Source organism: Poecile atricapillus, chromosome 2, assembly GCF_030490865.1.
Source record: "Poecile atricapillus isolate bPoeAtr1 chromosome 2, bPoeAtr1.hap1, whole genome shotgun sequence".
Classification (NCBI taxonomy): Eukaryota; Metazoa; Chordata; class Aves; order Passeriformes; family Paridae; genus Poecile; species Poecile atricapillus.
The window spans coordinates 57,544,209-57,688,355 of record NC_081250.1 but is presented as its reverse complement, the minus strand read 5'-3'; the positions used below and the strand labels follow the sequence as shown (position 1 = coordinate 57,688,355).

Sequence of the window (144,147 nt, the reverse complement as noted above, 5' to 3'; positions counted from 1 at the left end):
ATTGATTGGTGTAATAGACTCTAAGTTATAGTTGCAGTTGGTGAGGAAATCTTTATTGGAACACTTGGTGTTGAATTGCCTGCCTTAGCTCTTGAATAAAATTCCCCAGGAGAATGTCTAGAATACCCCTCTAGAGGAATGTGCTGGTTTGTTTTGGTTTTTGTTTGAACTAAGCAGTGTTTACTACTGAAAACTGAAATAACATGCAGTATCTTATTTGATACCTTCACCTTGGATTTCAGGCAGAGTGCATTCAAACTCTGTGAAATTCTGCACATCAGCCTTCATGGGCTCTGTGAGCTGGGTTGTATAAAAGGCTGGATGTTTGCATCATTAGTGTACCAGAGAGCACTTTGTGCCTGAGGAAGGTTTGCTTATTTATTCAGCCTCTCTGGCCCTTAAGCAATGTCAGTTATGCACAGCAATCTCTGACTGCTGTTCTATGGGTGCTGGAGACAATCCCTTCACTAGACCTACTGCCTGCATTTCCCAGGGGAAAAAAATGTTTCTAGGGCAAAACTTCTTCTCAGAAGCAAATACAAATGTTTTTGCTGTGGTGCCTTTTCGTAAGTGGCAGACATTGACTTGTAACCTGTGTGCTGAATGTACTGAGACACGTGATTGGGCTCGCTAAATGCCACAAGCTTTCATTTTTCTTTGAGAAATCTCATTCTCCTAAATTTTATGGAAAGACTGGACTCTTGAGTTTGCAGCCTCTGGTAAAAAAATGCTAAAATTTTAAAGTAAGTGGTTGAAGTAATGTCTTTCAGTCACTTGTTTGTCGCAATGTATTTTTACTGATTCTCGAGCTGGAAGAGAATCTCTTGCTCCTCTTCCTTGTTGGTGTATGTGCCTATGCTTGTACCAGATGTATGCAGACTGTTGCATTTTCCAAATTATTCTGGTTTATTTGAAAAAAAGCCTTAAGAAGAAATTTGCTGGTCCTTTCCTTACTTACTTGAAGGGTAAAAATTCCCTAAGCCAAACCTTATTTGCTCTTGTCTCTGCAGGTGTTAGGTTCATATACACAGAAAAGCTTTGAACTAACCAGTAAAGGCCTCTAATCTTATGGTCTTATTTAAATACTAAGAATTTGAAAAGCTTGATTTAGTTTTGTGAGTTCATTTAACATATATCATTATTTATTTAATCCGAGATGAACACCTTTCCTTTGTTGTGTTTGGTAGACATTTCCTGTTCAGCTTATTTGGGTGACAAATCTGCGTCCATGGCACTCCGTTCAAATCTGTGTGTAACATGTAACATCTTCTAGCTAGGTGGCACCATATGTCAATAAACTTTATGTGAGTTCCCATCAGTTGGATGTTTTGTAAAATCAACCCAGGGTTTCTATAAAAACTTGAGAAAATAAAATGCTTTTTTTCCTATTTTTTCCTCTAATAACTGCTGTTATCAAAAAGTGTATTGCACTAAGGATGTAAGCAATGTTAAGAGAAATCTTAGATCTCTTCTTCCACAGGGTAGAAATACATCAATGAAAATGTAAAATGGTCTAAATAACTGTGGTTATTCTTTTCTCTTTTGTATGCCTGTCATCAGTCTCATGTTTTAGCACAATCATCTTCAGTGGCAGCAAAGGAAATGTTGAGAATATATTGTACACAAAGCAAGCATCTTTGTAAACAAGGATTCAGCATGGAGCAATTTTAGTCCACATTCTGAGATACACAAGTACAGGGACAGAATTTACCTGAAAATATTAGGTGAAAAATAAAAAATCTTTCTAATGTTCCTCCCTTGCTCTTTATTAAAAGAAAAAAGAAAAAGCACAAAGACATTTTTTAAGCCATATAGTTCTTTTGCTTTCTGGCAGATGCATTGCTCTGATGAGAGATTTATGCAGATGAGACCTGAACAGCTGACCATCAGAAATAACCAGATTTCTCCACCCCTACATTCCAGAGTGAAGGGCTGGCTCTTACCATGCCACTCATTTTTGTGTTCGTTGCTTTGCTGTTGTTTATCTACCTGGCCACAGTAGGATTTGGAGTCTGCACACCATTACATCCGTATGGATGGAAGCACGCTGCTTTTTCTGGTTTGGTTTTTTCTACCCTTCTACCATCCTTCTTGGAATATGTGTTATTATAAATGCTGATCTGTGTGCTGATACAGGGAGGGGATAAGAAGCCAGTCCACCTCACAAGGAAGGCTAGGGCGTCTCCAAGGGATGGCATTTATTGCTAGTGTGTTTAAACTCTCACTTGCCTATTGCAGAACTCAGTTTATGTGGGTGAGTTGGGTTTGTATTGCAGGAGGGTATGTGTGTATGTAACTGGAAGTCTCAATTATGTGTTTAAAGATCCTTTAAATGGTGGCTGCAAGTTAAGGGGCAGGGGATGGGAGAGCAAGAAGAGCCAGAAATGTTTGAAAGCCAGGGGGCAATGCTTTACAGTTGAATGATTTTTCCCAGACTGATCAGAAATTACTATAAATCTCAGAAAATAAGACCGCATGTTGTTTCTGCAAGGAAAGACCCCTCAGAAACAGCCCTGTGAGAGCACAGCTCTCCATTTGCTTATGGGGCATTCAGTCCATCGTTGCAGAAATAAAACTGTGAATCTGTCATGGAATTATGAACTAGCACTAACTTCATTTTCAGAGGGGTCAACTTGGATAACAGTAAATATCTTGTTTTATGTTAGGTTTTCTTCTTTGGCAGTTCATTACATTACAGAGCACAGTTCTGCATAATGTCCAAATAAGACTTTTTTCATTTAACAGGGGAGAGGGAGAAAGGTTTAACAGCATAATGAGAAAGAAAACACTGATAGGCAGTAGTTCATTCACTTTTTATGTACAAAACATAGATTGTTGCTAGGAAATGGTACAGTGTCAATGGAGCACTCTTATGACAGCACTGTAATTCTTGTTGAAACAGAGGTTGAGCAGTCAGCACAGCTGTAGATCTAATGCCTAAGGTCTTTTGCAATGTGTTTAAGAAAACAATCTTAATTGTGTCCCTGCTTTTGCCTCTTTTGAGCATGGAACCTGGAAAAACCAGGTTGCTGATGATTATCATGCCTTTATAGATAAGTAACAGCCTTGCAGAAACTCTGATGTGCCTGCAGTTGTGTGTTTTCTGTCATTTGCATTCTCTGTATTATCAGCTGAGGAGTTGTGTGTCAGCTGTGTTGTGTCCCATAACCATTTACAGTGCTGGAGACATCCAGGAAAGGAAGACAGAGACCTCTAAATCCAGCAGTATGCTGCATTTCTTGCTTGGCAGTTCTTGGAAGAGACAAAAGATGAGGTTATCCCATTCAGAGGTCTTCCCATATATCTCTTTCTCTGGAGTAGGAGATAGGTCTAAGCTAGGAAGATATGAAGAATTCTACCAACTGCTGTGGAGCTTCATTTTGATGCTTTTTTTCAAAATATAATTGGTCTATACCTTATGTAGAATGTAGTAAGAGGTTTTGATTCTGACACTGACAAAGGTATAAAAGGCAGCAAAAACAGGCATTTCTCACCTATTTGCCAAAGTGTTTCTATGTTCTAGCTGAAAGAGAATTTAAATACAAGAAATAATGAGGCTTTTTTTCCTTTACATTTCTGCCTCTTGTAAGAAATATTTGAAGAGGCAAAATCCTAAAACTTCTGTATCTCTGCACTGGTCCTTTCTGAATCAGATTTTATTTTTCTCCAGCTTATCTGCAGTTCTGTTTTTGATGAATAACTTTGCCTAGACATCATAGGAAATAATTGCATTTGGGCACACAATGAGACTTCCTGGACTGGTGAAGAAAACACACCTTCCCATTGTCCTTGTGTTGTGTCAGTGAGCAGTCATTCTCTTCAAAATATTGGTAATTGCTGTCATGGTAACAAAACAAAAACATGGTGTGGCAACTATTTTCAGCTTTGCACGTGTTATCTCTCCTGGCTGTGAAACACTTCAGTTTTTAACCAGGACAAGAGGTGTCCTCTAGTTTAAGCCTAGCATGGATAATTTTTTTCTGAACAGTTGTCCAGGTGTATGTGGGGGTTTGTAGTGTTTTGTTTTGTTTTGCTATGTCGGGTTTTTTCAGGCAGATCGGCAGAAGGCTTAGAGGTAGGAGGGGAATTACAGGACAACCATTGCAAAGTGATCAGCTTATTCCTGGCAGCTTTTACAGTACTCGTGAACACCTCTGCAGCTCAGATGGGGTTGGCACTAGAATTCTTGTGGCTCTGGCCAATACCAGCCCCTGTGTTCTTAAGCACAAGACAAACCGAGCAAAAATGACCACAGGAGCTTCACAGGAAGTTGTGGTCATGTTGCAACTTCTAGGGAAAAAAGGTTCCTCAGATGGCTGTAGCAAAACAGCCAAGAAAACAGCGGGAAGGAGGGCGAGATAAACTGGTGGGGAGGAAACACTTTTGGAGGAATGGAGGTGAATTATGAACCAAGAATACACGGCTTTCATTTTGGGCTTTTGCAATAACAATTTATTGCAAAAATGTAATGTGTTTCATGCATATTTTCTTCTTTTTCTCTTCCTTCTTTGCACCAGCTAATGACTTGAAAGAATTGTAAAGAGCACCAAAAATGTCCAACCCTGAGGAAGCCATTTAATCTACTTCGGAATATTTGGGAGCATTTAATAGTAAATTATTGTCTTAGGATGTAATTCTGCTGAGTTGGGGAAGAAAATGAAGCTTGAGGTTGTTTTTAGAGTGTAGATTTACTTTCTCTTTTGAAGAAGGCACGCTGACTTTGCCGTATTTGCGTTTGATTCCAGGGAGGAGGATTCAAAAATGTGGAACAAAGAAGATTGTAATGAAGGATTAATTAAATCGTGATCCTAATAATTTGATTTTCAGCCCATGTGGTTCTGTGGCATGCCACAGGCTACCTAAAATTTGAGAAAAGATGTAGAGTGATATTCATCTTTCAATCAGTATGCATAAGAAAATCTGAAAAAAATATATTCTCCCTTCTTAATATTGAAAATCTGTTGTTGCAGTGAGAGGGAAAGGTGCAAAATGAACATAGGTCTAACTTGCACAAGAGGAAGATAGGCTATGCTGGATAATTTTTTTGATTTTCTCTTACTATACTGAAGCTCTTACCAATAAAAATACATTTTAAGTCATTTGGTACAAAACTTTTAGAAGGGGCACATACTTGATCACAGTTTGTTCTTCACTGAGCAATTTTGTCATTAATACCCTTGATGCCTTCTTAACTTGTTTTAACATATTATTGGTCTTCCAGTTATCACCTTATTTTCTTACCCTGTTGCTGCTACAATTGACCCATCAGGGAAAGATGTGCTAAGAAAAACTTGAATAATTCTGCTCCGGTCTTTGACAGAAATAAACATAAACATATCATCAAGAATCAACACTTATCTCTGCAAAGACGATGTATAAATTATTAGATTAAGGAAAAAAATTCCAGGTTTTAGGGATATTCTGATTTTTATTCTTTTTTTTTTTTTTGGCCATATTAATGAAACTTTATAAATCATTCTAATTGCTCATACATGAACTGTCATTATATATGTAAAATCCCATACCTTTTATTAAAGCAACCTTTTACTACAACTTGTATACTCACAAGCAGAGAGAAAATATTCTGCTCTTAAATGTTTAGAAGTTTCTAAAAATAATGTTGCTGTTTCAAGATACAAAATTGATTAAAGCGCTGCTTCTATCTATTTTATGGAGCTCTACAGTTTTTTTTTTTTAGAAGTCTGTCACACTCTCTTATGTGTAGAATTAGGCCATTGCAGTATCAGTAGCTGCCTTGGAACTGACTCAAATTTAGTCATGTTTTTATCATTCTTGTTAAACTAGGGCCAAATTCACAAGTGGGTTTTTCAGCAGTTTATAAAGAAATCAGCTTTGAAATTTTTGCTTCCCTTCTTCATAAACTTCAGGAATTTCCAGCTCTTACTGTGATTCCAGTTTGTTTCTAGTCTCTCTATAAATATCTTTAAGTTAGGTACCAATAGCTTTGATTTGTTTTAGAATAATGTTAACTCATCATTAGGATTTGGAGTTAATTGTTCTGAAAAGCAGGGACTACAGAACTGGCTTGAAAGCACAAGAAAAGTGATCTGGCGGAATTGGTTCTCTTAGGTAAATGTTTAATTCAAAACCTTGTCTTTTCCCTGGTCCTCCTAGTCCTGCAAGTGGGATTAGGCTTTGTATTTCAATCTAGCATGGGTTGACACTTACCCTGCTAAGAAGAGTTCAGTACCTTGTGAAAACACATGGACTAGCACAAGCCACTGGGTTTGTGGTCCAGGAGGTGACAGTCACCCCACCCCAGCTTTGAACAGTGTGCTTTAATCACAATGGTATGAAATGCACTGACTAGGCACGTCTTGGGATGTACCTCCTTCACCCAGTACAATATTTGTTCTGTCTCATTTTCTTCAACACATATGGAAGTATTTTTTAAATAATAATAGTAATAACAATAGCACTCCTTGAGCCATCCTCAAGTATAATTTCTTACATGCCTTTCAATCCTGCCTTTAGCACAGTTGCAGAAGAATCATTTGAACTTCTCAGGTTAGGTTAGTTGAGTTTCAAATGGATGTAATGCAACAAAGCTAAAACTGACTGCCTGTAACTCCATGCATTTATTTGGTTTATATTGAGAAAACTGGAAAATTTTCTGTATTCCACACTGATAGTATGCATGATTTTGGATCTAAAAAATTCTGCTTACAGGACTCATTCTTTAAAATATTAATTTGATTGAAATATCTGTTATATATCTTATGCAAATATTTTTTGAAGAGCCATGTTTGTCTTTTTTTCCACTCAACTGAGGGATGCTAATCTAATACAGAAAAAATATAATATTCTGTTAAATGTCTACAGGCAAGATTTGTTTGAACAGCAAAACAGTTGAAAATGGTATCTTATGTATTCTGTACTTTGTTTGATCTTTTTTCTGTAACAACATGAAGGTACTGGTCAGAAGAATTTGAAAAGATTTACAAGAGAGAGGAGGAAAAGATGCTGTACTAGGAACCTCCAATATGGAAATCAGGGCAGGATATGGCTTGGTCTTCTCTTCAGAAGAGTCTGAGTCATTTTTCTTGTGAACAACCAGATGGTGTTTCTCTCTTGCTGCCCATCCTCCATCTAAGGAGAGCAGCAGTTGCCAAAATATTAAAAATCTATAGGTTGGCCATTATTTAAAGGATCGATGTGTGAAAAATTAAACAAAGAGTAAAACTGTGGAAAGCAATTCATGCTGTTATAAAAAAAACATAGGAAGGAGGGAGAGAGAAGAGAAAAAAAAGTAAGAATTTTGGTAAAATAACAGTCAGCAGTCACCCTTTCTGCCATGCCTTGCAAAGGCAGAGCCAAATTTATTTTATTGGAATTTGCATTGTGACACCTGCAAGTCAAATGATAGCTCTTCAAATTTGTTTGAGATCACGTGGATTTGTATACTTCCTTGGACATGTTCGGGCCTCTACCCTTTGGGTGTGTGCCTTTTGCTGCATATATACATTTAGCCCACCTGAGTGGGCACCACTGAGGGTAGAGAAAGCTGGTTCCAGGTCACCTGTATGTCACTTTGGTTTATGCAGGAAAATAGCCCCAAAGTTAAACATTTGCACCCTTAATTGGGTGCAAATGGGAATATGTACAGTTACATTTTGAAATCCCGGAACAAAAACCACTGCACTCTGTTTATCAGGCACAAAGAAATTCTACATTTTGAAAATAGTGGTAGGTCATCCAAATAATGCTTTTCCATACCATTATATACTAAATGAAGCCCTAAAAAAGGTTCTTTTGTGGTTTGAGAACAATCAGTATGAAGATTTTAATATTTTGAAGGTTTTTGGGATGTTTTCCATTTTCTTGTTCTTTTACTGCTGCCTTAGAGCCAAAGTTCTGAGGGTTTTGTTCTCCTGTCTCCTGGTCATTAAACTACAGTGTGAAACCTGTCCCACTGAGCTCACACAATACGGGTTAAACTGCTTCTGACATAAGACATACAGCAAACTCGTAACACCATTCTTGATGAATGAAATTACTGAATAACTTTTGGAGGGCTAACATTTCACTTCTGCCTTTAAAACAAAGTCAAAATCCTCTGGGTCTTGACAATGAATGAATGAACAGTTCACGTGTGCACAAGCTTTCTTAAGCAGTAATGTGGAGCTTCTGTTTCAAACTATTTGCATCTCTAGGTCCTCTGTTTTAAGGTGCTTCCTTTGTCTAAGGGCTTGGCCAATGTTAATAAAATATAAACATTTATACTGGCCTTTGAATTGTTAACTGACTCAAGCAATAGCTTAGCAACTGAGATAACAGAGGAGGATATCTCTAGCATTCTGTTCTTACCACGCTATTCTGCTGCCAGAAATGCTATGAAAGGCTTCAGAAAAAATCATCTTGCAGCCAATGGTGCACTGGGACTACAACATTTTTGAAGTTTACTACTAAACCAACTGGCTTGCAGTGACTTGTGGTGCTGTGCAGTAGTATTCCTGTTATGATTCAGATATCCTTGTAACTTAAGAATGAAACTGATTGACGAAGTTACAACACTGTGGGTGTGATGAGCGCAGAAAGGCTCATTGATCTTTGCACTAAACCATAAAGTTGCAGACATAATTTTCTGGCAGTCTGAGTTAGTGGATCTTCATGCTTTAAATGAAACCCTGCAATGTATGCGTGTGTGTCTTATGTCGGTATATGCAAGTACATGTAGGTACTTCAGGCAAAGAATGATGCAAATGATTCTCCATTTTAAAGTGGTTATTTTGCTGCTCTTGTGTTTTGTGTATTGGGGGTTTTGTTTGGTTGGTTTTTTTATTGTTTTTTTAAAAAAGAAACTAGATATATCTATAATTTCATAGAATCATTGATTGCCAGAAAGACTTGGGTTGGAAGAGAGTTTAAAAATAATCTAGTTCCAAACCCCCTGCCTGGGGCAGAGACACCTTCCTCTAGACAAGGTTGCTCAGAGCTCCATCCATCCTGGCCTTGAACACTGCCAGGGATGTGGCATCCACAGCTTCTCTGAGCAATCTATGCCTCACCTCCCTCACAGCAAAGAATCCAATCCTACTTTCTTCCACTTTGAAACCATTCCCCCTTTCCCATAACTACCTGGCCTTGCCAAAAGTTCCTGTCCATCTTTCTTGCGGGGTCCCTTTAGGTGCTGGAAAGCCTGAATTAGGTATCCCTGGAGCCTTCTCTCTCACACAATCCCAGCTCAGCCTTTCCTCACAGGAGAGGTGCTCCATCCTTCTAGTCATCTTGGTGGTCTCCTCTGGATTCACCCCAGCAGCTCCACGGCCTTCCTGTACTGGGGACATCAGAGTTGGATGTAGTGCACAAGATGGTGTCTCATGAGAGGAGTAGAAGTGTATTCCAGTAATGCTTTTTTAGTTGATGGAAAAATATAGGCATACTTTATTTTTATCTTTTATACAGATTAATCAGAGAAACACATTCTGTTTTCTAATTAAAAGCTCACAAGATTTATTTATTTTTTTTTACCCCTATGCCTAGGAGGTAGGTATCAGTATCTTGGTAAACTCGAGTTGTGTTTTGTAGAGTGTTATCTGTGAATCTCCCTTAAAAATTAAACACCACCTGCACTAATCTAAAAGAGTTTTGCACTGTTACACAATCAAGCAATATCTAGTGCACTACAAAAACCTACAACAATTACAGCAGTTGTGAAAAAATACATGATTGTGGTTAGCTGGGGATTTATTTCATTTGCAATATCCAGTTTTGAAGGATAATTTGTGACACTTCTTTTTTTCTGAATATGATGGTTTGTAGTTTGCTGCTAAAGATTTCCTAGGATAATTCTCAGAGGAAGCCAGCACAACATTGTGCTTGAAGAACAGTAAAAGGTAGAGTTTGATTAATAGTGCTCTTGAAGGAAAGCCTTTTTCTTTATTCCTCTCCAGAAGTAGGTTGGCACTTCTGTGGCCAGACCGTAGCACTGATTAAGTTGACTGCTCTATCCAGTGACAAAGTGAAGGAAAGGATGGGAACAGTAACAACACAAACTTCCTAGTGCTGGACCTATTTACACTTCATAGTGTATAATTATTGTCGGTTTACTTCAGGTATTTCTAGAGGCCCAACTACTCTGGGCTTTGCAAATTGCAATTTGCAAATGGCAAATTTGCTTTGCCAAACAGCCTCATGTGACTGCCCTTGGCTGGTACTCTGAGTATCTGAAAATTAACAATGCTAGTGCAGGTTCTGAACTAGATTTCAGTTTATGCTTTGCAGCTCCAATTTAGGAACTCTATCAATGTTCTGGTAAATAAAACAGTTGGTTTTTTTTCTCTTGTTGCCATATTTAATGTTTTCTGACCCTAAAAATTTTGTTGATTAGTGTCTCTTAAGAGTATGACCTGTACAGTGAAGGTCATGGTAGTTGCAGTAAAGCAAACAGATAAATGTTCAGTCTTCTATCTGCAGACCAGAGCCGTTAAGATCATCATTAAAAAATCAAGAAAGGCTGTTGTGTCCTTCAAAGGCATTTATTCACTCTTGGGCTGTGACATGCCATAAATGAATTGCCTGTGCAAATAGTGTATTTATTACTATACTGGGACCACTCCTCACTTAAAAACTAATACTACTATGTTGCTTTCTATGTAAAAATATTTTCCATCTAGAAATGCAATCTTATAGCCTTAAGCAGAAAGCTAAGGGAAACCAGTGTGCCATTAGGGGTGTTGTATGAAATGAGGCTGAAATGTGATGTTTCTTGAAAGCTTCTAATGTTCAATGATTGAGTCAGTTCCAAATTAAAGATCAAGTGTTAGCTGTACCAAAACTTCAGAAATGTCATTGCTTTCTTTACCAGTTTCTCTCCAAGTTCTCAAGACATTCACTCAAGTAATATTTATATGCTGAGTTGCTGCCTTTTATTAAAAATTTCTTATGAGATGAAACTGACATTCTTCAGCTCTGAGCTTTATTAAGCTAAGAACAAGCCTGCTCTACAAGTAAATTTTTGGCTTTCAATTAAGATTGCCAATTTTCTGCAATAATTCAGGATACCTTTGCTCACCTTCTCTTTCAACTAATATCACATGATATCCTTGTAGACAAACTGACAAGGTGTGGAGAAAGGAAGTGGACAGCAATGTTGTGAAGGGCTGGACAGGTTTATGGTCAGTGGCACAAAGTCCATCTGGAAGCATGTTGCTAGTGGTGTACCCCAGGAATCAATACTGGCTCCAGTCCTGCTCAAGATCTCCATTAAAGGTCTGGATGAAAGGGCAGAGTGGGAAGCTCAGCAATGTTGCAGATGATACAAAGCTCTGAGGAGTGAGTTATGTACTAGACAGATATGCTGCAGTTCAGAGGGAACTTGGCAGGCAGGAGAACTGGGTAGAGAGGAGCTTAATGAGGTTCAACAAGGGGAAAAGCAAAGTCCTGCAGCCTGGGGAGGAATGACCCCATGCACCTGCTGGAAGCCCACTGGATGGAAAGCAGCTCTGCAGAGAGGGACACTGGCATCCTGGGCAGCCTACAAGTTGCCCACAAGCCAGTGATACATCCTCATGTCTAAAGCAGCCATCCATGTTCCAGGCTGTATAAAACATCTTTGTCAGTACTGGTGAAACACATCTGGAACACCATGTCCAGTTCTGGTCTCCCCTAGAACAAGTGAGATATGGGCTTCCAGGAGCAGTTCCAGCACAGGCTGACAAGGATAGTGAGGGGATAGGAGCACCTCTCATATAAGCAGAGGCTGGGAGACATGGGACTCTTTGGCCTGGAGAAGTCTCATCAATGTGTGTAAACATCTGACAGGAGGGAGTTAAGAAGAGGGAGCCAAGTTCTTCTCACCCTACTGACAGGACCAGAGAAAATGGGCACAAATTAAGAGATGTTTTATCACTCGCTCAGGTTTCATACTCCCTGTTGGACTGAACCATGTACTCACTTCCCCGGTGCTGGTCTGGCTGCCACGGAAGGCTTTTCTTTCCACTAGTCACCTCAAGATATACAACACAGTGACCCACTCATGTGTCTACACAAAGAATGTCCCCCAGTGCCCTTCGTGTTGAGATAAGCTTTTTTATTTTTTACCATAATTGGTGGACATTTTTAATATACTCCCTGAGATAATTATTCTTTTGGTCATCTCCTCTGATTTTTCTTCTGTTGCCAGACGGTTTGGGTCAGTTACAGTGCTTGAAGATCAGAGAAACTAAACAGCGAGGAAGAATAGTTGGTCACTGAGTAAAATGTTAGGGCTTGAAGACAGATAAGCTAATTTTCATTAAGATTCAGGTGGAGTAAAATATTTCAACCTGCAGATATGTATCTTGAAAGCTGCAGCTGCAGAATGTCACACCTCCTGTGGCATTTTGCTGCCTTACTACCAGATTCTTTTGCCATGTTCTGAGCAATTTACTCTCCTCAGTAGTTTATTTTAAAATTTTATCCTAATTTATGAACTTCTAATTTGTCTTAATGAGCTCTGAATTTTTATGGTCTTGTATACTCAAAATTGGGAAAAATATCCTATTTGAAAATATGCAACAAATGTATTTTAGACATGGGATATGGGGATGTTTAAAGCTAAGCACTGCTAATATTTTTGCCAAATGGACAGAATCCTGGCTGACTATTAGATTACATAAATTGTTATCAATTTCTGTTTTATAGCAAACATAATCAAAATAATTATATTTGTTCAATTCCTGACCTATGAACATGAAGAAAGAAGTTTCAGTTTAGACAATGCTTATTTTTTTAAGGAAGTGAGGTGGTAGTGGGGTATAGGTTGTGGCAAGAAAGTAAGAAGAAGAAGAAGATAAAAATTAAGTTATTTAACATGAGATTTATGTGTCCCACACACTTGCATGAAAACTCAGCAGAAAGCAAGATATTTTTTTACATTTCTAAACCAAAGCAGAACTAAAAAGAGCTTTTTGTAGTAAAATGTTCAGTTGAAGACATGAAAAAAATAAACCATGAAACCATAAAGGCATTATTTTTTTAACTATAAGAATTTGTTTTCCAAGTTTAACTTATTACTATTAAATGATCTTTTTAAACCTAATTGTTGTGACTTTCGCTGTGTTGTGAAGTTTTCATGTCATCAATTCAAGATTTTTTTTTTGTCATTAAGCAATAATTTTAAAAATGCCCTGTCATTTTGCATTTCCTTCTAGAAATCAGAGTTTTAGAGCTCTTGAAGGCTGATGGAGATCATCAGCACATCCTAATTTTGTTTATTTTGAAGTACAGCAGCATCAGAGGCTCTTTAAGGCTTCTTTGCTGAACTGCTACCTAAATCTGGGGCTGATAAAGACAAATTTTCAGGAAAATCTTCAGCTGCAGTATGGCAAAACAGTAAAACTCAACACTCAGACTTGGTAGGAAAATTAAAGATGTAAGCTAAGAATTCCATATGTGTCTAAGACAGCATATAAATGTGTGTTTTAAAATAAATTTTTTTAGTGAAAAGTTATATATATGGCAATATATTAATAAAGGATTCTTTTTAACTATTAGTGTTTCATTAATCTTCATTAATTAGAAGAAGGAGAAATTTTGAAATTTCAGACAGAAAAAGAATGGGGTTTAGGGAGTTTTTATTTTTAATTTTTATTTTATTTTGTTAGTTTTTCTTTTTTATGGAAGAAGGAAAAACCAAGATCTTCAATTAACTGTAAGCTTACGTTGCTATGTTATTTGATATAAACAAAAATATTTACTTTTCAGTTGGACAACATCAAGGTTTGATGTTGATATTTAAATAGAAATGTAAATATAAATATAAAGCAAAATTCCAATTCTATGAATTGACCTGGTACTCTATTTTCCATTAAACAGAATGAATGAAATTTCACTCTTAAAAGTAAATTTACTCCCTTACATCCCTTTCAACTTTCAGTTTTCCAAAGGTTTAATTTTGTTAAAACCTGAAGGCAGAGTGGGTAAAATACTTCTTTTCCTGATAGAGATGGTAGAATTTTTTTGTAAGTTGTCATTTTTTTAATTTCGAGAGTCTAGCACTCTGTTTTTGTAAATATGGTTTACATTAGGCTTGAGGAAGAAAATAACTATTTTCAACACTAAAAGTTATGAAAGTTATGACAAAAGATATGAAGCTTAGCTTTATCTTTTGCTCTCAACTATGTGCTACAGGAAAACCTAAGGTAGCATAGAGAAATAACCAATCTGTATTTTCTTTCCTTAAACTGATGCAGCATTTTGAAATGAAACTAGTAGGAAACATGTGCATCACCTCATTATAACTTTGTGATCATTGCACGAAACAATAACGCAATGAATATTTTTAATAAGACCAGAAACCTTAATTGCTTTAAGATTTTATTTCTGTTGCTATAGTGACTTTGACAAAACTCCAATGCAACAACTGAAGCAACTTCCTGCCATGGAAGCAATCCAAAAATCAGAACAAAAGCCTCCTACAGAGTGGACGTGATGTCCTGGATTGTTATCACTCAGCATACATGTCTTAGTAAATTAACTTTCCTAGTTCTAGTCCTAGAATGCTGCAGCTTCTTGTCTAGTGGGGAGAGACCACGTAAGTGTGTTCTGGAGGGGAAGTGTCCAGTCTTCCACTGAAACTTCTAATTTGGCAAGAGATTTAGTGGGCAACTGTTTTTCCCGCATGTTAAAAAGGCATGACACAATTATACTCCTCTTCAACAACATAAAGTGAAGTGCAGTCTCTGAATATCTTTTTGTAATGAACATTACTGACTTTTTTTGCATTCTTTGTCTCTTCTGATCTTTGGGGATAGGTCCTTTTGCCTGCTGCTGAGAGAACAGCTGAGATGAATGGCACAGGAATACAACATGGCAAGGAAAGGGTAAGGAAAAAGCAAGTTGTTGCCACCTGTCCTCATATCCTTGTCCCCCAAACATCAGCAGGAAAACTAAACCAAGCACTCCAGGTCTTAGCCACATGTTTGCCTCATATCACACCATCTCCTTTTGCTGTTTGTGGGAGCAATTCAGACCCATTCTGCTCATCCTTAGAACAGCTGCCTTCAGCTTTGCCTGGGCCATTAAGAAACCTCAAGCCAGTTTGGAGGCAATTTAATGAGGATGCAGTAATAGAATTGACACCATGGATAGGCAGTTTTTATGTTACCGGTTCTCTGGCAAACTGAGAATTACTTTATTTTATGAGAGACATGCCCATATTTTGGTGAAAAGAACTGGTTTACTTTTCAAAAGGTTAGGTGTTGTCTGAGAAATAATTTCTAGAAGTTTACAGCTAAAAAGGAAACCTGCAGACAGAATGTCGAGTCATTTTCTGTGTTAAAAAACTGGGTTTGAAACTGTTGAACTATACTCATATCTCCAATTAAATACCCTCTGTAAAGGGTAAGAGAAGCATGGAAAACCACCTAGGTATCAAGAGAAGTGTTAGTAGGGTGTTAAATCCATCTTCAAAGAACTTGAAGCTAAACATATCAGTCACAAAATTAAGTAGCTTAAGTCTGCTTTTTCCCCTTGTACCTACAGTACCAAGATGATTTGACACAGGAGTAAATCTTGTTCTTGGCTGCCTTGAAGCCGAACACTGGCCTTGTGGGTAGCAGGGCTTAGAAAGATGCTTGCCCCAATAACTGCAGTGCAGGAGGAAGAGGGCAAAATGTGAAAGCATTCTTGCACCCTGGTAAAAGAGAATGGGAATAAAATTCAGAAAGTGTGTTCAAAATTTAGATTCGGTTTCATGTTATTCTTGCTAGAAAAAACAGTAGCAGCACTGCAGGGAGAGTAACAGGTGTTGCAGAAAAGATTTAGACAATCCTTGAGTACAGCACAGGCTGGAAACACTTTCTAGCCTATGCAAGAGATTTCAGTGGGACTTTCAGCCTAAAGAAATCATGTTATACCACAGAAAATGAAAGGCATTGATAAGCTTTGGCAAGAAATTTAACTACAGGAGTATTTTCCAAAACACTTTTCTTAGATCTATTGTGACTGTTTCATGACAAAGGTATTCCAACAAAACAAAATCTTTCTCATCTCAGACCATCTTTATTTGTTAGTTCTTTATTTTGCTCCTGGTTATTGGCAAGTGTTTGAAATTTGCTTTGTTAAATTGAACGAATGTTTCACAGTTTTTACTTTTTTTCAGAAAGAGAAATTGTATCTTATATCAATTTTTTCCTACTTTGCTTAGTCCAAGACATACAGAATTGAACAATTGCTTTAAAATGAGAAGTAAACAGCCACAAAGAAGTTTTTTCATGTAAAGAGTATCAAAACACTGGCATATGAGTGCCTGAGTTCTCTGCTTTTCTGTCAGTATTTAAAAATACATATTTAAAGTGTAACTGTAACAGGTTCTGCATATTCTTCTTACAAAGCAACAAGTAAACTTTCTTCTTTCCAGATCTTTGGTTCAAGATTAAAATCTTAATGCGGGAAATGGTCTTCATTCTGGAGACCTCACACATAAAGTTTTGTAAATGTCCTTTCAATCTAGACCATGCTATTTTAACTTTGAAGTTGCAGCAAGTCCTTGCATAGGTATTTTTCTGTAGTGAAAAAAGAATTCTGAGAGGAAAAAGTTCCTTTTGTAGTCTGCAATCTGGTTCAGTGTTGTTTTGTTCACAAATAAATTCCATGTGGCTTGTGGGGAGTGGGGCATTGTTCCCCCAAGAGATCAGAAATGTTTGTGTAAAGAAGTGGCCAAACTTGTTTCTTATAACCTGGGTTGCTGTAAAAGATAAGAATTATCTTGGCTGTCTCCAATTTTGCCTGGAGGGTGTTGGGATACACTGTGGGTGTGTTTGTGCACACTTACCTAAACTAAGTGTGTTTTAGCCCACACTGAAATGAAAGTGCACTTTGATGATTGATATTACTAATCAGTAAGAGCTTTGAGCAGGTACAAATACACTTTTAAATTAGAGCACTTCATTAATTGACAGCTTGAATAGTAGAAAGGATGGCCAGGGAGCAACTGTTCCTATTTATGGTGATGGAACTAAAGAGAACAATTTTCTGTGTTATGAAGATACATACTGGGTTTCTCTGCTTGACTTCAAGTACCAGAAGAGCCATTTCAGCCTCTCCTGAGTCTCATTAAAACCTCATGTAAAACAGAGGGGGTAATCACATAGCCATATAAGCTTTGTTGCCTTAATAAGTGATGCTCTTTCCATGATGAAAAAATGGTGGGACCAGAAGTAAATATTTGTGTTTGCTTGTTCTTAATGGGGACCCACGTGGGATCTGTTCCAGGATCTTTAACTTGGGAAGTAACTGCTGTGGGAATGAAGGAATGGATTTGTGGATCTGTGTCTCACATTAAAGGCTGTTGTCTGCAGCCAGACCACCACCAAATGGATAGCAAAGTTTGCTTTGTTGAGTATGCCTAAAATATGGGGAGTTGTTATCGGTCAGGAGTACATTTAGTGCTCATGTATGCTCATAGCAGTGAGGAGTGCATTTAGAGCTTTGAGGAAGCCCAAGACCCAGGCAAGAGGCCTGCCCAGGGACCTGTGGCCAGGCCAAGTGACTGGACACTCAGAGACGCTTCAGGATGACTCCTGACTTTCCCATGCTTAGAGTTGGAGGGTATAAAAGCCCAGGGATTCCTTTGTTCAGGGTTCCTCCTTGGAGGCACTCATCTTGAACTGTTATCTGTTACTGCTTCAAGATTTAACTATTTTAAGGATCTAGAAATCAGAGACTCTGCCAAGGGAAACCTGTGCTTGAGCCCGTAAGGAAACCTGGTCTGACTGGGAGTATGGGGATGCAATTGCAGAAGGGTCTTGGCTCCAGCTTAGGCGATGGCAGAGTGGCTCCTGGATGGTCAGACAGGGAAGTCTCCTTAACAATTGCCCTCCTTTGGACAAATCCAACTGTTGACTGAAATTATCTTGTAGCATTACAAGTTTTAGTGGGTTTTGCAACACTTTACCTGTCATCAGTCACTTTTGCCACATACATGGGCAAGAAATGCTGGCTGAGTAGAACAGGGTGGAGCGAGTGGATGTTTCAGTGAGAAAGATCCGGAGGTATCAAACTAATAATAAAGTAGTAAGAGGTTGCTTTGCAGGGCCTTTACATTTAATTCCTTGATGTTCTACTGGCTTTCCAAAACCTATAAGATCTGCAAGTCCTGAATTAGGCCCCGTTAAATGCTATTTTGAGGAACAAACAGTGCAGAAGTCACTTGCACATTTTGTGCTGGTGACGTGCACAGAATTTGTCAGTAAGTTACAGACTGCTTTGAGTATTCTCAGTTCAAGCCATTTTGATTGGATATGGGTCTGGAGTTTAATTGATTTTGTCACCACTTTGATATCTATTTATAGATTTACACCATTACTACACAACTAATGTCTTGCAACAACCATAAGAGCGTAAGCAAAAATTGTACTTTCTGTGTTGCCCTGCTTTTTGTAGCCCTTGTATCTGCTTTGACAGGGCTTTCTGCCAAGCTCTAAGTGGCTGGAATATTCACTGAACTGAAAATTCCTGTCGATGTTTGTTTACATATGCAAGTATTTGTTGTAAGCACCTGTGATGATTGGTTAACTGTAGCACTTCATGCAGGATCTGCTAAGATTAAAGACACAGTTTATGCTGGAAAACTTTTTTTAAAAAATTAACAACAAAGACAACAAAAGAACAAACCTGTGTAACTTCATTTTCTAATGTCTTTCCCTTTTCATTACTTTTATAGAAATTACTAATGTCTTTGTTTTCAGCATTTAGAATGAAATTTTATTCAATAATTTTTTTCATGCATTCATTTTTCTTATTTGATTTTTTTCCCCCATGTACTGTGTGAGTTGGATCTGTTAGTGCAAGGTATGGATTTCTGGCCGTATCTCAAGTAAATACATCATGGAATCATCTGTTTGTTGTTCAACTAATAGAACTCATGTTTTCTACAACCCAAGAAGTAAATGAGCACCTTTAAAGAATTTTGTTAAAAAATCCTGAGACGGAGTAGGTACTGGTTTTAAAAGCTGGTTTTTTGTTTCAGCTGGTTCACAGGATTCTTGTCATAGTATACTTACTTGTACTTTGAAAATATTGCCTAAAAACTAGATAAAAGCAGAATAGCTTGTAAAAAAACGTGGAGGCACTGAAGTGTAGATTTTATCATTCCAGAAGGAGTTTAAACCACACCCACCCAACACAAAGCTGAATTAAGGTGTGCTCAGCAATTTGAAGCTATGTATCATATGGATGTCGAAACATCTTTGTGTGGCAACTGTTAGAGTTGTTTCTTCTTTATAAGTAAAGGCACCTGGCAAGTGCAACTGACAATTGACAATTTAATTGACAAAGTGTTAAAGAAGACAAAGATAAATCTAAAAATTAAGATGTGTTATTTTCAGTTGTGACATGTATTGATACTTTTTTAAATAGAGACTTGTCAAGATGTTTGTTATGAATGATTCTCATAGCCTTCAGGTGCAGTCTGTAATCAGAGCAGCTATGAGGAGCCTTGACATTTTTCTTAGCATTTTTCTTAAAAGTAGCCCTTGCCCTGTAACCTCTGGGAGCATATGTAGTTTCAATGTCCATAGAAAGAAGAATTATTTATCAAAAGCGTGAAGTAAAATTTGTGAGCCAACAAATTTTTTCACAAATTTTTTCAAGGGAGACCTGAAAAAAACCAGATAATTGCTTGCAGTTCTGTTGGATTTTTTAATGAACTGTTTATTGGTGCATTGCATTGTGACCTATTTAGCTCGTAGTATGTTTCTACATAGCTGCCCTTTACTGGTTCAGTAGAAATGCTAATTTTCTCTTGTGTATGCACATACTGTCTCTCACAAAATGCTTCTGGGTATATTATTCTTCCAAGAGACCAGTTTGACAGTCTTTTCTACTGAATGGTTGGGGTTTTCTACTGAGCAGTGTCTGGAACTGGACTGCTGTGGAATGCATGCAAAGATAACAAAATTTTCTCTATAATAATTAATAAAAATAGTCCAGCAAACTGTCTGTCCCTGCTTTGTGTGTTCCTGTTCCAAATAAATGAGGAATTTTTAAAAAGCCTTGCAAAAGCACTAGCCTCTCTTCTGCGCCAGCCCCTGACGGGTTACCCTTCACTTACTCAATTGTTTGGGTTATGTTTACTAGTCATTATTGACCTCTTTGTTAACATAGCTACTGTTGACATCACTCCCTATCCAAGAGAGATAAGGCCTTGTGTTCTGTTGCATCGTTACAGGGCAGCTGTCCAAGTGCAAATTGTTCATCTATATCTGAAATATTTGTCTTTTGAGCTTTGTAATGAGACTTGTTTACATGGGGGAGGGGAGGAGAAAAATCCTTCTAAATGAATGCAGTAGTCTCAGTATAAAACCCCACAATAATTCAGTGAAATAGCAAGGAGAATGTGTTTTCCAGCTGCTGTTTGTAGATGGCTGTTGCTAGGGTGCTTGATATCACAGGGTATAACCCTGTCCCATGGTTACGGTCTGCCTATCTTTGCTTTTCTTGACAACAAGGTTAAAGACTATACCCTCATTACTTATCTGATTAAAACCAGCTCAGAAAATTAATGCTAAGAGAAAAATATCTTATGAAGCTCATGTAATCATCAGGATGTTGGATTTCATTAATGAACTGCTAAACCTGTGAATGACTCACTGGAGAGGTGGACATGAAAACCTGCCTTGCTTGCATTCATTTTATTGACTTTAATTAGGGGAAACATGTCCTTCAGTGTGATAACCTCCTGCTGTAAGAACAATGTCTTTGCAGAAAAGGGAAGCTTTTGCTCTTTAGAACGAGGCTGGCTGCTTGCATCTTTGACCATTTAACCATGTAGTCACTGGACAACTGGATCATACATCTCATTGCCCCTATCTATGCTAGTAGGTTGTAGAAGATTGCTCCTTCTCAGTTCACTCAAACATCTTCTTGATACTGATTAACCAGTGTCAAAATGTGTTGTAGGAACTGCAGAAAGCAAGCAAGCAAGAGATTTCCTGCAAAAATCCAATGCTTTGTGCTCTAAAAAAATAAAACAACAAAAAGGAAGAAAGTAACACATTAACACCTGTGTCTGGAGGAAAAAAAAAAAAAAGGTCTGAGAAAATATGTTGAGTTTATTCACAAGTTACCAAAATACTCCTTTGGGCTTCTAGATTTCTCTAATTGGTAATTATGTCCCATTGTCTTCAATGGTAAGCCTTGTTTACCATTCATAAGCTGAATCAATCCTTCCCTGACCTCATTAGTCCAGCTGTTGTCTGTATTCTAGGCTATGTGGCTACATGTAGTTGCATCTGACATGCTATTCTTTCTTTTCCTTCCACCAGTCAGGACCAGAACAGCTCACAGGGCTTTAAACTCCCAAAGAAATCCAACTGCTGTTAGTCTGGGCTGTAAATCCCCTGGCTTGTTATATAATCCCTCAGTGCAGTGACATGCACAGTACTTGAAACTTTGAAGTGCCAAGACTGAGGCTGTTATAAAGTTGAGAAACACACATGCAGTCAGCCTTTTTAAGAGAGGATACTTTGATTAAAAATGCTTTAGTGAGTTTCTCAAGTTTTCATTGCATTGATGCCTTGCCATAAAGCATTTCCATCAGCAAATTAGAATTCTTTGAAAGATACTATCTTAAAAGGAGATTTTGAACAGTATCCAGGTACCTTGCCATGGCTCCTCTGTTCTGGGAGCATACTGGCCCCAAATTCATCATTTGTGATAAGACAATCTCAGGGTTATTTTTCTGTTTTTACATGAGTAGTAAGTGTTGTAGAAATGGCTGTTAAGAATGATTAGTTTGTTATGCCTCTTTGGCTGTGCTTCTTTCTGCTCGTGTCCAAGCATGGGGGCAGGGATGAAAAACTAAGGGTCAGCTTGTCATCTGCTAGTCACTTGCCAAGAAGTGACTTTCTTTGCTTTAGTTAAGATGGTTTCTTGCCTCCAAATGATCACTCCCCTATAAAGGACAGAAAATATCAGACTTGTTATTAAGTTTTTAGCTGTGCATCTGCCATACAGAGCATATCTCAGTTACAGGGCACCATTGATCCTTTTGATCTTCTATTTGTTTGGGCAACTAAAACCTATTTGAAGAGATGAATAACAGGCTACAGTCATAATGTGGCCTACGTATGAATGACCAAAAAGCATGGCCTCTGTTTTAGTGGGGACTTGAAAGAAAACCCTTTAATGGATAAGTACAGGGTCCAACTTCTACCACTGTCAGTTACTTATCAATCTCCTGTTTTAGATAAACATAAAATGCCTGTAAATGAGCTTCACACATTCTCTTAGCTCTATGTGTGCAATATAAAGGTAAATTTAAAATTTAAGTGACCAGTTCTGAGGAGGCAGAATATTTGTCCAGGAGGATCATTTTCAGGTTTGACAGAAATTACTTGAAGAGTATCAAGGAACACCAAACTGACTATTCCACCAGAAGGATGCTCTAACCGCTCTTAAAGTTCCAGCATTCATGATCTTTTAAAAAATAATCATCTGAAAAAACAGAGTTGAAAGAACCACCATCAAAAACTAAGCAGTTCTGTAAGAAGGCTACTGAATTTTTAAGATTTCCCTAAAATTCTTACCTTTAAAATGGTCCAATTGCTTACAACCAGTCCTGTGTCAAATCATATGGCAACAGAGGGGTTAAATTACCAAATTCAATTCCAAAAGAGCTCCTGTCTGTACAGATGTGGCTAAAAAGAGCTGACATTACCAGTTTTTATTCTTATCAGGAATTGCTTGTCAAACTGCACCCTAAATGTGAGAGTATTCATAGATGTTCCTGTATGCTCATAGCGCCAACACAGCAGTTCTGTGAAATTCCCTGGTTTGTGGGATTTTCTCTTCCCATGCCTGCACCATAATTTTCTTCCTTTTTTAACTGCTGCTTGTAATGTTCTGTTTTCAAAAGGTTATAAATATACTAAATGCCTGGATGATCCAGAATATTTACCACCTTGGTTGGCTGCAGCTTTGCCTAGCTGAGTCTTGAAAACTTTCAGGGCTAGAGATATCACATATCTCTGGCAATCTGGCTATGCAACCCCTTCTATGGCAAGCTTGTTCTGTTATTTTTCCTGACAGCCAGCACAAAAATCATAAAGCAGGACCTGTGTACTTCATCTTGGAGCAAGCTCACAGTTCTAAAAAAGTGAGACATCTTTCTTCAAATGATGTCTAAAACTTTAACTATCCATATTTTAAAGGAGAAAGAAATGGGTCTTATTTCACACCAACATTTATCCAGCTAAACAAGGTAGGAACTTGTACCAGGTTGAAAAGTGAATATATCGCATTATTTTTTCTAGTTTCTTGTGGTGAAAATCCAACAATCCTGAAAATGGTAGTTTACTTTCTTTTCTCCTACCCTCCACACCTGCTGCCTTTTTTTCCCAAGATATTTTCAGACACATTCATAGGCATCCTTCGAGGACTGGTTGGAAAGATCATGCAGACTTCTGTAAGAACATTATTATAATAATGTCCACTGATAAAGGGTTGTTCTAGAAAGAACCGTATAAATCATGTACAAGAGTCTGAAGCCCTCAAGTGGGTCTAACTGAAGAGATATTGTTGTGGTACAGTACCTTCTATTTTTCTTCCATGTGAGATACTTCTTCACTTCCCAGCTCCACTTTTTACTTAAAATTCTTGTTCACACTACCTTTGACAAAATTATTATGATTTGTGCCATGCTGCACATTCTTTGTTCTTAGAAATGACAGAAAAACTTTGATGAGCTCTGTCAACCCCCTTCATGTCAACATGTGAGAGAAAAATGTTGCCTTCTCTTAGCAGTCAGTGTTGTCTTTGTGGGTTTAGTGGGTGTTTTTTCATGAGTTCTGTGGGGAAGCAATAAGCATGGGTTTGTATGTTTATTTTATTACTGAACATTAGTATGCTGAGGGCATGATGAAGCAGATGATATTCTCTGCTTTGTTGCCTTTGGGAAGGACTCAGACTGTCACAGACTGGCAGCCAAACAGTTTGTTGGAACAGCAGCTTTAGAGTATGACATAATGTGCTTTCGAATCACTTCTGAGTTGGGTCAAAGGAAAAAAAAGCCCACAGAATTGACCACAAAGAGAGGATTTGCCTGCTGTCAGGTTGCTGCGGGGCTCTGACCTAGATATAAGTGGGACTGTGGCTTTTTCTTTCCAGTAGTACAAAAACATTTGAAGAGGGGATTCCATTTCCAATTTAAAGTGCACTTTGGCAGTGGTTCTAGAACAGGCTCCATAACCCTGTCTGTTCTCACCTAAAATTTCACTTTATTTTTAAGCTTAGTCTTGTGAATAATTCTAGTGTGGGAGAGCACTTGAGAAACTCTACTAGACATTACATAATTCCTCTGTAAATAATGTAGCAACTATTAACACAATGTCTATAAATTACTTTCTTGTGATTTTTAAAATTAAAGACTCGTGGAAATCAAGCTCCTCTAAGAAATGATGAGGTGGTGCTTTGCATTTTGCAAATTCTTCTGTAAAACAGCTTTCGACTTTATTGCTAAGCTTTGACTGTATATAATAACTTTTTATTAGCATAATTATACTAAATAATTAGCATAATCAGCTAAATATACCAGGAGTTGAACTCCATGATCCTTGTGTGTATCTTTCAACTCAGCATAACCTCTGATACAGTTTCATAGGAGAAAGTAGCATAGATATTTCCAATGGCAGATAATATGGCGCTGGGAGGCAGTGTTTTCCAGAACAGAGCTTTTAGTCATTCTGTGTCCTCATATGAAGCTAAAAAGCTCTTGTAAAAGTGCTAATTTCCATGCCATTTTTCATTCTCATTTCAGGCCAGGATTTCTGGTACTCTGTTGCCTTGGTGTGCTGACTGCAGCTTTGCCTTCCCTCTGAAATTCAATTTAGAGATCTGATACTCCTTTGTACCCTAATGTATTCCCATTTGATCCAAAGGAGGGAACTTCTTGGAGGTGATGGGGAAACTGACCAGTACACTAGGAATGAAATTCAATAGTAAGTTACATGAGAAAATTAATTTGGGGATACATACCAGGCAGGATCTAGCCTCTTGTAAATTCAGCTTTCCCTTGTCACTATCAAGGGTTTTTATGTATTTAAAAGAGAAGTAAATCTGAAATGGCTTGAGATATTTATACTTCTAGTTCAAGCGGATCTGTGAAGGCACTGTGGCTGGTATCATGCAATAATTGCCTGGGATTTCCAATCTATTCCTGTTCACTAGAATGGCCAGACACACTCCTGGCCCGCAGAGAATGGTGTAATCATTATTGCTGTGTTTTGGTCCATGACATGAAACTGGTGGTTTTGGGTTTTTTTAATTAGCATGTATAGTACAATTAGATCTGTTCTCCTCTCCTATCTCCATGGCTGTAGATATGTGCTAGTTTTTTATTATATCCTGTTATGTCTAAATTGGCAAATTTCAGTGGAGGACCAATTAATGTGGCATATAATGTAAGAAAATTCTGTGTGCAACCATACAGAATGGGATGGAGACTTTTATTTTTAAGCTCATCTCACTTAGCTCATCTACTTAAATTTCATTCATTCTGTCAGAGGAACCAAGGTGTGTATATTCAAGTGGTGTGGCTAGGACTACTTCTGGCAATATGTCCTGGTTTGCTCTGGGATATGGTTAATTCTTTTCCTAGTATCTGGTACAGGGCTGTGTTTTGAATTCAGTATGAGACTGATGTTGATAACACACCGATGGCTCAGTCATTGCTCAGCAGTGCTTACCCTGAGCCAGGGGCTTTTCAGGTTCCTGTGCTCTGCCAGTGAGGAGCTGCACAAGGACCTGGGATGGAGCATTGCCAGGACAGCTGACCCAAAGTGGCCAAAGGGATATTCCAGATTATAAAACATCAGGTGCAGTTTTCAAACTGGGGGAAGTTGGCTGGGAGGAGCTGGTCACTCCTGGAAGATGGGCTGGACATCAGGATGGAGAGGAATGGTATTGTGCATCACATGTTTCTCTTGGATTTTCTTCTCTCTCTTTTTGTTATCTTGCTTTTCATTACTATTATCAATTACTATTACACTTAAATTTATTTTGATTATTAAACTGTTCTTACCATATGGGTTTTATCTTTTTTTGATTCTCCTCCCCATCATGGTGTGGAGGCAAGGGGAGGAGGAGTGAGTGATTAGCTGCTTGATGCTCAGTTGCCAGCTGGGGTTAAACCATGAGGTAGCAGAACAAGGGGTACTGCTTACTAAGTCCTTGGTACATGCCCTGGATTATTCATTATCAGTAACTATATCCTGGTTCTCCTGAATATGCTTTTTGTACCTTTCTAAGTTCACAGTGATTGTTATCGTCCATTTTTTTCATCAAGTCCTATCTCTGAGTATTATTAGCATTACTATTTTATTAATTATCCTTTATCCTCCTTTTTTAACAATAGTCTGTTCTTTCTTTGCCTAATTAGATATCTCAATAAGATGCATGTTTGTGTTCTGAGACTGTGATGACCTGCTGTTCTGCACCAAGGTCTGGAGTGTGGGTGAGGTGAGAAAGGTGGGCACTTTCTGCGGCTCAGTATGAAAGACCTGACAACAAATGGCTTAATAAATTAGCTGCTTTAAGAAGAGAGAATAAATAAGATAGAATAAAAACAGGAATATAGGTAGGGAATAAACTTTTTGTCATTTCAGACACTGAGAAGCACACATGCAGGCAGCATCAGGTGGACCCTGGGCAGACTTTGGCACAGTATACTATGGAGATCTGTGAGCAGAAGTTCCTCCCTCCTCTTTGGTCCATCAAGATACTTAATAATGTTCTTACAAGTAAGCAACTCTGCTTCTGAAGGTTATTGAAGTGAGAACTTCCTACTGCAAGGCTGGACATGGGCAAGGATGTGCAGGTGGAGCAGGAGCTGTCTGTGGGCACGGCACAGCACGGCACAGCCTGCAGGCCTTGGTGGGCGTGCAGCACAGCACAGTGCAGCTCTGTGCCTGCTCATGCAGGCTGCAATGTGCATCACCAGCTCCTCTACCTAAAGCAAGTGGTTTCCCAGGCAGGATAAACATGCCCACAGATCTAGGTGTTACCAGCACTTGTTTGTTTTTTTTTCCCTCGGCATTCACTCACATATTTGCATTCATACTTGATTTATGTCCCAATGTTTCTATTTCTCTGCAATGCTACTTTTGTATGTTGCTCCCAGAAGTATAGTAGAAAATTCTGTCTCTTTCACTCACTGGTTTTTTTCCCCCTTCGACTCAAAAAAAGGTAAAAGATCATGAGTTTAGCTGCTGAAGTGTTTTACTTTAAAAAATACCTATTTGTGAAACAAATTCTACATTAAATTAAAAATCACTAGTATCCAAAATAAGAAGCCGTATCAAAATAAGAAGCCGTATCAATCAGCATTCTCGTCTTTCCTTTTTGCTATCAGAGGAAGCACAATACTGGGTTATCAGACTGGTGGACATGAAACAGAGTACTCTGATTTATTTTACAAAATACTACTCTGGACATGAACTGACAGAGGTGTTCTGAGACAGTCATTATGTAATCTGAGATTTTTTTAGTCTCTTCTGGGTGTAGTTCAATATATGAAGAATGGCAGGGCAAAATTTAGTGGCTTTATTGTAGATTCCTTTTGTTGGGAAAAAAGGTAGACCATGTTACATACTGTAAAACTTTGCCAAATAATTTTCAGAGATTTCTCTCTATTGTGCATGATGCTTTGCTTTTAACCCTTATATTTAATTTTGGTTTTTTACTTCGCACTTTTTTGTTTTACCGAACTGGTAGACCAATAATGCTTTGAAAAAATATTTTCCATTTTTACTTAATAAAACAAATCAATATTATTTTAAGCCAATTATTTATGAATCATTAGCTTACAGGGGAATGTAACAATTCACAGAACCAGAGCTTTGGAAACTGAGTTATAGAGCTGAGAGGATAGCTGCTAAACCGCAGCTTTGAATACATGGTTGTCAGCTGCCTTAGGGTCTTTGATGTCCTTAGAAACCTGAAGAAGTTGCCCCTTTGATTCCAGTTATTTTCACATCTCTTTGCTGTATGAGACAAATTAATTCTTCTGGCTCATATTAGAAGTTCTTTTGCTGTAACAAAAGAGTAGGAGCATATTGAATGAAATTCCAACATTGAAAGGTTTTTTTGTTTGATAATGTACTAATGGTTGGGTTTTTGTTGATGTTTGTGAGTTTTTTTTACCCTTGTGGCACATCAAGTATTTTCCTTCTGCACGTCTGTGATGCAATCAGAGAACTAGTTACTGTTCTCCTAAATAGGATATACATCCAATATAAAAGTACAAAGCTGACAAAATATATCATGTTTGCTCTGAGTAACTCAACTGACATCATTCTAGTGATCATTCAACCATGAGCATTCAAATGTGATCTGAGACTATTCTAAGAGAAGCCTGATCTCCAGTTTAGCTTTGTTTTTTGTCTGACATGACTTGTATGGCTGCTCCACGTGCGCACACACACACAAAATACAAACAAAAGCAAAGCAGCCTCCCCCTGCCCCCCACCAAAAAAAAACACCAAGGACCTCAGCATTTGAGGCTTCGAATGTCCTCTAGCAATGCATGCCTGATTTAACCCCATTTTAATGCCCAAGTTCTTTTCCTCCTTATACTAACTTGCTCTTGTTCACTGCAAGAGCTTTACATCCCTAGAGCAGAAATAGCATTTTCCTATCCTCAGGGATTTCCATTCATAGCCTGACACAAAATAATCTACCTGTAGCAGGTAGATTTGACAGGTTTGACATGTGGACAAATACCTTACTCGGACATCCTGTTACAGTGGTGATAGAAGTGGAAGAAGTCTAATCTAAACACCTGAATATGAGGATAACTTGATCAGCTTCAGCAAAATTTAAAAGAGCATGTGCCTGTGTCTTTTAGTATGGAAAGAACAGTCTCCAATTCCATTAATTAATAGACAACCTTGTTGTATTAATTCTAATTATTGACCAGAAAATACTCTGATTTTACTCTAGTTGTTTACTTCATGTTTTCTAGTTGCTTGGCTTTTACTTGCAATAGCTGAAGACCTAAATTAAGAGTGGGACTCAGCTATTCAAACACTTCTAAGGAATAAGCACCAGATGGCCAAATATGACATTAGACCTAAATCAAAAACAGCTCAGAATTTGAGAACCCTTTTTGTATTTGACCCTTTGCTTCACGTTGAACCACAGTCCTAACTAGTACGAAACAGATTATGTTTTGATGTGCTTTGGTTCGGTTTCTTTTTTTCAGGCTTTAATCTGAGTTTTCTACTTTTCTTTTTTTAATGATAGTAACTGAAAAAGTAAGGGGATTGCAAATCAAATGCTACCTCCTTTTATGCTGATGATGAAGGTCTTAAATTTAGCGGGGCTAGAACTTCACGTTGATTTTAGGTTGAAACTTAATAAATCCATGTATGGTGCCAGTACATATTCACACTGATCAGATGAGCTCTGACAAAGATCTGTTTGTCTTAACACCAGTAGAAAAAAAAATATATATAGAAACTAAGTCTGTTGGATAGGCTCATGTTATTTTCTCTAGACAAGAGATAAGAGGACATGTGGTAGCTGCCTGGATAACAATCACTTAGTTTTAACACAAATCTACATCTCTTATCAATTCATTTCCCAATCAATGAACACTTGTTAACAGATGTCTGTTAAAAAATGTCACAGTAAAAGAATTCTTATTTTCACACAAAGAAAATACTTGTGAAATCTAGTGCCAGGGGGAGTCAGCAACATTTGAGATGAACAAATAGGTGACTTTGAGCAATGTTTAATATATTTTGTTATTTGCTGACACAAAGTAATTAAAGCTAAATGTAACAAAAAAATACCCAGCATCTCGGAGTCCAGCAGCTAATTGCTTCAAGTACCTCTTCAGCAAGCTTCTGTTCTGTGGTCAGTGTTGCTAAAGGTTTCCTCTTTCATTTTGACTTTCCCAGCTCTCCTGGGAAAATGTGGGTCACCTAAGGCAAAGCAGTGCTGAAAAAGCCTTGTGCTAAGGTAACAGCATGGCATGGCCATTTCCATCAAGCTTTTTTACCGTCTTAACTGCGATGCTGAATCTTAGGTATTAGGCTTCACTGAAGCTTACCCTCTCTGCAGTTCTGATACCCACCTCCTGGCCATTTCCCCTCCTGTCAAAAAGAGAAGTGTGATTTATATCCCCGCCTAAAAGTATTTTAGGGCTCTGAAATTCAAAGTGCTGTGCTAACAAAGATGGAGTGAAATGAGGACTACATATGATAAATTGAATAAACTACCAAAAAGGGACAACAAAATGTTTTTCAATGATTAGCTGAGGAAGAAAGAAATCAGAGAATTAATAAGGCTTCAGCAACTACTTTAGTCTTTGTCCATTGTATGAAATTATACAGAATATAGATATTTACAAATGGCTCAGAGGTATGGGCTTTTGAATGTGCTGTCTTTAAGTACAAAGTCAGTGGCTTTAACTGCAGAGTCACTTCACATAGAGTTAAGATATTCAGTGGATGAAGGATCTGTCTCGTCATAAACTTTACATGCCTGAATGCTTCCCTAATAAGACTTTTTTCCTTTTAAGTAATGACTTTGTGCTACAATATTCTATGTTGTTCAGATTCCTTACTTCATAATGGACTATCCCCAATTTATGTGAATAAAACGGGTGCAGAGGGAAACTGAGAATGTTGATAGCTTCTCCATGGAAAGCCTGTACAAAATACGCTACTGGAATCCATGTTTCTTAAATTGTGATCCAAAGCATTGGATGTCCTGCAAAGTTTATCTTTTCCTACAGCTGTTCCGCATTGTCCTACTTTTCATTAGTTTTCACTTTTTGGAAGGGCATTGGGGAAGAGAATGTAATAGAAATTGGAACAGCATTCTGTCTGAGAGAAAGATCATGTGATGAGTTCTCCCAAAAAGGGTTTATGAGCAACAGAGAAGACTGAGTGAGAAAGGGTGTTTAAAACTTTCCAGCTTCTGAAGCTCTGATTGAAACTTAACTTTTCATTGCAATTTTGGATGGAAGGCTTGGCAATGTCAGTTATTTGCAGGACTATGCTCTGTACTGTTATCCAGTACTGTGATCCAGTTATTTTCTTAATACATGTGTGCATCTCCTGCAGTCTGGCTTTCATATCTGCATGATTTTATCAATAATTTATATTTTAGTAAAAGTGATGAGCAGTCCTTTTTCCCTAAATACAATCAGATTAGCTTCTATATAAAATTACAGGACTGCATATAGCAAAATACAGAATGTTCTAATTCAAACTTTCTGTGTATGAGAATGGCTCTTTATGCTTGGCTATTGATTTGAACTTCTGGCACACTGTTCATGCAATTAAATAGTCCTTGCAATTTCATATATTTAGAAATACATTTGTACTGCTAGTGGGTATCTGGCAGGTAGCCAGTTTTGCTCCCCTGTGCTACAACTGACTGACTACAACTATACACACACCTTTATATAAACTGACTGTGTATAACATAGTATGACATATTGATAAGATGACATTTTCACAAGATGAGGTAGGCTTGATGGATTTTTAGTTTCTTCAACTATTCCAAGAAGTGGTTAAAACAAGGAAAAAGCTGACCAACCTCTATTTTTCTAAATGAAGTTAATAGTAGGCATTTCAAAATTATTCCAAATTTTGATGGAAGTTTCAACCAAATTAATGCTCTTTGATTCACACAAATTTCTGATTCAAACTTACCATATTTGAAATTTACAAGTGAACTAAAGTGACCTTTTATAATAATTATGTGATCTTGGTGATGCATTTCCCTGCCCAGGCTTGATGGCTCAAGAAATCCTTTTATTTACTCTTTACTAGCTCTGGCTCAAGACAGGATGTGTCTTCTGATGTTCTGATGTTCTGATTCACTGAGTAACATAAGATTTATGTAATCTACCCTTTTGTCAGCGTTATATCCCATGTCTCTCAATCTGGGAACTAATGCTGGCCACAAAGTTTTCCAGCTCTGGTGGAACTGGCTTAATGTATTAGCAAAGGAGATGTCTAAGCAGGAAAGAATTCTGTATCTTGTGGAGAACCAGGCAAGGAAGGAAGAAATAGCAAGAAAACAAAAATTAAAATTAAAATAACAAAACCTTTGAAGAAAATTCATATAAGGATAGACATAGAAATAACAGAAATGAGAAGTAAGTATAGAAGCTTGAAAAGAAGCTGTGTCAAATGCAGGAACAAGATCTGCATCCCTCTCAGAAGACTTTGTCTTGAAACAGGAGAAGTGGCATGTTAGTTGATGAAGAGAATGAAGTAGGAAAATATGTAGTTTTATTTTTAATAGATTTGTGTTCTTTTTGCAGTATTAATTAAAATCAGTAATATTCTCAAATTCAACATGAGATCTGGTAGTATTTTTCTTACTATGTAGCTCTGGAAAGGGAAAATGTAGAGCAAGAGAAAGACATCTAGACATCATGTAGAGATGTAGAAAGACATCTATTGCCATCAGACCAGAGGCAAGAAAGCTCATCCTTAAACTGCAGCTTGTAGGAATTTTGTACTCTGAAGGTCCCAGTGGGACTGAGGTTATAGGCAATGCCAGCACTTCGCTCCATTCCTGGGTTCTAAGGATATGCACTACTGCTGCAGCAGCTTGGGAGTATTTCACAAGAGTGTGTCATAGACAATGACATTTGATCAGTCATTTAGTCTGTTTAGTAGAGCAAAAGAAAATTTAAAATGCTATGTCACACTGAAAAATCATCAGGTCAAGTCTCATGGGAGCCCACACAGCTAGCCTGTGCCAAGAAGAAAAGATGGTATCCTTCATCCACAGCAACAGCCTACAAACACAGCTGTACTAACCTCCTGGGGAAATGAAGCTAATCTTAGGATAAGATAGTGAGATCTCCAGGTTGTGGTCAAGGGTCTTTTCTCTTGTGAGAGAATAGACTTCCTGAGGAGACCAAGATAATCAAGTGTTGGACTACTCTCCGGATTTTCTGCGAGGCCCTGTTCTGTGCCAGAGCACTACTGTCTCATCAGTGTACAACTGAATAGATTCTCCTCTGGACTGAGAAAAATCGCTCTTTGTGCAAGGATGAGAGAGGGCTTCTGGGAACTCTCAGGAATTATTCGTAACAGTGTAATTGTATTATGTAACATAAGTGTACTGAGTACTGTAGAAATCCACGACATACATGTCACATTATCTCATTTTCTGAAAAATGTCCAAGGCACACATAGGAACCAACGACAGCATTCTTGAGCTAAAAATAAAAATAAATGCAGACAAAAAAGAATTGGCAAATTTGCTTTAAAATTGGAAGAAGCTAATTTCCATACAGGATTAAGATGAACCCAAAGTTGCATTACTTTATTAAGGTAGTATGATTATATATTGGGTTGACCTTGGCTAGCTTGCAAGGTGCCTACCAATCCCACTATCACTTCCCTGCCTCAACTGGTGATGTGACAGAAGGCTCATGGGTCAAGATAAGGGTGAGGATATAACTCAGTAATAACCATCATGGGCAAAACAGACTCAGTGTGGCGAAATTAATTTAATTTATTGCAAATCAAAAGTAGGATAATATGAAATAAAAACAAACCATAAAACATATTCCTCCCACTGGTCCTCCCTTCTGTGGCTCAACTTAACTCTTGAATTCTTTGTTTCCTCCTCCTGAACAGTGCAGGGAGATGGAGAATAGGGGTTCAGGTCAGTTCACAATGCTTTGTTCCTTCCTCCTCATGCTCTTCCCCCAGTTTGGGGTTCCTCCTATGTGAGACAGTCTTTCACAAAATTATACAACACAGGTCCTTCCCTCCATGAACTGCTCCAGTGTGAGTCTCTTCCATAGGGTGCAGTCCTTCAGGAAGAAGACTGCTCCAGTGTGGGTTCCCAAATGGGGTCACAGGTCCTGCCAGAAAACCAGTTTCATCGTGGGCTGCTCTCGATGGGGTCATAGGTGCTGTCAGAGGCCAGCTCAGGGATGGGCTTTTTTACCTTTGGTTCACAGATTCCTTCAGGGGGCATCCACCTGCTTGGACATACACCCTCCACAGGCTGCAGGGTGTATGTCTGCTCCATAACTTGCAGGGCCACAGCTGCCTCACCATGGGCTGCACCACAGGCTGCAGGGAAATCTCTTCTGCTGTGTTAGGAGCACCTCCTCCTGCTCCTTCTTTCTCTCCAGACCTTGGGGTCTGAATAGTTGTCTGTACCATTCTCTAACCCATCAGCTGCTGTTGTGCAGCATTTTTTTCCCCTTGTTAAATACACTGTCACTGTGTGCTGCCACCAGGCTCAGCTTTGGCCAGCAGCAGGTCCATCAGAGCCAGCTGGAGCTGACTCTTTTTGACACAGAGGGAGCTTCTGGTACCTTCTCACAGAAGCCACCCCTGTAGCCTGCTTGCTACCAAAACCTTGTCATGTAACTCAAATACAGATAATCCAAAAATGGGCATTTGTGATTTCATACTAGAATTTTCTAAAAATTAGTTTAGGAGATGTAAAAGACAAACATCTTGAACAACAAACAGCAGTTGAAACAATGAAATAAAGTGACCAGCATTTTGTCTCATCTCTGTCCTGGCCACTTGTGAGGGAGGTACCTGATAGACTGTGAACTGAAGGGTGGAAAGGAGGCTGATGTGGATTAGGTTGGCAGCACATATATGCCCTGAGGTATCACTGATTTATTTGTGTGACTCATTTGTCTTTGTCAAAACTTCATGATGCTACATTTTCAACACTATGACTTCAGGACTAGGAGCTAAGTTACTAAATTCAGTTAAATTAAATTGCTAAATTAAATTCAACAACAGAATCTCTAAAATCCTCTCCATCAGAGAATGCAGGGTCTTCAAAGGATGACCAGAAATTAAGTGTTGTTAGGTTCTTTGATAAAAAGCTCATCTCCGTGCTCTGAATTTGGTACAGAACAACAATATCAAGCAGGGGAACCTTCATCTTTATGGGTAACTCAGAAAAAAGATTCCCTGTCCCAGTCTCAGGAGCTTCACAAAAGAGAACTGATGGTCTTCGTCTGTGTCTGAAACACGCCAGATGAGTTTGGAAAGACTCTCCAGACAAACTTAGGGGTTGAAGTCAGGGTACTATTGACGCCATTTGGGGTTTTCCCTTTTTTTCTTTTATATGTTCTCTGTACTCTTTGCCCATTTATTTGTAACATTATCATCTATTGTATTAGTAACTAATTTTCCCAATAATTTTCCATGGCCTTTCCCTAAGCAGAAAGACAAAACAAATTCCAGAGCTCCAAGCCCTGGGAGGTACCAGGCTCCATTCTATCTTTGTTCTTCTGGGAACCAAGGCAAAAAACAACTCTTCGAGATACATTTTCATGGAAAAAGTACAGCTAGTACTGAACAGGAGGCTCCAGAGAAGGGGCTTGCCCTGGGGGGGGGGGGGGGGGGGGGAATTGCATCACCACTTGTCCTAATTGGTGCTTTTATTAATTATGCTAATTTCCTAAAATGCACTCACCTCTGGGGGGGAGTGGGTTTTGTGGACATCTTTCCATAACTGCCTCTGAAGGCTTTCAAATAAAGATCCCTTTTTATATTGCCTCCTTACTAAAATTACCTTGAGTTTCATTTCCATGGTGGGCAAAAGGCAACACTATCTCGAGGGTATAAGACACACTGTGGGATGCAGAGGAGTGGGATGGGATGGGATGGGATGGGATGGGATGGGATGGGATGGGATGGAATGGAATGGAATGGAATGGAATGGAATGGAATGGAATGGAATGGAATGGAATAGAATAGAATAGAATAGAATAGAATAGAATAGAATAGAATAGAATAGAATAGAATAGAATAGAATAGAATAGAATAGAATAGAATAGAATAGAATAGAATAGAATAGAATAGAATAGAATAGAATAGAATAGAATAGAATAGAATAGAATAGAATAGAATATTCATCAAGTCCAACTGTGTGATTGCAACAGGCCTGATTCAAAGTTAAAGCTTGTTTTCAAGGATGTTTTCCAAATTCCTCACACACTGACAGGCACGGGACATCAACAGCCTCTACAGAAGACCTGTTCCAGGGTATGACCATCCTCTTGGTAAAGAAATGTTTCCAGGTATCATGTCTGAACCTCCCCTGACATTCAGGGAGTCTTAGGATTGTACAAAACATATTTTGGCTGGTGTAGGGGACAAAACTAAAGGCAGAGGAAGGGACGGCTTATCTTGACTTGGGGAAAATGGGTCATAGAGGGCTAGGAGGACAAAAGTGGTTGGCCATGTGTAAACAGGTTGCTGGGCAGTATGCTTGTCAGGCCATGACCCATACCAGATGATCACCTGCTGTCCTGCCTTCTTCCTAAATTCCATTTCTAACTACTTTCCTAAATGAGTGGACTCTGTTCTGTGTCGATGTGATTGTAAGGATGTCTAAGAGTCAGCAACTGAAATCAGACAAAGGATTATAGGGCTTGCAAATCAGCAGAGTCATTAACTGAAGGGACTGGAGTGAATCAAAACAAGCACCAACAACTGCACTGCAGATCTGGGTTTATATGTTTCTGTAGTGCGAGCAATTGAACCAAGTGACCGTGCAAATATCAAGCCAAACAAGGTGGAGAAGAGATTAAGAGGCTTGGGAAGGAAGTATGTCTCTGGAACTAAGGCAATTGGAGAAGGTCCCTTCCAAAGGGACCAAAAAGTCCATGCCAACTGATGGAGAGGATGTAAAATCTGAAGATCAGCTGAGAGACTGCATATGTCTCTGTGCATGTGTACCTGTGTGGGAGGAAGCTGGAGACAACAGTGATCCAGGCTGGAAGGAGAGCCTAAGGTATTTGTTTGCTCAGGAGAGATCCACAGTGTGCATGTTTATGTGCTGCTATGTGCAAGGAAATCTGTACCAGCTGCTGGAGTGGGACTATGGGGTCTGGGGAATAGTGTGTCCAGATGCCAGTAACTGGGTGATTTGGGATCCACAGCCGGTTACTGGATGGACTGCACATCTCAGCCCAGCTACTGAGAGAATCCCGGTGCACGTGAGTGAGGAGGTCTGTACCAGCCCTTGAGAGGGATTAATTTGTGAGGATACAGCAGCTGAGAAGACCGGAGATCCAGGTACCAGCAGATGATGGTGTGTGTTTCTGGGTGACAAATGAAAAGCAACTACAGTGGGGTTGTAATTCTTGGGCGCTTGTCTGCCCAGGGTACGGCAGTGGGGCATGTTGTGGATCCAGGGGTAGACTGGATATCTAAGGTCAGCTACTGGAGGAATCCACACGATACATATGCATCTATTTCTGAATAATACACTTTCACCCTGATTGGCCAAAGGGCAACAAGGTGAGACCATTGATGCTGTTTGTGCTTGTGTGAATGCTCAGTGTTTCTGGCTGTATTGATCTGTGTAGCTGTCCATGGTGCATGCATGTATGTATTACAGAAATGAGCATGTATGACTACCAAGAACACATTTAGTTTCACTGCTGAGTACCAATACAGGCTGGGGGGTGAAGGGATTTTGAGCAGCCCTAGGGAGAAGGACTTGGAGGTGTTTGCAGATGACACTGATTTTGCTCTTATGAGAGATCACAGCTTCATTTGCCCTACGCTACTACAAAACCTTCATTCATGCTACAGCCAAACTCAACCCTAATGTGAAGGGCTCTTTAAAGTCCCATTGTGACATTCTGGATCATTTCAAAAATTGCCATAAGTTACTGGAATCAGAGTTTATAAGCTAATTTTATAATAGTCTGTAACATATTGTGTATCCTGAGGAAAGTATAGGTATATAACCAATTAAAAAATTAGCCATATATATCTCCTGCATGTGAAAAACTGAGAATCCATTGTGCAATGTTAGTATTTTGCTCTTCTCCCTCACGACTGCAGGTAGATTGTTTTAACTTCATTCCAGCCCAGCAGCAATCAAGTTACAGTCCACCAAACTCCGCAGGGTCATTGGACTCTGGTTATAAATTCACAAATGATGGCGCACAATGGCTGACTAGATTCCTGCTGACTCCTGGACTGTGTCTGTGCTCTAGGATTTTGGATGGGATTGCTCTAGAGTAGGTTTGTGGCTGCGCCTCTCCACTGCTCCCAGGCGAGAAACAAGCTAAGGGAAGGTGAGGCTTTTACTGAGCGCCCTCTGCACCTCACAGCCCAGTCTTCCACATGGTTTTCATTTACGTCGACAATCCCAGCTTCAAGCACAGCCAAGCGGCCACCCCGGCCCAAACCTTCCAGAGCGCGGCAGGACCCAGGAGGACATTGGTACCCTTGGTCTACCGGGAAGGGGTGGCACAGGATGCGCGGGCAGGGCGAGGCTCCACCTTCCGCCGCGCACCTGCCGCCGCGCTCCGGGCAGCAGAGCAAACGGGGATAACGGGGATAACGGGGATAACAGGGATAACGCGGATAACGGGGGTAACGGGTAAAACGGGGCCCGCGGCCGCACCAGCCGCCCATCTGAGGCAGCGGCGGCCGCGCGGCCCCTCAGCCGGCGCGCGGGGGCCGGGCGCGGCCCTGGCCGGACGGCGCGCGCCGCCTATGGGCGCTCGCGGCGGGCGGGCGGCGCCGCGCGCCCGCCAATGGCCGCGCGGGGGGGGCGGTGCCGCTGCAACGGCCGCGCTGGTTGCGGACACCCGCGGCTGCTCCCGAACGCGCCGGACGGAGCAGGGCCAGCTCTGCCAGACCTGCCGCACTCCACAGCCGGCGGTGAGTGTGCGGGCGCCGCTCCCGGGCCGGGCCGGGCGAGCGCCGCTCCGACGGGGGTGCGGGTCGTGTGCCGTGCCCGCTCCCTCCTTCCCATCGCGCCGCTAATCGATCGCCGGTCGGCTGCCGAAGGCGTGAGGGGAGGGGGCGCTGGCGGGGGTCTGGCGGCTCCGGTGCCCCCTCCCAGCACCTGCTCCCAGCGGAGGGGCGCCCGAGCCCAGCCCGGCGCGGCCGCCGCCGCCGTCGTTATGTAACGCCCGCGGGGGGCTGCGCGACGCGGCCCCGCGTCCCTCCTTGGGGTTCACCTCCGTGCTGTGTCCCCGGTGTTCTGCGCTGCCCTCCGGGAACCGGGCACAAGGGGTCGATGGGGAGCGGGGATCGGCGCGGAGCCGCGCGCCTTTGCTTGCCGTGGGGATGGGCTCCGCAGCCGCATCCCCCGATCGCCATCGAGGAGGGACGCGCGGCCGCAGCCAGCGTGGGACCCGGGCGGCTTCCCGGCTCCCGGCGGCAGCAGGTCCGTGGCTGGGAGATGCTGGAGGCTGGCTGCGGGCGGCTGGCGAGCCCCGCGCTGCCCCCGCGGGCGGCTCCCGGAGCCGGGAAGGAGCCACCTTGCGCACACACGCCGAATGCTCCGCAGTCAACAACAAAGCCTCAGCGCCCCTGCTGCTTCATGCGCTCGTGTAGAGGCAGCGGTCCCCTTTTATGGAGACCGATGTGGAGAGGCTATTTGCAGTTTCTTTTTTTTTTTTTTTTTTCCCTTGAAATCTCCAAGCGGTAGCTGGAGGAGCTTCGTCTTCGAGAGCCGCTGCTCTATAGCGTCCTCCACAAAACCAGCATCAGGTGTGGGAGCCCATTTAGCGCCTGCGGGGTAATACCCGTAGGTATTGTATACAGGCATGCACTCCGGCATGGAAAACAAGGACGAGACAAAATCCTGTGAATTAATTTGTAACCCCGGCTGGCTCGTTTGAAAATAAATACAACCCCTCCTCCACTTAGATCACCAGTGTTTGCAAATATTTCTTCAGTCGTGGGTAAAAGCTCTTGTGCATTGGTGAAGTTATTCCAAGGGGACGTTGGGTGTATGCCACAAGAAGCTGAACGCACATGTAAATAGCATCTTAAACGCTGACAGCTTCGAATCATATAGGAGATGCTGCTGACAACCAGATTTCCTGTTCATGTTTTGCAGGCTCTGCATGGGCAGGTTTGGGAGGGGACAATATTTTTTTGGATTTTACGGAGGGTTGCATAACTCCTCATGTTTATTTGAAAAGAAGAGGAGGAGCAAACCCAAGCCCCAGCCTGAAATGAAACACATGATGTGAGACTGTTACTGAGCCATCCCACTGTTTTCTCAGCTAGCATCATTAAATAGCATGCCTTAGATGGGTTGGAAGGGGGGTTAGCATGATAATAAAACATTAAGGTTTGGGGCTTTTTTTCCTCTAGTGCTGTGAAAACCTTGGGGAAAACCAAAGAGATACCTATATACTTTCATAATCATAGGCTTAAAATAGCATCACTGTTTATCAAATTTATACAACTTATTTTTTAAATGGCAATGGCCATATTTTTAATCCTTTAGTGATGAGTCACTATGTTTTTAGAGACCCTATCCCAACTCAACCTTTCATCTTCCAAATCCAGAATAAAATGCTGTTTTGAATGCCTTTGTACATTTCTGGGTCACAGTTATATGCTTTTAAATAGTCCATCATTTGTAACTGCTGAAGTGTATGTCCAGTATTAAATTATAGTACAGTGTAATGCTTAGACAGCATGCCATGCAAGGATCAAATTGCAGATAAAGTTCACATAGGAATCTCCTGCAGTGCTTGCACTTGACCCTTGTAAATCTAAGAAAAGATATTTATAAATGGAAATATATACCCAGCAAGTAGTTGTTTCTGTGTCATATTTAATCTGTGTCTTTACTGTGGTGAAAAATAATGTGTTTTCATTTAATTTTTGTAGTAGATATATTCATTCCGGTTGCTTTCTGGAGGCAGCTGTGTGATAGAAGCTATTTTTGCCTCTTGTATCTTTGAAAAAATAAAATAAGGCTCTTTCAGGGAGTGAGGCAGTCAGTTATGTCATTTTATGTTAAGTGTATTCTCATTATAGGTAGAAGCAATTTATTGTACTCAGTATATCTCATAGTGCTTCAGATAATAAGCCATACAATGTTTAACCTTGATAACTTGCTCTCAGGTGATAAGCTAAAATACAAATTAAAATAATACCTGATATTTTTATTGCTTTACATTCTTCAGTTATGTAAGTCTCCAGTGTGAGGATGTCACCATACTCACATGCATCTATCTCTCTATGTTTATATATTATTGTATATATTTCATGTATTACAACAAGAACAGTCATTCTGCGGCATAGTCACTCAGTGATGTCATGTCCTTTTTATTTGTACATGCATACTGCTTATAGGCTTGCATAAATGGAAGAGATTCTCTTCAGCAAACAACAAAGTTTGTTTTTGTCTACCCCTGAAATCCATTTTTATGCTGTGCCGAACTGAAATTAAATGCAGGTATATGATTTCCACACCTACTGTTTCCCTGCTGTACTGGCATGACTGCTGTGGACATAAGTGCTTCTAGAAGTCTCTGCTGGTTAGTTGAAAGGAAATATTTTGCTTACTGTTTGTATTGCCATAGTGTCTGGAGGCTGTGGTCAGGGATCTTTACTAATGTGTTATGTCCAGTATAATGGAACAAAAAGTTTGGCATGACCCCCTAAATATTATGATCCTAAATAAAGAGCAAGGAACTGTGAGTAGTGCAAAAGATAATTCAAGCTGATGTTAAGAAGGGTACCTTGGTATGTGTGTGTATTATCCAGCTGTGTACTTTCTCATTCTCGTGTAAGAGCAAAGGGGATTGTAGAACTTAATGTAAGACTCCCACTGCTCTCTGAGGGTTTTCCTTGGGACATGTGAATGGCTTGGTTTGGGGGATTTTGAAATATATCTAACTTGACTAAATGCTGAAAATTAAGGTAAAAAAAATCTACATCAACCCAATATGAAAAATTTGTACTTCAGACTACCTAATTTTTACAGTTTTCTAAATTTAAGGTAATATTTTAAAATTTTGAAATGGAGTTTTCATTTCAAATTCCAGTTGTACAGGAACATTTTCCCCCCCCTGTATTTCATGTTTTTCTTTTTCCTCTGTGTTTTCTATAAGCTGTCCTAGCTCTTTCTTCATCTCATCCCCTTCATGTACCTGACCCCCTCAGAAATTCATAATAACAACTACACCTTTAGCTAAAAGACACGTGAATGAATGCATCACTCTGCCCATCCCAAATTGCCCATACATAGAAGTACTGCAAGAATTTCCCATTTCATCATAGACAGGTTATTGGGATACTTTGGAATAGTGATGAAAGGAACTGTTCATTGAAAGGACATTACTGGTAAAATACCCCTATATAAATATGGTCTTCAAGTACCAAGGGACTGTACATGTGTTACAGGACAAGTATGCGTATCCTGCTCAGGTTTCAGAACACTCTTCCTGAGTGGGTGTTTATCTCAAGTGGTGACAGAGCAGAACAGACTGATTATGTGCTACTCAGTTTTCTTGGCTCACAGTGGTATGTCCATCAAAACAGATGGGAAGTTTTTATTTATTGTTAGTTGTTACATGTGGTGGGTGGGCAATTCACTTTGCTGCTGCTAAGAAGGATTCTTAACTCTGTCAGGACTCTGAGGCAGCTGTGGAGAAGCTTTGGCTCTTAACTCTTGCTAGTTGTCTTAAGGTTCCCTCTTTCTTTTCTTCCTCACCCTTCTCCTGCCTCGTAGTGTCCTGAGTTTGTGGTAGGAGTTTACCTTGTCCTGGATAGAAACCCAAGAGGTGGCAACTAAAAGTTTACAGATCAAAGGTTCAATGCATTATGTGGCTGATGAAAAGATAAAAACGAATCTGCAGTGTAACTGTTTTTAATAATCACTTGAAGTTAGTTTTTACTCAGTTTGGCTAATCTTAGGAGTATGCTTCTTTGTCAGTGTTCATATATTGGGAGCATTTGATCAAATGAACACAGAGAAACTTGAAATTAAAAAAAAATCAATGAGGTAACAGTTTTTGCTTGAATCTATGAGGGTTGCAGTCCTAGTTCAAGTTCTTAAATGGTGTTTTGTTGGATCAGTGCTAGGAAATTCTTGCAGTAGTAGTGAAAATCTTAGAGATTTTGCTCACAAAATTATTTTTTCATTGTTGATGACCCTGTTTATTTTTAATTTAAAACCAAACCTATTTAAGCCTGTCTCTCCTGATTTAAGTATTGGAAGGAGTAGCGCCCAAATGTTTCATCTTAGAAGTACATATAGATGTGAAAGAACTTACTGATTTAGCAAAGGAAGTATTTCCCTTCTTATTTAGGACCAGGCTGTGGGTGGTTGCAAAAAATCTGTACTTAAAGGTTAATTTATTTTCATGGATTGAGACAAAATTGAAGTAGCAGATTTTAAGAACATGAGGGATCTTTATGCGGTCTAACCTGATTCATGTATTAGTTATATTGAGAGCAATAACCTACATTTGGTAAAAGTCTGTCTTTCAGAGACACATGACTAAATATATCTTCTGTATTAAAGGCAGTCTAATATGTGGACATGAGGATGTGAAGTCTTTGCAGCTGTTCTTGGGTTACCTTTAGTACCTGGCATGGTTGATTGTCTCTTCATAAGGAAGTCATATTTCAGATTTGCACTAGTGTAGTCTGAATTTTCAACTGTTGAGTTTTTTAATATCTTTGGCAGTAAAGAGCCATTTAATAGGTTATTCAGTTTCTCAGATTCATTCAGGTATTTGGATCTCTCAAGAATTCCACCAGTGTAATTTGTAAAGTGTCTTATGGTAAAACATCTTGTCTCATGATTTTGCATCTCTTATGTCATCTTTCTTTCTTTCTTTGATCAGAGGTGGTGCTTTGTAACTACTAAATCTTACAGTGCTTTCAAGTCACTGTTAGCTCAGTTTTTCTTAGATCTAATTCCATCCCTGTCAATAGTTGGTTCTCTAGGTACTTTTACTTATGGGTGGTACTCAAAGTCCCCCATCTTCCTGGAGTTTGAAGTGATCTTTCTGTACAATCTTTGATCCGCTTTCATGGAGTGGATCTTCATTACTTATGGCTTTTCCAGAATTATTTTGAAAGGGTTCTGTGGAAGTTCCAGGCAGAGTCTGGCTTGTGTGAGGTGGGTGAGAGGATACAATGTACATTGTATGAAGGAATGAGGCTGAGCAAGCTCTACAATTGTATTTGAACCTGTACTCAACTGATCCTAAGGTGATGACAGGACCAGCATGTTATTTGGAGCTGTAAATTAATTGTATGACTAACTACTGTGGAGAGCAGCTGTTGTCTTTCACTCTTTTCTGATCTGTGATTCCAAGTCTTTTCTGATACACCATGAAAATATACCTCATCTAAACAGTTGAGTCTCCTCTTTTGTTGTGCTTTTGTTGGTGTCATATTCACTTTCTCCTTTGAAGGCGGTTCTAGACACTGGCTTGTGTCCTTGCCCATGTGTGAAATTGCAGAATGTTTTTGTCCAGATTATTCATCTACCAATTACAGCAGCCCGGTAGAGTTTAGGATGAATACTTAGAAAGTGGAACTCTCAAATGGAGTAGTGGCATAATGAAAAAAAAGCATAATAAGGGTTCACCAGTACACGTACATGTTGTGGATGCCTTATGTATGTTAGTTAAAACCTTGTGTAAGTGACACAGTGGTATTACACGATATTGTGGAGCAAGTTAAGAATTAGCTAGATAGAGAATTTTTGTGTACTTTTAAGTGTTGTCAGGTGAACATGTTTTTTAAAAGAAGTTGCAATAGATCTATTACTGATAAAGTTTTGTGTGTCTGTGTACAAATGCTTTGTTAATATAAAGAGGTGATATTTATGAAGTGGTTCTTTGAAATGGAGGAGTGTAATTTACCAAGAACTGAACTTTGTTTTGTATCCCAAGTGACATTATAGAAGTAACTAGCTGGATAACAGTAGTTTTCAGAAATACAACAGTAACAATAATTGGTGAGCAGTCAGAGTAATCTCTGTGCTTGTTAATGTGTTTTCTAAGTTAGATCCTTTAATGGCATATGTGATGGCATATGTTCACAGTCTGAAATACTGTTTTGCCGAGGAGAAACATTGGACAGGTTAAGTAGGTACCTTTTCTATTACTCTGTGTTCTGCTGAAGGTCTAAATGTATCTGCATGATCTGGCCATCCTTACCCTTATCCATAGTGCTAAATTCACATGTATTCTTAAGAGAACTCAAGGTTCAGCCATGCACTTCCTCATAAAGGCTGCAAAAGGATTTCATTTTCTCTAGGTAAAGATGGGTTTAACTGTAGATAGAATTGTTAGCTTTGCTTGTTTTGCAGTGGTTCTCTGACATTTGCCTTCTGTGTTGTATGCTAGGGAAAATGGATGGCTGTCATTCACTTCAGCATCATGTGTGGAGAAATATAACCAGAGCACGTCTCTGAAAAGAAATGCCTTAACTCTGTTTCCTACAGGTAGCTGTGAAGGAAGCTTAAGGGAAGCTTTAAGAGTGGTCTAAAGCATTGCTTTTTATTAGGAGGGTGTTGCATTTCTCCATCTGTTTATCCTTCCCTAAGCTTGAATGTTTATGCAAAAATGTGGGAAAAAGATTCCATCAGCTGTACTTTGTCTCTGCTGTTTTTATTTGGCATAAATAATTACAGAGAGAAAATAAATGAGAATTCCCTTTCATTGTAATTTTGTTAAGTTTTTATAACAAGGGGAAGATGGATCAAGTACTAAAATAAACCAGATGCAGTCAGGCAAATTCAAATGCCTTGCACAGTTTCATAATTCATTATGAATTCAATTAACTCATAAAAATAGTACCTCCTGTGCTCATTGAAAAGTTGCTTTCTTTTTTACTTGAATTAGCTTTTTTACTTGAATTTACTTGAAAAAGCTAGAAGGTCTGAAGACATTTGGATGGCAACTGTTTGTGATGCATTGGATAAGTTTTACCAACAGTGCAGTAATACAGTCTGATAAAAATTGTGTCCTAAGCACCTGCATGCTTACCAACACTTGGTGGGTAGGAAAAATTAGCAGGATAATGGAAGGTGAAAACAGGTAACACTGAACATATCAAACTAATTGTCTGGGGTGTATGGTAGAAAGGGTTAAGAAATTAGGGAGGTATCAGGGATATGACTGAGACACTGAACAGACAGTGCATTTTAGGTTGTAGGAGGCTGAGGAATTTACACTGCAGGCTTTGGTTATGAGCTGGATGATGGCCTTGATTCTCAGTGTAACCATAACTTTGGAGTCCTGTGTTGTCATGTTGCAGGTTGCACTGGAGGTGGGTATTACATCTGGGAAGTAAGGCTGGCCTGTGCAAAGGTGAGTGTTACAGGAAAGAGGAGACATTAGCAGCACCCTTATTGTATTGCAGCTGTGCCATTGTGCTGTTGAATTCTGCAAATTCATCAGTCTTTGTCAGAAGTCTACTTGATTCTTAAATGATTCTGCTGTTAAAAAGTGTGAGTTGGAAGTTTCCCTTAGTTCACACTAGGCTGACTTTTGACCTCATTTTAGCAAATTCTTAGTTGGTAAGTATTCTAAAGAATGTACAGTTTTAAAATACAGTGCCTTTTCCATTAATACATGAATGTATCTGAGGCTGTAATAATGCTGTAGTGTTCTAGTCTGTTCTGTTTTAGACAGTTACATTCATATTTGTTTCCATGGGAGTTGATGTGGTGAGATGACTTCCATTAAAACTGCTTTTTGACATTGTTTAAAACTTGCTGCAAATGAAAGCTATTAGAGGTGAGCTAGACAAAGCAGATGAAAAAGTACATGGTATAGCCCAAAAAAATTGGCATTGAGATTTTTGTACCCTGCTTATATGTATATAGAAAACAGTTTTTTGATGTGGAGATCCTAAAGGGCTTTAATAGATTTGCAGCTAGTGAGAATGTATTTTTATTTCCTTTATCAAGTCAGAGGACATTGGTTCTTAGAGTAGTCATTGTACTCATATATCTGCTTTATGTGACCTTAATAATTAAAGTAGTGTAGGATATGGGTCCCAGGGTGCTCATGATGTTCTGAATGCTGGCAGCAGAACAGACGTGTTTCTTCATCCCTCTCCTTTGGTTTCCCTAATTGTGGCCTGGCAGCGATGATAACTTGTGTTACAAATACTAAGCTTTCTGCTGAGCAAATAAGCCATGAATTAGTTGTCAGGGTCAGGACAGGAAAGTTGTTGTGCATTCTGACCTGGTAGGATACATGCATATTCAAAGTTGCATAAGCTTCTGAAATTATTGGAAAAAATACTCTGGGATTTAGTAAGTCTTCCTTGCTGCTGAGAGATAGATTGCTTCTAAGAGCAATTCCCACAAATCTAAATCAGTGCTAAACCAGAATTCCTGCAATTTTTGACACCTAGAGTGGGTGTGGATAAGTGAAGGGGAGTGTAAATTAATATAAATCCTTCAGTGGAGTTGGCATTTGGTCAGTACTGAGGCTTTGGGTATTCACACAGCTCTAGAAATTGATGTGAAAAATGAAGTTCACTCCTGTAAAATTTTAAAACAGTTTAATAAAGACAATAAGAGACATAAAGTAAAGCAAAGAGTTACGGCCGGGTGCCTTGGCGCGCTGCCAAGAGCACACCTGGTATCTCAGGGACCCCCTTTTTATCTTCCCCTGCTGTGAGGGGTTAATGCATATTCATACATATCCCCTCCCTGGTTCTGCCTTCTTAGATCATGCTTTTGCACAACTTCATTTTCTGCTGGTCAGCACTATTTTTGCTGATCATCATTATTTTGGATTTTGGTTTCCTTTCTTCTGGAAATGGTCAATTATCGATAAGAGCATAAGCCCCTCATCCTTCCTTTGAGGGTAGCTGGTCTTCCTGTCTTCCCCCCTTGCCAGCGTCCTGGTACCGGCTTCTTGATAACCATTTGCTCTCCTTTTCCTGCTGTTGATAATAGCCTGTTTTCCACAGCTTGATCCTCCCATTGTCTTGCTTGTTTATTTTGCCTTGTCCAGATGAAACATATCCTTACCATTCAGAATTCCTATCTAAGCCTATAACTTGCTAAGAGAGAAAAGAATATAGTGAAAGCATATAATATATATTTATCAGAATAATTGTGAAAAGCCAATATTTACAACACGAATTCACAACATTGACAACCAAAATTCACAGAAACAGTAACTTCTTGTCCCATCTTTTTTGAAGAATCCAGGTTAATAAGTGCCTTTATATAGTGGAGGTCTCCCAGCTGTTTGTCTGGAGATGAGTATATATTCTAGTCTGTGCCTAAAAGGAAGTTTGATATTAGAAAACTTTTTCTAATGGGTTAGGCATGTGCTGAGAACACAGATCTGCACTCTCAGTCTACTTAGCATAAGATAGTCATCAAGTCAGTGGCTACCATCAGTTAACATGAGTTAGTTTGATCCCTGGCTTAATCTCTGTGTAATGTACTGTATTATTTACCTATTGCAAAGTGAGGGACGGGACAAGACTGTTTTTTGATGTTACCAAAGGACACAGACTACAGCAGTTTATAACACTACACCTAACTGTCTAAGTATTCTGTGGGTTTCTGAAATTCCATATTTTTGGGGGATAGCTTTTATTTAATAAACCTCCTAAACTCTAGCATCTGCTTGTACCTCTTTCTTATCTGGCTGCTTTTGATGATGTGGACCTGCTTGGTTGGAGCATGCAGTATTTGGGAAGGATTGTATTGGTGGCTAGTCCCACCTTCCTTCTTTCTGCTGGAAACTGGTATCGTGTAATTGTGTACATATTAGAATTTTTGGATAGTGATGAAAGGCATTTCTTTGGTTAGCTGTAATTGTAGTTGGCATCTACACAGCTCATGCATTTGAACAGTGGCTTAATTTTGTTGTACTGAATTTTAGATTTGGTATTGTAATCACTTTCTTTTGTCTTTCACCAATCATCTTGCTATGGCCCTGCCCCAAATTACTCCTAATCTTTACTTCTAGCAGAATCTACCAAGCTCCTTTGTATTCCTTTGTCCCAGGAAAAAGGGTAAGGAAGACTCAAAGCAGCATTTGATCTTGAATTTTTGTCAAATAGGTTATGCTTCATTTCTGTCTGAGAGAACATTTCTTCAATGTGACATGATCTCCTTCCTTATCTCTAATCACTAAAAAAAGTTAAAAGAGCTGGCCCCATTCAAAGTCTAATTTCACATACTATGTTGTGCAGTTCTTTACCTTCTAATTACAGTATGTTAATAAATACAGTTCTCTTCACACTGTGTTGTTTGTAGTGTTTAGAAATAAAAGTTAAAATTGAGACTAGATAATTTTTTCATAAATTCAGGTAGCTTCTTTTTAAAATGTTTAATGCTATTACATAGGATTTTAACAAGTAAACTGTAATTATGATTCAAAAAGGAGTGTCCATGATAATATTTGGCAACCACTGCACAGCCCTGGTTTTAATCTCTCCTTGACTTTCTGCTTTAGATGGCAAGAATTTATTTGAAATGAGTCTGTTTTGCATACCAGATTTCACCATTCAAAACTAATGCCTTTTCTGTAGTGTGTCTGCTCTGCCTGATCCAGAACTACTCAAACCACCCTGATACAAAATCTATTTATTAATGAATGAGAGAAGTAAGTCTGGAACTACCTTTCTGAAGGCAAATTATATTCCTTTGAGCATTTTTCCTATAACAAGTCCATAAATTTTAAATTTATTTGTAAAGTTGAAATTTATTAGCTACAGAAAGTAAGTAAGAAATCTTTTCAGTTGATACAGCTATCATATTAAAGACTGTATAAGATAGTAAAACATGATTTTGCTGTGCTGTGCAAAGTTGAGTTATGGTTATAGGCAAAAAATAATTTAGCAAAATTGTCCAGCAAGGCACTGACACTGGCTAAGGAAAGTTTTTGTTCAGGAGATACTTAAAAATGTAGGCACACAGTTATATTTTCCAATTTTAAATGAGACAGAGTTGCGTGGGTGTTTTCTTGTTTATAGCTCCTAAACTATGCTATTGTTGTATCTTTTAAAGATACTTACTCTGAGTATAACTTCTTAAGAGAATTGCTAAGAGCAAGAAGGAGCTATCCTTGAACATTTCTTGGAAAGTTTATTTGCCAAAAGATAAAATTAAAATTTGATGCAAACCATACATACTTTGCCATGGCAAATTCTCACCTTGTCCTGTCCCATTTCTTGCGTATGAAGGTAACTTTGGGTTTTAATATGCTGTAGAGACTTGGTTTTTTGCTGATCTGTACTCTCTTTCTCTAGCCAGTTAGTATTAGCTTGGAAAATTTCTGGCACTATAGTCCAGCTCCAGTTGATTTGAAGTGGTACAAGCTTGGATGAGACTTCTGCTTTTGGAAGTCAAGCTTCCTTGAATATAGAGGTACATCACAGATCTTCATTAGCTGATTTTTAATGAAATACTCTTTGTATATGTTGTGTCAATAGTATTTTTTGGTTTTTTTTCTTATATTCTTTTACTACTGTTTTGGTAGCAAAAGAATGTAGCCTGATGAAACAGAAGATTTGATCTAGACAAAATTTAGTAAAAATATATGTATCTGTAATGTTTGTAGTAGCTTGCAATTTACTGTGCATGCTTTTTGTTTTGGAGTTTCAGTGTTGGGATGCTTTCAGATCAGTCTTCTGAGGTAAAATTCCTTTTTGGACAGTAGGCAAAATGCAAAGGAAGTAGAAATGGGAATTGGTTACTTTTTAAACTCTTTAATGAACTTGCTATTTTCAAACTCTTTTTTCCCTTCTGTGCTTCTGTTTTTATTTCATAGATGCACATACAGTTCTCAGGCTACAGGTAGTAAATTTCTGTCATATTAATTATAATTTAGCATTTTGGTTTGTTGGCCAAAACTTGTGCTGGCTTTGTAAACAAACCAGAAGGATCCCCAGGCTTAATATATAACAAGGGATTTAAGCATTTATGTGAGTGTTTTCAAAAGAGGCAGTAGTGCTTTGGCCATGCTATGTTTGCTCAAGTGTGAAGGACAGAGGTCCTCTTAGTATGTTTTTAATCAAAAGATTCTTTCTAATTTAAAAGCTTAGCAATAACTGCTGCATAGCAAATAGTTATGGTTAGTTATGTTACAGTGTGCAGGAAAGGGTATGTCTTGCTTGTTTGAATGACAGAGTTTAAACAATATAGGATAGAGATAGAATTTTAGAGCTCTCCCTTGCTATACTGAGTTGTACTGATGTACAGTACATAAACCAAAAGAACTTCCTATCTGATGAAGAAATAAAACCTTAGCTAGAAATACCTACCAATCTCTACATACGTTAATCATGTCTTACATACAGCTGGGACTTTGGAAGAAAGGGCAGGTAAGTATGACTGGCTTTCCAGCCCTTATCTAGCATTTGCCAGATTTCTGACACTTGAACCATATCTTTATGGGTTAAAACTTTGTAGCAGCACCACCGATGTGACTGTGGCAACAGTCTGTGTGCAGCTGTTGGGGCAGGCAGACAGTGTACCCTGTGCCTAGGCTCTTTGGTGCCTCCTACTTCTTCCATGCCAAGAGTGCATGGGCAGAAGGCAGAGGTTTCTGTGACATGCTTCTAACACTTCATGGTTTGGTTTTTTTTATGAAGAGACCTGAAAATAGTATTCTATTGCTCAGTTAAGGTTTCATTTAAAAGGCAAACCTATACTATACACACTTGGAGTAGTCAAGAAAGTTCTTGCATGCAGTAATGACATCCCTTCTCAGTATGTCTCTATCATGGATGTGGTCATTCCAAGTGAATTCCACAGCTACAGTTCTTTGGGCATAAACTTGAGAAATAAATGGTCGGGATAACAAGAGAGACTTATCATGTACTTGTTAGCCTTTACATAATGTAATGTAAGGGTTCTAACATTAATATTTTTACTGCATTTCAGAAGTACTCGATTTTTCAGTAAAAAAAAAACCAAAAAACAACAAACTAAAAGCTAAAGTCCAGAAAATAGAGGGATGTTTATTTTTCCTTCAGAAATACAAGTACATAGTAATGCCTGTGGTCTAAAGGACATACTTCTATTCAAATCAACAGAGTGACTGTGATGATTGCTATTTAAGAAAAAAAAAGGAACAAATATTAAGTATTCTTTTGATGGCTGATGTAATGGTGGTGTAACTAGTTTTGTGCCTGTGGTTTCTTGCCCTCCCTTTTCTTTTTATATTTATTTTTTTAATTTTTAATGTACTAGAATTTTTTCCCCAGATGGGCAGAGAGTTACATAGTTCTCTGTTTAGACTTATGTTTGATGGTGGAGGGTAGTGAGTTCTTGCTAACTTTACAGACCATTTATTCTTCATATGGACTTCATATGTTGTGACATGGACTCTAGCATGTAGATTGAAAGTAACCTAGTGCAAATTAATGTAATAAGTTTACCCTCCTTTTCTTTGTAGCGCAATGGCTGACAAATCAGCAAAACCAGCAAAAAGATTATCTGATTCAAACTCTGAGGGAGCTGCGGCAGGAGAGATAAGTGCTCTGGAAGAGGCCTTTAGAAAATTTGCCATCCATGGTGATACGAGAGCTACAGGAAAAGAAATGCATGGGAAGAACTGGTCAAAGCTATGTAAGGACTGCCATATCATAGATGGGAAGAATGTGACAACCACAGATGTTGACATTGTCTTCAGTAAAATCAAGTAAGTTTATTTTACCCATAATTGTCTCCCTCCCCCCGTGTTTTGTAGACACCATCTAAATTTACCTTCTGTTGCTTCTGATGTTGTGAAACTGTGTTTGACAAAGTCAATTTCTTTCTTGTTCCTTTACAAGATTTTCTCGCTTGATCTGAAGATACAGCTTTCAGCTTTTGACCTGCTGTCTAAAATTGACTTCAGTTTCACAGGTGTTATACTGTACAAAGAGTATGATGTGATCAGGATAAATGCGGGCTATTCCAATAAACTGGACTGCAGTAAGTGCTGTCAGTGTTTCATAAAAGGTATCTGAATGAAGTCAGGATGTCAGGACGATCTTGCCAGCGCTTGGCCTCAGAGGACTGAGGCTAAGGTGGGATATGTACTAAAAGTCAATATTCTAACAACAATCATGATGTCTAGCACAATACCAGCTCAGGCTTGAAGTGTAGGGCCGTGCCAGACTGACAGTGAATATGGGATGGTGACCCTTTTCTGTGATGAGTTAGGATTGTCTAGGTTGTCTGATCTTATTTTTGTGACTGGAGCTTGAGTGAAACTTTCTTCCCAGTTGAAAACCAGGCTTAGTCAGAAACTTGTAAAATCTAAGAGAAGATACTAAAGGAAATATGTTAACACGGAATTAATATGTTATGACCTGTTCTGTATTAAGCCCCAAATAATTTTTTTTAGTTTTTCTTTATGTGTAGAATTAGATTCTTTTCACCTTTTGATTTCCCCTGGCATCTGATATGACAATCTTGTCTTTTCTGCCTTTTATTACCACAGTAATTGTTTAAATTGTCTCACACATCATTGTGTTGAGGGATATGCTTTTAAAAGGGGTCCCTTAATTGTACTTGTAGCTTGTAGGAACACTTACTTGGCTTGTGTACTCAACTGTTGTGGTGTAATGCTGGGAGAACATGCAAATTTCATTGCTTACATGGTAGTTTGAAAATCTTGCTACATGCACTACCCATTTAGACTGCATCAAAGTGGAGAAAGACAGAGAAGAAAATACCTTTAATCTTGAAAGTTATCCAGTGTAACATATGTAGTTAGAATGACTTTACTTATTTGATTTATTTCTTTCCTTGTTTCTTTTCTCCTTGGGGATCTTACCTAGATAAATGAAAACACTACATATGCATACTCTCACCCTCTTGTCCTTGTATCAGTCCCTACTTGTATTTTCTTGAAAGTTGTGGTAATGGAGTTAGATATACCATCAGAGAACTGGCTTATTTGAAATGGTTGTTTACACTGTAAGGTTTTGTTTCTTTCTTGATCTATGATATTTTCAAGTTTTCTTTGACTTTCATCAGCTTAAAACTTTGTTTTATTATTTCCTGTAGATAAATATAATCTTATTGCTACTTTCTCATATCAGTTTCTGGGCTCTTTAGTGACAGAATGACCCCGTGATATGGCATAAACAGATGCACAGCATTAGCAGCTATAAAGAAGTATCAGGTTTGGTGATTGTTGGGGCAGAAGGAATCCAGTCCTGATGTGCAGGAGTGAATTGTAAGGTGTCTGAGACTCCTGGGGAATGTCAGCAAATCCCCTTGCTGCTGTTGAATGCTCCTGGCTCAGCCTGGGGGTTCTTGTCTTTGTCTCTTGAGGGGGAGGGCTAGTTCAGCAGTTTCTCAGAGTTCACTCCTGTGACTTCTGTTATGTGTTGTCATTTCTCTGGGAAGAGGCATGCCATCTTTTTCTCTATCCAGTTGTCCTGGTTTAACCCCAGTCAGCAGCCAAACCCCACACATCCACTTGCTCACTCCCCTACCAGCAGCACTGGGAGAGAATTTAGAGTAAAAGCTGGAAAACTCATGGGTTGAGATAAAGACAGTTTAATAGGAAAAGCAAAAGCCATGCACGTAAGCAAAACAAAACAAGAAATTAATTCACTGCTTCCCTTGGGCAGCCAGATGTTCAGCCATCCCCAGAAGAGCAGTGCCCCATCACATGTAACAGTGATTTGGGAAGACAAACACCATCACTCCAAATGTCCCTCCTCTTCCTCCTTCTTCCTCACACTTTGTTTACTGAACCATGATGTCATGTGGTCTGGAATATCCCTTGGTCATTTGGGGTCACTTGTCCAGGCTGGGTCTCCTCCCAAGCACCCCACTCCCCCCATCCCTTGCCAGCGTGGCAATATGGAAAGCAGAAAGGGCCTTGGCTCTGTGCAAGTCCTGCTCAGCAATAACAAAAACACCTCTAAATTATCAACCCTGTGCTCAGCACAAATCCAAAACAGCCCCACACCAGCCACTGGGAAGAAAACAAACTCTACCCCAGCCAAAACCAGCACTAGTATTTAATAGCTTAGTAGATGGCTGCATCAAATGCAAAAGTATCTTGTTTAATTTTTTGTTCATTCTTTGACCTGTACATGTACATATAACATGTATTTTATATATTCATCTATTTTAAAATTATTTTATTTTTAAAATATATTAAAAATATATTATATTTTTAAAATATATTGCTTAAGTGACATATGGGAGCTGAATTTGCTGTCTTTATTGGGAACGTCTGTATTTTTTGAATGTATTCTTTCAGTAGGTATACTTCCACATTTTCTTACCTGCTCAGGTTCTTTGGTTTTTTTACATTTTTATTCTTGGTTGCATGTGTTGCAAGTCTTTTTAGTCTAGATCACATTTATTTCACATATGATATTTTAGGTTTTAAAAAGGGAAGATGTAATAGCTATAGGAACTCAAGTTTTAGTAATATGCTTTAACTTAGGAGGGTTAAGCATCAGCTGGGTATACAGGATTTCTTGAGCATGTTCAGACAGCTGTTTTTCCTTGCTTTCTCTTTTACTTCACATTTAACCCTAAGCTCAAGGATAATGATAGATTTAGTAATGCATCAAAGCAGACATACTCACATAATAAACTCATACTCATTTTTATTTTACAAGCAGTTTTTTCCCAGCAGAGCTCTATGGTTTTTTGGCATACCAAGTTTTTCCCTATGTATGTATGTTAAGTGTAAAACCTTAAACACTATAGAAGAATCTTCAACTCCCTCCAGACGTACAAAGTGCAGCTTCCATGCCTCAATAAGAATTCTGCTTATGGTTACCAGAAGGCTTTGTGCTTCACTCCTGGTTTTGGACTCCTGAGCTGAAGTGTGTCTCACAAGATTAGCCTCAGCCTGGGATTCTTATGATCAGCCAAAGTAATGGTTCAGTGGGATGGGGTGGACTTTAGCAGTTGTAGACTAGCCAGGGAACACAACAAACATTTTAAAAAGTGTTTGCCATACGCAACTACAATTGCCATCTAGCATTGTGCTAGAACTTTCAAATATATTTTCTGTTGGTTCTATTAATGGGAAGAAACTGTACATAGCAGGGTTGTTTTCTAGCAAGTTGCAGTTTATGACAATGGCACATACTGTTCAGACACAAGAAAATAATTAATCTAGTAGAAATGTTCTTTGGATTCATGAGTTACTATATATAAAGCCTAAACTTGTCTTGCTAACTTTTCCAGGCTTCTGCCAGTAGTAGTAGATACTGGCAAAATAGGTAGGAACTAAACGTTGCTGATAGGGTAAAATAACAAAGAAAATTAGTAAGAGATATATTTACCTAAGGGCTACTGAAAGTTAACATTTTATTTGCCAATTGGCAACTTGCTCTGCTCTAGGAGAGATTTTACCTCTGAAATAATGAACATTTTTGTAGACTTACCCCTCTCAACCTCTGCCAAACCCAGTGAACAAAATTTCTGTAAGTTTTAAATGTCTGTGATACTTCTTGAAAACTGTGACCTATGTGTCTGTCTTTCAGAGATTAGTTCATTTAAAGTTAAATTTAATATTGTTATAAAGGCTGCAGAAATTCCATTGAGCCTTTGTTCCAAAAAAGAAAATAAGTGTAGAATGCATGAGGATGTCAGGTGAGACTGAAATGTAATTTGTCTGTTTATCTTGCATAAAAGGTCTACTGAAGGTCTTCATGTGAGCACAACATTTATATGTACTTCAGGATAAGAAGAAATCTAATGCAAAGAATCCACAGCAATAGACATGAAAAAATTATTTCTAGAATTACATTCTTTGGTAAGAAAATATGTAAATTCGGTGATCTCTCTCCTTCCCCCCCAAATATTTTTGTTTAACAGTAATTTTTAGTAATTTGTCCCACAAATCCTTCCAATTTGGTGGATTGTAATATAAGTTTGTTAAAATTGTCAGCTCAGAAAATACAAGAAATGAAGCAGCAAAGAATTTTGCAATGGAATTACTTGAAAGGAAAAGCTAAAGCCCGTTTCCGAGAGTTGTCACATGTATGAATATTAATGATTTGCATTCCTAGAGACCAGAGTTAAAACACCTAAATTTATGCCAAATATTTGTATTGCATTAATGCAGTTGGAATAGACTGCTGTTTCTGTAATGAGTAGACGAGTAAACTTCTCTTATTTTTTAGGTTATAAAGCATACAATAAAGCTATCTCTTACAATGTCACTAACTTTCCCTGCATCCTGTACTTGGGAGAGGAAAAGAAATTGTGAAGAGTGAATGACAAAAGTTCTACCATGTCTTATGGGATGAAAACTGTTAAAAAATGCAGCAAAGCCAACAGAAGTGTACATAACTATAAATGTAATTATGCAGTAAACTTTCTCTTTTGTAGTTTCATGGTTGGCACTTGCGATGCTGTACTCCTCTCTTTGTATGTTCCTTGGACTACATAAAACAGTAACACCAGTTGCAGGGTAAATTTTAATTACAAAGCTAGCTTAAAGTTACTTGCTTAAAGTTAGGTAAAAATCCTTTCTGCTAATTGGTACCAGGAAAACCTTTTCTCTGTAAATAGAAAAAACAAGGCAACCTCTTCTCAGAAAAAAAGCCGCTTACATGATTGTTAAGAAGAAAAAAAAAATCCTGAAAATACTTCATAGGAAATGATTTTTTTAACTGGTCCATTAATTCACTGCCATACTTGAAGACAAAGAATAAGTCATAGTCATATTCTATGGGAGAAGAAGTTTTTGTAAATTAATGTATCTGAAGTATTTGTGACAGGACCAAAACTAATACTACAACAATTTTTGTTATAATATCTTCAATTTCTTTGTAGCTCAGGTTTCTGCTAAGATGTAGGAGTTTAGCATAAATATCTTAGTAATATTAAATCATTCAAATCATTAATTTTTCACATACTCTCTGAACTTTATATAGACATCTTTCTTTTATATTTTTTTAATGAAAAGTGATAATGCAATCTGGGCCTACTGAATTTAGAGACATGCAATATGCAGGCATGCAATAGCATTTGAAGATGGATGTTTTTCCTGACAGTGGGAATTCCAGGGCATCTTTTGTTACCTGAAACACCTGCTTTCTTGGAAAATTTCTTCATTAACTGGTTCTTTTCTGGTACTCTTCTGGAGTTCTAAAAGTTTGTAGGCTGTGTGTCTTGTATTTTGCTTGCAGAGTGCAAGTATGGATTTACTGAATCTTGTTGCCTTGGGGAAAGCAAGGTCATTGGTGACAGAGGAGAAGGGCACTGAAGAGTTCTGCATTTGGTATGAAAAGCAACATGTGGCTGCATTCTTCTTATTCCAGCAAGATGGTGAGACACAGCAGTCTAGGAACTTCAGGATTTTTGTATTAAGGAAAGCAGAACACCCAAGAATAATAGATGCTACTGAACTCTGATCAACATTCCAGCATGTTGCCTTAGGAACTTAAATTTCTTTGTTTATTGAGGGTCAACAACTGCTCTGGGAAATTTGATATGTTAGCTATGCCATACACATACTCCACTTGTTGTATGTAGTTAACATGGTAATAGTAATAGCCTTGATATAAATACATCTGCTCTTATTTTAGAAGTGTTACCACTCAGCACAGCAAGAATGTTTTAAGCACTGCCATAACACTTCTAATTCTATGACATTATTAGATAGAAAAATAAAAATATTTCTGTTTACACTGGCATGTTGCTATGGTTGCAGGCAGGCCTGGGTGACGTCAGCCCTTGGATCCATTGTGAGCATTTATTTAGGTAGTCATCTCCATGGAAACATTTGTTTGTTTTGATGTTACTATGTGTTAAATTTTAAACAAATTTTTGCAGTTCTATACTGGATTGTTATTGAAGATTAGTTAAGCTACAGAAGCATTGTATATATACCTTACTCCCGCCCTCTAAAATATTCTTGGTAAAAGATCAAGTGGAACCATAATTGTCTTCTGAAATTCCATTAGTGGTTCCTGATGTTGCTTTGACATGTTTTCTTGTTGCTGAGGAAGCCATGTATTCTAAAGGCCAGAAAACTCTCCTCCATCCATTTGAGAAAGGAAGGTTTTGTTCCCATGGAGAATCTTCACAACACACTTTATTGTGCCCTGACTTTTGAGCAGACCCACCCGTGCGCTATCCTCACTGTCTTGCACTCTTGGCTGTTTAGCCTAATTCCCACAGCCTGGATCAGTCAGGTCTCTGCAGGAGTGCTTCCACCTGAGAACAGCTGGGCCCTAATGCAGCAATAGTTCACCATGGCTGCAAGACTTGAAATGGGTAATGTTTGCTCTGAGAAGCTGGCAAGAGAACTCTTGGCAAGAATGAGTACATGCTTTTCTCATTTGTCAGCTGTAATATAATTGTTGTCTTTTCTTTGTATTGAACAAGTATGATGCATCTTGCTTTCTTATTGTATTTGAAAGGACTAGCACTTTGACCCCTGAGCTTGTTCAAAACAAGTATCTATCCATGAGGTTTCTCTGAAGTAAATAGTCTTTAATAGAGATTGTTATTGAAGCCTCTCTTACATTTTTGAAGTATTTAGATAGGTGTGAAGTGTTTTTTATATATAAACGAAGGACCTAGTAGTTGCAAGCTGTGTTTTACATCACTACTGCAGACATTCTTTTGATAGTGGCACAGAAAAGGATTTTTATGCATAAAGTAGGCATAACAGTTAACTTTTTTACTTTAAAGTGTCTGCATCAGGAAGTTTTAAGTGGATATTAAACAATGCACAGAGCAAAATCTTTTCTGTTAAGTCTCAGGCAAATTGTGAAGCTGTGCATTTTTAGGTAGAAATGTAGGTAAGTTTCAACAGAAAGTGTTCTTTTTTGTGGCATTTTTATTTTAATTGAAATTAAGATTCAACTGCCTTTCTTGTCTAAAGAGCCAAATGTAATTTTGCCATTTGCACTTTATCCTTCAAAAGCTTTTTATTTAAAAAACAAAGCATCTCTTCTCCCTCTTCTGCCAAGAAGCATAAAATCTAGAAGTAAAATAGTGATTGCATATGAAATGGAATATGGTTTTAAATTCACTTGCTGTAACACAGGCTTGTTTTATGCATGTATAATGGATAAATTTTATACCTGTGATGATGTTTGCTGATTAGGATTTTAAAAACACCATTTTGTAGGAGCAGACATCACATGAAGACCTATAGATACAGTGGTGAGTGATTCATTTCCCAGCTGATAAGGAATGCTGCATGATGTCATACACAGTACTATATATAGCAGTTTGCTTGGTATTTGCCACACTTTGTGTGCTACAAGAACTTCTACTGGCTTAGAGTAGAAGTTGGTTGTTGTTTCGTTGTTTGTTGTTTTTTTTTTTTTGCAGGTCAGCCTATTGCACCATTATTTATATTGCACCATTTTCATTTATAAAAGCAGCTATGTGAAATCTGCCTTGGTTCTACTGATTAAATAAACTAAGTTACAAGCAAGCATTTTCCAGATTGTTAAATATCAATTTCGATTTCATGGATTGAAGTAGAAGTTGGTTAAGACATAGAGGACAAGGCAGCCTTTTTTGCAGAAACCAGGTGATTGTACACAAAGTTTAAGATCCTGAGAGGAAAGATCAAGATTAGCAGCAGAATTACAAACCTGAACTTCAGAAGGGCATATCTTGGCCTCTTCATTTTCTTTCTGGAAACTGCCCTGGAGAGTAGAAGTGTCCAGGAGAGCTGGTTGGCCTTCAAGGAGGCTTCATCAGAGCACAAGAACGTTTCATTCCCATGTGCAGGATGTTGGACAGGCAAGGCAACAGGCTAGCAAGAGTAAACACAAAGCTTCTGACTGGGCTGGACCATGAGAAGGAGATACACAAGAGACAGAAGCAGGGAGAGGCTTTGTGGGAGGAATACAGCCCATGCATGAAGAGACAGAGTGAGGAAAATTACAGGCCAATCAGCATAACCTCTCATTCCCTGGAGAGGTTATGAAGCAAATCCTTTTGGAAGTCCCTCCTCAACACACAAAGGACAAGAAGGTGATTTGGAGCAACCAGCATGGATTTGCCAAGGAGGAGTTATGCCTGATTTCACTCACTGCTTTCTCTGATGAAATGACTGACACTGTGGTAAAGGGGTGTAGTTAGTATATACTGATTATGGCAAGGACTCGACCCCAGTCACATCATCACTAGATTGGTGAGGCATGGACTGGAGAGCAGGCCAGCTGTCTAGGAGGCAGCTCTGGAGGTGGTGATGGTGTCAGTGTCGTACTTTAACCCCAGCTGGAAAGTAAGCCCCATGTAGCCACTCTCTGTTTCTGCCACCACTGGGATGGAGAAAAGAATCAGAAGGATAAGAGTGAGAAAACTTTTGAGTAAAAACAGTTCAAAAAGAAAAGCAAAAACTGCTCACACAAGCAAAGCAAATCAAGGAAGTAATTTATCCCTTCCCATGGGCAGGCAGGTATTCAGCCATCCCTGAAAAAGCAGAACTCCATCGTGCAAAATAGTGACTTTAAAAGACCATCACTCTGAATATCCCCCCACTTCCTCATTCCCAATGCTTGTATGCTGAGTATGATGTCATATGATATGGAATATATCATGGGTCAGTTGGGGTCAGCTGTCCTGACCATATCCCTTCCCAACTCCTTGCATACCCCCAGTCTTCTCCCTTGAGGAGCAGTAGGAGAAGCAGAAAAGGCCATGGTGCTGTGTAAATGCTGCTCAGCAGTAACAAAAACATCTCTATATTATCAACACTGTTTTCAACACAAATCTAAAATACCACTTCATACTAGTCACCGCGAAGAAAATTAACTCTACTCTAGCCACAACCAGCACAGATGGGAAACTTCTGAAGGTGAGGTGACAACAGTCCTTGCAGTGAGAGTGACTTGTGGCAGCAAGGAAAGGTAGCTACATCCTGGGCTACATGAGTTGGTGTATGGTCGGCAGGTCTGGGGAAGTGATCCTTCCTTTCAGCTTAGATTTGTAAGACTATATTGGGAGTGCTGTGCCCAGTCTGGGGCTCCCCTATGCAGGAAACTGGAACAGGCCTGGTGCAGGACCACCAAGATGGTCAGCAGGCTGGCTGTGGTACATGGTGACCTCTGAAATAAATACAAGTTTCTTTGTGCTCCTGTATAGACAGTAGAAATTAACTTCTTGTTCTGAAGTTAGTGGAAATTTCATAGGGAAAAAAGTGTGTGTATATAGATGTTATTTACTCCTAAAAGTAGACGTGATCTAGAAATCCTTCATCTTGGAAAGAGGATTAATATACTGTATATGTTGTAATTAGATTCATTTAATCTGCCTATGTGTGTAAAACTACTAAAAGAATTTAGATGTAGTCTGCTTGGGATGTGATGTTTGTGAATGGAAGTATGCTCCATCTGATGTGTTTATCATTCTTCAACCTTTTTATTTGCCTTAAATTTATAAAATAACAGTGTCTTGACTTGGAAGAGCCTAATTGATGTATTCTTTCTATTATTGAGACGTTTAGGAGGAATTTTTAATACCTGAATTGGAACAAGTCTTGTTAAATACTAGACATTAAATCCTCACCAGGATTAGTAAAAATGGTGTTACTTTCTGGCAGTATTGGAATTGTAGGGGTTTTTTGTGTGGGTGCGTCTGTGTGCATGCTAAACTGAAGGAACATGAATGAAATCCAAATTTTTTTTGAAGCTTGATCTCTCTGTCTGACTTTCTGCAGAGTTTTAATGCATGTGCATGTATTCCCATGAATTTTAAAAAAAAAGTAGATATAAATTTGGTAGGGAGTTCTGATACAATCCTCCCCCTTAAAAAGGACAGACTTTCCCTTTGAAACTTTTTTTTCCATGTCACAGTCATTTTTTGTTTCTCATTTTTACAAAGGTTGTGGATATTACCAGCAGATCAATAATTTTCAAAACCTTGCTGAGCCTATGGATGTTGGTGCTGATTCTGCAGGTTCTCAGAACATTTTAATTGGCTAAAGAAATCTCCATGGCAACTTTTTCGAGGAAGATGTTCTGTTGGATGGTGAAGTTTTATGGTTGAAGGAGCAAATGTAGGAAAGCCCTGAGTTTCAGCGAGGAAAGCTGACTGCAGCTGGCAGTGTAGGCAGGAGTACTGTGGTTAAGGTGTTGTACCCTTGTGGTGAGGAGTAACAAGAGCAGCTCACCTCCTGCCTGTGCCCATTGTTTTTGGCAGTGCAGGCATTCCCAGCACTGATTGCTGAAAAGACAGAGTCAGTCCCTCAGGCAGGCAGGGGTTGTTTCTGTATTGTCTGGACGTTTTTAATTCAGGAAAGAAGACCAACCAGAAAGCCCTACTGCAGGGTTTTGCATCATTAAGTTTCTGCCTAAGCTGTGCAGCAGCTTAAAACGCAACTGGAATTTTTGTCAGTGATGGGAAGCGGTGGAAAATACCTTGAGGCAAAGTTGTTTGAGTGGAGGCAGGAGTTCATTGTGCAAGCCAGGGCACTCGATATTCAAAATATTTTGAATATTTTATATTCCTGAAGTCCAGAAGGTTTTCTCGGTGCTCTTCCTTCCCAGGAACTGGTTGTGGAGAAGCTTTTGGGCCTGGTGCTATGCTGTGTGCAGAGCTGCCCAGCACAGAGTTCCCGCAAGCTTGCCAGGGCTGTGGTGCTGCAGAAGTGAGGCCTGTGCAGCTGCAAGAGTGTGGTGCTGCAGTGCCCTGCTCGTGGAGCCCTTTGCACTGTGCCAGGTGCAAAGCTTTTGTGACATTTGCTTGGGTTTTGAGCCGTGAGCTTTGGAGAAGGGATGGTAACGTGTGCTGACAGAAAATGAGGAATGCTGCCTTGGCAGCACTGAGTTGCCCTTCCTCTTCTTTGCCTCAACTTTGTCCTGGAAGGAAAAGACCTGAAAGTGTGCGGAATCTTCCAGTCTCGCACTGTTACCTTATTTTCATGACTGTGGCACTGGCATCATATGATGCTTCAAGCCTTTTGACACAAAATTTAATTTTATGGGGTCTTTTGAGTCCGTAAACTTCATGCAAGTTTTCCTTCTCCAAACAAGCCAGTGCAGCTGCAGAGCTTTCAGTGGATATATTTTCCTTCAGCAAACTTCTAGATACTTCTGTTACCTTATTTTCACTATTGTGGCACTCAGATGCTCAGATTAGGCAGAAACGTAGAAGACTCTAAAAAAAAGGATAAGCCACCACCATCATCTGGTGAACAGGAGCTAGTACATCTGTTTGTCTCTGCTGATACAGGAGAGCATTGTATCACTTAGTGCCATTTGTGATCATGGGCATGAGCAGCTGCAGAACACTGGTGATCTTTGGCACCAGGCTGTGACTCTCATGACACATGACAGCACTTGCTTCATTGCCCAGATGTCTTGGATCTTTATTAGATGCTCTTCAGTTGCAAATATTGTTTAAAAATGAAAATAAGCTAAAAAGTAGTTATTGTACTGTCAGTGTGATATTTTTTAGTGGTATGTAAAAGGTCCAACTGATAGCTTTTATGTCATTATAATTATGTACAAGAGAAGTTGTTTTTCTTGCAGTTAACAGATAATAACAGTGATACTGTAACACTATAACAGTTCATTACTTCGCAACTGAAAAAATTGTGAGAGAAAACAAAATTGGTCTGTGCTTTTTGTCTGGAATCTCTCTCAGTTATACAGGATCTCTAGATACACTCATTATAATTCCCAGCGCAGTACCAATTAGCCCTGGATTTAGCTGCTTTGTGATATTGGAGGTGTTTGTTACTCTTTGTGGGGTGGTGTTTGTTAAACTTCTGAATGGAACCGATAGTGCTGAGAATGGAGGGTTTATCTGACGCAGACCAGTGTGAGAATAATACAAGAAGCTACTGATGAGAGGATCGTAGAGTAGAGGGTGGGCAGCTCTTACTCATCGTCATATTCAGTCTGTATTTTACAAAAAGGTGTTATGTGTTTGCTTCTGCTAGTACAAGTCTCTGTGTTATGGGCTGCCGTAAGAAAGATGACTACATTGTTTACCATCTGCTCTCCCCTCAGTTCCTGTGCACAGCAGCTCCTGCTTCTGCACATTAAGGTAGTTCGTGTCACTAGGGGGATGCAAGGAGCCCTATTTTGATACTCCTTTATGGGCTGTCTTCCTGTGTTGCAATTTGAAACAGGTAGTAAGTAACCTTTCTTCCAAATTTAGGCTGTTTACATTTTCTTCCTGTCATGGATGCTGTATGGAAATAGATGCCTGGGGCATTTGTAATCCAAATGGAGATCAGCCTGTGTCAAACTGTTTGCATTTGGCATGGTGCCAACAGAAGGATTTGTAGGTTTCTAAGCAGTATGCATTGATTAGTGTTTTCAGCTCTACTATAGGGTTTCTAGGGAGGATGTTTGATTTTTTTTGGCACCTTTTAAGTTTGCAGCAAAAAACTTAACAGGTGAGCTAGTATTCTTAAAAGAGCATATAAATAGGAAAAACAAGAAAAAGGGAGTAATTTGGCATTTATAGATTGTGTCTTTTTTTAGTCTAAAGAGCTTTGGGTTAAGAGGTAGGTTTTGTGTCTAAGAAAACTATATGAGAAGGTACAGAAAGGTAGTTCTAGGAAAAGAGAATACGTACCTCGTACGGTAGCTGATAGCCACTCTATGAGGCAATTGTCCTGTGTATATCCAGAAATAAAAAAATTTAATTCTAGATATCAGATGAAAATGGTGGTGAACTAACTGTCTGAGATTTGAGTTCAGGACATTCTTAATGCTAATTATTAGACATAATGAGTAGTGTGAATGAAAATCTAAAACTAATGACTATAGTCTGATTAAATGCTTTTTGTTCCCAGTAAGTTCTGGTACTAGTTTAAAAAGAACAGTGAAGGATTTAGTAGATGCTTTAGAGAGCCAGTGCATTTGCCATGTGTTTCTGCAGTTCATCCTTTATTAAAAAACATAAATAGCATGATTTTTTCCCCCAAGACTATGCAGTAAAATCAAATGGAAATTATTTCCTTACCTTTACAGAAAAGCTGGAGCTGTGCTGTCCTCTTCGAGACAGGTTACTTTTCTTTCATCACTCACCTCAGATGAGAGTAATGGGAGAGCTTTACATTATGCTGAAGTGGATGTTGTAGCTGGGAAATCTGTTGAACTAAAATGCACAGAACTAGCTTGATCCTTTTTTTTTCCAAGACAACAGACTGTGGCCTATTGGGACTCCTCTAACCAGATGGGGAAGGATATAGAGAATGTACTAGGCAGTTAAATAAGCTGCTTGGTTTTCCTGCTTATGTACTGAATAGGGTGAATTCTGTGGGCTGATTTAATTTAGCATTCTGGTTTTGAGACTGACTAGCAAATCCAGCTGACTTCAGCTTCAGTCAACATTGGCCATTTTGAACAATTTTGATAATTCCTTTCCTGATGCAGTTTTGTGTTCTTTGCCCAACACTACAGTAGCTCATGCATGCTTGGAAGATTGTTCCTTTTATTTCCCTTTTAGATGCTACACTGTGTCACCAAGTCATTGGCTTCCTTGTCTTTGAGTACTAATCTGCGAAAGTCATAGTCCAGGTGGACTGTGAAGTGATGGTAAGCTCAGGTAAACAGCAGAGGTATATTAGAGCAATCATAAAGGACTACCCATGGAGATCTGGACTTCTTTAATGTTGGGGGTGTTGACTTGGTGTTATCTAACATGATATTTGCTTTTTTTGGAAGTTTTTCCTCTCCATTTGTCAAAGCTTTGAGATAAAGAAGATGACAAGATGTACTTTCTGGAGACAGTTATCCACATAATTTAGGCCAAGTGTTGACTAGATTTCTGTATGTGCTTGCCCCAGGTGTGATCTCTTAATCTTGGAAGAAGTCATTTGCTGAAGAGCACAGCTTCTGTAACATACGTAGTGATTTTTGAATGAGTTACAGCATTGACTAACCTCTCAACAGCATTTTTAATTGTCATATGCTGTTGTTTTAAGAAAATGAAGCATATAGAATTTACCTGATTTGCGTGTACTCAGAAGATTTCTGGCCAGAATTTCTGCTTGTCATCTTTGTCGAGCTCCATTTGAAAATCTGGAGGGTTTTTTACTTCACTTTGAAGTGTGAGAGGATTTGGCTTCTAATGCCTCTAAGGGGGTGGACACCCTATAAGTGCTGCAGGTTAGAAAGATGTAAAGACAGTAGTTTTTGTAGCTGTGATCTCAGAGCTTTGTTGATGTGATGTGTATAGGGTACTCTGTAGGTGTAGGATAAGATGTTCAGGAGTGCATAAAATTTGCTTTGATTGTATTTTACCCTGTCAAACTTTGTTAAGTAATTAAAGGAGAGTGTTATCCTGAAACATTAGCTGTTGTATTCATACTGGTTTTGCTGTCCTTACTATGAGACATTAAATAACCATAAATACATTCATAAAGCTAGTTTAAATTGACTACTTGTATTAACATTCCTAATGTAGAGGTTCTGTAATAAAAAAGACCAACATGTAAACCTGCAAAGATGTTTGTCAGTTGTGTGTTTTGGGAGGTTTCAGAGTAGACCTGTGCGGGCTGGTACGTGCAACACAAAATATAGAGCTGAACTGTGTATACGTACATGACACTGTGTTAATCTATCGGTTTTGTACCATTCTATTTTCCTGCAAGAGCCAGGTTGCTTTGTGCTTTTTAGGTTGTGAGGATATCTTTGACTTGTTACAAATGGTATCTACCCTATTGGCAGTGCTGATGGACGATGAGACCCTATATGTAGAGTTAGATCCCATGGAAATTCATCAGTGGTCCTCATTCAGAAGATTTTGTACCACAAATAAGTTACTATATACCTGGAAAATAAGACGATTTTTTGACATGTATAATAAGAGCATGGAAGTCTATTACTAATTGTTCCACTAGCTGTCCACTATTTAGAAATCTTGTCCTTCTATACAAAACATTGTGGGAATAGATGCATTGAATATTCTTGCAGCAGTGTGTCAGTGGATGACCGTTTGGAGCAATACTTTGTTGATTCTGCTGGTGAAATCAGAGGCTTTGAAGAAAACAGTTTCAGAATTAAGATAGCAATCCAAGAAAAATGGACATGAAGCTTAATTTTCTGAGTGTAAGTAACTTAGAGCTTCTGGAGATTGCTAGTGTAAGAAGGTACTAATTTGTGTTTGTAGATGAAAATACCCTTTTGTACAAAGGAAAAAACAAGAGGGCAGCAGTTCTTACCCAGCATTGGCTCGATACCTTCCTTCAGTAGGTTTTGGTCTAAATATGTCACAGATTTCCAAAAAGTGTGTATGCTTGCTCTTTCATAGTCACCTCTCTGCTTTCACAATTCATTCCAGCATCTTGGAGCCTTCCTAACTGTTCCTTATAATTTTGGTTTGTGATGATAATGTCTTCAACTATGTGGGTAAACCTCCATTTGTTGTAAACTTCTCCATGTTTTGAATAGAGGAGTGTGATGTAAATGAGAGAATATCTGTATTGATATCAACTGCCATAATGTTATGGCATAACATCATGCCTTTCTTTTGGGTTAGTTCCAGATGCACATGAGTTAGCACTATAAAGACTGATATGCAGATCTTTAATCCAGAGGAGGTGATAGATCACCATAGAGAATTTGGTCACTCTCTGCTTATAGCTTTGACAAAGTGCCGAGACATTATTGCAATGGACTGTTCTGCAGATTCTGTGGCACAAGTGAGAGTTCTGTTTGGAAAATGTTTTGTGCTCTGGACACAGAGAGAGAGGATCAGTCTCTGTCACTCAAGGAGTCAAAATGGCTTCTTTATGAAGCTGGATGTAGCTTTATTGTAACTACTTGTTTGGCAGGCTTTCTTTTTCTCTAGAGTTGGGTTTGTTTTTTTTTTTTGTCAGGAGATGGATAAAACTCTGTGCTTCATCTATATTGAATTATTTTGGTCTCTGAGCTCACAGGCATGCCCTAATTACTTATGGAGTATACTGGGGCTTCCTACAGTTGTTGGTTGTGATTAGTTTGGGGATCTTCATTCAGATTGAGGGTTGTGTCATCAATTGCTGCAGCCTTGTGCTGAGATGGAAAGTACCTAGAGATTGCTCTTGAGGTATACCAAGTAAGTGGTCAGATGCATTAGCTATTTTTTCCCTAAGCTGTGCAAAGGTAGATACCTATCTCCACAAGATATGGTAAGGAGAAATGATAAAGGCATAGCAGAAGAACTTACTAAAGAATATTCTCAGCACTGGGAATAGCAGGCATATGGAATTGGCTTGTGGATCTGTAGTGGAAACAAGGTGCTCTCATGTGTAAGTGCTACAGGGGTTTTGCTACTCTATAATTTAGCCTTAACATTTCCCATCTGCACTTTTTAAAGATAGTATTGTTCCCTTCAAGTGGATACCTCTTCAGATACTCCCCTACTCTCATTTGTAAGCTGCTGGAGAGACTGTTTCGTCCACAGTCTACCTAATTCTTCTGGCTTGCTTTTTGTTTTGTAAAATGAGAATGCTGCCAATGTGGACAGTTGCATCTCTAGTGCCTGTTTCAGAAGACATGAACATAAGAAGGGCATGGGGAGCAGGACATCACTGTGAATATTGTTTTAACATAGAGTGAAATCTCCTTTGCAAGAAACAGACATGGGAAAATGGGAAAATTCTCCAAGACTGGAGACTGTATATTTAGAGCTTTGCTGTGACCATCCAATTTTCACTTTCATATGGGAAGGCAGTCTTCCAGTAGGGGAGAAATATGCAGTTTCCTTATTATTTCTATTATATTTCTATATAATAATGTAGATATTAATGTAGACAGACATAATGTATATTATGTTTTTTTTTGAAAGAGAAGATGTCTGGTTTCTGCTCTGTGCGTAACTGAAGTCTAGTTTCTCCTTTCTTGGAGGTCGTGATTTGGTCCTTGGCTATGGCAAAGAGTTTTGTGGCTTTCTCTGCATGTGACCTGTGGATATGGACTAATGCTGTAGTTTAGTTTCTCTTTTCTTACTTGGTATGTCATTCTTGATTTCACACCTCTCTGTCTCCAGCCGTGGTCAGTGACTCTTACACACTGAGATCACACTGGCGTCAGTTAACACCAGCTGTCTATTTTTAATACTGCCACCTTCTCATATTACTAGCAAAAAATGTTAGCAGATATACATACATCCGTGTTTTTTCTCTGTCATCAGGATCACTGGAACAACCTCTCCCACAAACACATACTTTTTTACTTAGAGAGTTCACGGTCATTGAGCTGTCACAGCGCTGAGAATTTACTTTTTTGGTTAGATGTGATTTGACATGGAAAACAATCGAACTCTGTGATATCCTTTGAAAAACTGGAATGGTGCTGTTGTAAAAACATCTAACAATGATATTTTCTTATTGAGACAATCTGATAAAACTCTTGGTTTTAAATTCTGTATAACTAAACTCTAAAGGAAAATTCCACCTTGGATTAGAGGACTGCTGCTCTGGCTTCCATAGTTGTATTTTAGTAAGCAATGAGTTGCTTACTACTGAGCTTGTCTGCTGAGCTGGCTACAGTTCCCAAATACATGAAGCTGTGTTGCTTTGCTTAAATTATGTTTCAGAAATAATTATGCAAAACTATTTCTGAAAAATATGTATAACACTTTTTATGTATAGTATTAAATGGTATTGTACCTTTCTTGCAAAAAACTCACCAAAAACCAGTCTGCAACTGGAAATATTTACTTGGAGGATAGGGAGGAATGTCCTGGAGCTGGTTACATCAGCTATCAGACAGCCCTTTCTGAATTTCTTGGCCAAGAAATTCAAGTAAACTTGCTGTATCCTGGCACACTATGGTGATTAACAAACAGCTGCCAAGCCTGAACAGTAGAGCGAATATGCTCTATATGAATTCAAGGTTGTGTTATTCATCCCTTTTCCTTCATTTTTCTTTTCATCAGCCAGGGACGACTTTTCTTTACATTGACCAGTGTAATTTTTGAATTAGGATGGGAGTTTTGTTAGAGGCCTCACTGAAACAGTGACCCAGACATCTTTCTCCATAGGAACAAGCAATAAAATGTTTGAGTTGTACTTGTGGTTTTACTTGACCTTCATGATGATTGAAAAACATGTCCCCACAATACTCACCCTTTGCCTTGCCACCATTTTGCACTGTACTTGGGTTTGATCTGGATTGGCTCCATGTAGGAAAAGGGCTAAAAATTGGGTAGTCATTAAATTTATGTCTGGGAATTAAAAATCCCTGGTAATATTAGACATGGTAAGAATACAGCTAGAGTTTTTTCTGAAACGTCACAATATCTGAGGAGGAAAACAAGAAAGAAATTCCAGGAAAGTCAGTAGTGCATAAAAGTAGGGTTTTTGTTTTAATGTAATTTTAAGGAAAAATTGAAAGGAGAATTTTTTTTCAGTAATATGCTGTTAGACAGAAGCTTGGATGTTCACTGTTGTTCCATAACGAAGAGTTGGATTCAGTTATTATTCTGTCCCTTGTGCAATGGTTTACTTTCAAAGTCCAGTTCAGTTCTTAATGAAAGCATAATTTAAGCTCTAATATCTTGAGACTTAAGGAATTAAGATCTTACTGTGTCCAGTTCTATTTAATAATGCCATTGTTCTTTGTCCCCCTGTGTTGAATTTTCTCTAAATCGAGTAGGATGTCATACCATATAACCATTTAATATCTAGTTCTTAGATATGAAGCTTTTCTGTTCTGGGTCTCATTAATAAAAACAGCACTGTCTTACGTAACTCTGTTTTCTATTGTAAAAATTCTGCTTTTTATTCCCCTGTCAGATGTCATGTCCTGTTCTTGGTTAACTGGTCTCATCAAAAAAGGTAATGTCTTCCCTAAATGTTGACTCAGTCACAACATTAATACTGTATGTAGAGAGAAAGCAATAAGGAAGGCTACTGGTTACCAAAAACCCGAGGGTGCTAACATTGAAAGTTCATTAGGTTCAAAGTGTCTCTTTTCCTATCTCTGAGTGCCATGTATTTATATAAATTCAGGTTAGGAATATAAATGAAGTCCTGAAAAATAGCTAATGATATGAAAGCCATCCTTGAGAATATTTTTGTAGTCATACTTAGGAACAAATTTGTATAGTTTCTATGGATTAATTGCTTGGTATCAAATGCATTCATTTCTGCTGAGAGGATGTTTGGCCATACAGTGTTGACCTTACTAGTGGTCACGGCTTCTCACAGTGTTATAGAACAATGTTTGTGTTGGATGTTGTTTCATTATACTTTGATCTCGTTTTTAATCAAATATTTTCACATTAGGTGTGAAATCAAGAGAGAAAATCAAATTAAACCCAGACGCTGGTTGGTTTGGTTTTTTTTCTGTTCTGGGACATGAATGAGACATCAGCTCACATGGGATTGCTGGTGAGCTGTAGAAGGATGCCTTATCTGTGTATCCTACTTTCTTTCCCTGGGTTATTAGGCAGTGTGTGCATGTGCACTGCTTTAATTGGTGAAGAAAGTACAGGAGATGTTGGTTCTTTTCCCTGTCCTCTCAGCTGTAAAGCCTTTGCCCTAAGCCCATGCACTTCAACAGCAGAAACAGCTTTTGAAACTGCAGTGGTTGTATTAGCTTTTTCAGCTCTCTGAAGATAAAATGGTAAATATTATATGAAAATGGCTTCTTACCACTAGCTTGTGTGATAAGCTCAGCCTGGGGAAGACTGACAGATGAAGTGCTTAGTTATTAAGAATGCTTATTATATCTTCAACTATTCTTAACTGCTTTAATTTATTTATTTGAGGCTGACTTAATGAACACTATGACATCATCTTCTTGGATTTTTGTATTTTGGATGTGCTCAGTAGTGTCTCTGGCAGCTGTGTGCTATATTGGGTTATTACACTGTGGTTAGTTTCTGCTCCCTTCCCCTATGGTCCGTGTGTATGCCTAGCCTAGTGCATATCCTTAAGATGACAAGAACCAAAGAGAGCAGCAAATAAATCGAGCCTTCTAGAGGAGAAACCAGCATATATGCCTGAAGCCTGATTTTTAGACATTGTTTTTCTGCTTCAGCACTAGTTTGTTCCCTACCATTTGTGTGTAAGACCTATCTGCAGCCTCTTTTTTGAATTGCTCCTAATTTCCTACATATTTCTGTACTTTGGCTAATATTCCTGCTAGTTTCCCTCACCCCTGCCATGTCCTTTAATGTCTTAACTTCCACCCAAATTGTGCTGTCAAATGGTATCAATCCTTCATGCACCCAAGGGATGGATTTCTATATTACTGAACAACATTATTTGCAAGTTGTATGTCATTTATTGGATTCTTTCACAGGAGTAGACAGCATTCTAAGGAGTGATAAAATTACTGTCTTCTATCTGTTGTGTTTCTAGTTTTTGCATTCTTTGGGTAGAGTCCACAGGATTGACAACCATAAGATGGATATCTTTCTTCTTTAACAAGAGCTGAAGTATTCCCGGACTACTTGTTAGCACAGGTTTCTATATTTTTCCAAGCTCTGGTCCATGACTGTCCTGCCAAATGCACTTGCAAACTCCTTTAATGTAAGTTGGGATGTGTGCTTTCTTCAGGCTTCACAGAGTTTTCCTAATGCTTCTTATCAGTAACTAACCATTACATGAATCTTCATGATTAAATACTCAAATGTAATATTATTTTTGTTCTCTTAAACTGAAGAAAACCCCAAACAAATGTGAAATAATTGGATTCTGCTATTCTGTTTAGCTAATTTAATATTTTCCTTTAAGCCATATATAGCTATCAGAACTACTGTCTGCTTGGACTTTCTCTTTTCTTCATCCTCTGTAAATCCCATTAAATCTCTTTAACCCCTTTAACTTATTCTGGGATTTGCTTTCTTTTGGAAGTTTTTACTTAGTAATGTGTTTGCTGAGTCATATTTCTGCAGCTCCCCTTCATTCCCTTCCCAATACTATTTCATCTGATAGGCTCATAGCTATTGGGTTTGTCTTTTTTTGAATTTCAGATTTTATTTTAAAGGAAACGAGTTTTCACCATGAGTGAAGCACATAGGAAGCATATAGGATAGGAAAAAAAAGAGGAGAGATGTGTTAACTCAAGTATCAGAAAACAGAGTTTTCATAAGAGAAGCCTAAAATATTTAAGTTGCAGTGAACTCTAATCAGCTTCTGGTTTAGTGAGCCGTTGATGTCTTCTTGCTTCAGATTTTCACAGCTTAGCAGCTGTCCCAATTTCAGATACTTACAATAAACTGGGCATACTCTGCTTTACTCTTGCTCAGTAATGAGACAAAAAGCACCAGGAGGGAAAACTTCCAAGGTCAGTTCCTGAATGAATGAACTGAGGTGTTCTGCCCTTGTGGCCCATTCCCATACAGGTTTCTGTAAATCATGACTATTTGCAGTGGTATAGTGAGAGAATTTTGTACTGCATTTTGCATTGTGCTTCTCTTGTTTTTTCTTTCTTAGGAAATAATGCCATTCCCTTGTGGTCATGGGGTGTATGAAGCCATCTAGTCCAACTGCTATACTATGACTTGGCCAAGATGCTTTCTATTTTAGGGAGATTAATTGTGAAGGTCATCTGGATATTGTAAAGGTCATCTGGATGTCTTCATTGTCAGCTGTATTCTTCCCCTCAAAAGAATCCAGTTGTGGTAAATAGCCATGCAATAAAAGGTGCCTGTGTTCCAGAAGTGACCACTACTTTAGCTAAAGATCTCTGTTGTAGCTTCTTCCTAGGATCAGTTTTTTGAAAATATCTTCTATGCCTCTTCCCCCGGTAATTTGCCAAATTACTCCTGCATGCATCAACATACAGATGTCTAATTTCAGTATCCCAGTTTTACCCATTGACAGGGCAGAAGTCTGATGTGAGGTGATACCTGAAGTTTTGTTATTTTTTGTTTTTTTAACCATGTCTCTTTAGAACTGTTGGTTAGTGCAGTGCTAATACCCTGATAGTATTAAAGTAGCTTTCTTCACTTGCACATCTGTCTTCAGCTGTATTTTTAAAATTTATACAAGCCTGTGCTTTGGGTTCATCATACATTATTCAGTCTTATCCAAGAAAATGTTTTATTTTTAATTTTTAAGGTTTTTTTTCACTATATATCTGAGAGGGTTTTTATTCTGTTCTTGACTAATACATAGCAAAAACCAGACCTTCAGAGGATGTCTTCAATACTCCATTAGATTACAAGGTTCTACCAGCCTGGTTAGCTATCTAGGGACCTACCTTTAGTTTGGGACTTCTTGTCTATGAATTGTTATGCTGATAGCCTGCTGAGTTGTGTAAGAGAGGAGAAAGTGAAAATTGTAAACCACAAAAAGGAAAAAATAAACCACCAACAGCATAATCTGCTTTTTGGTTAAACAGCCCTGGACTTTGTGGTGATAACGTTACAGCAGACATTCTTGGAAAAAAATGCATCTGTTAGAGAGACCAGTACAAACCTATTTTGCTTCAAGGAATTTGAATTTGTCTGTGGTATGTCAAGGTGTGTAGTACAAATACCCACTAGCAATTGTTATTGACATACATTATGTTTATAGCTCTCATCATGAAGACTTGGTGTTTTTATAAGTAGCAAGGAAGAGAAAGTGTTCTACCAAACAAAGAGGGGTGAATGCTCTGGGCTGTAACAATAATAATAATAATAAAGTTGCTGCTGTAAAGTGGTAAATAAGAAAAATCCTTTTATGAATATCACTAAGTTTCAGCTGTAGTGAGTTTTTGGTATGGCTTATTAAGGTAAAAGAGAAACAGATAAAGTTTGAAGTCAGGGCTGAATGTCATTAGGAAGTAAGCCTTTGGTTAGCCCTTAGGATAAAACACCTGACTTGTTCTCAGTGACAATACCTTTTTATGGTTAATTTTCAATGTTTATTTCTGATAATGTAGAAATATTTCTTTGTGTTAGTTAGCAGTTGCTTACATGGATGTGGGAGCAATAGTGGCAAATCAGAAATAGCCTGATCAGGCTTATTGTGCCATTGAGTCAGAAACTGTGACAAATAAGCGGCTCATATGCTCTCTTGCCAACGTGGCCCTTCATTCTGTTTTCTGAATGAATGAGACTGCCTTGGGAATGGAATAAATATAGGAAGTACCCGATGTCCTGTTCTAATTTACAAGAAAAGATGCTGTTGAGTTTTACTTGACTGCTCAGTTGATGAGACACCCAAGTCCCTGGTGAATTTAGAACTTCAAACAAAACTCTTCCTGTTAGAGTTTATGCAAAAACCTTTGTTGGGCTCCCACTTCTAGTTACGGTGTTTTTAGACCCTTGTCAGGCCTGCTATGCTCCACAGACCTTTGTGAGTAGGTGACAATTTCCACAGCAGAACAGTCCTGATTATTTTATCCTGCCATAATCTTCTCTGACATGCTAACAAAAATAGAAGCTTCTCTCAGTAGTTCTCCATCTTTCCTATATTCAATGTAAGAAAATAGAAAAATGTCCTATTGTGATGGGAATTCGGGATGACTTTTGGTAGCTTGGAGATTACAGCAGGACCTATTAAGTTGTAGACTTTGTAGTATTAACAGTGAACTGTTTTAGTGCTGTGAAGATAAAGATCTCTAATACCGGTCAAGGATTTTGTGTACTGGGTATATGGAGTGTAGTTGTGTAGCTTTTCAACTGAAATTCTGGACAACTTTTAATCCAAATAGTACTCAAGTTCACAGCATCCATTTGCAGCAGTACACTTTCACATTTAAGAACTCGGTGCACTGTTAGTAGTAATATTTGCAAATAAAATCTGTATCACTTGCTGTTCCAATCTACTTTGGGCTAATGTTTGATACTTTGCACTTTTTTTACTGTGCCAATGTCCAGACACAGAATGAATGCTTCTATATAGGTGAACTTGGGCTCCCAGGAGCAAACTGAGGATTTCAAACTTATCAAGGAAGGGGAAGTGAGGGGAAGCTTCCTAAAATTCTTCTGAGTATGTTCATTCTGTTCCCAAATGTAGGTGTAGATACAGGAGGCTGTCATTATTGTACCATGAACATGGTTTCTGCCACTGAAGGATGATGCATTAGAGTAATTCTGTTTATTGTAAGAAGCAGAGCTTAAAATAGAATGGTGTGTAAGAATGTATCCTTTCTAAACATAAAAGTTTCTTTGTGTCATAATGAAATATAGGGCTTTAAAATTTTTTATTATTAATGTCTCTCATATATTTAGTTCTTTTTATTAAAGTGGCCAACCTTATGGCACCTGTTTTGTAAAAACCATTTTTCTCTCCTACTTTCCCTTGCTTGCTGCTGTTTTCCATTTTGTCTCATTTTCTGGTCAGTTATAATTTTCATTCTGATGCCTTAATTTTTATTTTTTTTAACATATAGGTTTTATCTTCTTTCTATACTGGAATACTAAACCTAAGAGATGAGTGTTAAGAACTGAGTGATCACCCTTGGCATAGTTAATTGCAGACAAGTTGTTTGAACTTGTAACACTTGGAGAATGGAAGTAATATATTTGTTTTGTTATTCCCATGGAAACGAGATATTTATAATGAGCTTCTAAAAACAAGTTACAAATATACACAAAGAACCTGATTCTTTGTAGAGTTGCTTAATAGAAAGGAATTAGTTTATTTGGGGGGGTTATGGGTTGAGGTTTTTTTCTTAAGTTCGTGAGGTCTGAAGAGATAGTACAAGCAAAGATTTCCTGATTGTGAACAGTGCATTAAAAATGGTGAAAATAAACTGGGGGTATGACCAGTTATATGGGTGTGTTATGTTGTGTTCAGAGTATTATAATTTTTCATACAGATTGAGTTGGAGGGAGCTTTTTACATGTCATCTAGGTAAACACCACCACCTCACCCTTCCCTCAGTGAGCAGGGACATATTGCGTGAGATCAGGTTGCTCATAGCCCCATCCGACCTGACCAGGGATGGACCATCTACCATTTCTCTGGACAACCTCTTGCAGTGTTTCAACACCCTCCTAAAAATGTCTTCCTTATATCTAGTCTGAATCTACCCTATTTTAGTTTACAACTGTTACCTTGTCCTGTCACAACAGCTGTGATAAAAGCCTGCCCCCATCCTTCCTTGTAAGCCCCCTAAAAGTAGGTCTCCTGGAGCCATGTCTCCACCAGACTGAACAACCCCAACTCTCCCAACTTTTCTTCATGGCAGAGGTGTTCCTTCTCTCTGATCAACTCTGTGGCCCTCCTCTGGATTCACTCCAACAGGTCGATGTCTTTTCCTGTGCTGGGGACCCCAGAGCTGGATGCAGTGCTCCATGTGGGCTCCCACCAGAGCATTGTAGAGAGGCAGAATCCTCTCTCTCACCCAGCTCCTGCACTGCTTTTGGTGCAGCCCGGGATACAGTTGTTGGCTTTCTGGGCTGGGAGTGCATGTTGCTGGCTTATGTCCAATTTTCCATCTAATAGTACTAGCAAGTCATTATCCTTAGGGTGTTTTTGTGGACCTGGATTGGAGAGAGTATAAGTCAGGGTTTGTTGAAAGACTTTTCTTCTGTCATTTCTACCTACTCAGTCGGTGGTCTCCTATACATTCAACCCCCATGACTGTACAGACAGAGGAGAGGGGAGCATGCTGTTCTAGTTAGTAATCATGATGACAGAAACTGCTCAGAGCTCTTTGAGACCTGTCTCTGGAGACAGGAAGGGTGTAGGATTGCTGCTTGGTAATGTAGATGCTGGTATGTGGCATACATGTACCATACCTCACATACCAAAAGTGCAAGAACATGTCGTGTTCCTAGGATTTTCCACCAGACTTGACATATTTTGCAGCTGTAGAGTTTTGGAGTTAATCAGGATGCTTTACAAGTGGATTTGATAATATTGTAATAGATGGGGAAGCGAGAGAGGATATTTTTGGAGTGTAGAAAAAGATAACAAACTTCAAAATTAAAGCTGGTTTATTTAGGAAACTTGGGATATAGTTGCAAAAATTCCTTCACTTCCAATCCTATAGCATCGCTCCAATTAATGTTGTTTGCTGATAAAGAATATCAGCTACAATGTGCATTTGTTCCTCTTTTGGGGTCCAACTGCAATACCACATTGGTCATATATGTGTCCAATTTGTGGTTATACCTTAAACTGAAGGGGAAAAATCCACTCATTTCCTTGCCCCATGTAAGTGACAGGCAAAAGACCAAATGTGAGAGCTTGCTGTACCTTAGACCAAGTGTTCTTTGTTCCTCTTGGCAGCCATATTTATGTATGTTTCCTTTTAATTCAGACACAAAAAAGTTATGCTCTTCTATTTAATAAGAGTGCAACGTAACAAAATTCTTCATGTGTTAATAAAACCTTGAGATCAGTTCATTTAGAGCGCAGTGCTAATAGCGATAAAGTCGTGGGTTTGATCATTTAAGAGTTGAACTCGATCCTTGTGGCTCCCTTCTGGCTCAGAATATTTTGTGAAAAATAAATGAGTCAACATGAATTTCTGCTGGTTTTGCTGAAAGTGATCATTTTCTTTCCCATTGTGATGATCCTGACTGATGATCCAAGCTAAACCTATGTGCTGCAGAAAACTGCCTTTGGCAAGGCCTGCATGCGAGACTTGGCCTTGAATCTGTAGAGAATTTAGGGCCTTAGGGTACTGTTATGCTGAAGCCTTGCAGTGATTGCCAGTGCTTTCTTTTTCTAAATGAGAGGCAAAACAAAATGAAGTCTTTGACCTCTTGAGCTACTTAAAAGTTCTTGGACATGTTTCATCAGAAGAAGGATGTTAATCCTTTTAATGAGAATCCTGGAGAAATTCCAGGTAGTTAATTGCAATTTATTCCACCTGTCTTTCTGATTAATGAAATGCTGGATTATATTCTTTATTTCTACTGTCATGATGTTCTTTTACCAGATAATTCTGTGAGATACTCCAGCATATGCTTTACCCAAAGCAGACAAGTAGTTGCAAACAGCAAGGTTTGGTCAAAAAACACATCAAGTTTATTTTGTGGGGTTGCTAATGTTTGCTACATTTGTTGGACCGCATTGAAAATAAAGAGTGCTATGAGCAAATAAAGAATGTAATGAGCAGTTATGTAACAGGTTCCCTTAGTGTTGAATTTTGTTGTGAATAACCAATTTCTCTTTGTTTTAAAAGCCTGGGATAAAATTTCATGTTTGTTTAGTTAATTGAAGTAGGTTTCACTTTCTGACTATTGGTTGCTAAACCAGAAATCTCACTTCCCCTTTTCATTAGTGGAGGCATCCTCCAGCTGAGAGGAATTTGACCACTGAAGGTGTCCAAGAAAAGATCAAAGATAAATCCATGACATACAGCTGAATTGCTCCTCACAATAGTATTTTTGACATTTGAATTAAAATTAGATTTCTATATACTGTTTTTCTAGCCCAAGATTTCTGTTGCCAGTGCACACTTTGTCTATCCTAGTATCTGTTGTTTATTCCTCCTATATAAACAGCTGTCCCTGTTGAAAGGACTGGTCTGGGTTGTGTGTTGGTGCTTGGTTATTTTTTCCCTTGATTTGCTTGAAATGTTCTCTAAATTGGCATAAAAAGAAATGCTCAAGCAGCAAACAGAACTTCTATAGTAGCATGTTTCCGGCAATATGGACTCTCAAATATTACTTTAACTTTGAGACTTTTTCTTTTTACTTTCACTTTTTTGTAATGTTGTAAACATTATCTGCTTTTGAAGATGGTACTGTTTAAGATTATATCAGCATAAGTATCAAAACATCTTTTTGAAAATTATTCTCTTTGATATGTTAAATTTTAGTTCAAAATCTGTGGCTAAATTTGGGAGTGTAAATTCTTATTGAAAATATCAGAGAATCTGTAATTTACTAGTATAGGAAAAGATGTGGTTTGTGTCTGCTGTGATTCATATCAACTAAAAATAGATGGTTTTGGTTTAATGGTGAGTAAACTCAGTAATTCTGTTGTTTCATACCTGAAATTTAAAATGAGGAGCACTAAAACTAGGTTAATACTAGAGAATTGAGTGGAACAGTGCATACTATACAATGTTATCTCCTGTCTAAACTGAGTATTTTAAAATGCTAGAAAACAGACATGCATTAACCTCCTTTTGGTTAAATACATCACTGTAGTGAATGCTTTGTAAGAGTTCTATCAACTGAAACCTTTGGTGTGATGGCCCAAAAAAGGTCTGTAGGAATGACAGTGTAAACTGGTGTTTGTAATGTGTGAATATCCCATTCATCAGAATTTGCACCACACACTTGTACAGCAAAATCCTCTCCATTAAAAGTAAATATAAGTAAGTGATTTACTAATATGAAAAGATGGTCTTCCTGTTAGTCAAAACTACAGAAAGTGTTCAGCTCCAAATTTCTGGGAGGTTTATGAGTTTACCAGACTACTATTTTGTGTTTTTTCTGTACCTCTAAATATTTTTTGAAGATGATGGTCTACGAAGGAAAACTGGTATTGAATTTAAATGTGTCATTTAAAAACTTGTCAGTCTTCAACTGAGGAGGAATTTCAAGTTTTTAAATGTTTTTCAATAGTTTGCTTTACGCAATAGCAGAATAATACTTAATTTATTTGTGAATACATGAATAGTGACTTATAAATAAAATTATAACCAGTTATTCAAAGAGGAATAAAAAATATTAAATAAAAATACTAACCTAAGATGCTTCAGTTCTTGTCTTGTACATGCAGGCTTTATGAGTGATCAACCAAATGAGACTGTATTTAATTTGATGAGCTGCAGGCATTTTGACAGTACACCCAGTTCCTTTATTTCCTCTTTATTTCTGAACATTCCTCAAGGGAAGTCTATAAAGTGCTATCCTACTCATGTACATATAAAAATAAAGTGGTATTGCTGGGATATCTTTTATTTGATGCCATAAATGGGTTGCATGGGCCTTCCTGTTCTGTTGCAATTTTCTGTTGTTCACTGTGGTAAACTGAAACCATTCTGCTATTCTTGAAATGCTTTTTGTGCTCACTTGTAATTTCTTTCAATTGCTATGTGTTTCAACAGGGGAAAGTCTGTAAGAACTATTACTTTTGAGCAGTTTAAGGAAGCTCTTCAAGAACTCTCCAAGAAGCGATTTAAAGGCAAAAGTGATGAGGAAGCACTTCGAGAAATGTATAAACTAATTGAAGGAAAAGGCCCAGATTTAACTGGAGTAACGGTATGTTACTGATCTAATGGACAGATTATTTCTACCTGTCCTTTGTTCTACTGCAGTGTTATGTTCACCACTTCCCTCTACAAACCACAATCCCAATTTCTCTGTGAGCCTGAAGGCAGCAATTGCTAAGCAGAATGGGAGCAAAGATTATGCAACAACTGAGTATTGCACTGCTGTCTGTTCTTGTGTGGCACTGTCATTGCTCCTTCTAGGAATTATACTACCACCTAGTAGCACCTCAGGAATACCCTGAGCTCTTGTGTATGCTTAGAACAAGGAAGTGTTCATGAAGAGTGGTGTATCCAAATCAAATCAATAGAATCAAATCAGTAGAATAGCATTAGAGTCTCAATAAAAAGCTGTGTCTTGTGAAATACCAAAATGCAAAGGCATATTGAAATACATTTAATTGCACCATGTGAATCCCAGAACACTGGAAATCTGGGAATGATTACCATGTGGTCTGGTCTTTGTTTCTTGTTAGTTCCAAGCCTGTCAGAGCTATAATGTTCTTTGTTTTTATTTTTAAAATACTAGTATTAAGCTTTGTATGTGAAAAGGAAGCTATAAAGCAGTATATGTGTATATCATAAGGTACATAACCTTGGCTGTCCTTCTAGATGTCCAGGATAGGCAAGTTTTTATCCAGTATTTTAGGAGATACTGGAGTGTTTACCATCAGCTTGAATAGTTCTGTTGGTACAGAAGTTCATCTGCTTAAAATTTGTGATCCTCCTGAATTTTGCCTGTAAACCTATGAATGAAAATATAATCGTTTCAGAAACTGGTTCTCTACAAATGGTCAGTGTAAATATCAAGTGGAAAGATCTCTTTTGAGTTGTAAAATAAGTCAGCTTTTACAATATTTTATTACTCTTCTACTCTTATTTATTGAACCTTCCTTTTTGTTCTTCACTTACCTGAGTAAATTTGAGTAACTTCTTCATCTGTTCAGGGATTCTTACTTAGAATTTTGTACATTCTTCTAGGCCTCACTCCTGATCCCATTTTTGGTATTTCAGCAGGCAGACACTGAAATGATCAGTGTCTGCTACTAAGGAAATGGTCTCTGTGTGGGGGACATGGATGAGACTTCCTGGAGAGTAAAATAAAGACCCTCAAACTTGGCAATTAAAGACAAATAAATAAATGAATACATGGCCACTCTCCTCCTGCAACCCAGGAGTGCAGATATGAAATCTCTATACAAACTTTTAATTCTTTGTTTACTTTGGGAAGTCAATATTGTGGAAATTTTAAGTTGTGCTGCTTTTTGAACAGTTAGATAAAGCTACATTACGCTTTTCTTAAAAATTCTAAGGTAAGTCAGTCATGCCATGTAGTGTGTTCCCTGCTCTGTAAAACTCTGCTATAGGTCACGTAGATTTGGTTCTGGTTTCAGACAGAAAACTTTGTGACTACTGACACATTACTCTAAACATATTAGGGAAGGAGCTGAAAGCATGATTAAGTGAAGCTTGTGGGTAAGAATACTTCAGCAGCATGTGGGGAATTTTGTATCTTAGCTTCTTGTGTTCTGTACTGGGTATTTTGGGGGGTAGGTGGCAGGGGCAGTATGTCTGGAGTAAATGGCAGCCTGGGGAAAGAGCTCCTTCAGCAGGACAGTTGGAAAGTTTACCTTCACATCAGACAATGATGATTTTAGAGCATGTTGTGATAGAAGTGATGGAAGATTTTTTTGTCTTTTTCTGTTTATTTTTTTCTTCTCTTTCATAGTGTTGTAGAATTACAAAACTCCCTGCTTGTGGTTGAGAAGGCTCAGTAGCCAGATGTTGAAACCAAGTGAATTTTAGGCTGCTTTCCAATCTTGGAACAGAACATGTATGATTGAGTTTGTCATACAGGAAGAAAGGAATAAGCGTTAATTAAGCCAGTGGCTTTATTAGCTTGCTTGGTTGTGATCTGTCAGTAGAATATACAGTGCAGGTTGTGTAACTTGGACAGCTTGTAAACAGACATGTAAATGAAGTCTAGGGCCTTTTAGCAGTCCTCATTCCTACACAAAGGTTACAAAGAGCAAAACTGAGGTTCTTTCTTTCCCTGTTCCAAAAGAGTACCATAACGATGCTGAATGCATTTCTACACCTCCTGGGGAACAGATCCATGCTTTGGTCATTGTTTGCTGTTAAAATAAAACAGTTGAACTTCAGTGTATATTCATCAGGGTCCTTGACAGAGAAATGCAGAACAATTTCAAGTGTAAGGAATCTGAGATGATCTCATTCACACCTTCTGCTCACCAGAGGGCTAATTTAAAGCCAGATCATGTTGTTCAGAGCTCAGTCCAGTCAGATTCATGGTAAGAGGAGTATGGGTGGCAGGGAAGTACAGCAGCAACAGCACTTTAAAAGCTGGGTGATGGATGTTCAGGGAGATGTTGATGTGGGCAAGATCATATTCTCACCAAAATGTACCTGTTAGGGCAAGAGGAAGGAAGCCAGAGCGCAGCACACAGAGTGTGGTAAACGAGACAAAACAGTTGTTGCAGCAGAAGTGCAAAGAGGCCTAGGAATTCCACTTAAGACTATGAGTCTCTGCTTGAATACTACAGATTGGAAAAGCTGCAGGACATACTGTCCAGCACATGGACATCCATTAAGATATGGAAGAAGTCTGCAGAACTGCCATTAGCACATCAGAGTCCTTGGCTCTGTTAGGAAGAAGTCCTAATAGAGTATCCACGTTGCATGGTTCAGAGAGCCCCTGTGTCTTCTCGATATCAGGGTGGAGGTGGGCACTCTTGTGGGACATGTGCTGTGGTCAGGGTCCTGAGATTTCAGCTGGTTGGAGGAGAAGATGAAGAGGAGATTGATGTGATATTTGTGGAAAACCCAAGCTACACAAGGTGGGAAAGGAGTGATAGCTGGAAACTAAGTGGACAAAGACTATTGAGATTGAAAAGGCTGAAAGCTTGTGGCTTCTGGCACCAAAAAGTCACAGATATGCTCCACCTGCAGTTCTTCAGTTTCAGAATACATATAGTATCCTGAGCACTGGTGAGGATCAACAAGACCCATCAGAGACAGCTGAGCCTGAAATTAGTGTTCACATAAAAGGGGGAAAATGGGTGATAGTGTTGAACAGAATTATCTCACACTGTGGGGACAGACAGGTTCTTTTAAGGATCCTTGGTTGAATGAGAACTGACCATGAATTTGTAGTTATATCAGGCCATAGCATGAGCTGTGTATTAGTGAAAATCTGGAAAGGAGTGAACAGTCACAGTTTTTCCCATCCCAAATATCTCATGTGCTGTTACACTTCCCTGTTCTGTAATGGGTGACACTGTACTCTGGCAACAGTGCTGTACCATGGAGTCAGGAGTAATGGGTACCAGTCACAGAAAATTCACTGAAGATTCTTCTTGTGGATGATCAAGGCATGTATTTTCTGATCTCATCTGATATCTCAGGAGTTTTATTGCTTGGTAGGTGCCAGGATATGGGATTGTTGCAGATGCATGGCCAAGATTTTTCCAGCCTCCTAACATGGACCTCTTCTTCCTCTTCCTTGTGGGTACCCAGAGTAATGCTCTGGAGGTAACCTGGAGCATATAAAGAGGAACTACAGAGGTCTAGGGGTGAGGCTGATGGGTATGGAGCCTCAGATCTTGTCTTGCCCATCCCAGGAGGAGGAAAGATTGGGCAGAAGTGGACTGTATGGCTTCTGTTGAAGATGGGGCTTTGGCTTCTAGGACCAGAGAAAAGAGGGCTACTCAGCAGGGATGAAGTAAATCTAACAAAGTGGAGCAAGAGTATATTTACAAACTAGGCTTATTGATCTGCTGAGGAGACTATTAGACTGGGTATGAAACCTGAACATGAAAGCTCATAAGGGGCAGAGCAGATATGTCTAAGTGACAAGCCTGACAAGGGAGGTTCTTGCCCATCAGTAAATGCAGCAGGACATGGGGTCTGTCTTTAACACCTGCAAAAGCATACAGTATGGGGAAAGCAGGGCAAATTAGTTGCAGAGATGTGATTCACTGGGATTGTGCAGGTGTGTTAACACAGCTCTTCTGACTGGAGTGCTGCACTGGATGAATAGAGGCTCTTCAGGAGATTCATTAAAAAAATGAGAAAGAGGGATTATTGTAGTCTATGTAAAGGCTTATGTTGACAGCATCTCGCTTTGGAACAAGTCTAATTAAACTCATTAAAGACTGGGGATAAGATTGAATCGAAGACGGATTCAGCAACACCCTCATTTAAAAAAAAAAAAGACTGTAATATATTTCCCTTTCTATTTTCTCTTTGCCACTAACAAGAATGAAAAACTCCTCCTCAGAGAAGTGTTGGCACACTGTTTTTGTGAAAGGTCATATTAATCAGGCTGCTAGATCCCATGAATTGGGATCATGTAGTGACTTGGACTGTTGAAATGGTGGAGAACTGGAGTTAAGGGGCCAATCTTAGAGGGGAGGAAAGGAAGGGGTCTCTTGTAGGTGGCAAGTGGGCAACACCTGATCTGCCCTTATAGCTTGACATTACATGGTCTTCTCTTGATGGAGCTAGACCTGGGTCAGGCAGATTTGACAGATAAATATGAGTTTGTTGCTGGAAGTGATGTCATATATAAGGCACCTTTTTCATGTCTTTGGCTCTAGCTCTTGCTGGACTCATAGTTAGTGGGAAGGTTTAGGTGCTGTATATAAAACTAGGACTTGCAGTGCTATATCACCAGAGCAGCATTACTGGGAACCACTCCATTGAAAGTCCTCACCAGGATTAGATAAAATGGTGTTACTTTCTGGCATTACTAAAGTGGAGTTGCTTATCATTTTCTTCTATGTGGGTGCGTCTGTGTGCATGCTAAACTGAAGGAACATGAGTGAAATCCAAATTTTTTTTGAAGCTTGATCTCTCTGTCTGACTTTCTGCAGAGTTTTAATGCAAGTGCATGTATTCCCATGAATTTAAAAAAAAAAGTAGATATAAATTTGGTAGGGAGTTCTGATACAATCGTCCCCCTCAAAAAGGACAGACTTTCCCTTTGAAACTTTTTTTTCCGTGTCACAGTCATTTTTTGTTTCTCATTTTTACAAAGGTTGTGGATATTACCAGCAGATCAATAATTTTCAAAACCTTGCTGAGCCTATGGATGTTGGTGCTGATTCTGCAGGCTCTCAGAACATTTTAATTGGCTAAAGAAATCTCCATGGCAACTTTTTCGAGGAAGATGTTCTGTTGGATGGTGAAGTTTTATGGTTGAAGGAGCAAATGTAGGAAAGCCCTGAGTTTCAGCGAGGAAAGCTGACTGCAGCTGGCAGTGTAGGCAGGAGTACTGTGGTTAAGGTGTTGTACCCTTGTGGTGAGGAGTAACAAGAGCAGCTCACCTCCTGCCTGTGCCCATTGTTTTTGGCAGTGCAGGCATTCCCAGCAGTGATTGCTGAAAAGACAGAGTCAGTCCCTCAGGCAGGCAGGGGTTGTTTCTGTATTGTCTGGACGTTTTTAATTCAGGAAAGAAGACCAACCAGAAAGCCCTACTGCAGGGTTTTGCATCATTAATTTTCTGCCTAAGCTGTGCAGCAGCTTAAAACGCAACTGGAATTTTTGTCAGTGATGGGAAGCGGTGGAAAATACCTTGAGGCAAAGTTGTTTGAGTGGAGGCAGGAGTTCATTGTGCAAGCCAGGGCACTCAATATTCTAAATATTTTGAATATTTTATATTCCTGAAGTCCAGAAGGTTTTCTCGGTGCTCTTCCTTCCCAGGAACTGGTTGTGGAGAAGCTTTTGGGCCTGGTGCTACGCTGTGTGCAGAGCTGCCCAGCACAGAGTTCCCGCAAGCTTGCCAGGGCTGTGGTGCTGCAGAAGTGAGGCCCGTGCAGCTGCAAGAGTGTGGTGCTGCAGTGCCCTGCTCGTGGAGCCTTTGCACTGTGCCAGGTGCAAAGCTTTTGTGGCATTTGCTTGGGTTTTGAACCGTGAGCTTTGGAGAAGGGATGGTAACGTGTGCTGACAGAAAATGAGGAACGCTGCCTTGGCAGCACTGAGTTGCCCTTCCTCTTCTTTGCCTCAACTTTGTCCTGGAAGGAAAAGACCTGAAAGTGTGCGAAATCTTCCAGTCTCACACTGTTGCCTTATTTTCATGATTGTGGCACTGGCATCATATGATGCTTCAAGCCTTTTGACACAAAATTTAATTTTATGGGGTCTGCCAAGCCAGTGCAGCTGCAGAGCTTTCAGTGGATATATTTTCCTTCAGCAAACTGCTAGATACTTTTGTGCAAAGGTAGACAAAATACATGTTTTTGACTTCTGTGTTTTCATTTCCTTTTTACTGTAGTTCATTTCAGTTCCTTAAGGGCTGATAATACATTTCTGTAACTAATTCAAATTCTTGAAAATAATGAAATTGATTGTGTTGCTTGCTCTGTAAACTGCTCCTAGATTCATTAGTTATCTTCTGGTAGCTGGTAAAATCTGCAGAAGTTTGCAGAGATGTCTTTCTCGAGAAAAGTGTAGGGAAGATTTGTTAATCTTTGTTTGTTAAGGTTTCCAGAGTTTAAGACTACAGCTTTCACTTCCTGTCTTTGGTATGAGGGCTGTTTCAGACAGATAGAAATTGGACTATTTTTAATATAGAATTCGGATAATATATTGGATTGTTTTGTTTTGTTTACTTACCTGCAGTGTGGTCAAACACTGGATTAAGTTGCACATGGAGGTTGTGGAAATTTGGAGGTGTTCAGGACTTGACTGGACAAGTTTCTGTGTAAGCTTTTTTGAGCCTTGCTGTGAGCAGGTCTTTATGCTACATAAAGACTCGTATTCAAAGGTTTTTTCCAACCTAAATTGTTCTGTGACTTAGTAATTTTAAGTTTTGATAATCCTCAGGGACAGAGACTCCCCCATTCTTTCAATGCTTCACCAGCCACAGTGGTGAAAAGTTCTCATGTGTCTAGCTGGAATTCCATATCTTTCAAATCATGCCCATTATTGTTTACTTCTGAACTGTCTCTGTTTGTAATATAACCACTCTGTTGAGGACAGGAATAAGATTTGTCTCTCCCTTTTTTATTCTGAGTCTTGATAAACACATTCCTGTCATCTTTTCCATGTATGTCACATGCTCCAAGCCCCTTGCTGTCTTAGCAGCACTTCTTTGTAGACATTAACACAAAGTGAGGAAAAATACTGAATTGCTAAGAAAAAGTGCACAAAAAAATTAATAAGCTCAATTTGGAACACTAAATAATTATGTTTGGTTCTGATGTGCTAAGTAAAACTATTCCTAACAGAAAGTTTTTAAAAGTAACAAAAAAATTGAAGTTCACAGGCACCTTCTGCAATATGCAAACTTTGTGGTTAACTGTATGTGAAAATAAGAGATGGAAAATGAAGGCTTCTATGGTCTCACAGAAAAAAAAGGGAGGAGGCTGGCCCCAAGGAATGTATTACCTTTAGAATAATGTAACTAGAGACATTATTAAAACTGAAGTGAACAGTTCAAGCAGAATTGCTATATGATAAGGCAGAATCATTTGTATGTGAATCATTGTGAAAAAGAAGGGAGAGTAGTGATTTGCTAATGTGGAAACTGTTCTCATCCAGCCTTTTGTGCTCTATGCGATATTTCTTCTTACATTTTTCTTCACTTAAGAAGGATGGTCAGCTTTCTCCCCCCATTATTTTCAAGAATTTGAATTAGTTACAGAAATGTATTATCAGCCCTTAGAAAACTGAAATGAACTACACTAAGAAGGAAATGAAAACAGGCTGCGGTTCTTACTCAGGAAAAAACAATTTGAGAAAAAATGTTCACCTTGCAGCTACTGCCTTTAATGTTCATTTCACACGTTATGATTCCTGTGATGCGGGAAACCGTGTGGTCCGTCTTGGGCTGGAAGATGACTGAATGTGGGATCACTGTTGTCCTTGCTCTGGATAAGTGCTGATCCTTGTACTGGGAACACAAGGTTTTAGGTTTTAGGGTTTTTTTAGGTTTTGCTTAATTGTTTCTTGGGGAAAAAAGATCATATTTTTTAACCTGCCAAGCTGTTGCCCATCCTCAGTTTTCTTTGTTGGTTTGAAACATGTTGCTGCTTTCCCTACAGGTTAATAGGAAAAGGAAGGGCTTGTGTGGCATGCTCCTATCATATTGTTGTAAAGATGGACCTTATAAGTCGTGTGTGTTGTGGTCTTATCAGAATGCAGGGGTCTTGATATAAACACCATGTTTCTCAAGTTTACCACTGGGAATAGCTTTCTGAGAACATCCTTCATTATTGACATGAGCCATTCTATTAATCCTCGTTTTACTGTTTCTTCTTGCATGTTAATATGTGTGCATTTCCATCCTCTCACACAAGTTTTAATATGTATGTTACTAAATATGTTACTGTACAAAAATTCTCATATGTTTTTATTGTAGGTTATGTATTGGGGAAAATTTCATACATTTAATGCCACACCTTTGAAATAGAGGAGCAGAAGCTGTAGTCTTCCTTTTTCAAATAGTCATTAAATTTACCACTACAGATTTCAGAATTTGTGAAGGTGTAGTCTGTCCTGAGAATGAATTTGGTAAAGGCAGTCAACTAGAGTTTGAGACTTCGCTGTGGATGTGACAGTAGAGAGTGTATGCACGTGCAGATAAAACTGATTTTCCATAAAGTAGCGGTTTTTAAATACAAGGAAAGCAAGTATGTTTTAAGTTTAATTAATTCCATATTGAATATATTGCCCTTGTCTTGCATTTGGAGTTTTCCTGGTTATAAGGTGCTACCAGTAAACTGTATATATTAAGCCAATACTTCTTCATAAGAATTGTCTTGATACCTATTTTTTCAGTATAGAAAAATAACCACTTCTACAAATAGTAATCTTAAAACTGCAAGACCGAAGTCCCCAAAGATCATTTAGCAATTCTTTGAGAAATGAATGCTCCAGTAGTCATTTTCTTTCAGATAGTGACAAGTGGTGCACATATAAAGGATGCCCAGATTTTAACATTCTTTGTTCATTTTAGCTCATGTCTCGTGTTTTTTGATTCTCCTGATTTTAAAACACAAATTTAAGGATCAGAGGCTACTCCTAGTCCAATTACACAGGTTATCATGCTTCTATATTGTTATGTGAAATGTTGGGGTTTTTTTCTGTTTCTGTAGTCACTTTTATTTGGTCTCAATGACAACAAAACTGATTTTTGAGGAACCTGATATACCTCAGTGGAAGGAGTCTTTTCTCAGTGCCATTTCATAGAATGCTGATTTGCTAACATTAGAAATAACTTTCAGTCCTTCCAGTTTGTTACTTCTCTCACAAATCCTAGAGTTTAGAATGAAATTGTCTTTTGAAGCAATGAATTATTGTTGTATTGAAATAGTTGTTCTATATTGGTGGAGCCAGGCTTTTATGCTTTCATGCTGACATAATGGATTTTGAACATGGTTCAAAATGTGAAGTCAAGATACAACTTCTTCATGTCTTTGGTGCTTAGAACTTGATTATTAATCAGAAGTATCTCATACTGACAGTCTCTTCTAAAGAAAGGGTTTTGACATAATTTGTGCTATTTCCTTTTCTGCTATATTATTATTGTCATTGTATGCGATGGCAAGAGACAAACATCTTTTGTATTCTATTACTGGCAATGAGTAGGTATTTGCATAGTCTCTGTCATTAGCAAAGATTTAAATCTTAGTAGCATAAAGTATCTGTATTAAGACTAGCTGATTTCTGATGTGTCTTTTTGTTTTGTTTCTTTTTTTCTTCCTATAGAAAACTGTTGCATCTCCAACTGTTTCACGCCTTACAGATACTTCAAAATTCACGGGTTCTCACAAAGAGAGGTTTGATGCCAGTGGGAAAGGAAAAGGCAGAGCTGGCCGAGAAGATCTGGTGGATAACTCAGGATATGTATCTGGTTATAAGCATGCAGGCACATACGATCATAAAGTACAAGGAAACAAGTAAGGCTGAGGGTTTACAACACAGAGGGGAATAGAGTATATATTTGTAAGGATGATGTTATGAATCCCACATGTTTTGGTTATTGTGAATGTTGAGACTATGTTGTCAAGAAGTTGTCTTCAGGAACTGGAACTGATTTCAACATCTGCTGAGCTACTTGCAGCACAATGCCACTTCATTACATTCCTCATGCATATATTGGCAAAAATAAATGAATATGTAGGTATAAAAAATACATCATTTTGTTGAGCTTTAGGAAAAAAAAAACCCAAACCAACAAACAACAAAGCCAAAGTCAAGAGCAGTTATACCACACTTCGTCAATTCAAGCAAAATATCTCAAACATTCCTGATGTTCAGTTGCCCTGATGATGTCAAAGAGAACTTCTTGAAAAGCGGATCTTTTGTAGCAGTCTTTCTGAAGAATATCCCATTACTTACACAGTTTCATTTGACTACTGTTTTAGGGGTTTTTTTTAAATGTCTTACATGGGATCTAGCACTTTTCTTAAAACATTCAACAATATACTATTGAGAAGTAAGTGGTAGTAATATACTAGGTTCTAGCCTGTGATTATTGTATACCACTCATGGAAAAACTGAAAAAAAAGCTATTTCTAGGACAATATAGACTCTAAAGTATTTTATGTCAACAGAAAGAGTTGGAAAATACCAGCCCTTACTTTCCTCCTGTCTATACTTTGTGCTTGTTCTTGTGTGTACTGTAGCATGGTTCTGACTGGCTGGATTTGGATGGAGCTATTGTACTAACCTGAGAGGTGAGGAACAAGACTAAGAAAGTCTAGTTAAGGATTTTCACAGTCTGTTTTCAAATTTGCACTGCCTCACATTGGAAGTGAAGGGGGAATTAAGCTAATAATGCTTTAAAATATTGTTTATGACTAAACACTGCCAATCAGATTGCTATTAAAGGAACGTTATTCTGCACATATGTTGGCACATAGTCCCTTTAAACTCTAACGTATGTAAGAAAAGCTTATGGCCCCTTGGAGTAAGGACATTTACAATTAATATCAATGTAATTTGGTGCAATTTACCCCCAAAAAAACCCCAAACCATTATGACTGGGCTACATTTTATGACAGATTCATTTGAAGTCAAGGGATTTAATTCTCTATTCACTCTTGCTGCCAAACTTGGGAGTAATAGCACTTCTGGGAGTGGCTTTCCAATGTTCCCAGTCCCACAGGTTTAAGGTACAGGCAGCTGAGTATGACCTAGCTGGGGTCCAGAATGACAAAATAAATTAATTGGTATAAAAATAACTCTTTTTTTTCATATTGGTTGAAAAGGAGTGAAAAGGCCATTCCAATTTTCTGCAAGAGCTGAACAAGTACCTTGATGTATTACTCTGATTCTCTAAATTAGTTATGAAAGATAGGATGTTCAGTATTCAAAACCAGCTCTTTGCAGTTCTGCCTTGCTTCCTTTCAAAAGGAGCTTGTGCTCTGATTTTCATGTTGAACTCTGACTAAAGGTTAATAGATTTATTGCTCTTCCCCCAGCCATAAAAACATCCCACTCAGAGTACATAAATGTAGGTGAGCAGTGTGTGCTGTCATGTGCCATGCAGGTGAACAGTCTGTATTTGGCCAGTGTATGGAAAGGAAGCACTGGTTTTCAGCCCTTAAACTGTTCATGTTTTGTTCTGCTGACATTGTGTGGTAGTCTGTCTTGTAGATTTGCCCTCAGTGGCCCTTTGAGCCCGTACATCAGCCTAAAACCAAAACAACAATAGCAAACAAAAGACAAGAGCTTCTTTGTGGACATGGACATCCTTTTGTTTGTTTGTAATTTATTTTGATGTTTGTTTTTAAACAAGATGGAAGTTTGCCAAAACACACCACATGCTCTTGTAAAGATTTAAATAATTTTTCCCATGGATGGCTTTGGTTACCTTGAAAGATTTTAGATGTATGTAAAGATGCTCAGGATGCAAAGTGTTTAGCTTTGTGAACCCTTTCCAAGAGTTACTCAGTGTTCTTGAAGAGTGAAGGTTACCCAGTTCTGTGTTGCACTGGGGACATGTCACACTCCAGAGCAGGAAATAGGATACTTGATACCAACAGTGGCTAAATGATTCTGGTATGGTAGTAAACTGTCTAAATGTAAAGAACCTTCTTTGTCACTGGTGCCTGTGCACCTGAAGGTGGCTCCAGGGTAGTCCTGTTTTTTTAATGAATAAAAAGGCTGAGCCTACAACCCTTGATGGATCCTTCAGCTGAGTTACAGGCAAAATCAGTGTCCCTGTTTTTCCTTTTGACTTTAAGACTTGCCTGTTAACTCACTGGTAATTGAAAAGTTCTGGACCCAGCCTCACTAAAGAGTGAAGTAGAGCCTAATGCAGAGTCCAAGAGCACACTGTTGACCTGGGTGTTTGTTTGTTGCTAGTTATCTGCCTTGTCTGGCACATTAGTGATTCTTTTAGGTACACAAAGGACAGGTTTTCATAGATACCCAAATACAGTGTCTGTAATGCCAGAATGTTTCCATACAGGAGGAGTGATTGGTTAGGAAGATTTTAAGATATAATTATGTTTTAAGTTGTTAGTTCAAAGTGAGAGAGATCAGCACACTCAGAAGGCATGCAAGGGAATTGAGAGTGCGGACAGAAGCAAGTTGACACTGTCTAGAAATTGAGCTACAAGAGGCTGATGTAGCGAGGTGAGGTTCTGCCAGAGTTTACTTTGCATTGTTTGTGCAGTATAAAGTCCCTGCCATGAACCAAAGCACTTTATTTGGACCTGATGCAAACTTTGAAATTCTTTCAATGGCAGAGTAAACTTGGGATCAGAACCTGAGAAGATGGTTCAGATATCAGTATTTTATTTTGAGGAACACAGTTCTTTTTTCTTCTTTGTTTCTACAGTCTGATAGTTTTAAACCTCAAAGTGATACATGAAAATAAGTCATTCTGATGTGACAGTTACAAAGGAAAGTTGTTGCTGGGAAGATAGTACTTTGTAAAGGTTTTTTCTTTTACTGTGCTTGGTGTGAAAGATAATGGCTATGAATAAAAGCATCTTATGCAGCTGTGTATTAGGGGTTCACTACCTACTTAAGCCCTTACTATTCCACTGATACTGGTAGGAAATTAAAAGCCTAAATATTTGCTTGATTATTAGCTCTTAAGTTTCAGGCCTGCTTGGGAATGAGGCAAAGTACATTTTCTTACTCATCTGCTATTCTCTCAACTCTCAGGACAGCAAGTACAGCTTATACCTCAAAGATGACGGGAAGGGATAGGTGAGGAGGTGCCCGATTTTCAGCCCTTAGAGTGTTGTAGGGTATATTCTCTTCCAATGCACCATGCTCCAGACTGTAACTACATGTCATGTCTGAAGTAAGGACATGGGAACCTAATTGTTAGGTTCGCTTTTTTGGGGGGTATCTCAATTCATTCCATCTAAATTTCCAGCCTGATTTTCAGCATCTTCCACTATGTAGCACTGTCTTATGTGACATCTTCTATCAAGCCCCATTGTTCCTAGTTATCTTTGCTTTCATTATTACAGTAGATGCTACCAAAATAAATATGATCATAAAGTTCAGATAGCTTTTAGAAACAACTGCCTTAAAGAACAAACTCAAATTGTACTTAAGTACTGTGGCAGTACACAGTCCTTACCTGTAAGTCTACAGAAGCTTAACCTCGCCATCAAAACCTTTACAAGACTGAGGACAAGAACTGAAAATCCTTCCTGAGGCAAATGAATAGTCATTACAAATAATTTTCTAAAAATAATGATTTTAAGTAAAATATGCAGCAGTCAAATGGGATTTTCTTACTAGTGCTTGATTACTAATTCTGTTTAGTCACTCTATGAGCTTTAGTTGAGAGTTTCACTGGGAGTTTTACAACCATCAGTATGGAAATATCAAAACTAAAAGTGATTGTCCTGCTCTTTGTGGTTATCAAAGCTATCACAATAGCATTACTGAGAATCAGACATTAAAAAACATGCACAGTTCATGAGTCCTATATGAACAGTTGTAATTAATTGTAGTCAAATATTTGGAATCCCAAGGGAAATGTTGAATATTAGACTACAGCCAAAATTTAACCCCTATTTTTTTCAACCTATAATACTTCTTACCTCCTTCTTATTTAGGGAAGGGAAAAGGAGATTTCAAAACTACTCATGTGTCACAGCTTGTGTTTTTTATCAGCATAGAGATTGTCTTTCAAAGATATTTTGAATTGAAGTGTGTATTTTATTGACCTTATGTAAATTTAAAATTCTGACAATTAAATTTAAAAGTCTGACAATTTTTTAGCATTATACAAAGCTTTGTTCAGAAATTACCATTTCAGTTATCTGTATTCCCCCTCTATTGGCTCAATTAATTTTTTTTATGGTAGCTGGAATTAGGCAGAAAAAGGCAAATGACTAGTATGGATTTGGCTTGCAAGTGATAGGTATCCCAGCCATCTGTAACCATCTGTAGAGAAAATCCTCATGTATATTCCTCCAAAACCAAAACTTCAAAGTTGTAATTGATAGGTTTTTTTCCTTAAGGCTTTTCATAGTTATGAAATGAATTTTAATTCTTTGTGCCTGCATGTATGATAGTCAAAACATAACCCTGCCTTCAGGGATGCATGTATTCTGGGGGCACCTGCCTGTCATCTGTGAATAAGAATTCTCTGCACTGGCCAAGAGCAAACCTTTTACCTTCATGATAGAGCAAATATAACATTGCACTGGTATGTGTCCTCTTAACTGACTGTCAGCCTTGCGCGTGTGTGCCAAAATAACTACACCTTTGTGTATGTTGTTTGTAGTGTGAATATTATGTTCTTGGCTTGTCACTTAGTTGGTATTAAGTAATGTAATGCACAAGACTTGTGTAGGTTTGTGTGTATGTACACATGCTCTTTTGATCCAGCTTAAGTAATTAAACTGTATAAATGTTGTTGAAAAACCTAAATCTTACTAGGGACAAGCTCTAGTCCTGCAGCCAGTGCTGTTCAGCTTGGCTGGCTGGGGACATTGTTATACTCCTTTTATAGCATGAAGGTAAAGGAGGCTTTTTCTGTTTCACCTGTCTACCCTGTTCTGAGAGAAATCACTCCTCAGCAATTCTAACATAGACTTAGTGTGACAAGAGTTTCTCTGTGGTGAAGAAGCAGGAGAGAGTTAGGGTGAAAGCAAGCTTTCCTCAGAGTGCTCTTAGGAGACCATTTAAAACTATGCTCTGCATGGGCTCTATATTTTCCTTTGCCACAGCTTTGTAAAGCAACTTGACATTCACTGTGTAAACACACAGTTGTTCATCATCCATTCATAAGTATAAAGCTGTGGTATAATGAGATGGGAACATCATACATCACCTATGGACTCAAGTCTTAGACCTGTGTACAATTAAATACCAGAAGCATAATGACAGCTCTTAAACTTGTGTGAAATCCTTAGAGTCTGGAGTACCTCAGATTCATACATATGTACCTCCTGTATTTGGAGTATTTGCCTATAAAATATTTAACATTCAGTTGCTCATTTTGTGCAACCCCAAAGTGCTCATTTGGCTTACTTAATATAAGCTGGAAATGATGGTCAGGGTTGTTATTTTTAAGTCTTCAGAATCTTAGAACTACTAAGAAACCTGTAGTTGCATTCATGTTTGCTCATTAAACTCAAAACCAATGCTTTGAATGATGTCCCAGCTAAGAATAGTGCTTCTGGAACTAAATGAATATTGCAGATAGAACCTCTGTGTCTTAATTGTCCAAGTAATTTATTTTTGCAGGGAGAAATATCTCTTACTATATTCGGTATATTTTTCATGCTTTGTATATTAACCTTGGTATATTGCTTCAAAAACCCTATTGAGAAGGTGGATTTCAAAACAAGTTTAAGATACAACTCTTGACTTGGTTGTTAGAAAACATTTGAATTGACTTATTTCATTCAAACTAATTGATCATCCACTCAAGGTAGACTTTGGCAAGAGTAAGCCTGATTATAAATAAGAGGGGAAAAAATCCAGTCTCTTGGCTGAGCATTCTTGGCAGACATTTGCAGTTCTGGTTGTCTGAAACAATTTTTTAAAAAAGAAGTTTTCTTTTGTATTCATGTACATGCGCATGTGCATGCACACAGGCACTACTTGGGGGCATGGATATACATGAGGGCAAAACTACAGAAGAGACTTTTGGTTTTCTCTTTAAACCTTGCAATTAGAAATTGACATTGAAATACCCAACTGACTAACCTGATTTGGAAAAATTATAAGCTACTATCATATTCCATTGCAGCTAACTAGCCAATGAATTAATTTTCAAATACAGTTACACAGCATCTCTTTTGTGAGTTACTGTAAAGCTTATGGCACTGTACAAAGTGAATTTTGATGTAAACACTTGGAATGGTCTCAAAGATAAAGCTCATGATAATTTGCCCTTACCTCCAGTTATCGTTATGCAAGATTTTTCTACTACTTTGCACGTTTTTCAGAAAACATCAGAAACATGAATAAAGTTACACTTAACTAAATTAAAAATATGGCCCTTAAAGTACACTCAGTTCATCCATCTTTGCATTTTGATCACCAGCTATATTATAGATGAACAACAAAATAAGAAAAAAATGTCAGTCTGGATCCACACAGCAGTGAATTAGTTTAAGTTCCAGTTTACATCAGATGAGTTTCTGTATGCTTGCATTTGCTCAAATGCTATTTTTAAACAAAGTAATAAAATAATATGAAATAATGTGAAATAATGCAGCCTGGGCTCTGTTAAATAGGGTTATATTAATGCAATTGAAATGCTCTGTATGTCTGTTATAGTCAAGCTAACCATGTTCTAGATCTTTACAAAGGCTTTGTGTAAAGTCAGTTAACCTATAAACTGATGTCCTGTATAAAATTGTGTTGGCAAACTACTTTTGTTAGCACTGTAGTGTATGAAAAGGTAAGATCATACGCAAAAACAAGTTATAGGGTGCAAAAAAGTGTGTGTGTTTTTATCTTTGTGCTGGGTTCAGAATATATCAGCTTTGGCAAATTCTTGCAGCAGGGAAATTTTTTTGTATAATGCTTGTAATACAAAGTAATTTGTCTTTACATTCTGTAAAGCAGAGAAATGGTCAATGTTGGATAAGTATATTGAAGTTTATTCTTAGCAAGGTGTTATGTTTCACAGATTTAAATATTAGAGGAGAAATATATATTTATACAGAAGTATAATTTTTGAATGAGGTTGATTTTGTTCAGTCATGAACCATTTATTTATCCACATTATTCCTCTGCTAGCTTGTTTATCAATCCATGCTGTTCCAACATCCATTTCTAATTTGATTTAGATGTTTTGATTCTTCATTTGCACAAATGTGGGTGTGCATGCTGTCAGGACCTGATCATAAAGGGTGGAGGCAAAACTGTTTTGTCTTTGATTACCTAGAGCACTAATTAAAATTTAATAGTTAAGCAGTTGGGATATGGAGATAGGTCTTGACATAGTCTTCCTTGGAGCACTGTACACTATGATAAAAACCTCCGGTGAAGCTTACTAGTTTTTGTTATTATTTTCATTTGTCTTTCATCAACCAGGAAGCTGCTGTGTGCTAATAATTACCTGCAATATTTCTAATTGCAGGCATTGCAAACATTAACATGCAGCTGTACTAGCCTACTGTGTTCACTGTGAAATTTTCAACACGGTAAAAAACTTTACATGATCATTTAACCTTACAAGTTTACTTTTTCTCACTAATTTAACACTGAATCTTCTTTTCATTATTGCAAATGAACAACTTGAGCATAGCATTTCTAAATCTTAACTATAGTAGATAAACCTGTCCTAAGCAAAGATTTTTAACCACTTGATGAAGGGGGCCAGGCACCATCCAGTGCAAAGCACACTGGGCAAAATCTTATCCCCACTGCAGCCAGTTCCAAAATTCTAGCTGGTGTCAGCAAAAATAGAACCACCATTACCAAGGGGTTAATATGCTTAGTAACTATGACAAGAGGTTATGGGGGAGCACAACAGTGATTCTCTATTTCCATGTCTTTGTTTCTGTTAATTTAAAAAACTACTACTCTTCAATCTCTAAAACAAGTAAAAGAAACTTGAAGGGGGGATCATATACTACTAGTTTGTACTAGGTTTTTTCAGGAAAAGGAAACAAATTTATATATATATATATATATATATGCAATATATTTTTACACTGTTTATTAATGCTAGAAAGTATTAAATGTATCACTTTATCTGTGTGAATGTTAAAGTAATGACAATGTTATGGGTGTTTTAAACCTTTTGAAGTTGTCTTGTTAAATTCTAAACCCACATTAACAATGGAAAAGCTACTTTGTCTGCAACATTATTGTTGATGTTTTAGGGGAAAAGTTCAAGTGCAGCAGTTGTTTTGATTAGCACTGTAAAAGCTTGGCTTGACAAGTTATAGTGAAATCCATATTTTAAACACCATTTTGTTAAGGCATAGCTTCTCATAAAGTACGTTACTGCTGTTGACTGACTGTATAAAATTGTATTTTTAGTTGGTAAAGTGATCAATAAATGTGTTACTACATCAGTTCTGGGATTTATTGAAGTAAATGGTATTTGCTGATAAACTTTGTAAGCAACAGTTATTTTACCATTTCGATGTTAATTTAGTTGCTGATGAATTTATAAATTACATCAAAATACTCTCTGAACATCCAGCTGTCTGGTTCTGAGCAGAATCCATTTATTTTTTGCCATTTATTTTCCTAGTCTGAATAATGACTAAAGTTGACCATTACTATTTTGAGGATTCTAGTATGATGCTTGAATAGCCATTGTAATGGTGATCCACCAAATGAGATCTATCAGGGATGATGGCAATGTTCTTAACTAGCTATTTAAGACAGACTGATCCTCAGTGCAAAAGCCTAAGTTACTTCTCTCAGCTTCTTTAAGTGGTGTTGAAAATATTTTACTTGTGAGTAAAGAAAGTAATTTGCTACATAGAACGGTGTTTCAATGTTGTTACATCCAGAAAAAGCAATTATGAACCTTTTGTTTATAAATTATATCACTCATCTTTCCAGTAGCAAAAATCCGATGATTTTTTTACAAGAAGCAGAAGACTAAAGTACTTAACTCACAACATTGTAATAGCATAGTTAATAATGTGACAAAAAAAAAGTCAGAGTGCTGCTCTAGAAATGTAGCAGTGTCAATTGACAATTTGTCAATTGTTAATTGACAAAATGAGCAGTCAGTTGCTAATCCAGTGATTAGCAACTGCAAGGAAACATAACTAAACAATTTACAGTTACCTGTCTCTTATCCAGTTGTTCTCAAACTGGAAATTATAATCCTTGTTCTCACATACTGGACAACCTTCTTTAGAACTGCCTTTTAAGTGAAATCTAATACAGCTGTGTCCTGAAATAGCTTTTCTTCCTGCATGGAGACCATGGACTGTCACCTCCTGTACTCCTTTTAACTCTTAGCATGTATGGTTACTGAAACTGTAAAAAGCATAGTTGAGCAGAACCTATAGGAAAAATCAAATTTGTTACCATTCCAAAAGCCTTTAAGATAGGGGAAGATGGTACTCTTCTGCCCTATGAGAATATAAAATCTGTATTTTTAAGGGAGTTAAGTATATTTTCCTGTAGGGCCTCTAGAAATGCCCACTCACCCCTACACACTTCTTACACATCATGACTTTAAAATGAAAATAACCCCCCTCTGCTAGGATGTGTTCTCTTTACTCCAGGAATACAATTGTTTGGGCTAGTTTTCAGTCTGTTTTGCTACTCTTGCAATAACTACACACTTCTGCTCTCATGTCCATACTTCACGTGCAGGCTGATCTTTCGTGGTTCTGTCAAGTTGCTTTACCACAGCCAGGACTGTACAGACTGAAGTGTGGAGACAAAGGCTACCTCTGCCAAATCTGAGTCTTCAAGGGACTTAGTCTGTCTTCTTAGCTAGGTCTTCTAGTTAGCTTTTGGTTTTTTTCATTTCCTCAGCTTTCTATTTAACTCACTGCACTGACTTATAAATAATGTAAACTAACCCAAGCACATTGAAAGTTTGCATACTTACTGATAAGTATTCATTAAATCCCCTCTCAGTCATTTTTTCCACAACAATAGTGAATATATATGGAAGGAACCAAAGGCAGGAATGTAGGTCGTCTGGGGAGGAACAAGCACAAGAAATTAGAGGGATAAGGGATTAGTCTCTGGTCCATGCAGTTATTTGGTGATGCCCTGGATCTCCTAAGTGCCAGCTGCCCTGTCTTATTAAATTTAATTTCTAGCTATTTTCTTGGATGAGGGGATTCTCTGTTCTGTGTACATATGTGCTTATGGAGGTCTCATTGCTACCAGTGGAGTCATACCATTGGTCACAGTAGCCAGTGTTGCCTGTGGTGCCAACAACTAGAGTGGAGACTGTGGGTGACAGGGACCTGTATGCCTGTGATGCCAGCAGCTGGGCCAAGTGAGGGCATCTATAGCATCATTTGTCTGCTAGCACATACTGAGCTGAACCTAGACAGCAAACAGGGGCTTTAGCATCAGTCACCAAAGCATTCATAAGACTGGGCCAGATACTTGTATGACTCTGGGACAGCTGGAAGTACATACCCAAGGGACCCAGCAGTCTGTAACAACTGCTGGGGAGGCTACAAGGTCTGATGGTGTGTGCCTCTGCACAGGAGATGATAGAATTCGTGGGATAGTTACTCAGCTGGCTGCACATCTAATCCAAATTACTCAAGGGATCTAGTGTGTGCTGGTCTGCATTAGGTGGGAAGGGAATGATGTCATGGGACTGTACCAGCAGATGAAGTGTAGCTGTGATCTTCATGGACTTGCCTTTCCAGATTCCAGCAGCAAGGGAAAATAGGGATCTAGGCATTAGCCATTGGATAGGCTGTCTGGAGGGAATCTCATTAAATATATGCATGTTTCCTAGTAACACCCCTTCATCCTGGTCAGCCATAGACAGGTTGTTTGAACCAATTTTGGCTTTGGTGGTGGTGCTGGCTTTGTTTTTTTTTAAGTGTGGAGGATTTCAGGATGTGTCCATCAACACTACCACCATAAAACAACTTTGCCTTCTTTTCAATGGTATTAACATCTGTTGTTGCCTGTATTGTTACAAAAAATTTGATTTGTTGTGTTTAACTGATAATAACTCCCATTAAATTGCTCAAATCCAGTCTCAAGGCATGTGCATGTCTGCTAATTCTTGACAGAAATTAAAGTTCTTTACATGAAAACAATTCAGGCAATCAGTTTGGTTCATTACCCCAGCTAAATCAAATTATTTTTCTTAATATTTCCTTTCAGTAGTATTTTGGTGGGTTTATTCTATTTTAGTACTGCTAATTTGAACTTTTACTACAAAGCAAACTCTTTAAAGGAACATTTCTTATAAGTTTCTTAGTGGAAAAAGTTCTTGTAGTCATACACTGATATTTATTCAGTGAGAGATTTCATATGTTGACATCATGGGACTAGATGGAGTATAAAATATGAGAAGTATAAATACAGTTTTTTTTAATATAATATTAAAATGTCTTATATCTTTATATGTAAAACATATGTGTGTATATATATATATATATATACACACACACACACACATACACATGTTAAAATTGGTATAAAATGCTTCCCATTATTTGAAATTCCATCTCTGTTCTTAGGTACTGTCAGCAGTATGAAGTGATGTTTTATGTTAATTTTGGGATCTTGCTTTAGCTAATTGCTATGACACAGACATCCTGAAGGATGTAATCTTCTTTTACTTGAGTAAATCTTGCCTGCCTTAAAGCAGCATCACAGCATTTTGTTATGTGCAGTCTTTGCTTGCTATTGCCTTCTCATTCTCATCATCCTCATAAACAGCACTTGACAATGGCTTTCATCTTGAGCTGTCTCATTCTGCTTTTCTCATTTTCTTGTCTGTCTCCTCTCTGATGTCCCACTCTACAGAGAAGGAAGCTCCCAAGACTGGTAAATGCTCATGGTCAAAAGGAATTACGAAAGTTAGAGGGTCCATGAAGTTTTACTAGTAAATTTCACACTTGGCATGGAAATTGGTATGTTAGTCCCTGACCTACTCTGTAGGTTAGCAGTGGGTTTTGAGTAAAGGGGTAGGGTCAGAGAGAAGAGAGAAAGGAAGAGAAGAATTAAAGAGGGGAAGAGAAAGAGAGAGATCATGTTTGGCCAATGGGATGTGCAGAGTCCTGGGGATGTGTCTCTGGGCTTGATGGGAGTACCTTTTTACAGATCAGTTTTGCCTGCTCTGAGGACAAGTTTATTGCTTTCTATGCAAATGAGTTTTGTTTACTGCTTGAGCATTTCTTTTTATGCCAATTTAGAGAATATTTCAAGCAAATCAAAGAAAAAAAAATAACCAAGCACCAACACACAACCCAGACCAGTCCTTTCAACAGAGACAGGTGTTTATATAGGAGGAATAAACAATAGTTTATTCTATTATTGTAGGCTAGACAAAGTGTGCACTGGCAACAGAAATCTTGGGCTAGAAATTTAGTTATCATTTGCAGTCTGTTCTTTCAGACCTATCTGAACATGGTTTAGAGGGTCACAGGGGTCTTGGGTGGTCTCATATCCTCCTGCTGGATTTGCCCTTGCTTGACAGTCCATGCCTATTTCTTCACTGATGCTGTCTTTTGTTTGTTGTGCCTCCAGGGACTAGAACAAGGAAGTTTGTCCCTGCTCTACCTCCACATGGTCCTCTTCTCCAATCAAACCTTGTTCTTGGAACAAACCCCCATGGCTGTCTGGTTAATGGTGTTTGAGACATACGCATTAGCCCTTATCATCTACATACTCCTGGGGTGTAGCTTGATCTCATTTAAATATTACCTGAGAGAATTTTGGACTAAGTGGTGTTTCTAATTCTTTTTAGAAATAATATGAGATTGTCTTAAAAAATTAATTTTAACCAAAAGTTTTACTTCTCTGCAGAATGCAGACCATATAACAACTCCTGATTTATTTACTGAATAAGTAGCTGCTTTCCTCAGATATTTTACACCAACCAGAATGCCATTAATTATGAATATTGATGCCATATATTAAAGAAAAAACGCTTTATGATGTTGCTAAATACAACTGGATGTTGAAAAGAAAACATGAATGAAGCCTTATTTCTGATAAATTAAGACATATTTTTTCACCAAAGTAATGGGGTTGTGAGTTTTCTTTTTGGAAACAAGTAAATTCTGTATTTCATGGACCTGTGAAAGGATAAATCTTTGGCAGGATATTAAAAAATAATCCAGTAGGTGGTGCACGAGGCATAGGAGAGACAGGCAATGCTCTGGAGACCTAACTGCCACCTAGGAACTGTTTTCAATTTAAAAAATAAGTCATCACAAAGACTTGGAAGTAACCCCGAAATCAAAGTTTAAAATCATTGATAAAAAAACTCAATGAGCAGTCCAGGATATAAGCAAATTTTACTTTGCCAATTAAAGTCTTCTTGCATTTCTATACAGATTCAATGACTACATCTGGGAGAAAACCAAACCTTACTGCTAAAGAGACAAAACCTTTTGTCCCAAAGCCTGCACAATATGATATTGCTAGGGTGCAGAGCAGGATGTGTGTGAATTACAAAATACCTAATGTGTGACATTGAGTTGAAACCCAAAGGTGACATCCATTTCTCCTATCACACAGGAGGAAGGAAACAAAAAGGTTTGTGGATCAGTTGCCTGTAATTTCACCGGAGGATATGTGTCCCTTATGTCCAGTGGTAGCTTGAGATACTCTTCTGTACAGCCCACATACATGTCTTCCTCCACAACACTACCTCCAGTTTTTAGTCAAATTCCCTTATGTTTAGCTAAGCCATTACATCCCTGTGCCCCAGAAGCACCCTCACACACACTACCTGCTAAGCAAGAAGCAGTTTTCGGCCAGTGTGCACAAAACTCAGCCAGCCAACCACCCACCACAGGTATATACAAATGACTAAATGACTAAAGACTTTTTTTCCTTCAGTAAAGACACTATCAGAAATTTCTATGACTGTTCTTGTGTTGGTCATCTCCTCTATGTTCCAACTTCCATTTTATAAATTGGAGACATAATCATATTTTTTTTCTGACTTACAGTCTGTGTCATTTTTCACCACAATTCTGCATGTGACTCCACTAATCCACATTACAACTTCAGAATAGGATTTAAATTAAAGACAATTATGTATTTGATAATTTTCCAACACTGTCTTCAGAGAAGAAATCAAATTTAATATACTACACTGTATGTAACTTGCTTGTATCTTAGAACCATAAAATAACTTGGGCTGTAAGGGACCTCTGCACATCCTCAATTATCCAACTTCTGCTTAAATGAGCTCTCTAACTTCAATGTCAACAAAGCTTCTGTACTGTGTTCTGTTCAATCATATTTCAAAATTCATGTCTAGATGCTTGACCAGTGGAAAAAATGCTTCTTTAATGTCCAGCTGGAATTGTCTTTGTTGCCATGGAAATGTTAGCTGCCTCTTACCATTTCACTGCGTGTGTTGGTGAAAATCTGGTTTCATCTTCTCCATATGCCCCCATGTGGAAGATAGTAATTAGATTTTCCTCCTGCTCGCTTTTCTCCAATTCTTCTCCAGACTAAACAAAATCATGTCTCTCAGCCTCTTCCTAGTATATATTCTAGCCTATACCATCTCCTCTGGACTCTTGTGTGTTATGATCTCTTGTTTATGTGAGGAACCCCAAAGTGGAAAACAGCACTGCCTTGTTAGTGTTGAGTAGAGGAAAATAATTTCTTCTCTCAATTTGCTCTTGTTAATAAAGCCCAACTTGTAGTGCAGTCATGTTCAACTCATTATTCAGGAAAAGCCCAAATTTTCTGCAGGGCTTGTACATAACCTGTCAGATCCTGCACCTGCTGCAGGGTTTTATTCTACCCAGTGTCCCACTTTGCATTTGTCTTTGCTGAACTCAATTAGGACTGCAAATTTCTCAAGCTTGCTTAAGTTCCTTCCTAACAGTAAGCCATGTCCAGTTTGTTCTTTGTTATATATTTGTAAACACAAAACTTGCAATTTAGAAATTATCTTGTTGCTTTGGGATTGGAATAGGAAAAGTAATGTAAGTTTACCCAGAATACATTTATTCAGAATAACTTGCTCTATTGACTCACATTTTTAAAGATATCTATAGAATCACATGATCATGTAAAAAAAACCAGTTGTAACTGAAGATGATGGCCCTGAATATAAGTTGATGGGTCCACTTTAGACACCTAAGTTTGAGCATGCTGAGGAAGTTATGTAATGTTAGTAAATGACAGTGTTTTTTTTCTTGTACCACAATTTTCTGGCTGCATGTCCAGAAAAACAAGTTCTTAAGATGAGCAGGAATAGAGATACTAGAGTCTATGGATTCGTCATGTGAGCAGGTTCTACATACAACATGTGCTGGAGAGTCATTTCAGGCAACACAAGTTCTCGTTAGAAGGTTTATATTGCTTAACTTTATATATGCTACCCATAGCTTTACAGAAAGGAGGCTGATAAAAGTATTTCAGACAGTGACAGGTCTGGTAAAAATGATGTAAAGCCTTTATTTTATTTTATTTGCAAGTAAATATTTGTGAGAGCTTTTAAAATGTAAGACTAAAAGCCTGATGAGTTAAACATCTCCAAAATTAAAATCAGATGGCTAAAATAAGTCTGCTAATTTAGACCAGTTATTGGCAGCATGGTTTGCCTGAGAACAGCTCAGAAAGCTGCAGTCTGCTAGGTAAGAAGGAGACAACGGAGCACTGCTGAACTGGAAAATGCTGGGCAAGCTAAAAATGATATTGTGACTGTATTTTTCTAAGCATACATATAAAAAAAAGATAAAGTTACCAAAAAAACAAAAGTCACAAACACATTAAAAACAAAATACTAAAATTACTCTCATTGAAATTACTATATTCTAATACTGTATCTTGGCATAACAAAATGATAATACCAAAGCTAGCATTCAAAATTTAAAATAAATTCAGTTTTTATTGCCAAAGGAATGCTTAAAGGCACAATATGCAGTTACATAAATACAAAGAACCAACAGAATGGAAATTTAAATACACTCCAACCAGGTATTTCAAAACAGTAGACACATTCTGAATGCATCAGAAATCCTTTTTTCCCTATGCTGACTAGTGATATTCAGTTTCCAAAATGCTTACAAACCCATTCCAGGTTTCAAAACAAGCTAGCAGGAACATAGGACGCTAGTGTTGAAAATTAATGTCTTAATGAGTCCACCAATTATGTATGAATGTCAAGAAACTAATTGATGACATAGGATGCCAACTGAAAAGGCTCCTCCAAAAGTGAATTAATGCACAAGAAACTGATGAGGCTCATTAGATGTCTCAGCTATATCTGTGCTGCTGAGCATGCTGCAAGACAGCTGTTTTTAAATGAGACATGTGATGTACCAGAAATGTTCCAGCCACTGAAGAATGAAGCTGTATGTAACCAGTTTACCACACTGCAAGGCTGCAGTACTATATGCATAATTATCTTTCCAAAATATCTAGGCAAAATTCAAATGGTGAGTGAAGTCTTGTAGGTTTTTTAAGTGTTTGACTATAGGTTTTACCTGAATTCACCTAACTGTACTATTCACTTTTGAATGAAGCTCAAACTTCTGTAACAGCATTGCAATATCACTGTTTCAGTTAATGCATTTGTACCTTCAATTGTTTGATTCTGTTGCTCAGGAAGACCTAATTTTAATGCATTATCGGTATTGAATTGCACCCAATATGCATTTGACTTGTCACTCACTGGATGATCATTACAAAAGGAATTGATTAAATTAGGACTTGTACAAGCGTTTAAGTCAGGAAGTTTGAGCAATACCACAAAATCTTTCAGAGTTGATTGATAAACTGTTTTTTAATTCAATGTCATGAATCAATACTGAGGTGGGTAATAAATATTAATGAAAAAGTAAGTGCACTCAAAATAGCATTGTAGGACATGAAATTGATGCTGACATAGTAAATGTACACAAAACCTTGACCAATCATGTAGAACTAGCCATTTTTCAGAGGAAATAAGATTTTTATTTTTTTAAACTCACCTCTCAGGAAAAAGTTATTTTGTGATTGCCATTTTAAAAACTCCATTGTGCCACATAAGCTGCTGAAATTCATCTCCCATTGACAGCACATAGTAGAGCTATAAAGGAAGCATTAGGAACAAACTTGCTGACTTTATGTTAATGATACTTTTAGACTATCTAGGAATATAAAGAAAGCATGACAAATTTAGAACAGCAACATGCAAGGCATGTAGAAAATTTACGTTGGTATTGAACAATAAGAATTTTTGGTAATAGGCTTTGTTGCCAAAATTGATGACTAATGTCAGTAGCATTGGGACTTCATGTACAACTAGGAAAGCTTCTGAATACTGTTTGAATATGATGACTGTTCTTCAAGTTAGTCTTACACATGAAATGATGTGATTTCATTCATACAAAGGTAAGCATGCCAACTGTCTGCTTTGAAATTTGGTAACAGAGAAAATTGAACAAGTAAGTTTACTTGCAAAAAATAGTACAGAAATGACTCTACAAAAGTCACAGAAAACATAGGAAGGTCTCACTCCAAATATACCTCTTGCTATATTGTTCAGTCAGTTAATAGTGTTAGTTATACTAGTAAGTATTAATAGAAGTAGCTATCTTCACTGTGGCCTTTGATATCAGTAATAAAGCAATAAACTACAATATGGATGATAGATGGAAGTTTACAAAGCAATAATATGGCAATTTGTTTTGCAGCTCCAAAGATAATTAAAAACAGCACAGCTTCCCAGGGGAAACAGAATCTAATTTTCTTCCCTGATGCTACTGTGAGCACAAGATAAGACAACATTTCCAAGGAGAAAGAAATAAAGCTATCTTCTCGAAACCATTTGTGTATAGTGTCAATTTGTAAGGGGAATTTGTGTATACCTGTGAATACCTGCAAATTAATCAAGTCATATCCTCATAGGACAGTAATATGAAAGCTTAAGTGCAAAATATAGTACTGTTTTGCATTTTCTGAGTTTTACTTTGATCCCTACTTCAAAACAACTTTAGTCTGATCTAATTTTACATTTCCAAAATACAGTCCAGAGTGATAGAAATTTGATACTTTACAGAAGCGAGTAGTCCAAAACAAGAGCCTTTTAATTTAGATGAGCATAAAGTTAGAAGAGAAACAAGACTGAATTACAAATTCTGTTCTCCTTTAATACTGGCATTCATCAACCTGAGACTGTGACGTGTCAAGATGACCTGATCCAAAAGCTCACATACCCTGAAAGAGAAGGAGATGACAATCCTTTCCCCCTGTTTTTTCATTCTCTTTTTCATGCTTCCAATCAGAAATTGCCAATGCACATATTTTTTACCTTGCACAAACTCCTGTGTTCTCTGGATTCCTCTGTGAGTTCATGTCATATGTCAACTTGCCAGAAAACAAGTCAATCAGGAAAGAGAAGACTCTCTTCTCTGCTAGATTAATGAACTAAACTGACCTGGAGAATTGTCTGATGAGTGCCAGAGGGAAAGCAAAGGAATGTGCAGGACTGTGTGGCCAGGAGCCATGTATCAGGGAGTGAGGTAGGATCTCTGCCATGACAAGGAGGATACAGGAATAAAAGCTATCCTTTGCTGCATCAGCAAGGCATTCATTTCACTCCAGTTTTTTCATTAAAATGTTCTCATTATTACAAACCTGGAAAAAATAGTGATTTTATTTTTATATTACCATTGAAAAAGTAAAAGAAACCTATAAAACTATACTACTATAGTAGCACTACTATAGTACTATACTATAGTACTACTAGTACTACTATACTGCAATAACCTACTATAAACTACTATAAAAAGTAGGAGAAAAACTAACAAGTTTCATTTTAATTACAAAAAAAAAAAAAAATCTTAGTGTAACGCATGACAATCAGCTTTTAAAGCAGCATGTGAAACCTAAGTGCTATTTCTCCTTTACCACTTCCAGTCACACCATTTTCTACATTATATCTTTTGAATATGTCAGTTGTTACATCACCACAGTTAACCAAACTGGAAAGCTGATCCAGTTGAAAGATAATCAATTGGGGTAATTTTTGGTGTATATATATATATATATATATATATATATGTAAATCCTTTTAGATTTATTTCAGCATTCAGCACACAAATGTCTTATTGTTTGTGATAGGGAAGCAGCAGATACATTTGTTTTGGCAGTGGTACTGCTCAGCTTCAGTTCACAAATAGACTTAATTGCTATTCCACCTAAGTCAGAAAAACTTCAAAAGTAGTAATATACTGATGCCATTTTTTCAATAAAAACACTTGAAGTTAGCTAAAATAACTCTAGAACAGAAACTAATGCCTTTTCCTGGGTCCTAAAAAATTAAGAGTCAGACATGGTTAGGTGTTGCAGTGGGATTCTGAGACCTCTCTCCCAGTTTGGCTGGGTGCAGCATGGTGGAATAAATTGGGACAGGTATGATGGAGTCCCCATGGACAGATTTTAATGTTCACAGAGACCACATGGTCTGAGGGGCTGCTTCCAAAGACCAGGGGGCATGTCAAACTTAATAATGTATAGGAGTATCTGAGGGCAGGTATCCAATCGTGACCATGGATCAGGGACATGACCTATTGTGGAATGACTCCATCAGCATTCCCCCAGCACCCCGCCTATCAAGTCATCAGGTTTATTTCCTCCGTGTCAGGAATCCGGTCCAAGATATCGTCCATCCCAGCTAATGTGGTTCCCACAGTTAAGGGGTAAAGGGTTTTTATTTTGGTATTTAATAAGGATCTTTATGGTGCATCATTTTGCCAAGGTGGAATGTATCAAAATGCACACCCCTGGTAGATTGCGTTTGCAATTTTGTAGACCTTGCAAATCACCATATCTAATAAAGATGCCTCAATGAGAGGCTTGAATGAATAGTGTGATATCTCCCCATCCCGAAGAACTCCCCCCTGGAGGGGCCTAATCTTAATTTACAGGATGTATTTTAAAGAGGACCTTGATTTCTCAAGATAGCATAGGATTTTCTGGCTTCTGACTGAGGCCTCTGAGATGTTTGGTCTTCTGGCCTAACAGAGAACCAGGATTATGCTAAATTATCAGATTTGTGGAATTACAAGTATGCATGCTAAGAGCACTGAAGATATAAAAAAGGTATATAAATGGTGTATAAAAGAAAAGGCAAAAAATCATCATGGCATCAAAACAGCTATTCAGCACCTGGGATTCCCATGATGCTGCCAAGAGTTCTGTGATTTGCTGTGTTTGATTTCCTGTGAAATCACAGTTGCTATTAAAGTGGAGTTCCTTCAAGTGTCGTCAGTTCAACATGCAGAAGCATTATGTTCTTCTGCACACTCACCCACTGGTGTAATAAAATCTTTGTGAAAGAAAAAAATTCGAAATACTTATCCAAGCTCTAAGTCTCCTTCACTCAGACTACTGCCAAAGGTCGGTTTGTGCTGGGTGCTCATTTTGAAATAGACTAAATCCATGCATGCATTCTGAAGTGCCTTCTGGATAGCTACAGGAAAATATGTTTTACATACTGAGGATCAAGTGCAGAGGTACAGTTACCACATCAGCATGAAACCTACCCACTTCTTAGGATACATGTCTCAGGAATCACCTTATTCACAGTGATACATTGTAACTGGAATTAGGCACTGAAAGTGTCTCATTTCAAAAATGTAACTACTGCAATGTTGCTCTGCACAGCTGAGACCTTCCTAACCTTGTCTTCCACTGGCTTTCAAGATTTTGTGTGTATTGGTTACATCTTTCTTAACCCTAGTTGTTAGGAAAACTCTAACCAACCAGCCAACCAACCAACATCCTTACCTCCAAGTTAACCAATGCATTATGAGAGAAATCTAGGGATTTCAGGTGACTAATTTTTTTTAGAGAATTTCAAAAAGGAATCATTTTCTCCTGTCAGAAAGGAGTCAGAAAGGAGCAAGGATGGCACATCACCTACTTCAGAGCAAAAGGGCAGGCTGGGTGGGGGCATGACTTGGAATGTCCATAACCTCAAAATATATATAAGAAAAGCAGGTAATATATTCTACATGTTTTAATACTTAATTGGGTTAATACAAAATGCATGATGAAGCTATTCGGCAGTATCAGTAGAAGAATTCAGTATTAAAAATAAGAGGCTTTAATTTCTTGTTGCTGCTTGAGGGGCTTTTTTTGGGTGTTTTTTTTTTAATGGTAGAACTAATAATATTAATTATATGGTAACCATTGCAAAAGGATGCTAGAAAGAACTATTACATCTTTCAAATGCCACTTAATATAAAGCCAGCCCCTAATCAATACTCTGCATATCCACTCTCTTCCAGGATAAAATAACCTCTCTGCTTCAACTTTTCCTTGAAAACAAATATTTATAGCAGGTGCATATTATACAAATTAAATCACTCTCGTACAGGAAGAACATACATCAGGTACACAGATCTGTGTTTGATCTTTACTAGGAAAAAAGCTATGGAACAGTAAAAGCTCAGTTTCTAAGTATATGAGGGTTTTTCCCACATAGGAGTCATAAATATAACAATTTTTTTTTTTTTTCTTTTTTAATGTAGAGGTAATTTATGAGAGAGAAAGTGGACTGTGCATTCCCTGGGTTTTGTAGTAGTCTTGGGCCCATCTCTGCTGAACTCTTTGAAGGTATTTCTGTAGGAACAACTGTAAAGAAAAGTTATTAATTCAGTGCAGGGGGCATCCAGAGTAAAATCTAGCCAGGATACAAGAAACAAAGTATGTATTTCTAAACTGGGAACTTCTACTCTCAGGCTGTGTATCAGGCATTACCTTTATCCCTCCCTTGATTTAACTCCACATGTAACATTTTATTTTGTGAAGAATTTATAATTTTTAGTGAGCTTAGTTTCCATATCTCAGAATGGTGATTCCATGTACCCTGGGATGTTAGAGCACTACATAATTTTTGAAAACTTTCAGTTTTCAAGCACTGAATTATGAAAAACACTTTGTATTTCACATTACTCAAAGTTCAAGAAACAATTCAAAATTTACTGAAGTATGTCAATGACAATCTAAATTAAGTTAGCTCTTAAAGTCATCTGCATCCTGGGCTGCATCAAAAGCGGTGTGGCCAGCAGGTAAAGGGAGGTGATTTACATGCTTTGCTCTGGCAAGATCCCACCTGGAATGCTGCATCCAGCTCTGGGGTCCCCAGCACTGAAAAGACATGGAGCTGTTGGAGTGATTCCAGAGAAAGGCCACAAAAATTATTAGAGAGGTGGAACATCTTTCCTCTGAAGAAAGACTGGGAGAGTTGGGGTTTTTGAGCTGGAGAAGGCTGCAGGGAGAGTCTTTTGTGGCCTTTCTGTACTTAAGGTGACTTAAAAGAAAAATGGGGACAGACTTTTTAGCAGGGCCTCCTGTGACAGGAAAAGGGAACAGTTTTAAACTAAAAGAGGGTAGATTCAGACTACATATAAACAAGAAATCTTTTTTGATGAGGGTGGTGAAACACTGGAATAGGTTGCCCAGAAAGGCAGTAAGTGTCCCATCCCTGGGAAAATTCAGGGCCAGGTTTGGACAGGGCTCTGAGCAGCCTGATCATTGTGGGGGATTGGACTAGATGAGCTTTAAATGTCATCCTTTGAAGGCCCAACCATAACCATTCTGTGACTCTCTGATCCATAATCTACTAATAGAGAGAGGTAAAGGGTTATTAATGTCAGCTCAGCTGAAACAAGTAACAGCTGCTGCCACTACCTGAAAACATATGAAAGGGGGATTGGAACCAATGCAAATTTGTATGCAGGAATTCCAAGCTTTCTGGCATATTTAAAGGAGAAAGATAAGGCAACCTGAGGGCTTTTTACCCACAGCCTACAGTTGGTAACTTTTAAATCTTGCTCCTCCCCTATCAATCTTCTTTCCAGGTATGTTCTCCTGTTCCTTTATTCTGCATTGACTCTGCTAGTTATTTAATCAACTTTCATGGAATAACAATGAAACTAGAATTATGCAAAAACTTTTTGCTGGATTACCAAATTGAATTGTAATACTGCACGAGACAATAAACACCAGAGATGGTGCAAAGCAGAAAGATACAGCACTAGAAATGAGAAAAAGAGAAAGAGCAATGAGGAAAGCAAAAACAAAGCACCCCCATATATCAACCACCTTTTAATTAAGCATATTAAGAAATCAAATTTGAGAGCATGTTTCTCTCTTTCAGTACTTTTATGTGATATACATACATCTGAAGTTACACATTCTGATTTTGTAGAGATTTATATCCCTAGAGCACACAAAACAAACAACCATCTAAAATGTAAGATGACAAAGGACTTAATGAATCAGCAAGCTATAGCTATTCTGGTTTATTGTGTACACAGCAGCTAAAAATCAGTTTGTTCTTGTGGTGTGGTTGGATTTTTTCCCGGGTGACTCTTGACCAACAAAACACTATCTGCATTTTCTTCTGCTTGGGAACACGTTTTACTGGCTGCATTTGTAGGCAAAACGCAGCAGAGAGCTTACGATTAAATATTCAGAGAGGACAGTTAATCTGTGGTGCCGAAACTCCAAACGCGGGTTAATTGGTCTGCAGACATTAACCACTGCGGTGTCATTTGATCAATGCTCGAATTGTTGGTCAGGGCAGAGCCACCAGTTAAATTTTCCCGTATTACAGCAAGTGCGGTCGCTCAGGTTAGCAGCGAGCGAGAGCAGCCCGTACTCATCTCTGGCTCTGCCCGCAGCGAGGGGCTGTGACGGGGCACACCGCATCTCCCACGGCCGCTCCCTCCTTCCCTGCTTCCCCTCCCGGCCCTGCGCGGGCACGGTGGGGCTGCGGGGCCGGCATGGGCGGCAAGCGAGACCGGGCGGGTCTGCGCCTTTGGGGACTGCCGCGACTGGGACTGCGCTGCCACCCCAGCAGCAAACTCCAGGCGCTGCCAGCCGCTGCGGAATCCCTGCGCTTGCCCTCCTTTGGGCACCCGTGCGTGCAGCGCTGCTAACCCCTTGTCAGCTCTGCACTTGAAATGTTTCATTTGTTGGTGATGTGAAAAACGACGTTCACTTTCCTGGTAAATTTAAAAAGGTTTAATAAAAAAGACAATAGGAGACAAAGACAATAAAGCAAAGGGTTAAAACGGCCGCGTGCTTGGCGTTCTGCCAAGAGCACACCTGGTGCTTTGGAAACACCTTTTAATACCATTTCTATTGCATCAACCTGATGCATATTCAGACTTTTCTATTAACTAGTTTACATTTTCCAGGAACTTTTTAGCATGGCCACTCCTTGGGTCCATCTTTTTTAGAGCATGCATGTTTCTTGGCTTGTGGTTTTAATCCTCTTTGTATCATCTTTTAATTTGGACCTTGGCTCCTTTCCTCAGATGGTGAGTGTTGATAATCAGCAGGGTCCCCATCATCTGTTCATTGAATGTTATCCTAACTAAGCAGACAGTTCAACCATGCTATATCAACTATTACAGCAAAGCCATTTTAATATTATGCATAAAGCATTCATCTCAATACTTGCAAAAAGCCGATATTATAATATGTATTTATAACAGTGATGAGAAAGTAATTACATTCTAGTGTAGAATTGTGTTATGACAGAAAATAAAATGTGTTTTAGCTTCATGGCCTTCCTGAATTTTTTTTAAACATCTTGAGCTGTAATATGTGTATGGTCTGTGAATGCAGCTGATCAGTTTTTACAAAGTTTCAGTTTAAAATATCAAACTTATATGCAGGGTTTGTGAACAAGTCCTTAACATCCTCTAAACCATAACCATGTTGCATTACTACCTTCAACCTTGAAAGTGTCTTGTCTTTTTACCTGCCTGTACTGCCAGCCTTTAACAAAAATTATATAAAGACAAGCTCTGTTGAGCACTGATTGTCTAACTGGTTTTATTTCTGTTGATCTTCCCAAAATATTTACATCATGTTGACTATGCCTCTGATATATTTCCTTTCAGTATAAATAGGGAGTCGTTCTGTTGGTTTAAAGGGAACTGATAAATGATAAAGAACAGATAAAAAGCCTGATTCTGGGTAGTGGTGAATTTCTTAAAGAGAAAAGAAACCAAAGCTCCTCACAAGATCTGATCTTTTCACATTATCTTCTGCCTTAAGAACTGGTAAGTGTAAAATCTGTACAGGTACCATGAATTTGGACAGAGGGCCAGGACGTATGTAGTTATGTTAATGTGAAGTTGTGATATTACTACATTTCTCTATAACTTGAAATGCAGTTTATATAGTGTATCTTTGGCTGGTTATGATTTTTAAGGGGTGTTAGGAAGAAGGAAGAAAAGCGACTCAAAGAGCAAAGTAGTTGCAGCATTAATATCCATCATTGTGTTTGTTAAACATCTGACTTAGGTGCTTTTTTCTCCAAATTCCTATACATTAAATAGCACCTTTATTTGGATTATACTCATGTCACTTGAAATTCCTGTCCAGCGAATCCAAACCCACAGAATCATTGGATATCTTGATTTGGAAGGAACCTACAATGATTGTCAAGTCCAGCTCCTGACTCCACACAAAGCAGCCTAAAAGTTGCACAGCATCAGCATCAGAGTGCTGTCCAAACACTTGTTGAGCACTGACAGCTTGGGGCCATGACCACTTCCCTGGGGAGCCTGTGCCAGTGCTTGGCCACTCTCACAATGACAGTCTCTTTTCTAATACCCAGTGTGAACTTCCCCTGACACAGCTTTATGTCATTTCCTCGCATCCGGTCACCAAGCGTTCTTTCTGCTTAGTAGGAGATGTTTTTTAAAGATTTTTTTCGTTAATTTCATTTTTCATAGTAAACATAATTTTCCTTATAAGACTTTTTGTGGCTCAAAGATCTTACCTTTTTTATTTGATCTACTTTAGGCCACCTGCCATCCTTTATGTTAGCTGTTTAGGGCCTAATTTTGTCACCATGATAATATATGGCTGGCTGTCCATGTAGGCTTTTTTCAATTCTTGTTCTGTTTTTGGAAATTGGATAGTGTTTTATTTCTAACAGAATATACTCATCAGTCTATTAAAGCCATTATCAGTTACTTTGGGATTAGAGTGCAAAACAAAATCTGAAAGGTGAAAGTTGAAAAGCAGCAGGTCAATTAATATAATTGCCTTTAAAATAACTTTTAAAAGTAGAGTCAGGTTTTTCTCATGTTATCATCTTCAAAGCAACCAATCCGACACTTTTTTGCTAATAGGTCTGGGAAGGGTTTTTTCTCTTTTCTTATGGTCAAGAAAAGCTTTCAGAGATTGGATGACAGTTTTAGACCACTGTCTGTCCTAACTAAGTCAGACAGGAGGCTTTTGGCATAGATCTGTCAAAGTTTTGTCCAGATTTTAGTCAAGTTCTGTAAGTATTAAAGTGGATGAAAAAGAGAGAATGTATTTACTATGTGCATTTCCCATTCACCCTAAATTTAGGTGTATTTTTTTTCCCATTCTAACCATATGAATTTTGCCAAGAATGAGAGGAAAACATTCTATAAAGTAATGGCTATATGTGAATATACCAAGTATATTGGGTATGGTAGTCAGCACCATTTTCCTCTACAGATGTCCTGATTTTGAGCAATACTTGATCATGTAATGTAGCCCATCTCAACTATTTTTCATCAGTGGAAATGTTAATAAAATATTTTTTTTTCATGTTCAATGTTTCTATGGTTCATCATAGTAACGGATGCAACAACTAATAAATTTGCAAGTTATTAATGTTTTAGAAAATAATATTGTTTAGACATAGAGAGAATAGTAACTTATTTCTACCATTAAAGAATTTTGCAATACAAGTTTGTTAAAAGCTACTCTCACAAGTTTAAAGCAGTCTAGTTAGTTCCCAGAGTGCCTTCAACTGGACATTAACCAGAGGAAAATTAAATGTTACTTTCCCAAAATCTGTTTGACATCCAAATCCTTTACATTTGTATTAAAAACAAACCCCACTCCATATAAAGCTGCTAAGAAGTCCCTGCAATTAAACAGTCAAAAGAGGATTTTGAGTAGCTGTTGAAAGTCGTTGATAGGAAAAACAAGATTCATAAGAAAATAAAATTGTTTTATGCTGAGTTCTTTTTTTTTAGGTTGACTCAGAAAAAGTCTCCTGCATTTGTGTAGAAATTGCATTCTGCTCATGTACTGAAGGGTTAATGTGTCTAATCCATGTTCTGTTCAGTGGGATTTTTTCCTTAATCATAACTGTACAAATAATGCAAATTTTAAAAGAAATTATTGCTTGTTACTCTGTGAAGGAAGCACAGGAGAAAGTATTTTGATGTTCTGCCAATGGTCAAAAATTTCTCTTTAAATATAGGTTTGGGATGATAATGTCTGGGACTGTTTATATTATCTTAGTAGGATTTCTCCAACAAATACATGCCAGCCAAAGAGAACTCATTATGTTAAAACAGACATTGTAATGTATTTCCATGCATTGGGAGGATTTTATTTTTTTTTTTCATAGTGGAGATGTGCTTTTGCAAGCATACACAGTCCTGAACAAGGTGCTAAATGCTAAATTTGTCAGAGCAGTATAGATTGTGTCAGAAATTTTTATTGCAGTCAACGTATTACCTACTTTAAATAAATTATGACAAAAAAAGGACAGATTCATTATATTGCCAGTGAAGTGACTCAAACACAGTACTAAGTACCAGAATTTTCACCATCTGAACATCTCATTCTAATGTCAATTATTTTAGCCCCAAAACTGGCTGTTGTTTCTGCTCATGTTCCCTCTGCTCAGGACAGCTGCTGTTCATGAAGTGCTGATTTCCAATGTGCTTTATTTGTTCAGCTGTCAAGAATAATGCATAGCCATTAGAAATTAATCTCTGTCTGTTATTCTAACATTCTTTTGCAGATCTCATGCAAGTGTATTCAAGGAAATTTCCAAATGCATTGCTAGAAAGTGGGACCCAATGGACAATATCTTTTCATGATGATTGATTTCTTATCTGCTGTTTTTGCCTTTGAAAAATGTGCCCCAAAGAATTTATTCCTGTGGCAGGCCTACAGGAAAACAATTTCTGAATGGAGAGATAGTAAAGCTAGAAAATACACAGTATTCAAGGTAAAAGAGTACATTTTTCTCTTAAGAGTCTAATTTAGAGGAAAAATTAAGAAGATCCTAACCCCAGACTTATTGACCAGATGAAAAAGAGAGCATTGGAGGATACTGGGTAAAGTTCAAAAAGTCTACAAAATGTTTTTGAAAAAATCTATGGATTGAAAATACTGGCATTAAAACAAATGTGTTACCTCAGTTTCAAACTCATTAAAACATTTTTGATCAGACATCTCATGTTCCAGGAAACAATTACCAGTATGGGTTGGAAAAAGAAAGACAGGAAGATTAAGGACACCTAAAAATATCTGACACTACATAATCATAAAATTATGCTATAAAGTGTAGCAACTTTGAGGGTTGTGTAAGTGAATGGAATTCACTCTTATGTCTGTTTCTGAGGTTTGCCATACCAGATTAGGAGCCAGCTCTTGCTTTATGTGAGGCTGTTTCTTGGATGTCATGGAAGGGATCTCCCCATGCCCCCTAGTTCAAGGCGTGGCTGGCTAAAGCAAATTCCTTAATACCTTGTTTGGTCATTTCTGAACATCTCCAAGGATGAAGACTCCATAGCCTGTCTGTGCAACCTTATCCAGTGTTTGACCATAACAATGGGGTTTTTTTCTTATGTTTAAATGGTATTTCCCAAATTTTAGTTTATACTCATTGCCTGTTGTCCATCCACTGGATACTACTGAGGAGAGTCTGGCTGCATCTTTATGTACAATGGGATTCTCACTCACCAGGTTTGCAGATGACACCAAGCTAAGTGGTGCAGGTGATGCAGGAGGGAAGGGATGCCATATAGAGGTACTTTGACAAGCTTGAGCTGGTGGGCCTCTGTGAACCTCATGAAGTGCAACAAAGCCAAGTCCTACAACTTGGTGTGGGCGTTCCCCCATGTCAACACAGACTGGAGTATAAAGGGATTGAGAGCAGGCCTGTGAAGAAAGATTTGAGGATAAATTTGAGGTATATGAAAACTTGGACATGACCCAGCAATGTGCACTTGCAGGCCAGAAAATCAGCCATATCTTTGTCTGTATCAAAAGCAGCATGGCCAGCAGGTTGAGGGTATGGTTCTGCCCCTCTGCTCTGGTCTCATAAGACCCCACTTCTGGAGTCCTCAATACAAGAGAGACATGGATCTGTTGGAGCAGGTCTAGAAGAGGGCATGAAAATTATTAGAAGGAGGATGGAACACCTCTCCTGTGGAAAAAAAAGAAAAAAAAGAGCTGAAAGAAGTTGTTCAGCTTGAAGAAGAAAAAGTTCCAGGGAAACCTTATTGTAGCCTTTCAATATATAAAGGGGGTAATAAGAAAGATAAAGGCAAGACTTGAACAAACAGATCTGGTAAAAGAGACTCTTCCATTGGCAGAGTGGTATTGGATCTCTGAAGGTTCCATTCAACCCAAATCATTCTGTGGTTATATGATTCTGTGATTCTGTACAGGCAGCCAGTAACAGGACAAGGGACAGAGGCTTTAGACTAAAAGAGGGCAGGTTTAGACTAGATGTTAGAAAGAAATTCTTTACTCAAAGAGTGATAAAGCACTAGAGTAGGTTGCTCACAGAAGTTGTGAATGCCCCATTGCTGGAAGTGTTGGAGGCCAGATTGGGTGGGGCCCTGTGAAACTTGATCTCGTGGGTGGTATCCCTGCCCAAGGCACTGGGGTTGGAACCAGGGGATCTTTAAGGCCCCAGCCAGCCCAAACCATTCCATGATTCTGTTATTGTATACACCATTCAGATATACATAAACACGTGCTGAGATCTCCCTTGAGCCTTCTCTGCTAAACTAAATCACAGTTCTCTTGTCCTTTCCTTATTTATGTATTTCCTTGACTCAACTGATACAAGCCTTCATTTCAATAAAAAGGGATGGTTTTGCAGGTCAATGATACAGTGCCAAAAATAATTTAGAGACTTGGGAAGTCATTTCAGAAATCTAAAATCTACTCCCAGTTGAAAAGCCAAGTGTATATCTTACTGTGTTGTGTTTGGTTTCTAGAGAGAAAAGAAATCCACAATGCTGGGGACCAATTCTCAGTTCAGATCTGTATTCTCCAGAATTAGTCAAAAATCAAAGTTGGATTTTTTTTCCCCTAATTTTTCTATTTTTTTAAAATTTCTATAAGTTTTGTTTGCCTAATTCCTCTTAAAAATCCAAATTTGATAACTCAAATTATACAGGAAAGTAGAATTCACCAATTTCTATTAAATTCTGACCAGTTCTAGTATGTACATATATATTTTATATGTATATGCGTGGGTATATGTATGTAAATATAAATAAATAAAATCCTTATATTTTTAGTTGTTGTTTTCTCTCTTGAGTTCTTTGGCAATTTCAGTTGCCTGCCAGAGATTATACTTTACTTTGATAACTGCTGAAATTCTATATACATTGAATGTAATTCAGAATTGATTAAATGCTTAAAGGACTAAATACATTTTGAAGAGTGAAGTGTAAATAACCAGAAAGCAGTGGTATAACTGGAGTATTTTAACACTTATTTTTCTAAATATTTCTACGAGATAAAACCCAAAGGAGCTGGTTATCCAAATCAGCAGCATACCACAGTTATTACTCCCCTTTTGAAGTGATTTGACAGAAGTTGTAGGCTAATTAAGGCTATTTATAAGAAACTAAAGCAGGTCATAAGACATTTTGTGCCATACTGCTTCAAGATGGAATGGGAAGGGAAAATATTTCTTACTGAAATTGTGAAACAGGTGGTTAGAAACAAGTGTCACCCTAGAATCAGTTACCCCAAAAATGCTTGGATCACGTGGTCCTTGTGGCAAGGATTTTCTGTTGCAAACATAGGAATCTGGACTTGATGACCACTATTCTTCTCTTGTAAAACTTTGACATTTGAAAAGTAAAGTCACATCTATTAATTTCTTAAGTTTCAGTAATAACATTTTACAGGTATCCTGTGTTGTGCAACAATCAAGAAATCCAAAGTAGGTTCAAATAAATGTAATTTCTGTTCCTTCATATAAGGTTTACCATTCTACTCTGCGGAGCTGCTGCACCTACCGTCTAGCAAACACACAGTGATTTGTGAGTAGTGACAGTCTCATCTTCCATGTGAGAGAGGTGTTTTTCTGATGTCTGCTCAAGTTGTGCGCTCACATCCAAGCCAACAGGACACCACACTTAGCTCAATGTTGGCATCACTACCAGGAGTGTTAATACACTGCCTGTCAGCACCGCCTTAACTGAAGCTGTGCAGCTTTAAATCTGTAATCTGAACTCTGAGTGGCATGCTGAGGTCAGTGTCTTTTGTTTTGCAAATGAAATAATTTCATACCACTGCATTTAACCTTATGGTGTTTCTGGCGTTTATTGGATAATGAATAAAGATCAGGCAGGATTGGACCTTTGTGAGGAAATCTCTAGATACCCTTAAATGCTGTGGCAAGCAGTGGTGGTTACTCAGCAGATGCTGCTCGTTTGTTCCAGTTAGTTATCAGACAGTGCCATGTCAGGACACTTGGTTGTTGTTTTTCTTACTTAAGCAAAACCAAAGTCCTGGTTAAAAATCTGATCAGAGAATGGAAAGTGTATCTTGAAAAAAAAATAAAACTGAAAATTAAAAATCAGGTCCTTATGTGTAAGATTGACAACTGGAAAATTTCCACTTACAGCCAGAAAGAAACCAATTTATGAATGACATGCAACTTGTAAATTGAGGAATACTTAAATTTGGGAATACTGTTACATAAGATACTTGTGATACTGCAGTATTTCTGTTATAAATTTTGAATCTGAGTGTCAGAAGTCAAGTGGAAACACAGGGATGATAGGCAACAGAGTAGAAGTCAGCACAGCTGCTACTGCTACAGCACACCCACTACTCTGTGATGCAGACTGTGGGCATGAAAGCAATTACAATTACTTGATATTTTAGAAGCAAACTTTAACAACAGCTCCAAAATTGAGCTGAGATAAATTTCTTCTATTTATACATTCATACCTGTAATTTATCTGGATCTAAGCTAACAGCCCCCAATAATATTCTTGTAGCAGTTTTTATATGCAATAACGTGTTGGGAATTTATTTCCAGAAAGGATATTGTACTCCCGATCCCTTGCTGGCAGTATAAGGTAATTTCTGTATTTTAATAATTTTTCCAGTAGATGGCAGTAGCCGCTTATTGGCTGATAAATGAACACTACCATAGTGCACTACATGAACATACAGCAGTAAAACCCAAATATGCAGGTACTTAGCACACTGTAATTGTGATCTGTAATTGTGTCTTTTACAAATGTCACCTCTTTGCCATATCTGAGCATGAAATCTTTTCTGAATATTTTCCTTTTGAGTCTGTTGGTTTGCTTTGAAATGTGTGATAGTGTGAAACTAATAAATAATTTTACAGGGCTGCTAAGGGTTAGGGACAAATATATCTCAAAGTGTGCTTGGTTCTGAGGTCTCTGGATTGTGCCTACATTTGGAAACTTACTGTGGGTTACTCTGAGTTGATTAATTTTACAATGTCTTAAATTCAGATTAAAATGCTTAATTGTAAATTATCTGTCATTAAATTGTGCTTTTATGGTTGGAATTTTACTCAAATAATATTACAGGTTTTCTTGTGCCAAAATCAGTACGGATGATTCTGCATTGTGAAACATGTCATGTTGCAAGACTGTCAAAACCTACCATTGTTTTGCTATTTTGTTTTGCTGCTTCTAGGCTTTCTGTCCATCCATGTTGCCTTTTCTGTCCTGGAGGCATGTTACAGAAATTGTTTTTGTGCTGTTTAAACACTGATCTGAAGACTTTTATGTGGTTGTGCCAAAGTCATAACAAGTTCACAAACCAAAGCTCGTGGTGCTTCATCTGCCATATATGATGTTGGATGGAGTCATATTCTGAGAAGCTTGGAGAGGACATTTTTTCCCCCAGAATGACCTGAATTATTTTAACTGACCTGCAGTTGTATAAACAGTCATCATTATGCAGATGAAGGATGACAGGGGATTAAATCTGGTTTTGCCAAATGTCTCCTAAGTAGATTTTGGATAAGGATTAACAGTGTTCTGGTGTTTTTATGAAAAGTTTGATTTTATCTTGGTAACAAGGCATTAGCAGTCTCAGTAACAGAAACAGGACAATGTCAAACACACTGGATCTCAGAAACCTCTAAAGAGATATGGGGAACTAGAAGACCTTGGAAAACACTGAAGAATCAGCCTGAAGCAAGAAGACAAGCAGAGGACAAAATGAATGCATAGGGTCAAATCCAGTAAATAGAAATTGATACAGTGCTATTCAACTTCAGTGTAGGAGGGTAGGGAGGTTTAAATGAGTTAATGGCACTAACACATTTTTCCAGCCTTTTTTTGTTCCATGGATTAAGTGCCTTGCCTACTACCTTGTCTGCATCCTGGCTTCTATTCAGCTGTCCTGCACATAACCTGCTAGCACTTCCCCACGTAAGTACACATGTTGGGGGTGAGGTTCCTTTTCTTTAGTTCCTTTTCACCTGTAGAATTTTTCACATAAGTTTATAAGAAACACTGACTACTGGGTACTTATGAAAACAAAAAAGTAGCCAAGCTCCAAGGGAAGGGGAGCATCTGGTTGCATTTCTCTTGGCTGGGGGAGTTTCTGTCTGAGGGATAGAGGTACCATAGGAGTGAGGTGAGCAGGTGAGGGACGGGGCTGGGGCAGCTGCAGGCTCTCTCTCTCTCTCGGCTTTGGAGGAGGATGGTCAGAGCTGCTGCTTGGGGAAGGGAATTCGTTGCTATTGCCAAAACCCAGCCCAGAGCTGTGGGGTGAGCCTCTGCTTGTGAGAGCAGCCACTGAACTGGGACATACCAACACCTACCTCACTAAAAGAGGACCTATCCCTGTCTGCTTGGGTGCCTGGGATCTTGGGATGGCCTCTCCCTGCCCTGCTGGGAGCTGGGCTGCTGCTGTCCTGCCTCCACTGCTTCTTCAGCGCTGCTCTGAGCTTTCGCTGCACCGGGGCCCCAGCAGTCCCTGCCTTCCAAAACGTCCCGCGGTTCCAGCCACAAGTTTCTGATACGTCTTGTCTACCACCCTGGGATTTTTGCTCATTCCTGCCGGCCCAGCTTGCTGCTTTCCCAGGGTCCTGCTGGGACACCGGGATCGATGCCCCAGGGGTTTGTGAAGCAAAGCCTCTCTCCCATCCCCTCCCATCTCGGACAAAGCCGCCATCACCGTGTGCTCCCCGAGCCCGCGCCACAGCGCCCCCTGCCGGCGTGGGGGAATCATCGCACCCGCCCTGCCTGGCCGGGAGCCACCAGCGCCCCCTGCCGGCTGTGCCCGGAACTGCACCGGAGGGGAAAGTGCCTGCGGCCCAGAGAAGGCGTCACTGGGGCCCTGGGCTGTTTGTGCTCATGACAGAGTTGTTGTTGTTTGCTTTATTACACATACTAGTAAAGAACTGTTATTCCTGTTCTCTTGTCTTTGCCTGAGAGCCCCTTAATTTCAAAAATTATAATAATTTAATGAGAAAGAGTTTATATTTTCCATTCCAAGAGAGGCTCCTGCCTTCCCTAGCAAACACCTGTCTTTCAAACCAAAACAACACGCTAGCAGAAACAGTGTCCCACTCTGTGCAACATCATGGTGCTTCAACTCTTCCTTTCTGCCGAGTTCACTCTGATTCTCTGAGAAGGGTGTTGGTCAGGTGACAGTTTGGAAGACAGGCCTACAGAAAAGGGTGAGCGATATCTTTGAGAGGATCAAAGAGCACACATAACTCTCAGCTTTCACTAATACTCTGTCAATATATGTCTTTACAATATTCACAGGAGCACCCAGCTTATCAGTGGTTATCCATTTCTCTGGCTTGGCAGAGCTATCAGTTTTTACTGTAAAGCTTCTTCTCGCACATGGAGAGTAGCTATTCATGTGAGGAAGGTAACTTTTTCTCCTTTTTGCCTTATAGCTCTAATGCCATGGAAAAGAAAGGGTAGGGAGAGGGAAGGGCTAATGAATGATGATGCAAAGGCGGACAACTTCTTGACATACATACCAAAGTAGTAATTTGAATCTGCATAGTGCTATGAAAACCTATGGCAAGATTTTTGTAAGTTAATTTTTTGGTATTGTTATCTGGTGAATAAAAGACTTGACATTTTGTTCCTACTGTTTTGGATCATCAATCCTCTTATTTCATCATCATGTATTCAAGGACTCTGAAATGATATGGAAACATCAACCTTTTTACAAGATCTGTATTACAAACTATGCATGAGTGTGCAGAAAAATAACATTAAATGTGATAACCCTTATCAAATCTGATTAAATTATGATAAACTGAGCCAAGAAGATATGTAGCATTCCTAAGACATGTCTTCTATGAAAAAAAATGTATACTGATGAAAAGCTGAAATTAGTATCAGTACATGACTACAATACATTTCTCATTTTTTGAATGTCTCATTTTACTGAGTTCTCCTTTCTGACTTCCCAGGCCTGCTTTTCTCCTATTCCCTTTGCAAGGTTCTTTCTTTCTTGCTCTCCTGAGCTTCTGCAAAACATATCCAGCAGCAATCAAAAGGAACATGTTTTGTTTTTGTTTTTTTTTTTTCACTTCTGGAATCCCAGTCTTTCAGTCTTTTAGATGTGGCACTGTATTATGTCTTGGTCTTTCCTATATATCTCATTGCTGTAGGCGAATTTTACACATGCAGATGAAACAGTGGTGTACCACAGAAGAAGATTTTTCTCTGTTTATGAACCTTGGGGTATGGAGTTAAAAAAAAACCTCAAACATTTTGAAAATCAATAAACTTCTTTGATTTAGAGAATTTCATCTCTGTAAACTTATTTGTTTTTGACTGAGCCTGAAGCCTCTGCCTTCCTTTGCAGGTCATCCTGATTCACAAGTTACTTTGTATATGTTGGCAACAACTACTTGTGTTCATCATAATTTGCCCCTGACTGCCTGACTTCACAATGGAAAAGAAGTAGGGTAATAGAACTAAGAGGGGCAAAGTCTGGCTTTGGACCAGTTGACTCCTGAACAGTGACAAGCTGTCCCATTCTCATAGGTATCTTCCACATTCCCAGCAAACATAGATTTGTTTGCTCCTACTGTTTCAGGCACAGTACTGAAGATTTGCATCTCTGAGTGGAGAGATAGAGAGGAGGTAGAAAAATTGTGCTGGCCTTGCCTTGAACTCTCCTTGCATCTGCTCAAAACAGGCCTGTAGAAAGAGAAAGTTCTCCCAGACAAGAGCTGGCAAGCTGCCCAAGATGTCAAGATGATTTACTGTGACCCTGCTCCACGACAACTCAATCAGTTCTAGGTTTTGTGCAATTTGCCAGTCTGGATAAATATTTCAGCGTCAATGACATATTTCTAGTGAACATTGTATCTTTCAAGTTGTTGTTGGGCTAAAATATATGTTATTGAGCTAAAAATATGACAGGTCGTTGGCTTCTAGACTGGTCCTTTCACACACATTCTTACACAGTTGGCTGTCTGACCTTCCTGACACTCGTAATGTCAAGTTCCTGAAACACAAAGAGAACTTAAGCTTTGGCAGACTCCAAGAAGTTATCCACTGCCACTCTAGGTAAGTGTTTAGCTCATGTGCATACATGTCTTGGTTTCCTGGAAGGAATATTTAGAATACATGTTAACTCTGTTGGAATGCAAACTTTGTTGTTTTGGAGATTATACATTTCCCTAGGTGTATGCATCCATGCTTTCTGTGTAACTCACTTAGCTGCTGGATGAGCAAGTAGGTTACTACTCCCAAGCAGGAGTAGCTGGCTCATAGTGGACTTCTAGCTACTGTTGCTATTTAAAGCCTATGAAATCTGTTTACAGAGCTGTTTGTATGAATGCTCCCTATCCTTTTCATTCATACTTTTTATACTGATCCCATCTGAGCTTGTTTTCCTGTGAGCTTTACACTCACTGGAGTGTGTGAACAAACATACTGCTCCAGGGAAGACAGAACCCCTTATTTTCCAAAGATTTGGCCGTGTGATAAATATTGGTTAGCTTGGATTGGAACTAGAAATTCTGCCTTATTGCAGGAATGGTATAAATGCAAAAATGCCTTATAAGTGTTTCATTATAGTAATTTGAAAAATTAATTCTGGTTCTTTTTCTTTGCCCTCAAAAGGAGCTCTGAGTAGTTTTATCTATAAAACGATGGTGTATTCCTAAATGTCACAAGTCAAGCAGACAAGGCAGAAGGATAGCTTGGCTGAACAGGGATCTTCTCTTGGAAACAAGATGGAAAAGGAAGGTTATATGAAGTGGAAGCAAGGTCAGGTGACCCTGGGAAGGGATGTTACTTGCCAGTGTAGGGAGAAAATTTGTGTGGCCAAAGCTCAGTTAGACACAAAGCTGGCAAGAACTGTGGAGGGGCAATAAAAAGAGGTTTTTTTCAAATATGTTAATGGCAAAAGACAGTTAGAGCCCATCGCAGGATAAGGATGGTCATCTCACAGACAGGGACAAACAGAAGTGTTTAATGCATTCTTTGCCTCTGTCTTCAACATGGCCAGGAGCTGGACTCGATGACCCTGATGGTTGTCTTCCAACTCAGCATATTCTGTGATTCTGTGTTATTTCTGTCATTCTGTATGTATCCACCTAGCCCCAAGGTGTGGAAACGTAATGAACAGCTCTAGCAGCAAAAAAGTACTTTACAGTGTTTTTCAGTTTTTCTCTAACATATTTTAATATGAGGAAAGGGCATGAACATACCAGAGTGCTATGGGGCATAACTAGCAAATAATTGTGATCTGTGAGTTGATTGTGAGGCAGGCAAGGGTCCTGTGATGAATCTAGACCCTCAGTATAATCTGCTGCTCTCTGCTATAGCATGTCTCAGTAGAAGGAAGCACTCAATACTGAACACCATATATGTGTTAATTGTGCTATTTGCTGTCACATAGTTCTTTAAAAACCCAATCAGAGACATTGAAACCAGCATAAAGTGTAATTAAGATGGTATTGTTCCTCCTTCATTGTCATGAACTCTGGAGGTGCTTGAGGTTGGGCCAGGAAACTGACAATTCCTAAGGCAGAGCAGATGTTTTGTTCCTTGCAAATTGATCTGGAGCCTTATCTAATCCCATTTTTTTCTTGGCCACAGAGAATTCACTTGGGATAGTTTAGAGATGAGCATTGTCTTTCAGGACTGTGCCATTCAGTTTGAATGCAGATTCAGCAGGTGTTAAACAAGTGAAAACAGCTCAACTGACAGCAGTTGCAAACTTAATGACATTACAGATGTGAAAAAGGAGTATTTGCCTCAGTTAAAAACTGTATTTCACTAATCAGCTAATATAACTGTGAGGGCATAGTATTTTGTCAGCGAAGAAACCACTGAGACAAGTTTCAGGCAAATGCTGACTCCTGAAAAAATAGATTTGTCAGGTATGTAGACGTGCCACTAATTTGTATCCTTTCAGGAGTTAAGGAAAATTCCTGCTTTTGTTTTTCACTAGTAGAGCAAAAGGTTATTTTATTTAAAAGGAAAAAAAAAGAGTTGAACTAGTGTTCAACTCAACTAGTTGAGTAATTCACTTAGTTTGTGAAATCAAAAAGCAGCCAAGGACTTCTGCTTGAGCAATAAATTAGGGCTTTTCTTTAATTGTAAGATTCACATGTTCACAGTGCTGCAACACTGGTTGGAGCTACATTAGAGTTTAAAGACAGTCACTCTTCATCTCTGTGTGGATGTGGAATGTATGATTTTTAGTTTTGTTTAACAAAAGATCTTTATTTAGCAAAATATTTGTTTTAGCAAGATCATAATTACAGAACTGCTGAACAAACCTGGTATTGGAGTTTTTAATGAGAACTTGAGACTTTGGGCTTTATTTTTCCATTCTTTAACAAGAGGGAAAGCCATATGAGCATTTCTCTATGTCAGATGTCTGCTTTTGAATCAGAACTTCATGATTTGGTACTCTGAGTAGAAGAGATCCAGCAGTCCATACATTTCTCCTAGTTGAAACTTGGGATTCTAATCAAAATATTTCACCCACAATGAAATGTAATGAATCATGGTGCTGGAAATTTGTTGGTTGTCTGCAACCAGAAGGCATGAGATTTGGGAAAGGGTGCCCATCTTTGCTAAATAAGGTTTTCCCTACTATGCTGTCACCCTATAAAATCATATATTTGGGGAAGTTCTTGTTCCCATTTACTAAAAGGCCTCCTAAAATATTCAATTCAGTTCCATTTAATATGTGTTTAGCTAGCTTGAAAAACTATGCATTTTTAAGCTTCCATGTGAACTGCATTTAATCATTGCCCAGTCTGCACAGACCAGCTCCTGCTTGTCTGAGGGTTTCATTGCAAGCTGTATGAATTGTTACAGAGTACTCTCTTGAGACCACAGAGTATGTGGGTTAAAATATCAACATGAATATGTTCTTACATTCTAGTATCAGAAATATAATTTACTGATGTCTAGTAAGACAATTGACAGCAAATTCAGTGATTCAGACAGTAAAACCAAGATTGTCCCTGCTCCAGAGTTTAATAATTTCAAAAAGAAAAGACATAAATATTAGAAACAGGAAACTGCTGTTGTGCAAACACTCTTATAACCTCTGCAACAACTAAGAGGTAGGAAGCACTTAGGATTTTACCCATCTCTGCACATACAGACACAGGCACATCCCCTTGTAAAAGAGTCTAAAAGTCCTAAGAATTCTTGCATTTTTGGCTCAATTTGTTTCAGAGGCAAGCTTTGAATACCCCACCTAACTTGCGGGAAATCCTTTCTCTGTGTTTACAGATGGGGTTTTTTGTGTTTACATCATGCAAACCAAGAACAATGGTGGCTTTTTTTTAATTCTTTTTATCTCTTGGAATTGTTAGAGGTCCCACAGCTCTGCTGTCACTAGGTCACTTAGATAGTTTAGCTTTTCCCCGTTGTGTATACTGTGACAGAGCACCTCTGCTTCCATAATTAAGGTCAGACTTCAAAGGATTCATCCAGTTCTGAAAGCTGGCTGAAGCATTGCATTTTTATAGAAAAAGTAAAAAACTATTTCCTGTTCTAGACACAGTTTTTCAGCTGATATAACTTTGCCAGAATACCTTGGCTTGCTCTCCTAAGGTGCATATTAATGGCAGAGGGATGCTTTTTCACTTGCATTTGGTGACAGGGTTTCCTGTCAGGTGTCCTGCATTAGGGTAAATGACAGGGACATGCTTCTGCATTGCTTAAAACCACAGACACATCCTGATTGCAGCCATCCCTCCTTAGGACCTGTAGCTTCATAAGCAATTACCAGGTCAGGGAACAGGGCTGGTCTGCTGTGAGCTCAGTTTTTGGGGTTGCCAGTGAATTTAGGCAATCCTCTTTATGTCATTGTATTTTGATTTGCATATTATAATGATTTAGACCTCTTTCCACAGCATGTTAACAAATTCTGTGTAAGTTCTGAGTGTTCAGTTTCTCTTTTTGTGAAAACCTAGGGTCTAAGTATCCTCATCATGGCAATCACAGACTTTTTTTTATCCAATGGTCTTTATGTTCAATGAAATATTGGTATAGGCAGAGACAGAAACATATCACTCAGACACTTCAATTCTTTATTGACCACTTTTTAAAATTTTCATTTTTAATGGGATTGTAATGTGAATTTGGGTAAAAGATTATGTGATGTGTATAGATGATGAATGGGAAAATGCTTCTGTTCAGAAGAGCTTATCATTTATACAAGAACATTTACAAGCCATGGCATACATATAACCTTGCAAGAAATGGTTTGTTCAAGTTTAAAAATCCATTTATTTCTTAAGCTTAAAAAAAATAAGTTATTGCCAATAATTGTATGTATAGTGCTAGAACCTAGATCATGAAACAGGACTTCAAATTCTTATTGATTCGTGTGTTGTTGAGCTGTATTGTGCAATTCTAGGAAATGGAAAAGTGATCTTAAAACTTTCTAACCTATTAGTAACTCATATACTTCCTAGAAAAGTCAAAAAAAATAGCTGGTCAGCAAATGTGAAAAAATGACCTTTTACTTGTCTTTCAGTTTATTTATGACAGAAAAGCATTATTGTGTATCTTTCTCTGAGACATACAAAATAGGTGTGGGGTTAGCTGCCTGTTCTGTGCATACATCTTTGAATGTTCTTAGTGTGAATTCCTGCTAATACACAGGATGTTTAATATGCAGTAAAAACAAAAGCAGTATCTCTGTTTTCAAGTTGTTGTGAATTTTGTATCCTGTACATTATAATTTTGTGCAACAGGGATTATCAAGATTTCTCTCTAGAAGGACACAGTGAAATGTCCTTTGCTAGATATTATATCAAAGCTTGCAAGTGGTTTTTTTTCAAGGAGCAATGGGCCCTTTTTTTCAGATTTTACTTAACAGTTCTGTCAGTTTTAATGGTAGGGTGGCTGCTTTAAAATCATCTTTTCCCTTTTGCCACTTGGTTTATCAGTTTCTTGATTATAGTCTGTATCGCTCATATTTCCACTGGACTGATGGTTCATGCATTTTACCAAAACCAAGTAATGTGCTGAGCTAGTGGACTATTATTTCCTTTGAAATGCTGTGTACCTCCACTTATCTGCTTTATCTCAATTATGAGTAAGTTAATGCTGACTGAATAATTGGTTATTACCAGTAAATACATGCAACATGACCTCTCTCACGTCTAGCGAGTCCCTGGCTCCATTAGGACTCTTTTAAGTGCTTGGGTTATACTGCTTCAGGCAGCAAGCAGAGATGAACTTGCAACACGGTGCTCTCCACGGTGTGCTTAATGAATGTCTCGTTACGTGGGCAATAGTCTGCCCCAGATAACGGCGCAGAACAGTGGAACCTTACCTGGATGGTAAAGGAGACCCTTCTGTCCAAAGCCTGAAACTTTGGATATGTCTCCATCACAGGGGGCAGATTCACACATAAATCTGGAGCTAGTTCTGAGCAAGCTGCTGTGTCTACAGAGAGCAGCTCAGTGCCATACAAAAATACGAGCCTTGACTGACATCAGCTCAGACTCCACTCTTGGTAACGTACTCTGCTTCACAGAATAACTGCAATGCAACAGAGCTTTAAACTGAGGTGGCCACAATGCTGATCCCTTGGCTAACTAGTTTTCAGATAGGATAAATATCTTGGCAGGTTTGTTCCCTGTGCTAGAGAGAGGTATTCAATACTTCCGTGCTTATATATTGTATCATCTTGGTTTTTTGAGCGTATGTATCAGAAGGGTATGGGATAAAAGTGTAAAACTTCCCTAACTAATCCAAATCTGCTTGTAGTTTCAGACTTCAAGTATTTCCTGGAATGCATCTCTTAAGGAACATGCTTATTCATGTCAGTACTGGTAAATAAGTAATTAATTTTCCCCAGAAACAGCATGGAGTCAACTATCACAGTCCTGGAAAGGCAGAGCCTACCTTAATTTTATTAATGTTGCAACCTGCTATCTTCTCAGTGCTCAGCACAGGTCTGTTCTCTGCTCTTTGCCCTGTAGTTGTGCTATACTCTGACATATATATAGCACTTAAAAGATATAAAGGGTTGACCTTGACCTCAAACCCTTAAAGGGGATTGAGCTTTAAGAAGTCACCTTCTGGAATGTAAAATAAGAATTGAACAAGATTTTGTTATCAGTATTTCAGGAGACACACTTATTTGCTATCTTATTAACTGTTGTATTTTATATGCATTTATTTAATAAGCCAAGGGAGCTGAGGGGTGGTTCGGTGATTTTGTGTAACTCTGCTTCTCAGTGTTGAATATTTATTTTGACAGTGTCTCCCATTAACAATAAAAGCTTTTCCCTCTGCTTTTCCCCACCTAAGGTCTTTATAATGAGCACAAATGACTGCAAGTTTTTTCCCATTTTTAGGAAAAAATTATGGGTACTGTACTGGGTTACATGAAGTGTGTTACAAAATCAACTGGCAAGGATCGACTTGCATGCTGTTGGCACTTGTTGAAAAGAAAACGAAAAAAATTCTATCCAAATATGGACAAGATTTTTTTAATGCAAAAACTGCGTAGCCATGATGTGTGATAGTAAAATCAACAGCAACACAGTGCCTTGCTCCAGTAATAACTTTGCCTACAATAAGAGGTTCAGTTAAGATTTCATGGGGATTGTGTGTCTATGTGTGTGTCTAAATTGGTGTCACCTTGCAGCTGAAATACCTTGTGTCCTTATCTCTTCCCAGCTTTTGGCACTACTTCTTTGATCACATGCTAAGATGACTCAGTTCACTAATGGAGCAAAAATATGCATGTGTTTAGCTTGAATAAGTTCACAATGTAAGGTGAAAACAGTGTTTGAGTAGACAAGGAAAATGGAGGAAAGAGGAAGTGGGATCTCTCCTTTCAAATGCTGAAAAAATAATAATTTGGGTCCCTGTAACAAAAATCCATATTTAGCTATACAAGTAGAGTGCAAGTACAGTGATTATTCTGCAGAGACAAGAGAGAGCATGCTCTAATGCACATTTCTCATTTCTTTAACTTTCATGCTTGAGAATTTATAAAACAAATTTACAGAATGGCACAGTCATTATTAAGAACAAGCCACTTTGATCACAGTTCTTCTTCTGGAGGAAAGTCACATGTAACTGTTCAGTTATTACGGTTAAAATCCTGTATTTTCATCTGTCTACTATATCTAGCATTGCAAGTATTGCACTCACCAGCACTAATTGGTAATGAAAATAGGCATGAATTAAATGCCATTAGGCTGCATATTGCCAGACTCTGGTTCTAGAGAGTAAATACAGTTTGCCAGAAAAAATGAAGAATGTCTGCTGGAGTTCCATTCCTAAAAATTATCTCCAAAACTTTTATTTTTAATTTTTTTTCACAAATCATTTTCATGTCTGAAGTAGAGAAGTATGTAGACCTTTCTTTGAGTAGCCCAACCCCTGACAGCAGAATAATGACCAGGAAATTCTGTCTAAATAGAGTGTGACTGTTCACTCAGGTCTTGCTCAAATTTTGTCTGTCACACAGCTCGTGCTAAGGCGATGCCTGGAGCAGTGCCATTAGCTCAACATGAGGGCAACACGTAGGCAGGGTATGATGGGGCAGAAATGGCTAAAGGTCATTGTGCAGCCGCTATCACCCCCAGCCTATGGTCTCCTGCAGAATCCTTGCATTAGCAGTTTTCTGGAAGTTTCCTCAGAATCCAGTAAAAAGGGATGGAAATAGATCAGACTTACAAACTGGAAGGTATAAATACATCAGCTCACCCCCCAAAAATCAGAGGTGGATCCAGCAGCAACTGGGCTCCCAGAGTTTTTCTGCTTTTTGGTGGAATATAGGGAGTGCCTGCATCATGAGGAAGGATGAGCATTCTCACCATCAGCTAGGTAACAACTTTGTTCATAGGTGCATGAGTTACAAGTTATGATTTATAGAACATCTGAGTTAGAAACTTCATGAATTAAGTAATGAGTTAGTGAATTCTTGTGTTGGACTGTTCTATACAAATGGGATTGAGCCCTTGTTGGTCGTGTTTATTAGTTTTCTTTCATGATGAGCTTATAAGATAAGGTTTGTTTCACAGAGTACATTTTCCCCTTACATGTGAGAGATCTGGACAGACAGTGACATATGAGCTGAGTAGAACTCTGGGACATTGGGCCTTACTTTAGAAAAATTGCTAGCAAGTGAGGAAGAGCAGGCAGATGTTACAGAGAGATGTAAATGTATGTTGAAATGTGCTAGACAGGTCTGTTTGAGCCTGACCAAGTCCCACTGTGTACTGGTGTGATCTTGTACCCTGTAGGGCAGGTAGCCAGGTGAGACTACATTAAACACTGCTGTTTCCATTGGTGGAATTAGAGGTCAAATTCCAATGCTTCTAGGTAAATCCCTTTAGGGACAGTATGTCTGGAAATTTGGAAATAAAAGTTTTGCAAAGATTTTTTTTAAGTAATTTTATCTTTAAAACACTAAGGTGCACCTCATCCTAGTCTGATTTCACTTTGTGTAAGCCCAGATTCTCAGTATCTTAGATAAAGGAAAAACCTCTTGCCAGCAAGGTTTTACTTCCTTGAACATGACTTTAATTTGCCATCCCACTACTTCTCAAGCATAGTCCTTCATGGAGACATCAAGCTCCCCTGCAACGTGACAACTGTCAGCAATATGGCATGTTAATTGTTGCAGACAAGCTTATACATATATTCAGCATAAAATACAAACTGGTATTCATAATTTTACTCAGTCTTTTTCTCCCTCTGGCCTAACCTCTTCTACTCCAAGTCATTTTTTGTAGTATAAGTGTAGCTATAGGTGCTTCCCAAAGCACTATATTCTGTCAAATTAGAACACTCAATGTGCTATTATTATTATTATTATTATTATTATTATTATTATTCAAACTTAAGTACTTCAGGTATTTTAACATAAGCCCCCCCCCCCAAAAAAAAAAAAAAACAACCACCAAACCCCTCACCCCAAACAGTAGAGTGATTATAGCCTGACAATATGTTTTCCATTATTCACCTCTGTAAGAGGGAAGCTTTAAAGCAGAACAATAATGTTTGGAGTTTGACATCTACTCATGTCAAGATGGCAAATGAATAAAGAAAATTTTGTCTTAGTGGAATTTGAACAAGAATAAGATGATTTACCTAATGGAAAAGTCTTGGTTTCAAGGTTACCAGTCCATTGTGTGCTATCAGATCAGGCAAAGTTCAATATACTATTTCCTGTCATGCACCAAGTCTGGTATGGGGAAAGAATTTAGGTGCTTGTAGAAAGACAAATAGCGGAAGAGCAGCTTATTCATCCAACTGTATTTTTGGTATCTACATTTATACCTGAAGTGACTTAGACACCAAAATAAAGACTGTTTTGTACTTTTTTCTGGACTCTGATATGAGCATAATAAAAGTAGTGCTAGATGAGGGCCATGAAGATGATCAGAGGGATGGAGCAGCTCTCCTAAAAAGACAGGCAGCGAGAAATGGGGCTGTTTGGCCCTGATAAGAGAATCTCCAGAGAGAGCTTCAATCAACCTTTCATTATGTGAAGGGGGCTACAAGAAAGCTGGAGAGGGACTTTTTCCCCATATTGGAAAGAAATTATTTCCTGTGAGGATGGGGAGGCACCAGAATATGTTGCTCAGAGAGGCTGTGGTTGCTTCATCTCTGGAAATGTTCAGGGTTGGTTGGATGGGGCTCTGAGAAATCTGGTCTAGTGAAAGGTGTCTCTGCCCGTGGCAGGGGGTTGGAACAAGGTGGTCTTTAAGGTCCCTTCCAACCCAAACTATTCTATGATTCTATATGGCACATGAATTACAATAGTAATGTTTTGTATATGTTTTGCATTCAGAAAGAGGTCATATTCCCATGTTTTACTTGAGAAATTCAAAAGTCTCAGAACTGGATCAATTAAAGGTACGTTTCTCAAGAATGGTCCGACTCCAGCAATGCCCAGTAAGCTCTCCTACTTCAGCTAAGTTGGTAAGCTCTTGAAACAAGAGGAAGGACAAAAAGTGTCCTTCCTCCATTGTTGTTAATGGAGGTCAGCAGTCTACAGAAAAATTTAAAAAAGTAACAAGTTTTTAATTACATAATTATAAAGTCTGTCCTCAACTATTGGTTACAGATCACTTTCATAGCTATTACACATATATATAACTTTCCATAACTATTGCAGTGCCATGATTGGACTGGTTATCCAGTTGCCATGAAGTCTGTATGACAGGTAAGACAGCAGTTTCAATCAGTCTAAAGTGTATTTTGTTCTGGTACAAATATGAATGTATATATGACTAAATGAAGCCAGGTTTATTCATACCAGTTAATTCTATACTTGTTACAGATTTAGAAGGAAATTAAATTGTAATATAAAACCATATATTTTTCCATGTATTGTCAGGTTAAAACTTTAACGCATCCTGCCATATCATACTTGAGATTTCATGCCTGCTTTACATTATTTAGCTCATCAGCTATTTTCAATTTTCAAAGGATAAGAACAAGATAAGGAAGAAAATGAAAAAGATCAGTAGAAAGAACAAGGAAGGCCTAAATCCTTCAGTATAATTGTAAGAGCAAGTACAGTGCGTCTTGAAGAGAGCCACACCTAGATGAGACAAGATCAGTATTCCAAAATTTCAGAAACTACTTGGGTTTTTTGAAGAAGAATCAGAGAATGATTTGGGTTCGAAGTGACCTTCAGAATCATCTAGTTCCAAACACCCTGCTATGAACAGGGACGCCTTCCACTAACCAGGTTGCCTTGAACACTTCCAAGGATAAGGTATTTGCAATTTCTCTGGACAACTTATTCCAGTGCTTTACCATAGCAAAGAATTTCTTCCTAATATCCAATCCAAATCTACCTTCCTTTAGTTCAAAGCTATCACTTCGAGCCCTATCATTATCACCTCGTAAAAATGTCCCTTTCTAGATTTCTTGTAGGCCCCAGAGAGGCACTGGAGGGCTGCCACAAGCTCTCCCTGAAGCCTTCTGCTCTACAGGCTGAACACCTCAAATTCTCCCAGCCTTTTTTTTAATTGGAGAGGTGTTCTGTGATCAACTTTGCGGCCCTCCTCTGGACCCACTCCAACATATCCATGTCCTTTTCCTTCTGAGGGCCCCAGAGCTTAAGGCAGTACTCCAAGAGGGCTATCACAAGAGATTAGAAGCAATGATAGTTTTGAATCCTGTTGTATTTGGGCCAAATTTTGCCCAGGAGCACATTCTGCAAGTGTGTAAAGGAATTGCAGTTTAGGAGAAGGAGAAACTCTAAAACTGGCAGGTGTTGAGTTATATCGAAGCTTACTGTAGTAGGAACAAGTCAGAGAAGCCAGTACTTTAGCTTAATTTGACCCTATCAATCAGTAAAACATGATAATAGAAAGGGAGCCTGAAGTCAGCTTTTTCTTAAAGGAAAAGGGAAATTGGTGTATATCTGTAAGACTTTTTTGCCCTAAAACTTTACTGCATAGTTTGCTTTCCCTTCTTCAAATTAGTTTTATCCTTTACCTTAAAGATGATAACGCAAGTGGACTACTGCAAATAAATACAAAAATAAATAAATTTTAAAAAAGGGTTTTTTTCAAGTTTAATAGAAAGAATTGAAGTATCTACACTGTCTTTTTGGTAAAATAGAAGCAAGTTTTTCTTCATGGCAGGAGAATTTTTTATGGGTTGATGAGCTTCAAAGTGAAAACCAAGCAAGGAACCAACAAAACAAAAACTAAGGCAAATTTCTAGATGCTAAGGTATCTGGATAAGTTTGGAAAAAACCTTAGTTAAATCAATACTTAGTTAAATCAATACAACTATTTCATCTGCAACCTTTTATAAGTGTTCTCTTTTATTTTTCAATATTTATTTCTTCCTAAAATATTGCAAACTATTTTTTTACTATTTTTACATATAATAAAAGTCCAGCAAATAAATTATTTTGAGGTTATTTAGATGAAACAAGTAAAAGTAACAGAGCAATTGTGCTTTTCTTCCCTCCAAGTCTTATTTGATCACTCTTTTCCAGGGTGTAGGTACTGTCTTCTATTCCTTTGCCTACAGCTAGGTGAAGTACGAAATTACAAAGAAGCGGTCAATCTAAATTATATAGAAAAGATGAATAAGTATCATGAGGTCTTGTGGAGAAAGTCTATATAAATTTAGTTGGAGAGTCAGTTCTCTGGTGACTTATCTGGACTAGGCACTTAGAAAAGTAATTGTGGAAGACTGTCTCTTACATACTTCCATTCCTTTCTGTGTGCAGACAACCTTCCACAGCAACATTCACAACCTTTTCAGAGCATGTGGACAGACAGAAAACATGGAAGAGAAGCAGTCTAAGCCCCACATCATACATGCCACAAGATGATGGGCAATGCTACTGATTGAGTAGTAAATTATTACCCCCCTGAGGCAATGAGGAAACAATATATTTAAGTTTGGCCCCTGAGGTGTGGCTCTGGGACACATTACCTCCCGTGACTTCCACTGGAAGGTTAAACACCAACCTTTGCTTAGGGCTGTGCCCAAGAGTATCTTTTGGAAGCAAATTCAGGCTTTTATTTCTGCTCTTAGCAATATGCAGACAGCCAAGAAATGGAGTGGTGGCCCTGTATTCCTCTGATAGGTTGCAAAGTAAAGCCTGAGCGGTATTCAGATATTCCTGAATCAATTTTGCATCCTTGTACTTGGTTGTAGGTGAAATGCTGTGGCTTCTGGAACTCTAGTTTTGTAAAGATACAGATGACATTTAGTTTCACTGCATATTTTTTGGCTTTCCCAGAGGTGGGCTGAGCTTTACATATCAGAGGCAGGTACTTGATGCAAAATGATGGAGGTAACCTGGGCTGCAGAAAACTTTCTCTTTATAAGATATAGCCTCTACAGGATAGTATATTCATTAAAGAATTCATGATTTGGGTGATGGAGTTTCCATTCTGTTCTGTTCCCTGTATGTATGTGGTTGTGGAGGCCAAATATAATTTTTATATATATATATATATATATATAATCTTGACTTTTCCAATATTTTCCTGGATTTTAATTTGGCTACTAATGTGGATGCTGTAGTATATCTTCATGCCATTATATAGTGCTATCATTAATACATATGGGGGAAACCCTTCTAGGAATTTTTGATTGACTCTATAAAGCTCAAAAATAATGTGAACGCATTCTTCCCATGCTACTTGTTACTTAGAGTATTCAGTAATAATTACTTCTTTGCCATAATTTTCTACAAGGTTTCTGTGGTGTATTTCTATGTTATAGGAGTTTTACCTATATTTATATAATTATTTATTATTTTAAATATATTTCTATTTATATAATTATATAATTGCCTGAAACTAGGAAGCATGTCTGGGCTTTTGACTTGCTTCAGTACCCATTTTGTCCTGTTTATTCTGTGTTTCAAAGTTACTGTATGGCTTGGGGCAGGCATTAGGAAGTCCTGCATCTTAAGATCTGCAGTATCACTGGCAATTTACTGGATGTCCTAAGCTGACGGTCACTGAAAGCAGTGGAGTGAACACCCTGTATTTTTCAGTTTGCACATCTCTACCAGGTGTAGTTGTTAAGCTTTGGAGCACACTGTAAATATTTTTCTGGAGAGGTAGGCAGGAGACGATTTTACGTAACATCATGTCTTGATACTAACAATTCAGGAAATTACAGGATACAAATAGATATAATCAATATGAAAATTAGCATCCCAGAATTTCCTGAAAGTAATTATTAAGCCTCCGCATGTATTACTTCAGTTAGTTTATTCAGAGAGAGATTCCCACGTAGGAGCCAAAGGTCATAAAATGGCCCTTTGCTCTCCCTGGTTAATGATAGGCTATGGCCAATACAATTCCCTGATTCATTGACAACATTAATATTCCAGTGTTCTGAAATACAGAAGATAATGAAGTGGTAAAAAACTCTGCACAGTGGTAGGTGATAATACACAAACAGAGTCACGTTCCTAATGGGAATATCCACGCACTGGTCTTTTACAGCAGCTGGAGAGCAATTTCTTATTCTTTTGTCTCACTTTGATGTCAGAATAATTATTAAACAATGAAGTACCCCATTTGGAAAATGGTCTTTATTGGAAGTCTGCCCACAAATATAAAAGGATGAGAGTGAATGACAAATACGTAAATACAAAATCTTGTACCAGTTTGTGCAGATTTGCTAAAATACCATCAGAAGCCCACACAAAAATAAACTGTAAGTTGTCTGTTAACAATCCTATCACAAGGAAGAATGTGAATGTGTATACAAAATGGCAGTAATTTTTAGAAGTGTCTCACTCCACAAGAGCCCTCATAGCAGATAAATGTGGTTTAACAACAAAGACACTATGGTTTAATGTCCTCCTTTGGTAGATTACTGACCAGTTACTAATGGGTACTGAAAGAACACATTGCGTTTGCCAGCCTTTATTCAAGGGTCTGAGTACTAACTTTAAGAAATGCAGTAATGTGTTTTTTCTGGTTTATGTGTACTTCTGTTCCTGTAGAAATAATGCACTGAAGTGTTTTCCTCCTGGGCACAGTATAAAAACAACCATAGATGTTCACAAGTAATTCCCACTTGTTTGTAAATGAGTGGCTCACAGGAGTAAGACACATGGGCACTAGAGATGAAATACAGCACAGGACACAAATAAATAGACTTTGCTTGTGTTCTGCTGTCTGCACCCAGCATTGCTGGAAGCAGATGTGTTGAGCAGCACAGTGCAGGGATGCAGTGAGAGCTCTGAACAGCATTAGCTCATCCAGTTTGTTTGGTCTTGGAAGCCAGAAAGTGATAGCAGTAGCCCTGGAGCAGTGCAAGGTGAAGGCTCACTTCAGGAAGCTGATCCCAGTGAGATGCAGAACACTGGCAGATGCTTTCATGTGCCACAAACAGATTCAGAAACCACAGCCTGAAACTGTGCTGCTGTTCCATGGCATTCTAAAGCAACAGCTGTGTGGCTTGTCTCTCTGACAGTAACCATTCTTTTCCTTTTTTTTTTTTTTTTTGTAAATATAAAAGCATTCATCAGTATTTCTCTGCTCTGCAGTATGAGAAAATGTTTCTCCTTCCCAGCACACCTACATGTGCCAAGACACTTTTATGCATTATTTTTAAGTAAGGGTTTGAGCGTACATGAATAACAGCAGCAATGTGCTTTAATTTGTCTAGGCTTATTTGAGCCAAAAGACTTGAAGTAATTCACTCAAAATCTCAGCCCAATTAGAATATTTCCATAATATCAATCTAAAATTGTTTTAAAAGATAGATTGACTTAGACTGTAGTCATTTGAGCTCTTAGTTTGTTCCACTAACAACTGGGAAACATTACCACTGAAAAAGGTTTAAGTGAGTGGCTCTTAGTGCTATTTCATTTCTCTTGTAGCAGACCATGTACATACCTCTCTTTCTTCAGTGACAGTAATTTCTTTATCTACTGCTGTTTTTCAAAATTCTGACTTGACTGTGATGAATAGGAGGAGTCTCAGGAGCAACAAATTTTGCTTCTGGAAAAGCAAAAACATAGTACAGGCTTTGTCTAAGGAAAGTTAAGGTAGTTTTAAAAAGAAAAGCCATTAGGCTGAAATGGATGGGTGAACAGTGACCAGCAAATATCTGTACTTAGCACTGTTTATTCTGTAAGACCCCTCTTTATTTGATCAGTGAGTAGTAGAAGAAAGGATAATTTTAATTTTCTAATGTTATCATTCTCATTGTAATTTTCAGTTTTACAATTTTTAATAATCATATAAAATTCATCCTTTCATTGTCTTGATCCCTTTATAATTGATGCTGTCTTGTTTTTGTTTGTGTTTTGTTCTTGTCTAGAAATTACTTACTCACGTAATTTTTTCTGTCCAAAAAATCTCTACCTGACAAGACCAGATTTTTGGATAGCTGTGATA

The 144,147-nt window shown here is 38.4% G+C and overlaps 1 protein-coding gene across 9 annotated transcripts; it reads left to right on the top strand.

The window, feature by feature from the left end:
- Positions 1 to 38,549: 38,549 nt before the first annotated feature.
- Positions 38,550 to 119,732, top strand: TPPP (tubulin polymerization promoting protein). Of its 9 annotated transcripts, XR_009276822.1 has the most exons (7): positions 38,550 to 38,648; positions 52,142 to 52,387; positions 81,537 to 81,690; positions 91,431 to 91,621; positions 113,285 to 113,369; positions 116,672 to 116,833; positions 119,575 to 119,680. XR_009276822.1 is itself a non-coding variant. In XM_058831280.1 (6 exons), exons 2-5 carry the CDS (start codon positions 52,146 to 52,148, stop codon positions 92,391 to 92,393), a joined length of 630 nt encoding a protein of 209 aa, XP_058687263.1. In that variant the 5' UTR covers positions 38,550 to 38,648; positions 52,142 to 52,145; the 3' UTR covers positions 92,394 to 92,401; positions 109,442 to 109,461. The 9 variants fall into 9 exon arrangements, 8 of the variants coding, with proteins under 8 accessions (XP_058687263.1, XP_058687260.1, XP_058687266.1 ...); XM_058831280.1 differs by lacking the exons at positions 113,285 to 113,369; positions 116,672 to 116,833; positions 119,575 to 119,680 and adding exons at positions 92,351 to 92,401; positions 109,442 to 109,461; XM_058831277.1 differs by lacking the exons at positions 113,285 to 113,369; positions 116,672 to 116,833 and having other exon boundaries at positions 119,575 to 119,728.
- Positions 119,733 to 144,147: the final 24,415 nt, after the last annotated feature.

What these genes read in the sequence shown, in the direction of transcription:
- TPPP (XM_058831278.1), top strand. Translation starts at nt 52,146, where the DNA reads ATGGCTGACAAATCAGCAAAACCAGCAAAAAGATTATCTGATTCAAAC. An exon ending in CAGATTTAACTGGAGTAACG is followed by an intron (nt 81,691 to 91,430) that starts GTATGTTACTGA and finishes TTCTTCCTATAG; the next exon opens with AAAACTGTTGCATCTCCAAC. An exon ending in CATAAAGTACAAGGAAACAA is followed by an intron (nt 91,622 to 119,574) that starts GTAAGGCTGAGG and finishes ATTCTTTTGCAG; the next exon opens with ATCTCATGCAAGTGTATTCA.